The sequence below is a fragment of the Lontra canadensis genome, unplaced genomic scaffold (assembly GCF_010015895.1).
Source record: "Lontra canadensis isolate GAN:19392208 unplaced genomic scaffold, GSC_riverotter_1.0 scaffold124, whole genome shotgun sequence".
In the NCBI taxonomy this organism is placed as follows: domain Eukaryota; kingdom Metazoa; phylum Chordata; class Mammalia; order Carnivora; family Mustelidae; genus Lontra; species Lontra canadensis.
The window spans coordinates 734,116-863,614 of NW_022631118.1; the positions used below are offsets into that span (position 1 = coordinate 734,116).

The 129,499-nt window shown below is 39.0% G+C and overlaps 2 protein-coding genes across 13 annotated transcripts; both read left to right on the forward strand.

Annotated features, from left to right (window-relative positions):
- Positions 1-227: 227 nt before the first annotated feature.
- On the forward strand, positions 228-25,335 carry THUMPD3 (THUMP domain containing 3). 2 transcript variants are annotated; one of them, XM_032841580.1, is made up of 10 exons: positions 228-258; positions 1,739-2,024; positions 3,103-3,180; positions 12,271-12,741; positions 15,010-15,140; positions 17,340-17,409; positions 20,846-20,961; positions 24,093-24,203; positions 24,694-24,868; positions 25,068-25,335. In XM_032841580.1, exons 2-10 carry the CDS (start codon positions 1,770-1,772, stop codon positions 25,215-25,217), a joined length of 1,557 nt encoding a protein of 518 aa, XP_032697471.1. In that variant the 5' UTR covers positions 228-258; positions 1,739-1,769; the 3' UTR covers positions 25,218-25,335. The 2 variants fall into 2 exon arrangements, with proteins under 2 accessions (XP_032697471.1, XP_032697472.1); XM_032841581.1 differs by having other exon boundaries at positions 24,745-24,868.
- Positions 25,336-36,971: 11,636 nt separating this feature from the next.
- SETD5 (SET domain containing 5) lies at positions 36,972-118,448 on the forward strand. 11 transcript variants are annotated; one of them, XM_032841568.1, is made up of 27 exons: positions 36,974-37,295; positions 70,147-70,206; positions 73,904-74,090; positions 74,909-75,133; positions 78,405-78,597; positions 78,879-78,984; positions 79,311-79,519; positions 79,858-79,916; positions 80,444-80,622; positions 81,554-81,592; positions 84,778-85,020; positions 85,617-85,765; positions 86,160-86,277; positions 87,016-87,125; positions 88,039-88,288; positions 88,647-88,730; positions 90,124-90,381; positions 91,235-91,555; positions 91,965-92,207; positions 97,462-97,591; positions 106,863-107,107; positions 110,110-110,166; positions 112,072-112,542; positions 115,154-115,452; positions 116,317-116,450; positions 116,985-117,073; positions 117,460-118,448. In XM_032841568.1, the coding sequence occupies exons 5-27, from the start codon at positions 78,506-78,508 to the stop codon at positions 118,066-118,068; spliced, it is 4,494 nt and encodes a 1,497-aa protein (XP_032697459.1). In that variant the 5' UTR covers positions 36,974-37,295; positions 70,147-70,206; positions 73,904-74,090; positions 74,909-75,133; positions 78,405-78,505; the 3' UTR covers positions 118,069-118,448. The 11 variants fall into 11 exon arrangements, with proteins under 11 accessions (XP_032697461.1, XP_032697459.1, XP_032697460.1 ...); XM_032841569.1 differs by lacking the exon at positions 74,909-75,133; XM_032841570.1 differs by lacking the exons at positions 74,909-75,133; positions 78,405-78,597 and having other exon boundaries at positions 36,972-37,295.
- The last annotated feature ends 11,051 nt before the right edge of the window (positions 118,449-129,499 follow it).

The window sequence follows — 129,499 nt, forward strand, 5'->3', positions numbered from 1 at the left end:
CAGGTTCAGCTTGCAGACGAGCCTAGCCCCAGCTGCTACGGCCGACTACCCCACAAGCGGCGCCACCGAGCACAAACCGTAATGCGCATGTTCTTCTCTCCCTGACCTTTCGCGAGCGCCCTTCCCCAGATCTGAGCATCTGGGACCGCGCAGCCTAACTTCCGTTTCCGGGGAAGTTGAGGCGGCTTCCGGCGGCGTGACCTCAGCGCGCTGGGCCTGGCGGGGTTCCGGAGCGAGAAGGGTCTGCGCTGGTGGCCGGTAACCGGGCGGCGGGTGGGAGTGGCTGGGTGTGGCGCCGCTGTCCATCGGGAGGGAGGGACGACCTTTGTCTTACGACCCTGGCCAACACCGAACTGGACTTTAGCCCGAACCTGTTGCGGAGCTTTTTTGGTTGCTTCTTCTAGGCCTTCACCCGCACCCTGGGATTCCTGTCTCTGGGGCGGAGGGTGTGAGTCGAGAGACACATTCCAGCCTGCGCCACTGATCGGCTCTCTCTGACCCTGGGCGGGATATGACTTTCGTGGGCTCAAGCTGCTTTATTTAGGAGATGGAAGTCGTATTCACGGGGATTATGAGCTCCTTCGGGGCTGGAACTGACTTTTATTAGTGTTATATACACTGTCGCCTGCCCGGTCACAGAGCAAGAACAGTGTAGGTGCTCTGCCTGCTTGTGTTGTTCTGGGTCACACAACCTTTGAAATCTAGTGAGCGCTGTTGATCCCCACTACCCACCTCTGTAAATTCCGCTGCCGTCCCCACCCCGCGCTTATAGACAGGAAATTTGGCTCACTGTTAACAGATATTTCACAATACCGTTGCCACTCCATGGTTCCCAGATTAGATCGTGGATGTAAATCTTTTTTAAATGCATGATTCACTGTCCATTTCCAAGGAAGAAGATACTCGCTTAGAAAGTTTTAATCATGGGCCTGGCAGTATGCGCTTCTCAAGTCTCCCAACAACTCTAGAAGAGAGGTATTAATTCTCGTTTTTACAGATGAGGAAATTGATGCATAGGAGAATGAACTTGTTTTGGGCCATTCATCCTGTGAATGGTGAGGGCAAGAATTCAGACGCATGTCTGTGGTTCCAAAGCCCGGTAGTAGTTCTTAACTACTAACTGAAAAAGGGCTGGATGTAGAAACGTATTTGAGTGTGTTCTTGCAGCCTCTTTTGGGGAATTAACTCTGTGAGGTGGCTGTTATCAACACAGGTGGTCCCAAACCAGACATAGCATGCTGTGAAAATACTACTTCTCTGTCTCCTTTTCTTCCTTAGCATCTATGTTGCTTTTTAAATAATATCACAGTTTTTACATCTGGTCCTCTGTGCCCATGTTCTTCAATCCTTTCATCGTCAGTGAATATTGATTGACGGGTGTTGACTGCATATGGCTGTGTGGTTGTGTTGCCTTGTTATTCTAATAGCCCTCAAAAGCAGGTGTTTTGTTTTTTGTTTTTGTTTTGTTTTTTAAAGATTTTATTTATTTATTTGAGAGAGAGAAAGTACGAATGAGCAGTGAGGAGGGGCAGAGGGAGAAGCAGACTCCCTGGGAACAGGGAGCCCAATGAGGGGCTCGATCCCAGGACCCTGGGATCATGACTCAAGCTGAAGGCAGGCGCCCAACCCACTGAGCCACCCAGGTGCCCAGAAAGTAGGTGTTTTTTAATTATAGTTGAAATATGAGGTGATAATGTTTAGGCATTATCTCTTTTTCTTTTCTGTACTGCTTTTAAGGGGACTGTAGGCATCTTTGAAGCACTGCCAACATGTCTGATGTTCAAGAAGCCACTAAGCAGCTTATGGATGTGAACCTTCATGAGAACTGGAGAGCTATACAAGTGACAGAAAGTGGTCCCAGAAGTGAGTCTGAGCACCTCCAAGTCACTATTGGAGCCACTGTACCTACTGGTTTTGAGCAAACAGCTGCAGATGAAGTGAGAGAGAAATTGGGGTCATCATGCAAAATCAGCAGAGACCGGGGCAAGATATATTTTGACATTTCAGTGGAAAGTCTGGCTCAGGTTTGAATGAAGCAATATTTAAAATAGTTTTCTAGAAAGGTCATTTTACAATTATTTTCTGCCTTACTGATCCCTCTTGAATCCTTTTTGCTTTTCTTTGCTCTGCCTCACATTTGGTGATTTTTAAAGTATTACTGCATTTTCCATTCAGTACTGATCTGTAAGTTTGACTAGTAGGTTTTCTGTGGTTTTAGAAGTGATCCTAATATTTCCTGAGAATGAATTTCACCAGAAAGAATCCTATGTGACTTTTGAAGAAATTCTGAATATCAGATTTCCTTGAATTTATTTACTTTAACATCTAACTGAAGTTTAGACTTTGGTGGTGAAGCATAAAGGAGAGATTTTTCTTTTAGTATATGTCAAGGAAATTCTTGCTCAGAAGTAATTAGGAACCACTGAAAGGGAAAAGTGCTCAGCAAACTGCCATCCCACTTGAATAAAAGCTAACTAATATCTCATTACCACATAAGCATCATGGGAGCAGGAATTCTTTGGGGTTTCTTGGGCTGATACCTCCCAGTTTCTTAGTGTCTGGCATATAGTAGACACCCAGTAAATATTTGGGGGATGAATTGGCAAGCAAATGTTTTCCACCCAGTATCTTAGTTAATAACCTCAGCTGCTTTGTGAAGATAGAGCTTTTATTCTCATTAATTATTAGGCTTAGGAATAAGTAACTTCCGCAGGGTTGCTCAGCTAGTAAGCACAGCTGGACCTCAAACCCTGTGCTCTTAACCACTGCACTCTACAGTGTACCCTAGGGAGCCATGAGGGAAATATGATAAAGCACCACTTGTCTTTATTTATCTTCCTTTCTCCCCTAAACCTGTGTTTCCCTGGTAGCCCTTCAAGCTATCCTACCGTCTTCCTTCTTACATTTCTGTAGGGGAATAGAAGCTAATGGGTAACCAAAAGCATGGGAGACTGGGGAGATGGGAAAAATTTAAACTACACATTATAGGTATTAGCTTCTTAAAATGTTTTACCTAATTTTTTATATTTAAGTGTTGATATTTCATGTGATTCAAAAGCTTTTTTAGGACTTTGTTTCTAACATTTTTTTCCCCTTCTCCAGGTTCATTGTCTGAGATCAGTTGATAACTTATTTGTGGTTGTTAAGGAGTTTAAAGATTACCAGTTCAAAGAAACAAAGGTGAGTTTTCCCAAACATAGTAGCTGACTTTCAGCCTTCTTCCCCAAAGAGATTATTCCCACATTTTGCATTCTATCATTTAGCATTACTACTGCATATATATTATAGAATACTGGGAGGATTTTATATAAAAATGAGAAATTTGTGACTGCTCATTCTAAAAGTTTTTATATTTTATTTATTTTTTATTTTTATTTTTATTTTCTTTAAGATTTTATTTATTTATTTGAGAGAGAGACAGTGAGAGAGAGCATGAGCGAGGAGAAGGTCAGAGGGAGAAGCAGACTCCCCATGGAGCTGGGAGCCCAATGTGGGACTCGATCCCGGGACCCCGGGATCATGACCTGAGCCGAAGGCAGTTGTCCAACCAACTGAGCCACCCAGGCGTCCCTATATTTTATTTTTTTAAAGATTTATTTGAGAGGGGGTAGAGAGTGGGGGAGGAGGGACAGAGGGAGAGGGAGGGAGAGAACCTCAAGCCAACTCCCCGCTGAGCACAAAGTCCCATGTGGGGCCTGATCCCATAATCCTCAGATCATGACCCCAGCTGAAATCAAGTTGGATGCTTCACTGATAGCCGCCCAGGCACCCCAGCCAAGAGTTGTTTTTTTTTTTTAAATCAGTATTGTGAGTAGTGGGCAAAACAGATGGGAGAGGGTCAAAAGGTACAAACTTAAAACTATATAATAAGTAAGTCCTGGGGATGTAATGTATAGCATGATGACTATAATAATGATACTGTTCTGCATATTTGCACGTTGCTAATAGAGTAGATGTTAAAAGATTTCATCACATGATAAATTTTTATAACTGTGTAGGGTGGTAGATGTTTACTAGACATTGTGGTGGTCATTTTGCAATATATACAAATACTAAATCATCATGTTGTACACCTGCAACTAAAATAATGTTGTATGTCAGTTACATCTCTTTTGTAAAAGATGAAAGAATAACAAAAAATAAGTTAACAAAAGTCAATATAGTAAAATATCAAATTGTATAAGAAACAAAATAGTTTGATTTTATTACAAAAAGGTATATACTTTAGATTAGTTTTGCTTATATATACGGTTTCAAATAGAATTGCTTCCAGACTATGAATCAAAGATTAAGTGACTGAATCATCTACATATAACACTTCTCTCACAGTTCTGCTTTTGCCCTGCTTTCTTCTCTAACTTCATTTTTTTAAAAAATAAAACTAAAATAATATCTAAAAACTCCTTCACTTTTTAAGACAATGGCTCTGTTTCCAATTTGTATTTAGCATCTGATTCCTAAATATTGATATGCTAACTAAGTTGAAGATTGAAATATAGATTGCAGTAAGGCCTTAGTATTTCTCCACATTATTTTTTGGCCAGATTTCCAGAATCAGATGCTTGAAAACTTTCTTTCTGTGGTTTATTGCCTATATTAGAAACAGTGTATTTTTAAAATCTATGATATACTGCCTAGTTCTCTAGTTTTTATTTACTGGCAACAGGTTGATTTCCAAAGCATTATTCAGTAACCAATCGAAGTGATATGAACCCGCCAGTCTAGAAAAAATAAAACCCGACCTAAAAGAATTCAGGCTAAAAATAGATTAAAATTGTATTAATTAAAAATGTAACTTTCAATACTAGCATTATAATCCTTCAGACTTCTGATAATCATTGTCAACTGAATCATATCAGTAAAACTGGAACATAACAGGAAGGCTACTGAAAATTTTTGCTGTTTAGTATTTGGAAATTTTAATAGCCAATTCTATACATGAGTAAATGCTAATGGGCATTTTTAAAAACTATAAAAAAAAATAAAAACCCTGTAAAGTTCCATCTTAAATTCTGGCCCTTGTTAATATTTTCTTAAATTCCTATGTTTTGGCATCTTAGAGTTTGAATTATTTTGGATGGTTTTGAGCTCCACTTGGAGGTGAATTTGATACTATGTAATGGTTCTACATGAGCCAGCTTTTCAGAATTGCTTTGTAAATAACTGCAAAAGAGTTTGCTGGTGGAAGTCCCAAAAGAAGAACAGCAAGGATTAAGGTAGATTTTCAGATCTGTGCAAGGGCATGTATGAGACCATGAAATATTGTTAAGCCTTTCCCTTTATGTAAATTGCAACGTATCCCCATACTCTTGTTTTTATTTTTTCGTGTGTGTGTGTGGTTTTTGATTTTGTTGTTGTTGTTCTTGTTTTTTCCCATACCCTTGTTTTTAAATATTTGCTTCTTGCTTTCTGTTGCCCACCAATTTCATTGTTTGTGGCATTATACTTTCCCATATCTTATAAGTAGCATGTTAACTAGTATTCTTATTGGTCTATAGAGAGATATTCAGGTATCATGAATTGATTAACCTATTTTAAAAAAAGGTAATATCTATGCTTTATATGGGTTGTTTTTAAAACTGGGTAATACATGTACTTCGAGCAAAATTATAAAGATCCAAAGGATAATGCAGTGAAAAGTGTTTGTTCCTCTATCTCCAAACCATCCAGTTCCCTCCCTGGAGGCAACAACTTCTACCACCAATTTCTTGGCTATCCCTCTAGAGATATTTTATAAATATGTGCATTTTATGTACTTAGACAAATTAAAGCAAGCCATACATACTGTTTTGTGCTCTGCCTTTTCTCCTATATCTTGAAGATCATGCCAATGTCATGTTGGATTTCACTACATCATAATGTAACATTCTCATTTAGGACTTTAGGGTTTTTCATACTCTTGCTCTTACAGTGGTTCAGCAGATATCCTTTATATATCCATATATCTATTCAATCTGTGGGTCATTTTTCTGTTTAAAAAGGTAGTTAATCTTACCAGTACTTATTGCTAAGTCAGAAATGTTTAGTCTTGGTTCTGTCACATTTATGTTACACACATTCTGCTTTTTCTTATTTTAAGTTTCTCTATGTGTTTTCTTTGCATTTTTACAGATTGTTTTATACTAGTTTGGAAGGTTTTGTTTTCGTTTTTGTTTTGTTTGGTGCTGAAATCCGGCTGTAAGGTTTCTAGCTGTTACTATAACTACAACTTAAACTACTGTTTAGTATTTTTTTAATCCCTACTAAGAGCAGTGATGAAGTTGGCATATTTTCCACATCTCCCCTCCTTCCTTTTCACCCTCCAGTTTTATTTTTTTCTTAGTGTTGACCCCTGTGCTTTTAAAAATTTATTTATTATTTTTTTTTTTTTAAGTAGGCTCCACACCCAGCATGGAGCCCAACATGGGGCTTCAACTCATGACCCTGAGATGAAATCAAGAGTCAGAAGCTTAACCAAATGAGCCACTGAGGTGCCCCAACCCCGGTTCTTTTAAATATATTTGCTTAGCAGCTTTAACGTCTATCCTTTAATCTCTTTACAGAGGAAGATGTCAGCATCTTTTCTTTCCTTCCTCCTCTAACTAAAATCCAATTTGTGATATTTACAAATGACAGATTCTGCCTGTACTAATAATCCGTTTTCTTTCTTTCTTTTTTTTAATTTAAAGATTTTATTCATTTACTTGACAGAGAGAGATCGCAAGTAGGCAGAGAGTCAGGCAGAGAGAGAGGGGGAAGCAGGCTCCCCGCTGAGCAGAGAACCCATGATACCGGGCTAGATACCGGGCTAGATCTCAGGACCTGGAGACCACCACCCGAGCGAAGGCAGAGGCCCAACCTCTGAGCCACCAGGCACCCACCCCTATTATGTTTTGTTTTGTTTTTATCTCTTAAATGGCATTAGTTCAGAAATGATTCTTTTTCAGCTTTATGCTTGATGAATAGCTTTAAGTATAAAATTTGGAGTCATGCTTTTCTTCCTGGAAAATATTGTAGGCAGTATTCTTTATCTTCTAGCATTAAATGTTGCCATAGGGGTGCCTGGGTGGCTCCGTGGTTTAAAGCCTTTGCCTTCGGCTCAGGTCATGATTCCAGGGTCCTGGGATCGAGCCCTGCGTCAGGCTCTCTGCTCAGCGGGGAGCCTGCTTCCTGCAACACTGCCCCCCACCCCCCGTCCCCCACCGCCTGCCTCTCTGCCTACTTGTGATCTCTGTCTGTCAAATAAATAAATAAAATCTTAAAAAAAAAAAAATTGCCATGGAAAATTCTGAAGCCATCTTGGTTTTTTCCCCCTTACTTGTTGCTTTCTTTATATTTTTGCATCATGTCCAGATTTTATTTTTAATCTCTGAAGTTTTACAAGTTGATCAGGTTGTGTCTCATTGTCAATAATTCCTTGTCAAGACATGTCAGTTTATAGAAGAGTTCATATCCACATCCATTTATTGAAATTTTTCTTGAATTATTATTTTTTTTATTAAGTAAGCTTTACACCCAGTGTGGGGCTTAAACTCACAACCTTGAGATCAAGAGTTGCATGCTCTACCAGCTAAGCCAGCCAGGTACCCCTAAGTTTTTTTTTTTCATTATCTCAGATCTTTTCTTTGCAGATAAATCAGTTACACATTTGTAGAATCTCTTGACTTTCTTTCATGTTTTAAGATTTTCTTTAATCTTTTTTTTACTTTTTGCCCGCTTCCATTGTATTTTCTTAACCTTTCTCCACATCCTTGTGTTTTCAGCAGTGTCTTTTGTATGTGGTGCTTTCAGTATGGTCTTTATTTTTGCAGGAGTTTTATTTTTTTATTCCACTTGATTCTTTGAACTCTACAAGCTCCTGTTTCATCTTTTTATGGTGGCTTACTTCATCTTCTTTCTGCTTTTATATCTCTGCTTGGAGCTCTTATTTTACCAAGGTATTTCCTCATTCCATTTTTTTTCTGTCATGTCAATATGTTTGATCAGTTTTCAACTGCTCTGTGGCGCTTTCTGGTCACTGTTTTTTGTCTGCTCTTTGTTTTTCTGTTCCTTTCCTCCTTTGTCCTTTCTTATGTTCATATAAATTGCATGCTGATAACTTTTGATGATTGCTCAGCTGTGAATGAGGAAGTTCCTCCTGGACCTGCTATTGATAGGAGGCTCCTGTGGGAGAAACCAGGAACTATTCAGGCCAGCAAGAAATTCCCCTGCTTTGCTGTTAAGTTCCTTCTGACAAAGGGTTGTAGGTGAATGAGGTCTCTCTTCCGTCTTTTTTTAAATAGCTTTATTGAGGTACAATTTCCATATTATTGCAAAAATTCTTTTAACCAGTACTTCTCTCTAGCCTGAAGAGATCAGCAGCTTAGGGGTTATTTACAATGTAAAACATCTCTCAGCAGCTCTGCCTTATCAACACGACAAATAGAGCGTGTCTGTAAGATTCTTTGTTTAGCCTCCATTTTCTCCCTTGCTTGTTCTTGGTACAAACCGAAGTCTAGGGAAGCTCCTTCTGTTGGTATACATACTTCTCTGCTATTCCAAAGAACAGTTTATTTGCTACAGCTTTTCAGACTGCTGTAATCTTTATCTGAAATCTATGGGCATTCTCCCTCTGGTGTCTTCCTGCACCTCTCTTTGACCCTCACTGCACTTGGGAATTCTTAGGTTAGATTGTTATGTTATGGTTCAAGGTTTTAGGTATCGTGTAGATTCTGTTAAGATAAAGGAGGTATTTCTGTTTGGTGGTAGTGTTTAGAATGGTGTCTGGAGAGAAAGGGACTGAGTGTTCTCCATGATATCAAACCTCCAAGTCCTGGGGCACCTGGGTGGCTCAGTGGGTTAAAGCCTCTGCCTTCCGCTCAGGTCATGATCCCGGGGTCCTGGGATCAAGCCCCGCATCGGGCTCTCTGCTCCTCGGGGAGCCTGCTTCCTCCTCTTTCTCTCTGCCTGCCTCTCTGACTACTTGTGATTCTGTCTGTCTAATAAATAAATAAAATCTTAAAAAAAAAAAACCACAAAAAAACCCCCTCCAAGTCCTGTAGATGTCCTTTATAAAAGGGAAATAATTGTAGATAGAATTGCCAAACCTGAAATTTACCATCATTCATCAGGTTTCAGTTACTATCAGAACCTTCACTGTTCGCCATTTCAAGTCTCAGTTTCATCAGTGAACACTGATTATCTTTCTACTTTGATCATCAGTGGCATATACTGTCTATACCAGCACTCTGCAATAGAACTCTTTTACTGGAATGTTTTAGGTCTGCACTGTCCAGTATAGTAACCACTAGGCGTCAGCATGTGAATGTGGCTCAAGTGATCGAGAAACTGAGGTGGGGTTTTTTTGCTTTTGTTTTTGTTTGTTTGTTTGTGTTTGTGTTTTTGTTTTAAATAAGCTCTATGCTCAGTGTGCAGCTTGAACTCATTTATGACCCAGAGATCAAGAGTCACATGTCCTACCACCTGAACCAGCCAGGTGCCCCTGAGCTTTTCATTATAAATCATTTTACATTATTTTTTAAAAATTATTTTTATTCTTTTATTTTTAAAGATTGGTATTTATTCGAGAGAGAGAACGTGTGTACAAACAGGGGAGAGGGACAGAGGGAGAGGGAAAAGCAGGCTTCCCATTGAGCCAGGAGCCCCACCCATGGCTCAAACCCAGGGCCCTGGGATCACGACCTGAGCTGAAGGCAAACACTTCATGACTGAGCCACCCAGGTCCCCTTATTTTACATTCAATAGCTACATGTAGCCAGTGGCTCCTGAATGGGACAGCATGGCTCTGCACCACCCTTTTTTTTCCCCCCTTGAAGATTATTTATTTATTTATTTATTTGACAGACAGAGGTCACAAGTAGGCAGTGAGCAAGGAGGAAGCAGGCTTCCTGCTGAGCAGGGAACCGGATGGGGGCTCGAATCCAAGACCCTGAGATCATGACCAGAGCTGAAGGCAGAGGCTTTAACCCACTGAGCCACTGAGGTGCCCCAGCACCACCCATTTTAACATTTAATCACATTATCCAGTAGCCATTTATTGAGTACTGTTTGTATGCCATGCACTGTTTAGACATTTGGCTTATAGCAGTGGTCAGGATATGTCAGGTCTTTCCACCCTACTTTTTTTTTTTTTTTTTAAGATTTTATTTATTTATTTGACAGAGAGAGATCACAAGGAGGCAGAGAGGCAGGCAGAGAGAGAGGGGAAAGCAGGCTCCCTGCTGAGCAGAGAGCCCGACGCGAGGCTCGATCCCAGGACCCTGAGATCATGACCCGAGCCGAAGGCAGCAGCTTAACCCACTGAGCCACCCAGGCGCCCCTCCACCCTACTTTTGAGAGAAGCTTTGATGGTGAACAAAACAAAAACCTAGTAACTTCAGATAATGCTAAGCTCTATAAAATAAAATGGGAAGTGAATGACTAGAGAGGACTGCCTTAAGAAGAGCAGGTCTCTCTGAGGATATGCCTTTTAAATTACTAATGAGAAGGGAGCAGTGCAGAGACCATATGAAGCAAGTATCTTTGAAGTAGAGGTAAAAAGGCAGGGAGAGAGAACAGTTCTGAAGTGATATAAGCAAAATAGGCAGAGGTCAGATTATGTTGGGCTTATTTAAGGAATTTAGATTTTTTATGCGGTGGGAAGCTGTGGAGAGGCTTTAAGCAAAGGAGGGCATGATTTTTTTTTTTTTTTAAGATTTTATTTATTTATTTGAGAGAGAACAGGAGCGGAGGATGGGTCAGAAGGAGAAGCAGACTCTTGGCTGAGCAGGGAGCCTGATGTGGGACTTGATCCTGGGACTCCAGGACCATGATTGGAGCCAAAGACAGCCATTCAACTGACTCAGCCACACGGGCACCCGATCAGATTTACTTCTTTGTTGTTGTTGTTGTTTTTTTTTTTTTTTTTTTTTAAGGATTTTATTTATTTATTTATTTGACAGAGGAATCACAAGTATGCAGAGAGGCATGCAGAGAGAGAGGAGGAAGCAGGTGCCCTGCTGAACAGAAAGCCTGACCCGGGGCTTGATCCCAGGACCCAGAGATCATGACCTGAGCCAAAGGCAGAGGCTTAACCCACTGAGCCACCCAGGTACACCCAGATTTACTTTTTAAAAAGATTCTGGGTACTATTTAGAAACTGGATAGAGGGGCACCTGGGTGGTTCAGTTGTTAAGCATCTGCCTTCAGCTCAGGTCATAATCCCAGGGTTCTGGAATAGAGACCCACATGGGGCTGCTGAATCCAAGGGAAGCCTGCTTCTCCTCCCACTCCTCCTGCTTGTGTTCCCTCTTGCTGTGTCTCTCTCAGTCAGATAAATAAATAAAATCATTAAAAAAAAAAAACTGGATAGATACATTTTTCACTGTTTCTGGTTTCTTTTTCCTTTTAAAAAATACTGTTTTTTAGGGGCACCTGGTTGGCTCATTCAGTGGATCATGAGTTTGAGCCCCACGTTGGGTATAGAGATTACTTAAAAAAAATAAGTAAACAAATAATACTTTTTTAAAAAAATTACTTTTAGGGACGCCTGGGTGGCTCAGTTGGTTAAGCGGCTGCCTTTGGCTCAGGTCATGATTCCAGGGTCCTGGGATCGAGCCCCGCAAGGAAGCCTGCTTCTCTCTCTTCTTCTGCCTGCTGCTCTGCTTACTTTTCTATCTCTCTGTCAAATAAAATCTTTTAAAAAAGAAAGTTACTTTTATTCATTTATTTATTTTAAGATTTTATTTATTTATTTGACAGAGATCACAAGTAGACAGAGAGGCAGGCAGAGAGAGAGAGGAAGAAGCAGGCTCCCCGCTGAGCAGAGAGCCCGATGCGGGGCTCGATCCCAGGACCTCGGGATCATGACCTGAGCCGAAGGCAGAGGCTTTAACCCACTGAGCCACCCAGGCTCCCCAGAAAGTTACTTTTAAAAGTAGTATGTATACATAGCACAAAATTCAGAAGGAAGTCAGTCAGTGAGAGGTAAATTTCCCTCCCATTTTTCATCCACCCACTTCCCCTCCCTAGGGGTAACCATTTTTAATAGTTTCTGATTGCTTACATTTTAATCTTAAAACCCAACTTCTGATCTACAGGTCTAATATTATTCTTCAGTTGCTTAATTTGTGTTTATCTTAAATTTCAATGAAATTTTAATTTCCTTAATTGTAGACATTGTCTTATTTCCTCTTTTCTGTACTTCTACCACCCCCAATGTAATGATTAATGTAGTCTATAGGCAAAGTGTAGGGATTTATTCAGTGAAGGTGATGAGAGAGATGTATGGATTTCATTCTCTGTCCTTTATAGGAAGAAGTTCTCAAGGATTTTGAAGAACTGGCTGGGAAGCTTCCATGGTCAGACCCTTTAAAAGTATGGAAAATTAACACCAGTTTCAAGAAAAAAAAAACAAAGCGCAAAAAGATAAATCAGAATTCAGGTAGAGAAAAGGTTGATAATGGACAAGGAGACAAAGCAGATGAGAAAGAGGATAAAAAAGGATTCACTAATAATACCTTAGATTCCCATATCTTAGACTATTATGAAAATCCAGCCATCAAAGAAGAGATATCAACATTAGTAGGTGATGATTTGGCATCTTCCAAAGACGAGAAGGATGAAAAAGAAGAAACTCATCCTAAAGTGCTGAAGTTTAGAGTCACATGCAACCGGGCTGGAGAGAAACACTGCTTTTCCTCAAATGAGGCTGCAAGAGATTTTGGGGGTGCTGTTCAAGATTACTTTAAGTGGAAGGCTGACATGACCAACTTTGATGTGGAGGTACGTACTGGCTTTGATTATGATGATTCGAGAAGGCCATCACAGATAGGTAGCATTTTTAGCCTAACCAGTTTTATGGTCAGCTAAATTGTGGCCACAGAGCTAATAGGGTGTGGTTAACAAGAGCATGGGCTATGAGACAAATCTAGATTCAGATTTTGACGCTACAACTGCTTAACTTTGGACAAGATACTGTCTGAGCCTCTGTTTCAAATGGAGCCAGCAGTGACATATACTTCTAAGTATGTCCTGAAAGTTAAATGACATAATACATTTTGGATATTTGGTGTGAACCTGCTGAAAACTAAGTGCTCAGTAGATGGGAAATATTAAGACTTGAGTTTTTTAATCTAGTACTTTTTACATTATTTGGACTTTCAGATTATAAAATCCAACCAGAATTAAAGCAGTTATTTTGTATTTTGTGTCTTGGTTGTAGAGTTTTACTACGAAAAAAAGTGGAGTACATTTTCAAAATAAACGCCAACCTCCTAAAATCAGGACATCATTGCTAATACTCATCCTACAGGCAGCTCTTCCCTTTCTTAAATTCTGCTAGATCCGTAAATGCAGATGCCTCTTTTTGCATTCTTACTCTCCTTGGTCTCAGTCTTCTGCTAATCAGGTGATTCACGTGTGGACCATGCTAAGTAGTCTTTAAATCTCGACAGTTTAAAAGGTCCATAGCACCTGACATTTTCACCAAGAAGTCATTTTCTGTGTCTTTTGGGACACCTGAATCTGGGGCAAGTCACTTATTCTCTCTGTACATTTTTCTTGCATATCAAATCAGAAGAACAATTCCCCTTTCCTTTTTTTTTCGATGTAATAGCTGTTACAAGAATGACTAGGCTAACTAGAATAGTAATGTCCAGAAGTTAGCAGGGGGGCTCAGAGCACAGATTTTTGAAGCCACACTGCCTGGATTCAAATTCCAACTTCAGTGTTCTATGACTTTGGGTAAGAGGACGTCTCTGCCTCAATTTCCTTACTTTAAAAGGAAGATAATAATACCTAACTCACCTGGGGCACCTGGGTGGCTCAGTGGGTTAAGCCTCTGCCTTTGGCTCAGGTCATGATCCCAGAGTCCTGGGATTAAGCCCCGCATCGCATCGGGCTCTCTGCTCGGCGGGGAGCCGGCTTCTGCCTCTCTCTCCGCCTGCCTCTCTGCCTACTTGTGATCTCTGTCAAATAAATAAATAAAAAATCTTAAAAAAAAAATACCTAACTCACCTGAAAGCAGTGTAACATTGTGTGTCAACTACACTGCAACAAAAGAAAATAAATTAAAAAGATAACTAGCTTGGCGGATGTGAATATGAAATTTAGTGAATTTAAAGTAGAGAACAATGGCTTGCATATAAGAAGTGCTAGGTGTCAGCTGGTACTCTTGTTAAGATCATGTTATGTGGAAGACTGGAGAATGTTTGTTACTTGAATATTTTATATTTCACCGTGTGTTAGAAAAACAGTAGGACAGAAAAGCATTTCATAGGCATTATTAAGTGAGTCAAATTTAAAAACACTGTAAGAAAATAATAGGTGATAAAGCAAGTATGACATGGTCAACAGTTGGTTAATCTAAATGCAGGGTATATTTAGGAGTTACTATGCAAGTGTTCTAGTAGCATTTCTATATGTTTGAAACCTTTTCCAAAAAAGTTAAAATTTAAAAAAAATGTGTGTAAGCCATAAACCTACAAAATATGTTGATATTATAAAAATTCAGGGGATATCTGCTTACAGTAACACAGTAAATAAAAAGAATAAAACGCCTTAAAATTTAAGAGTGCATACTAGATGATTTATTTATATGAAGTTCAAAAAAAGAAAACTAATTTGTGCTGGTGGTAGTCAGATTAATGATTACTTTGGGTGGGTACTGTCAGAGGACAAGGCGGGGAGCCTTCTGTCCTGTGCTAGAAATACTGTATATCTTTTTTTTTTTTTTTTTAAGAAATACTGTATATCTTTATCTCAATGGCAGTTACACAGTGTGTATAAGTAAAAATTCCCTATGTTGTATGTTTGGGATTTGTCCACTTTATGTAAAGTATAGCTCAATGATAAGACAAAAAAATTTTAATTAACAAAGTTTAGTAACAGTGAAGTGTAAATAATCCTAAAACTTTTATTCTTTTTTTAAGATTTTAAGTAATCTCTATACCCAGTGTGGGGCTTAAAGTCATAACCTTGAGATTGAGAGTCACGTGTTCTATCTACTGAGCCAGCCAGGTGCTTCTATTTTATTCTGTTTTTCTTCTATAGGTTCTTTTGAACATCCATGATAATGAAATTGTTGTGGGCATTGCATTGACAGAAGAGAGTCTCCACCGAAGAAATATCACACATTTTGGACCTACAACTCTTAGATCTACTCTTGCCTATGGGATGCTTAGGTAAGAGAATGAGTTTGCCATCTAGATTAAAGTGACACTTTCGGAGGCGCCTGGGTGGCTTGGTTGGTTAAGTGTCTGACTCTTGATTCAGCTCAGGTCATGAACTCAGGGTCCTGGGATCGAGCCCTATGATGGGCTCTGTGCTCAGCGGAAAATCTACTTGAGGATTCTCTCTCCTTCCCTTTCTTCCCAACCCCCACTCACCCACCCCTGCACTTGCACTCTCTTTCTCTGCCCTTCCTGCTCGCGCATGCGCGCGCTCTCTCTCTCTGTCTCTCTCTCAAATAAATAAATAAATCAGGGCACCTGGGTGGCTCAGTCTATTAAGTGTTTGACTTCAGCTCAGGTCATGATCTCAGGTCAGGGGATCAAGCCCCTTGCCAGGCTCTCCACTCAGTAGGGAGTCTGCTTCTCCCTCTCCCTCTCCCCTTCCCCCTGCTTATTCTCTCTTTTCCTCTCTCTCTCTCTCTCTCAAATAAATAAAATCTTTTTAAAAAATAAATCTGACACCTTGATTTGGATTTTCCCTTTAAAACACTTGAATTTTTTGTGAAGTACTGTGTTGGAATTTAGTGGATAAACAACAGGATAAAAAGCTAATCATCTGTTTCTTTTGTATCTAGTGTTGATTTTTTGTAATCCTGAAAATAACACATGACTACCATCTCCATTTTCTTGATTTTAAAATGAAAACAGTTTTCATCTGCCTCTGAACATTTCTGCTTACAAAGTATATAGCGTATGTTGGGAAATATAGCAAATTTTGCTGTTTCATTTTTGTGCCATGACACAGATGAAAGCAGAGATTTTTATATTTTTAATTTTTATTTATTTATTTTAAGTAATCTCTAAGCCCATTTTGGGGCTCAAACTCACAACCTGGAAATCAGGAGTCACATGCTTTACTGGCTTAGCCAGCCAGGTGCCCTGAAAGGAGAGATTTTTAAAATGTGCATAATATGGGGTGGGGGGCAAAAAATGTGTATAATATGTAAATAAACACAGGGAACTTTTACTAATATTTTTAAAATTTGTACTCACAGCATCTCAGGAACCATCCAGGATTTTCCACTTTTTCAAGCGCAAGACCTAGCTTTCTTTCTCATTTGTCCTTTACCCTTTTATTGGGCGCTTCTTCCCACCTCTAGGACAAGTTGTCTTCTCTAGGTTTCTGTTCTCCAGACTGCAAAATGGGTTTGATGTGAGACTTAAAGGATTGTTAGTGAGGAGTAAATGTAGAACTGTATGCTTAATACCGGTTATATAGTGTCTGGTATATGCTGGTATTAATTATTATATTTCCTTCTCTTCCAGTCTTTGCTTCCTCTTTCACTCTACTCATCCATGGAGTTACAGTTCAGCACAATTGGAACCTATCCATACAATGACAGTAATAGAATATTGGGCCCGTTTGATAAAGGAACAGCTCCCAGTCTTCCTTCATTGATTTAACAAACATTTATTGTGTATTGCCAGGCATTATGGTAGGAGCCAGGAACATGGAGAGTTCTTTTGGGTGCAACTATTAGAAACCTAAGTAAGCTAGTTTAAGATTTAAAACAAAAAACTGATGATTGGATAGGAGGGGGTATTTATAGGAAAAATACTGAGAAATCTTGGGTCATCCGCAGAAAAACTGTTAAAAAGATTAAATGAGATAATGCATGCAAAGAGCTTAAATCCATGACTTGGCAAATACTGAGTGCTCAAAGTAAAGCAGTTATTTTGGCAAGGTTCTTTAAAATTAAATTCATAAGGAAAGGAATATTAAATGTCTAATTGCCAGTAAACTTATTATCGATACTTATCAATACATGTTTTACTTGAAACACAGTTGAGTTTTTTTTTCTTATGGAATACAGGTTTATATACAAAGTAACACTATGTGTTTTCTAAAGACATGGATGGATAGATGTACGTGTATATATTGAAAGATCTGGAAGCTAAATTCCATCTGCCACTGAAATGTGATTTTGGTTGGGTCAGAGGGTACTTTTAGCTGTATGTAATTTTTTTATAACTTCTAGGATATAGATTCAATCTCTTAATTACAAATTGATTTTTAAAATGAATATTGATTGGTGTTCCTTAATGTCAGCATTAATAGGTCCTTGATCTTTATAGCTTCAGGAATAGTGTGTGTGAAAGCCTCAGCTATTGATTGAAGTCTTTTCATATAGGCTGTTTTCTCTTCTGTAGGCTCTGTGCTCCTCAACCTACTGATATAATAGTTGATCCGATGTGTGGAACGGGAGCAATACCAATAGAGGTAATAATGTTTCTTTACCTTTTAGATAAGCAAGTGGTACAACTAGAATATTCTAGAACTAATGGGCAAATTACACATGATGAAATCATCAGCGTTGGGTCAGTGGTCCCCATTTAAAAGAATTGCACTAGTTTAAAAAAAAATTTTTTTTAAGACTTTATTTATTTATTTGACAGAGCAAGGGAGAGTGAAAGAGAGAGCAAGCACAAGCAGGAGGAATGGCAGGCAGGGGAGAAGTTGGCTCCCCGCTGAGCAAGGAGCCTGATGATGTTCCCTGGATGGAGACCTGAGGTGAAGGCAGCCACTTAACCGACTGAGCCACGCAGGCGGCCCAAAAAATAAAAAAAAAAAAAAAAAATTGCACTAGTAAAGCTGGGATTTTGTGTGAAGGGTATAACCACTTACTACAACTAGCTAAGAAGTGGTAGATTATAAGTAGTGGTTACTCAGTGGATCACAGCGAAGGCTAAGAGTTAGAAACTGTTAAGTCCCTTTTCTTTTCTTTCTTTCTTTTTAAGATTTTATTTATTTATTTATTTGACAGAATCAAGCAGGCAGAGAGAGGCAGGCAGGTGGGAGGGGAAGCAGGCTCCTTGCTGAGCAGAGAGTCTGATGCAGGGCTCAATCCCAGGAATTTGACCTGAGCTGAAGGGAGAGGCTTAACCCACTGAGCACCCAGGCACCCCAGTAAGTCCCTTTTCTATAAGAGACAAGCTGGTAGACTTGAAGGCACAAGCATAAACTAGAAGAAGGTGTTCCATCTCTATAAAGTGAGATTATGCTTCTTAATCCACATAGGCGCTTGGAGGGAGTAAATATAGTTTTAAAATGGAAAAACCTACGAATCTTACTTAGATTTTTCAGGAAGTCTAACATGGTTACACACAAATGCTCTTAAATAGTTTTCAAAATTACTGTGATACTCAGAGGACTCAAAAACTGCTTAAAGCAAAGCAGGAAATGGAAAGGCATTTTTTAAGTGAAGAACATTTTTTTTTTTTTAAAGATTTTATTTATTTATTTGACAGATAGAGATCACAAGTAGGCAGAGAGGCAGGCAGAGAGAGAGGAAGGGAAGCAGGTTCCCTGCTGAGCAGAGAGCCCAATGCGGGGCTCGATCCTAGGACCCTGGAATCATGACCTGAGCCAAAAGCAGAGGCTTTAGCCCACTGAGCCACCCAGGCGCCCCTTAAGTGAAGAACATTTAACAGGAGAGTGTCCTTGAATCAGTATTATCTAAATTTTAACAAAAATTTGGAAGAGGGTGCTCCTCTTTGAAATTGCTTAAATTTATTTTTAAAAATTGCTTAAATTAAAAAAAATTGCTTAAATTTATGAGACATAGTAATTTCTTATATAGAGTATATTTAAAGCCAGTGGGAATAAACTGCAAGGAGATACACAGATTCTGTGAGTGGGCAGAAACTGGACAGATGAACAAGTCCAAAGCAACCCATTTATATTGGAAAAATAATCCAAACTGCAATTAGAAAATGACATGTGTCATCTGGGAGTTAAAAATCCTAGAAGGAAATCTTGGTAGTCTAGATGACTATTGTTTCCTGGTAGTGTGAGCTAGAGAAATTTACTCTGACTAAAGAGCTGCCCACAGAGAAAACTCAAGTTGTTAAGAATTCAAGGAACAAAGCATTAAACCATGATGTACCTATGTCTTAAATAGAAGGGAAAGTCGCCACATGTCAAGAAATATACAACAGAGCTAGAGAGGGTCCAGAAGAGCCCCCCCCCCGCCCCGCCAAAAGATACGGATAAAGGTTGAGGCATTTCCATTTAAGAGTAGACATGAGAGGGGCACCTGGGTGACTCATTGGGTTGAAGGCTCTGACTTCGGCTCAGGTCATGATCCCAGGGTCCTGGGATCGAGCCCCGCATTGGGCTCTCTGCTCAGCAGGGAGCTTGTTTCCCCCACTCTCTCTCTCTCTGCCTACTTGTGATCTCTCTCTCTCTCTCTCTGTCAAATAAATAAAAAATATCTTTAAAAAAAAAAGAGTAGACATGAGAATGTTAATATAGAAAAATTTAAGATGATACATGATCAGAATGAATGAAGTTATGAAAGGAATTGACAAGACATGTATACAGAATTGTTCATGCAAGTATAAAATAGTGATCTGAGTTCTTTTAAAATTTGGAAGTTCTACAAAATTCCATCTCTTGCAGAGGCTGAAAATCTAAACAGATTTAGATGAAAAAAATGAGTATTGGGGAATCAGAATCAATTGAGAGGCTTTCATCAAAATCTGTAGGTCTCTTCTACATTCCCTCTAGATCACCCTCAAGTATGTGTGTAAAAGAAAAGACAATGAAGCCTTGTGTTCATGGATATGAGTGTATTACTGTTTACAAAGGAAGAGGTACTTGTTCCTCATCCCTAAATAGAGGGCAAAATTTCCCTCTGCTTTGGTATCAGAAACCTTCTGTGAATCTAGAACATTGTTCATCCTGGGGTAGGGTGTTACCTCCATTTCACAAATGACATGTATCGTTGGTATTTATGTTCTGTCGACATGATTTTGACTTAACATTACAGAATCTTTTCAGGGATGTAGCAGTGATGATTCAGAAGCTTAATGCAGTGTATATTACATTTTATTTAGAAATTTTCAAATATATATATATAAATATATATATTATAAAATTTCTATATAAAATTCTGTAATGACAAAAGGATATAGGTTGGTGACTTTAATTTTGTTAAGTTTTTCAAACCATGGTTGTATTTCAGGTTTGTAATGCTTACTATGTGCCAGACACTGCTGCCTGAGGGATTGAATAAAATATCAGACTTGTCCTTAGGGAGATTCCTTGAAAGGCAGACAGGTATAGAAATAATTAAAAAACAAGTGCAGTGACAGTATGTACAAAGTGCTTTTGTTGGGGAGGCAAATGAAGCCTTGTGTTCAGATTGGTCAAATTTTACAACCAAGAAAATGGGGACAAGGCTTTTAAGAGAAAGAGCTTTCTAACTTCATTCGGTGATTAGCTGCGAAATGAAGGTTAAGGGACCCCAAATATTTGTAAGACTTCTTTCTGGGCCTTTACACTTCTATTTAAAAACATCTTTAAAATGGTACTGATAGGGTTGGGGAGGCAAATGAGAGACAGCTTGGAGAGTTGGGGTTGATGTGAGAGTGTGACATTTGAGCTTGGTCTTGAAAGATGCATAGGAATTCAGCAAGTGAAGAACAGGAGGGCTTTTCAAGCAAGGGGAATAGCAAGGTTCACAACATGCGGCGTTCTACCACTTTAGAAAAGCATTGGATTATTAGATTGGATTGTCTAGTTTATTGGCAATCATTTGAAATGAGTTTCCCTTTAATCATTTCTGGGTTTTGGGGTGTTTTTTAATTTTCGTTCTGTATTGTTTTGTTTGCAGTTTGCTACTTTGGTTTTAATATATACTGTTGTCTTTTAGGGGGCTACTGAATGGTCTAACTGTTATCATATTGCTGGTGATAATAATCCGTTGGCTGTGAATAGAGCAGCAAATAACATCTCATCTTTATTGACCAAGAGCCAAATTAAAGAAGGGTAAAAAAAAAAAGATTTTGTAGCATTTCTTAGACTTAGATGGTCACTTTTTATATTAACATTATGAATACCTCCAGTGCACTGTGACATTGTAACTAAAATGAACATACCGTAAGACTCCATTAAATTTTAAAGCCATTTATTGAAAATAACTTACAAGAACATGTTAACTATAATTTCTCCACCTAGTGCAACTGTGTTTGTCTTCCTTTTTCTTATTTGTGTATCTTTTTTCTTACTTAGTGGAAAAATACTGTGTTGATTCATTTTAATTTTATAAAATTCCACTTTGAATATTTTTAGATTTTTATATTCCTGTCTTTTAAATGACTGCATATTTGTGTAGAAATTTCCTCTATTATTTGGCACTCTAAAGCAGTCTCAAGAGTTGAAGAAACCTGAAAGCCATATCCACAGTACCTAAATGTCCTATAGGAGATCCTGACCAATGGTCTTCCAGTCTGTGTCACTATCTCTAATGGCTCCGTCTCTGAAGGCTGTCAGTTCTGGCTTTGCACAACTTGGAGTGCTAGTCATGAACTGAATTCCTCTCTGTACCTTCTGTAAATTTGTTTTAGACCCACTTGGATCTATAAAGAAAAATCTTAGCTCTGTGTCACACGATGCTTGACATCAGATCTTTGAAGGGCTACCAAAACTCCTCCTCCTCCTCCAAAATCCTCTCTCCTGCAAGCAAAATATTTTAAGCCCCTTCACCTGTATCCTTTCTGTGCACTGGAAGTCCATTGGTGTCTGGGAAATTTTTTGTTACAGTATCTTAAGACCTAGCCCACTACTACAAGTTACATTCAGTGATGCAAGTTGTGCCAGCCTTTCACTGTTCTTTCAGTTTTATGTCTTTGGAAGAATTGGTTGAAATGTCACTTGGTCTTCTCACCAGAGGTCTCATAAAAGTGTTTCTGTGAAACAATTAGGTGCCCTTATTTTATATATTGCCCTTGGATAAAGGTACCCTGTATTTTCTTGGAAGGTGGCAGGAGTGGGTAGTGGTCATTATATTTGTTGAACTGTAGAGATGCTCGATATCCTGAATACATAGCCCAGGGAAGTGGTTATATCCCATGACTGGCCTTAGCAAACCTAGAAGCAGCTGTCTCCATAACCCTTAATGTGAGGTTTCTATCTGTAAATAGAAATCAGTGGTTTTAAAAAATATATATCCAATTGATGCAGATTTAAAATTCCTATTTATTACTTATACATGGTATCCTTCATATTATTTTATGTCTGTATGTTGGTTATTCTCTTTACTAATTTTTTTTTTTATTAGAATCACTGGTGCTTTGTTTAGTTGTTTCATATACTATTTGTTCTGTGTTTTTTATGCTCACTGCTTGTTTCTTTATTCCTATTTCCTGTTGAGGTTTTTTAAATTTGTTATTTAAAATTTTAAGTTATATGCTATGTTTTTCTTTAATGATAAAATTTCCTGTTTTGGTTTCTTTTTAAATCATTGGTTGTGTACTTGTCTCACTGATCTAGTTGCTCAGGGCAGTGCTTTTCAAAATGTAATGTGCATATGAGTCACCTGAGGATCCTGTTAACTAGATCCATATTCAGTAGGTTTCAGATGGGACCTGGGAGTTTGTTTCCTAGCAAGTCGATGGGTGATATTCATGCTGCTGGGCTGTGGTATGGCCCAACTCTGAATAGCAAGGGTTTAGATAATTTTTTGTACATAAGTAGTTCAGAGGTTTTAATTTGCTTTATTTTATTTTTTTTTAAAGATTTTATTTATTTGACAGAGAGATCACAAGTAGATGGAGAGGCAGGCAGAGAGAGAGAGAGAGAGAGAGAGAGAAGCAGGCTCCTCGCTGAGCAGAGAGCCCGATGCAGGACTTGATCCCAGGACCCTGAGATCATGACCTGAGCCGAAGGCAGCAGCTTAACCCACTGAGCCACCCAGGGGCCCTAATTTGCTTTATTGACAGTGAATTTTTATGGTACATTTTGTTGCATATTTATTGAAAATTTCTTGGGGCTTAGTACATTACGTTTTTTTGAAACCTGATAAAACATTTTTAAACAATTTATTTCTATTTTCTGTATATTTTATCTTGCTTTTCAGGCACACTGTACCTTTTTTGTCTATTCTACCTGTACTATTTATCAGCCTCTTAATATTTTATTTTCACTTCTTGTTTTGTTGCAATTATTGGTGCCTATAAATGTGATTAATATGCTTATTTTTGATAATTTGTGCTTCCCCCCCATTATGGAGCAACAGCCTTTATTGCACATTTTCTCTTAAATTCTTCAGTATCTCTCAATAGAATAACTATTTCTTCTCAGTCTTTGATTTGCCTTTTTTTAAAAATAGATTTTATTTATTTGACAGGCAGAGATCACAAGTAAGCAGAGAGGCAGGCAGAGAGAGCAGGGGAAGCAGGCTCCCTGCCGAGCAGAGAGCCCAATGCAGGGCTCAATCCCTGGACCCTGGGATCATGACCCGAGCCGAAGGCAAAGGCTTTAACTCACTGAGCCACCCAGGGGCCCCTGATTTGTTTTCTTAGCCTGTATGTTATTGCCTTTTGTATCTTGCTTCTTATAGAGCAGCTTTGCTTTAATGAAGAGGATTTGTATCATTTATATTCATTGTCATTTATCATATTTTATTCAGTCTTCTGTGTGCTACAGGTTTAATTTTAAAACAAATATCACTATCTTATTAATTTTGCAGATGTTTCTTGTTACTAAGATCTACCAAACTTCAGATGTGTCACTTCATAATCTTTTTTCCTGTGTTCACTGATGTTTTACGTTCAGTTACATAATATTACTGCTTCATTACTGTTGTCAGTCATCTTTTGCAGTTCTTTGTGTTAGTCTTGTTCATCCCTTGATCTGTTTTCTTAAATTGTAGATGAAACCAGGTATCTTTTGAAACCAATCTTAACCATTTTTTAAATAGTCATTACAGATTTTGTCATTACAAGTTTTATCATATGACCTTATGCTTTCTTCCTACATTTTGGCTTAAAAATTTTGCTTATTGTTAATGTTGTCACAGATACTATCATTTTAGTAGCATTTTGTATTTTATAACCGTTTCTTCATGTTTTTAGACTTCATACTTCAAAATAATAAGCACATTGACTTTGTCCCTATAGCAAAGTGTCCTGGAGCTTGCCCATAGATGCTGTTCAGTGGGATATCTGCAATCTGCCATTGAGAACTGGCTCTGTGGACATTATTGTGACAGACATGCCATTTGGAAAAAGGTGGGACTTGGCTTTTTAAAAAAAATGAGTTTTACCTTCACTTGTTAAACTAGTACCCATTTTATCTTCTAAGATTCTATCAGAAATCTTCGATTTCTTTTAGTAGACTTAGAGCACTTTTTCACTTAAGAATTATATAATATGATGGATTCATGTGTTTTGTTTCTTCTGAAAACTCATTAATTAACCACATTTTGATCCTGACCATCACAGGCTAACCCACTTCCTGGCCCATTGATGAATTACAAGATACTTCCCAAAGGTTGAGGAAAATTTGGTTCTAATCCTCAGGATAAATGTTTTCTCATCATTGGTTTGGTTTATGTAATGTGTTTATTATAGTCATGAAGAGGACAACTTATACAATTATTATAGTTGTCAAAACAAATTTTTCTGTAGCCACTTCATCTGTTTCATATTTCTAAGTCAGATTACTCATTTTTAGGCATCAGCATTTTATTGTACTGAGTTTTTAACTTCTCGTTTCTAGTTCTAGAGGTTTATCTACTAAGTGTTTGATTCACTGGATCTTCTTCTCTAGGATGGGCTCCAAAAAAAGAAACTGGAACCTTTATCCAGCTTGCCTACGGGAGATGAGCCGTGTCTGTAAACCAGGGACAGGCCGAGCTGCACTACTTACTCAAGACAAGAAATGCTTTACCAAGGTGCTGTAAATTAGCCCAAAAATTCACCCTGTGGCAACTTTAGGATCTTTTAATTTATTAAAACTTTTTTTTTTTAAAAAGGTATATTAGTTTGAGTAGGATTTGTTTTCCTTTCCCCCATGGTTTCTTACTACCAACTAGGCTGCTGATTGGCCTACAGATTTTCTGCTAATTACTTTTCCTTTTTGTGTGTACGCAGGCATTATCTGGAATGGGACATGTTTGGCGGAAGGTACATACTGTCTGGGTGAACATAGGGGGTCTTCATGCAGCAGTTTATCTTCTGAAACGTACACCTCAAGCTTTTGTTCATCCTTCAGAACAAGATGGGGAAAGAACTCCTTGGTGATGCAAAGAATGAAGATGGTTAATGGTATTTGTGCCTCCCAACACTGGGAATGTCAGCATGAAGAACTTGGTTTGAAAGAAAAATAGTGTTAATAAAATTGCAGTTTGCAGTTTAAACTGGTCTAAAGCTCTTCACCTCTGTTAGTAAAAGGTCTGAATCGAATTGAAGTTTTTTTTTTTTTTTAAAGATTTTATTTATTTATTTGAGAGCAAGACAGTGAGAGAGAGCATGAGCGAGGAGAAGGTCAGAGGGAGAAGCAGACTCCCCATGGAGCTGGGAGCCTGATGTGGGACTCGATCCCGGGACTCCAGGATCATGACCTGAGCCGAAGGCAGTCGTCCAACCAACTGAGCCACACAGGCGTCCCCGAATTGAAGTTCTTAAGCAGAGCTTTGGAGCTCTTTTGGAAGGACTGGCTGGGCAATTACTACTTAAAATGCTTTCAAGATCCTAAGCCTACTAAAATGCTCTGGGATTTGGGTTTTGAGTATGTTTTCAGGCTTCATAGCAGTTCCTTTTTTCCACTGTAGCAGGTAGAAAGCTACCCTGGCCTTAAGGAAAGGAAGAGAACATAATCAAAACATTTTGGGCCATATTGCATTCAGCTTCGCTCTTGATAGTTTCTCAAATTGGCTTTACCTCACCCTTAATAAAATGAAGCACTGCATTTTGTGAATAGTGTTTGCCCCATGACAAGATGAAGTCTCACAAGACCCCAACTGGAAAGTTTACCATCTGCCTTAAAAATTAAAATATGCATGTTATTAAAATTAATGTATAAAACTAAAATAGAGGACTAGGATTGATCAAAGGAATTGCAGATTCAAAGTCTTTAAGAAAAAAAGAAAACTTCATGAGAATTCTTCTATTTTCTCTTGGATCTGTATTCATACTTAGCTGTTTTTCCAGTTGGATAAAATCCTGACTGGAAAATGAAATGAACATTAAGTCCTTACAAAAATGATGCATCCCTGGGACAAATAGTACTTGAGGTGCATGTGGAGTTCTTTACAGTATTCAGTTTATTTGAAAGTTTTAGGTATCTTACATTTAGAATAATAAAAGGACACCTTTCCTTTGAAAGAATTCACATAAACAGTATAGCCAACAGCCCTAGTCTGGTTTCTCTCTGCATCTACTATTACCCCACACTTTAGCATGAATTAGAAGATACTCATAAGGGTTTCCTATCCTAGACTTGAGTTTTTACCATCAGAAAGCATAGCTGCCCTCTTTTGCGTTCATCATGAAACAATCTTTCACCTTTTTTTTTTTTTTAAGATTTTTTATTTGAGAGAATGGCAGAAGGAAGAGGCAAAGCGGGGAGCCTGACATGGGGCTCAATCCCAAGACCCTGGGATCATGGCTGAGCTGAAGGCAGATGCTAAACCAACTTGAGCCACCCAGGCACCCCTATCTTTCACCTCTTTTTATAAATCATTTAAACCCTTAACTATTAGGTCAGTAATCGGCAGAGATGGAAAGTAAAAGGACTATGTCTGTTTTCACCACTGTTTACCTACCAAGTGCCTGGCAGAGTACTTGCTGAAGTGGGCATTTAATATTTGCTGAATAAAATAGTATTTTTGCATGTTGGCTTAGTTTCTAAGTATACCAAATTTGTGCTTGACCCATCACATGGGTCAGTATATGTTCATCTGAGACATACAAGGGTAACTGTTGGGTACTTGGAAAATTTTTTTTTTTTTTTTAAGATTTTATTTATTTGACAGATCACAAGTAGGCAGAGGCAGTCAGAGAGGAGGAAGTAGGTTCCCTGCTGAGCAGACAGCCCGATGTGGGCCTCAATCCCAGGACCCTGGGACCATGACCTGAGCCAAAGGCAGAGGCTTTAACCCACTGAGCCACACAGGCGCCCGTGCACTTGGAAATTTAAATGTTTAATATCAGTGAGCTAGCCATAGAAAAAGTAAGACACCCTTATTCTCTGCATAGCCTTTCCCAAGAAGTTTGGATGTTATGTGGGAATCTCAGGGGGATATGGTGAAGGTTTGAAAATTATATGAGATAAACCAAATTTCTGTACCTTGGTACTTTATAATTTTTTGTAAGAGGCCTACTACTCTGTCACCCTTATACTTTTGTCTCAAGGCTAACAAGTTTGCTAATCAGTTAAGTTTAGTAGCTGTTCAGTGATACTTTCTTTGATAAAAGCATTTTCACTAGGTAAGAATGGTATTTTAGTTTTTCGCAAGCCCAAATCCTTAATTTCTACATTAGAAATTAAAACTGAGAAAAATTTAATAGTAATAAATGCATCATTAACATTTTCATAGAAGTAACTATTTTCAATAGAGTAATACTGTTTTCTTTTTTTGCAATTAATTTCTCTTAAATGTCTGCCTCAGAAGGTAGCTGGATTTTTGTGTATTTTCTGTATTGGTTGAAATATTACTTATTTGCAATTTTTGTCATTTCATGTATTGGTCATTTGAAAAATACTGGTTCACCCAAGTTCTATAAATCTCTCAGATGCTGACCCAGTTCATTACATAATATGTGCAAATTAGATTAGTATCACCACCTAGCTCATTTAAAAAAGGGAGGGGAAGCACTGGGGTGGCTCAGTCGATTAAGTGTCTGCCTTTGGCTCAGATCCTGGGATCAAGTCCCATGTGGGTTCCCTGGTCAGTGGGGACTCCCTGCTTCTCCCTTTCCCTTCCCCGTACGCCTGCTAGTGTGCACACGCATGTGTGTGGGTGTGCACTCTTGCAAAAATAAGATCTTAAAAAAAAAAAAAAAAAGTCCTTTTAAGTATTAGGAAGATGTGAAGCTCCTGATAGTGGATACAAGTTTTCCCCAAATTCTAATTTTCACTTCAGAGTTTGAGCTTTGTCATTAACAACTGCTATCAACTGTTTTCCCTGAAAGGTACACTTTTATGTTTGGAAAAATGTCTGCCAGATAGCCAACTTTGACAGTCATTTAGGTAAAAATACCATGAAAAGAAAATAGCTAATTCCACTTGTAACTCAACTGCTATTTTTTTTTCTTAAAACAACCACTGTAATTTAAACATGTAGCTGAAGTACTACATGTGGATTTTCTATTTCATCACTCACACTAGTTACATACTAAAAGTCCAGATTTCATAAAAGGATTTTACTGTTCACAAAGAAGAGACTCTCCAGCAGACTTAATGCTGAGCATGGAGCTGACATAGGACTCGAACCCACAACCCTGAGCCAAAACCAAGAGTTGGATGCTTAACAGACCGAGCCAACCATATGCCCCTCAGAAGGACATTCTTTTTTTTTCCCTTAAACATTTTTATTTATTTATTTGACAGAGATTACAAGTAGGCAGAGGAGATAGGCAGAGAGAGAGGAGGAAGCAGGCTACCCGTTGAGCAGAGAGCCTGATGTGGGGCTCGAGCCCAGGACCCTAGGACCATGACCTGAGCTGAAGGCAGCAGAGGTTTTAACCCACTGAGCCACCCAGGTGCCCCATCACAAGGACATTTTTTTTTTTTAAGATTTTATTTATTTATTTGAGAGAGAGGCAGTGAGAAAGAGCATGAGCAAGAAGAAGGTCAGAGGGAGAAGCAGACTCCCCGTGGAGCTGGGAGCCCGATGTGGGACTCGATCCTGGGACTCCAGGATCATGACCTGAGCTGAAAGCAGTCATCCAACCAACTGAGCCACCCAGGCGTCCCTCACAAGAACATTCTTAAGTGGAACTGACACCGCCCCTCCCCTTACCCTGCAAATGCATGGCAGTAAAGAATGACTACTACACTTTGGTGCCACTGTCTTGAGTAATGCCAAAAGTTTTACCAACTTTTGCTTTTTCAACATTAGTGAAAACATCAGTGTAGACCAGAGGATTTTAAGAAGTTTCTCAAGGGGTGGGTGGCTGGCTGGATCAGTTGGTAGAGCATGTGACTCTTAATCTTAACGTCTGTGAGTCTGAGCCCCACAATGGGTGTAGGGATTACTTTTAAAAAATAAATTTAAAATAATATAGTAAAAACCTACTCAATGCTTTAACTGTTTCCGGGAATGTTTGCCAAGCTTTGACAGAAGTCTCTTTGACTAGCTGATGCGCGACAAATACACGGAAAATGAGCCCAGCCATTTTTGTAGATTCATCCATTTGTAAGGTTTAAACATACTTCTACAAATAAGATATTAATGCAGACTTCGTGGTGTATACACAAATGTTTAATATGACAATGTATTATTTTTTAAAATGACACTGCCATGACTTTTACTTTTCATCCAGCAGACAATCAGCAGTGTCCACTCTGTATATAGCTTTTTGTAAAATTTTTGTTATTGTGTAATTTTTTATAAGACATTTATTTATTTGAGAGAAAGAGTGGGCATGAGTGGGGAGGGACAAAGGGGGAGGGATGAGAGAATTGCAAGCAGACTTCCCATTGAACAGGGAGCCTGATGGCAAGGCTGGATCTCAGTACCCTGAGATCATGCCTGGAGCCAAAAATCAAGAGTCAGATGCACAACTGAGCCACCCAGGTGCCCCAACTGTGTATTATTTCTCCAGCAATGTCATATAATAACTTACCCTTTAAGATATTACAGTAGCTTTTTCTTTTCTTTGGAGTTGATTCTTTCTGAGAGAAGTCTGCTGTATATTGGCTTAATCTTTTTAGCATTTTTAGACATAGATGGTGGCTCTAAGTTGACCAAGTAGTCATAATTTCTTTAAGGCCAATGACCCATTCTTTTTTTTTTATCTCTCTTATTTTGAAATAATCTCTTTCATGGGGATCAAACCTATAACCCGACATCAAGAGTCATGTGTTCTATCAACTTAGCTAGCCAGGTACCCCACAAATGATCCATTCCTTAGAAAAATATAAATTGGTTTATTTTAGAATAAAGTTATTAAATTCTAAAAAAAAAAAAAAAGTGTATTTATATTTAAGAATTTCTTTTTTAATATTTTAAGGAAATATCTGAAACACTGCAGGAAGACAACGGAATATACTTACGTTTAGGCACAAAAAGAACTACAGGATTTCAAAAAATTGCACAATATTGGCGGTTGCTGGGATTATAGAAGGTATAACCTAAAAACTAAGTTAATTTCTAAAAACAAATATTCACACCCTAAATGTACTGCTTAACTAAATTCTAGATAATTCAAGAATATACTGCACCATTTGATTGCTTCTTAGCAACAGACACACAGCTATATATAAATACCATCCTGCTCTCAAGAAGGAACCTGAAAAAGTAGTGAAAATCTCCAGTTACACAATTACTAATGTAATTATGACTGTCAGAAGTGCTATGACAACATTAAGCGAGTGATCCAATGTAGTGGAGCTGAGGGCATCAAGAAAGGTTTCCTGTTTGTGCTGAGACAGTTCTTCTCAGTGACTGACATTCAGTTATTGAGTCCTTTAACTTCCTTTCCACTGTGATTGCCCCATCACTCTATACCAAACCACATTACCTCATGTCTGGACTGCTGTAAAAGAACCTTCAAATGTCTCCATCCCTGGAACCCATCTGGTATCCTGCAGTCAGATTAATTTCCTGAAAGGCAGTTTCCATTAGAGAAAGGCAGTACCATATACTGGTAAGGAATACTGACTAAGCAAGTCTGACCAGAGTTCAAATCTGTGGTTCTTAATTTGTTGTAGTGTCTACAGAAAAGTTGTTCAACTTCTTTAGTTTCCTACTCTGATAGATGGGGTTTTATTATTAGGACCACAATAAATACACTAGCAATGAGTTTGGCACATTATGGGATACACAGCTGGCATTCAATGATTATTATTAGTTCATTTCTTCTAACCCAGCTGTTTCCATTAGCCTTAGCCTATAGTACACAATAGATTTATGTTGTCATTATTTATTATAAAAAAGAGGTTGGGGAGAGATTTTTAACAAAAGATCAGTAATAAGAAAAAAGTTTATGAAGAGTGTTGAGTGTTGAGTGAGTTGACCAGAATCCATACATAGAGGTGGGGCTGGTTAGCTGATAAAATAGCCAGCTGTATAAATGTGATCTGAAAATGTGTAAAGAACAAAAACAAAACTCAAAACTAAAAAACAGGGTGACTAAATACCAGGACAAACTGATAAAAATCAGCGATGACTATGAACTCTAGTCGTAAAGCTGGAAAACAGGATTATTAAATGTGACCATGATTCTGAGATATAATCAGAGAGGCAAAAATAGTCTCTCTAATCACCAGGAAGGTATATACCATGATAACAGGAATAATCCATCAGGTTCAACCCTGACTTGGACAAAATAAATGTTTAATTCCATGCTACTAACAGTTCTCTAATAATCCAGTTTCTTACCCACTCCATTAAGAATAGGGAGTGATGGGGCGCCTGGGTGGCTCAGTGGGTTAAAGCCTCTGCCTTCGGCTCAGGTCATGGTCCCAGTGTCCTGGGATCGAGGCCCTTATCGGGCTCTCTGCTCAGCAGGGAGCCTGCTTCCTCCTCTCTCTCTGCCTGCCTCTCTGCCTACTTGTAATCTCTGTCAAATAAATAAATAAAATCTTAAAAAAAAAATTAAAAAAAAAATAGGGAGTGATGGATAAGGGGGGTGTAGACTTCTGGAGAAGTTCTCCATTATAAAGTAGCATGTCACTAGATAAACTAACAAAATCAAGAATTCTCAACCTTTGAAGTAAAGGTGCTAGATTCTCAGACATATGACCTAATAAAGTGCTCTAGAATTAAGATTGGCCTAAAATAGTCAAAGTACTCTTACCGTTATGATGCTGATTCCTATCATATTCCGGACTAACTGCTGCAAAGCATAAAGTACCAAACTTCCTCTTTGCATAAAAAATCAATGGCAGAGAGTGGTTCAGTCTGTTAGATGCCCAACCTTTGGTTTCAGCTGTCATGATCTCAGGGTCCTGAGATCAAGCCCCATGTCAGGCTCTGAGCTCAATGGGGAATCTACCAGAGATTCTCTCTCCACATCTCCCTTTGGCTCCCTGTTCCTTGCATGCGCTCTCTAAAAATAAGTAAATCTTTAAAAATAAATAAATTTTGTGTGTGTGTGTGTGTGTGTGTGTGCGCGCGCGCGCATATGGCAGAAACGTTATATGGTCCAAATTTTGCAAATGCAAAAAAAATGTAAAAGCCTTTACAAAACCTTCAACTTTCTCATGGAAGTACAAGTATTTGATATACTTTTATCCTAAAAGTATAAGAAATATGGCTCTACTTCAAAGAGGTAGCTGGTTTGCGGAAAAAATAAATAAAGCCCAAAGAAGTGAAGTACAGGAAGAGGAATGGTTCATACATACCAAAGGAAGAGGTCAACAGTGGACAGATGCATTTAGAGACCGGAATGCCTCAGTCTCCTTTATAAATAGAATGAAGAGACGACTTAGGGTTAAGTATGACCCTAAAATTTCTCCATAAAAGGAGGCTGTGTCTGTGTTTTGTGGACTTAGCTATTATTTGAAAACCAATTTCACGTATAAATTAATAAAACCAACATTTACTGAGTACCCAGCTCTGTGTACAGGCACTGGGGAATCAAAAGTAGTCCCTGATGAATGCATTCAGTGGGAAAACAGACAAAAAAGCCAATACTCTTGTTCAAAAAATGTATCTGGAGTATTTTAACATCTCTTTTACAAGAAAAACAATGTGACCCGCATGTTTCCAAAACTATTAAATATTACCACTCTTCTCCTCGTTTTTCCATTCATTTTTTTTAAAAGGAAAAAAAAATCAAAGAGAAAGCACAGAATATTAGAGGTTTCTCTGAAGTTTTAATCATTTTTGTAGAATAAATAGGTATATAGCCTGGAGGCTGTATTTGCAGTATGATTCTTGGGCCCCCAACATCAGAAGCAAATAAGGAACATGATACAGAAGTCCAGTGCCTCCCACCCATCTTAAGTGGATCCAGAATCTCTGGCTGTGGGACTGGAAATCTGCATTAAATAGCAAACCAACTATCTGTGTGCACTGACAGATTCCTAACAGTCTCATATTCTGAGAAATCTTTAAAAAAACAATTGTCTTTAAAAAATATAACAAATTTACAACATGCTGTATTAGCAGATAAATAAAAATATTTTGGTGTTAGGATATATCAATTTATACTTTATCAGGATGCAACTTACTTTGTGATGGGTTCCTAACAAGATGTGATATGTAAGGTCTGCCATCCTCTGATCAAGCTTCTCCAAAAATGAAAATTTGTAGGACTGAAATACAGGGCTGGTTTCATTAATATCAGATACAGTCCTATTCATAACTAAATTTCTGTCACCATTACAAGGTTTAATGAAATCCCACTTTCCTAAAATTCATTATGCATTCTTTTTTGAAACCCAAACTAGTCAACACTTGCTTTTTTAACACACTGTTGTCCAAGGCAAGTTTAGCTTTAGTAATGCCTTGTTCAACTTAGCTTTCAGCTAGGTACAATTATAGTATAGATAATAGGTTAAACAAGCAGGGAAAAAATTAAACTAAACGGGCCAAGTTTTGTTTCCTTACTGCTCAGTATGAAGAGAAAATTATCAATGCATATTAAGTATTCAGCAACCCACAACACAACTTTTTGGCTACAGCTACAATGTACACAGTGGCAATTTAAATTACATCAAGTTGAAATTTCAGTTCTTTAGTCAGAGTAGCCACATTTCCAGTGCTCAATAGTAATATATGGTTAGTGGCTACCATACAGGTTGGCAAAAATGCAGAACATTTCCATCACTGCAGAACATTCTATTGGACAGTGGTAACCTAAAGCACTAGGAAGCATACATCCAAAACTTAGAGACCAATAACCTATCAAACCTTATAAAGACATCCACATGTTGCTCATTCCATTTTACTTAGGATTGGCTAGCTATCAGGGAATACACTAGGAGCTTGGTGGTACAAGACTTAACAAGAACCTGTGACCTCAAGCAGCTCAGAATAGGAGAATTTAAACAAGCAATGACAACCTGAGAAATGCTGATTCAACCTACTATCAGATGAAGAGCACTGGTAACTTTTCTTTAGGGGTGTCGGGCTTCTGGGAAGATAGACAGAAGGCAAGATCATAGGGAAGATGGTATTTGAGTTTTAACAGTCTTGGAGTAAGAAGCACCAAGGGTGCCACTTCAGAAGGAACCAGCCTACAAAGAGGTAAAGCAATGACACTATGATTTGGGTAAACAATTCAGTATGACTGGAGAGGTAATGTTTGAAGTATACGTAAAAAATTGTAGCAAATGAAAAAGCTGTTAAGGTCAGCCCATTGAGGGGCCTTGTATATCACCCTCACGTTGATGGAATTCATCCTATAAGTAGTTAGGAGCTAGTAAAGGAGTTGCATCAGTCATCTTCACCCCTATCTGTATGTTGGGACAACTGTCCCAGCAACATGTTTGATGGATCAAAAGACAATACCGGGGCGCCTGGGTGGCTCAGTGGGTTACGCCTCTGCCTTTAGCTCAGGTCATGATCTCAGGGTCCTGGGATCGAGTCCCACATAGGGCTCTCTGCTCCGCAGGAAGCCTGTCCCCACCCCACCCCACCCGGGTCAAATAAATAAATAAAATCTTTAAACAAACAAAAAAAGATGATACCACAGGCAGAGACACCAGTTTGGAAGCTATCAGCATTACAGCAATTGAGCCCAGTTACTAACTGATGAGAACAGAAATAAAAACATGGATTGAGAGGTATTCAAAGGAGGGAAAACGCAGGTGTTGCTGATATCCAATTCTTAGTAAGGCAGTAATCAAGGTCATCTGGACTGTGAAGAGATCAACGGGTAGAATCCTAGCTGAGGAAAAGGATAAAGTGTAAAACGAGGTAAACATTCAAGGAGGAATAAATACATTACAGGGTAAGAGTGAAGCCTCTCCTCAAACTGGGTAGCCTTAATTGGCAGAAGAACTGATCTGTCTGGTTTCATGACTCACTGGGCTGCCAAAAACAGGAGAGGAGAAAGCCACTACTATGTCTGGGGATTAAAAGAGCAAGTACAACAAATGCAAAATGCGCTAAAAGTAGGAGTGCGAGTTGCTAAGATCCCTAACCAAAGGGATGCTAGGAAAGGGCCTAGAATTTTAAGATTAATATTTAATTTCAAATGCTATACTTTGTTGGTGTCCGCAAGATTCTCAAATGGGGTGAGTAAAAAAAACTCCAATGACTCTGCCTTTCATCCCCCCTTTACCTACAGAAAAAATACTACAATAAGGATCTTAAGTAGTAATAACACGCAGTCTAGCTGCTTAAAATTAGCGCAAGGTGAATGCTTGGACTCCTATTTCCTTCTTCTACCCCTATTATAATTACTTTGTGACACAAACTCAAGTCTGTGGGAAGAGAGAAATCTTACACCTGCTCAATCCCCTGCAGGACAACGCCCAGCCACCAGGTTAAGCCTGGGCAAAAAAGTCCCGCCCACAATCGAGAAGGAGCAACTCGACTTGGAGGCGATGACGAGATCGCGGGGGAGGGAGGGATTCTTCTAGGCCCAGGGCGGTCCTTAGGAGACAGGAGGCAGCAGAGAACTCCCATAAAGGTATTGCGGCACTCCCCTCCCCCTACCGAGAAGGGTGCGGCCTTCTCTCCGCCTCCTCCACTGCAGATCCCTCAGGATTGCAGCTCGCGCCGTTTTGGAGAACATGCACCTCCCTCCCACAAACCAACAAGACCGACCCCCGCTCTTTCCCCCACCCCCGCGACTCCGAGAGCAGATCCGGATCGTCTCGTCCTTCAAGCGGCGGACGCCCGGGGCGGAGCCGCGGTCGCCACCACCCAGAAGCCTCGGCCCAGCAGCCCGCCTCCGCCTTCAGCGCGCGCTTCCTGCCACGTTGCGCAGGGGCGCAGGGCCAGACACTGCGGCGCTCGGCCTCGGGAAGGACCGTACCAACGACCGCCTCCCCGCCACCCCTGCTGACCCGCTCAGTGGTTTCGCTCATTTGGGACCCGAGCCAATGGCATGGGGCCTTTCCCCGGGCTTCAGCAACCAATCAGATGCCGAAGCTGAGCCGGCGGCGGGTAAACCGACTCCCTCCAAGGAAGGGGCGGGTGGAAGGACGCCCGCTCCGAGGCACTTTCACTGACCCTCCACCCCCCGCGGGAGGTCGACCGCGCCCGCTCCTCCAACTCTCCCCACCCCATCTACCTACCCATCCCACCCAGGGAGCAATGCGAGCGTGCCCATGCGACTGCGCACTCCCGAGGCTGTAACTGACAGGCGCTTTACTCCAACCAAAACACGCCATTTGTGTTTTCACACACGGCGGGAGGAGAAGCGGCCAATCAGTGACAAGAGGTGAGCCGGAAGCGCTCCTCCCTCTGCATGAGCAATGGCTCCGTCTGGATTCGAGCCTTTTCCGCTCTTCTCCCTCCCCCTCTGGTTGCCGCAGGGCGGGCCATACTCCTGCCTGCCTCTGACCACCTCCTTCCCTTCCAGCCTAACAAACGTTAGACTCCCTACTGCCCGCGGGGGAAAGCGACCCCTATCTCTCCGTCAGACCGCCTCAGCCACCCATCTCCCTCCAGTCCACCGGGCCCCCCCTCCCACCAGAGTCCCGCTCCCCTACCTAGCCGAGGCTCTCTGAGGAGCCGGAGCCCCCGAGCACAGCCTCTTCACTAGGCGGCCCCGGCGGCTTCCGCTGATTGGCGGCGAACTGGCCAATGGGTGCGGGGCGGTGGGCGGAGAGGCCAATGGCGCGGCGGGAGGGGGCGTGTCCCGGGTGCCCCTGGCGCCGGCGCTGGGAATCCCCGTGCGGTCAGTGGCGTTTCCGCTCGGGCAGCGGGCTGAGTGAGCTGCCGCCGCCGCCGCCGCCGCCGCCGGGGGAGGGGCGGCCGCCGCCCGCCTGCGCTGAGAGACTCACGCAGCCCCAGTCCCGCCAGTCCGCCAACACTGTAGTGCCGGCCCCCCCCTTCCTTCCCTGGCCCTTCCCCCTCCCCGCCTTTGGCTCGCTCCGCCTTTCTGCCCCCCCCACCCCCACTTCACGGGCACGGGCCATTCCCGGCCAGGAAACGCCGTGGCGCCGCGTTGGGCCTAACTCGAGTCCTGCTGCCTCCCGGGAGTGCTGTGCGCCGCAGCCCGGGCCCAGGCCCCGGCAGCGCCTGGGACAAGGTAAGGGTCCGACAGAAAAGAGAGACCTATTCTCACGACTGGGCCCTGGGGGAGGAAGGGTCACCTCCTCCGTCTCCCCGCGCTCGCTCTTCGGGACGTGGGCCTGGCCCTCTCCAGGCTTTTTACAGGAGGATGCTGCCCCTTCTCATCCCCCTCGCTGCCCCCCACACACCATTGCACCCCTATTTCCTAGGGAGAGAGGCCGCCTTCGTAATCTAGTCGACCCCACTCCCCTTTTCATGCCTTTCCTGGGTCAGGACGCTTCCCCTCCCCCACGCGTCTTCACCCCTTTTCCTGGGAACTGCCTACTCCACGTTTACCTTTTACTTGATAGGCCTCTCCCTGCCGTTCTCTAAAAACGCACAGGCATACTTTTTTTCCCCCTCTCCCCTAACCCCCACCCCAACCCCCTTTCGCGCGGCCTTGTGACAACTCTGATCTAGGGGAGGCCTCTATCCCCCCCCCTCCATAATGTTCCTGGACGCCTTCAGTATCGTTCTTGGGTCCCCATCTCAGATGATTGCCTCTTTTCCCACATTAAAGACGTTACCTTCGCCACCCCCACTTCACATTCTTGGGCTTACAGTGGCGTATGCCCCAGTATCTGAGATAGCCTCATTGAATTTGTAGGGTTCGAGCCTGGAGTTGAGCCAGTTTGTGTCGTTTTTCCTGCCTTGGGCGTGGAGAGCGATCATTTGAGAACGTCTTTAAAAGCAGAAAAATTTACGCTTTATGAATTCCCTTTCCCTTTGCGTGGAAGCCTGGGATGTAAGGTGAATGGTGGTAAGAAAAAGCCCTGTTTTTTTAAGTAGGTGAATCTCACGAGAGGGAAAGTTGAACTGTTGGGAAAGCCCCTTCTATGCTAATTTATTCTGTAGAGCGCCTTTGCATGTCTGACTTAGAAGCAATAACTGGTCTTTCCCTAGGATACTGATGCTGCAGCCAGCTCTGCTGGTCTGGGTCAGGGGTGCGTGTATGACCTGCATTTTCTGCTTTCTCATGTTACTTGTGCAATGTGTTCACCAGTAACTCATTTCTTACCCAGAGCTCAGGGTTCCATTGGGCTTTGTCTATACTTGAGTACATTTCTCCAATTTTCTCCGTGGTCATGGTACTGAAGAGTCCTCAGGTTCTCTGCGAATTTCCTTTATAACTTGACTGAACAACTTGCTTCTAAATGACATATTTGTGATCAAGGTCATATTTACATTTTTTGTTGTTGAGCAGATGTTGCATAGCTATACTTTTGATTGGGGAGGATCCAGCTGAGTTGAGCGTTTAGAGATTTTCAGGAGAATGTTTGTGAATTGTGAGAAAATTTCTTGATGGTTAATTTTATGTCATTAATGATTTTAGGTCACTCTGAGAGAAAAGTTGTAAGTGGTAATTTTAGATGTGTGAAATGTGCATATGAGCAAGGACTAAAACAAGAATATTCACATAATCTGAGATTTCTGGGCCTCTTGGAGGACACAGGAAATTTTTTTTACTGGATTTCTTCCAGTTTTCTCAGGAGGATCATTAGTTTTCTAATGTAGCCCCAAATTCTGGCCCGTTATGGGATTAGAGTCTTCAAGGTTTACTCATAATGTCATGTTTATAAAAATGAGTTATGTCCTTTGATAAGACACAGGGCTCTGTCTCTAGCTGCAAATTTAAATTTGACTATAAAGAGAGTGGGAAATTGGCCTTTTAAAGATGAAAACTTAATCTTCACTTCTTCGTTGCTGGCTTAATTTAAAAATGGATATTTGGAATTTATTTGGTGAATTTTGATTTTTTTGGTAAAATGTCTTGGTTTAAAACTAAAAGGTTGACCTTAGGATTGTTTGGTTCTTAAAGCATAATTCCAGCCTTTCTGGCATAGAGCACTGGTCCAGAAAAAAGAAAAAAGAGTGTGTAAGGAGTGGGGGTGGGGTAAGGAGAAGGTTGTTCCTTTGGGTTGGATCACAGGGGTGAGTATACAAGGCAGCAGCAGCTGCTGGCTCTGGAGCTCTGGTTGCTACGTGAGAAGCTTGAGTAGTGCTGGCTGCTGTCTCCAGGGAAGGACAGCAGTGCAGCGTCCATTAATGCTGTTGGCTGCAGGGAGCTGCACTTAGGCGATGGCTGCTTCAGGACTAAAAAGAAACCTTGCTTTCCTGGGAATTTTGACTGCTGAGCTGTTTTTGCATTTTATTGGTGGGGAGGTCAGAGTTAGCAATTCGTAACCTTCTACCCATTTATGGATATTAGCATCTGGAAAATGCATCATAGTTAAAGACTCTTATTTGGTTTTTGTTTTTGTTTTTTTGGCAGATTTTCAGTTTTTGCCTGAGGATTTATGCTTGGATAGGTCTGAAAGTTCCATTAGAGTTTTAATTTTTCAATCCGTTTAAAACCAAAGTAATAAGAATTTAAGGATCTTCTAGAGCACCAGAATGGGAAAAACCAGTTCTTTTTTCTGCAGCTGACATGTTTCCTCCATCACTTTAATTATTGAACTAATTTTGATATTTTGTTGTCTGTGTGCCTCCTTCCTTCTCTCAAGTTGTTAGGCCACATCTACCTTATGGAATAGATGTTTTGCTAACCATATTACTGCATTTGGAATTGTAAACTCTAAAAAGAACGGCTCTTTTTGGAATGATTTCTAAATATTAATCTCAGAAGTATACTCTTAATTTCTGTATTAGTATAGACTTCTCTCAACTAGATTATTCCTTTGGCATTTGACCTATAAAATTGATTTCACTATATATGTGTCAGATGTAGTCTTGTAAGATCACAAGGATGTATGTTTGTCCATGATCCATTTGAATAAAGGACGGGCCAGAAGGAATACTCAGAAATCGAGTAAGTCTGGAGTACAGGATACTTGAAAAGATAGCATCTGAACCCCTTATTTGATCTCCCCTTCCCCCACAGCTCTCGCACATTAGGCAGATCTTTGATTAGGCAGAACAGTTTGAGTATGGAAGTACTTGAAGGAAAACCACCACCCAAATATACCATCACTTACGTAGTATCTAACAGATGTCAATGTGTTTTCGTCCCCCCACCCCTCCAAGACTCTTGCATCCTACTTTCCCCCCCCCAGAATTTTGATATTTTCAGTTTCGTGTAAATGTACTTAAATCCCACAGTCATCTATAATGTGTAATCTGACTCTGGCATTTGTGGCAGGGAACCAAAAAGAATAAAAATTAGTTTTGTCATTGACAAATGTGGCTTGCATTGTCTCTCAGTGATACAAACCAGACTAATGAAATAGAACCTTTAATGAATAATATTTTAGGTTTTCTTATTAGATTACATATAAAAGATGTCCTATCAAATAAAGATGGTTTCACTCATAATGGCTGTTTAGCATAGCTTAGATATAAATGTAAATGTCTTTTAGTTTTAAGTTACTACATAACATGAAAGTTACCTTATAAAATAATTGCTTTTTCACTTGTATTTTCTGTTGTTTGGAACCCTTTGTGATCTTGATGTAATCATTTTCTAAAAGATCATAGAGGCCCTTTTCATAGGATTTATTTAACAGTATGCTTGAAAATTTTTGTATATTCTGATGCTGTTTTGTGTCTAGTAACTTACATACTTTTTGAACTTATTCTGGCCTTTCTAGTGGAGGGTTGACATCTCATTTTTTGCATTTGGATAGGAAAGTAATACATTGCAAAATGGAGATGTGCAGACAACCACTCTTATCCTCTTCGTGTTGAAATAACTTAATGAAAGATAAGGCCACAGTTAACAATCATTGGATATATCTTATTATTGAAAATTGGATTATGATCTAGAATGAAATTTTCTTCTAATTTTTCGTTCAGTTCTGGTGATTTGTCAGCTCAATCTGAAACTAAAAGGCTTAGAAGCGGTGAATTTTATTTATAAAAAAACTTCCAGGTATTGAAAACTAAAACTTACTGATAGGGATATTTCTTTAAGACAGAACTTAACTTTGAACTCTGTAAAATATGTAAGATAATGTATATTTAGTAATATAACTGGTAGTTATTTGAAATTTGATTAAAAACACCCTCTCAGGGGCGCCTGGGTGGCTCAGTGGGTTAATCCTCTGCCTTCGCCTCAGGTCATGGTCTCAGGGTCCTGGGATCGAGCCCCACATCGGGCTCTCTGCTCAGTGGGGAGCCTGCTTCCCTGTCTCTCTCTCTCTGCCTTGCTTCTCTACCTACTTGTGATTTCTCTATCAAATAAATAAAAAAGGAAAAAAATTAAAAAAAAAACAAAAAACACCCTCTCAGGGGTGCTTGGGTGGCTCAGTTAGTTAAGCTTCCTGTTTGATATCACCTCAGGTCTGGATCTGCTCAGGTCAATGAATTCAAGCCCTGTATTGGGGTCTGTGCTGGGTGTGGAACCTGCTTGGGAAAAAATCCTTTCTGAGGCAGTCCTTAGAAAATAAATATAATGCGTCTGTGATAGACAAGGATTGGTACCATTCCTTACTGCCAAAAATCCAAAATATGTGATGAAATGGTACTTTTGACCTCAATCTTGCTGTAGCAATTGATCACTCTTGTGGTAAAGATTCAGAGAAATTCATGAAAGATAGAATACCATTTCTTTCATTTATCAATATGTATTTTGTTAAATCATTTAGAATCTTGTGAAAATTGTCCTATTGTATATTCATTTCTAAATTGATATCCAGTAATGGGGGGGAGGAACTGTTAGAAAGCATCACTTTAGAAAAGCTCTTAACACTTTATGAAGGAAACCATGAGAGATAATAAAGAAACAATGAGCTAAACCCAGCCTACTTTATAGGAGCCTTCACTGAGCAAGGGATTTGTAATCCCATCCTGTTTCTCAGTTTTTCCATCATATTGATTTTGTTTGCTGAATACCTCAAGGAGAGATGTAAGGGTCATGTTAAGTATCTTTGATATAAAGGCAAGGAAAAGGAATTTTATGCGTATTGGAATAGTATCTTCGTATTGTTAAAACACTAAGAATATTAGCGAGTTTTGCTTTATGTATATGAGTGTTGGTTTGGTCTGAGCGCTTTCTCTTCTGTGTTTTGCTGTCTTCCTTGTAGTCTGAGGATTTTCAGAGTTTAGATGGCAAATTGAAGTAGTAAGAATCATTTCCTAATCTATGTTGGTTATGTATATACACCCAGAGCTGGGGATATGCTTTGGCCTATGTTATAAATCATAAAATAAGTAGTGAATATAGGAATTTGTAAGAATTTGTTTCTGCCTAGGGATTCAAGTTTTTGATGTGCTACCTAATCAAGGGAAAATGCCGAATTCCTTGCTGCTCTGCTTGAAAAATAGATGGAAGCATGGGAGGAGCCTGAGACTTCTGCAGCAGGATTTGGTCTGAGTAGAAAAGGAAGATTTTTGTTTCAAATTGCCAGCTGCTTATGTCAGACTGACTCCCTTATTATGCTTTTAGTTGGCCTGTCAATATGGCCAAACAGCTAGATAAGTGCGGGGCAGGACAAAGGGCTCTTTACACAGCGGGGAGGCAGTGTTGGTGGGGGAAGGGCAAGAGGTAGGAAAGGCAGGAGGAGGAGGTTCTTTTCCCTGGGAGATTATTCAGTTTGGCATACAATTAAAGAAATCATTTATAGTTCTCACTCCAGCATTGAATTTGTGCCAACTATATAGTCTTAACCCCAAATTTAGTATGTCCCTGAATATCGGGTAGGGACCCATAAAAAACTAAAGCTTTTTATAGGTTAAAAGAAAACAAATCCCATGCACTCCACCCTCCTAAATACAAGCCACCTCCTGAGGAAACCAGTTCTAGATCATCTGACAGCTGAATTCTCATTAAGAAATGGAAATGAATATTTTATCTGCATAAAACTTTCATGTTTCTATATATATATATATAGTCTTTATTTAGATTGGGATTAGACCAGAATAGGTAGAATGATTTGTTTCACTTTGTGAAGTAGTTGCGTATTGTTAGCTCCAATTTTATTTTATTTTTTAAGATTTTATTTGTTTAAGTAATCTCTCCACCCAGTGTAGGGCTTGAACTCATAACCTCGTGATCAAGAGTCACATGCTCTACCTACAAGCCAGCCAGGTGCCCCTGTTAGCTCCAGTTTTAGACCAGTAATATGGAGAGCACCCTACAGGATATGAGTGTTGGATTGCCATCATAGAAAATGCTTACTGAAGAAAGGCTCCTTATTTGTCTCATCCCTACTTCTTGGAGAACCTAATATTCCTTGGAAATTACTCCCAAGGTGCCCTCTCCCCTTTTTAGGTTAGGCACACCCTAGTTTAGTACATTTACTCAGCTCCCAGCGGAAAGTGGGGTGGTTGCATCTAGCTTGTTAGAATAATATGAATCATGGAGTTGGAAGAGATTTGTCAGTTACCTGGCCCTTTAAGCAAAATCACAATGAAATATTTCAAAGTTTGAAGTTTTGAAGTTTTGTTTAGTTTTTAAGATTTTATTTATTTATTTGACAGAGACACAGCGAGAGAGGGAATGCAAGCAGGGGGAGTGGGAGAGAGAGAAGCAGGCATCCTGCCTGCCCCTCGGGGAGCCCGATGTCGGGCTGGATCCCAGGACTTGGGATCATGACTTGAGCTGAAGGCAGGCACTTAATGACTGTGCTACCCAGGTGCCCCTCTTTTTGAAGTTTTTATTAAAATGTTAAACTTGTATTCCAAACAGTATTTTTAGTTAGTTTTATTTATGTATGTATTTTTTAAGATTTTAAGTAATCGCTACACCAACCCTGGGGCTCGAATCCACAACCCTGGGATCAGGAGTGCATGCTCCACTGATCCAGCCAGATGCCCCTATTTTTAGTTACTTTTAAAATAAATGTCTAACAGTACATGTATGCCAGTTCCTTCAAAAACAATACGGATAAAATAATTGCATTCACATATAAATTAGATAGCAGTTACTTGGACTAAAAAAGATTCCTCTTTTATAAAGGACTATATGCTAAGGTTTTTTTAAATGCTTAATATATTTTAAGAGAATTTGGATTTTGGAAATAATTGGTTTGAACTGTTTTCCAAGAGTACATCTGTTACTTGCATTGAGGTACCACCTGTGTTGCAGTGTTATTAAACTAGCCTTAAAGCTTTGCCTTCTATCCAAACTGTGCAGGCAAAGGTAAAGTGAACTGGTAACTTTTGCTCATGGTTTTGGACCTTGTGAATGTTAGCAAAGAAGGGATGTTTTAGCTTAACAGAATAACTAGAAAAAAATGGTCTTTAATGCACTTTTTTTTTTTTTTAAGATTGTATTTATTTATTTGACACAGAGAGAGAGCACAAGCAGGGAGAGCAGCAGAGGGAGAAAGAGAAGCCGGCTCTTTGCTGAGCAGGGAGCCTAATGTGGGACTTGATCCCAGGACCCTGGAATCACGATCTGAGCTGAAGGCAGACGCTTAACCAACTGAGCCACCCAGGCTCCCAACATCATATTTTAATGTGTAATGGCTTTTGCAGTAATGATACAATGTTTTGACCTGAAAAGGAAAATCTGAGTGACTAATTTCAATTGCCATTAGTTAGAAGGTTTTTTTTATTAGTGAAATAGCAACAACATGAAGTTTAGTGAACTATATTTTATATTACAATAAAAATTTAGGGTAGTCATTTCTTCTCTTTATAATTCGCTCACGTGGATTATTTCCATAGATTTGTGGGATGAAAGTAGAAGCCATCTAGCTCAAAACCTGGCCTCCATTCCAGATCATTTTCTCTACGTGAACCACATTGCTAGCATTAGAGTAAACATCTTTTCACACACATATGCATGTACACACAAACCCCTCTTCCCAAATAACTAGAAATCTCTTCATCTTGGGTTCTTGAGCTGCTATTACCTGAATCTTGCCAGAGGCTCTAAAAAGTTTGGGGAGCGGTGAGGGGGGCAAATTTTGATCCCAGAGGTTTTGATAACTGCTTTGGTTCCCCGAACAGCTAATCTGATTTTCAGTGAGACTTCCAGCAGTAGACGAGAATGGAGGTGAAACACAGCACTGTACCTCATCTTGTCCGTGCAGCTGCTCCCCCTTATTTCCTGCTATTATTATCTCACAACTGCTCTCCCCAGCAAAAAAGAAACTAGGACAAAGGGGGAAAATTAGATGGACTCATAGGATTTTTTATTATGGTTAGGTTGTGGCTTTGTTTATATGTATTTATGTACAAAGTTAATTTGTTCTTAAAAGTCAGTAGTGAAAGGGATTTTATAACTTCAATATCTTCCACTTTGTTTCTTAATAAACCATTTCAGATTCTTATCCTTACAGGGAAAAAAATGTTTTTAAGCATATTTAATTTCATTGGCTGTTCACACAGTCATTATTACCACCAGATGCCACTTCAAGTATTAACTTGAAGAAAGGGAGAAATCTCTTATATGGATAATGTTTGCAGTTTTATTGGGATTTACTTATTTGTGTAACATAGACCTATGACTAAAATAAGGTTAAAAGTTAAAACTTTATATATGTTTATCCCTTTACCTTAGTGGAGGTGAAATTGTTTGCATACAAATTTTTCATCCCTCAGTTCTTTCTTCAAGCTGCATAATTTATTTTTCTTCAAGCCTTCTCTTTCCTATATCACCACCCCAAACAAATTTTATTTTTATCATTTTTATTGTCTTCTGATGCTGAGATTTCCCCACTCCTGAAATATGAAGAGTCAAATAAAACCCAGTAATCTAATAAATTGTGTGTACTGTTGAGTATAGTAAGGGATTATTTCATAACTCTTAGAAATTATGATCCGGTTAGGATGTTCTAGTATCATGTTAGCATATTTTGTAATGTTAACATGTTAATTTTAACATATGTCCATATGGATCTCATTGTTTGATATTTGCACCCATTGTTTGTCATTTTGTATGAGGTTGTTGTGCTCCTTTTTCCCCTCCCCCCTCTGGTCTCCATGGTTTTTTATTCCGGCCCTGTTAAAATCTTTGGCCTGTGTTGGAAAATTCTGTTTCTTTCTGCCAACCTCAGTGCATGCCACAACACATACGATTTGTACTCTCACATCTCTGTGAAGGAGGATGATCTCTAGTTAATAAGCAACTGTTAGGGCATTCGCAGTATCCAAGGAGGGTTTTATTTAAGCAGAAGGACCTGTTGGCAGTTAGACTGCGTATGCGTATGCATTTATGTTACATTTTCCTTTATTAATGCAGGCTGTTGAGAGTTGACTTGTTTTATAAGAGAAACCAGACAGAAGGGGAAGAGACAAAGGTAGGATATCGTTACTTTAAAAAAAAAATGTTTATTATGATGAAGTTTGGGTTAGACTCTAAAGGGCACTTTTTAAAACTTTAGTTCTAAAGACAAAATATTTTAACCTCCTAAAATAGAACAAAGAAAAAAGGGCTTTTAGGGCAGTATGATTGATTGCATGCCAAATGTAATTGCATTAGATTGTTGTATGAATGCATACATTTTTATTTTCTCAATTTCTGTGGTGCAAATTACTGTGGCCACACAAATTAAATGTCTCTGTGTGCTTAGCCTGAAAAATATTAAGTAGAATGACCAATAAATAAATAACAGGAAGGTCTGAGGAAAACGTAGAAGCAAGTCCAAATTTTTGAAGTCTCTTTTTAATTATTTCTGTTCTTGCTAGACATATTTAGTTTTATTTATGGCAGTTAGAACTTCAATGTCATAGCCTAGTAGTAGAACAAAATAAGGGTAGGTTGACATGGTATCGGTGCACATTTTAGGATGAGGCTGAAATTGATCCGTATTATTACATATATTCACATTTAGGCTACTTTTTTTTTTTTTTTAATATTTATTTATTTGAGAGAGAGACAGTGAGAGAGAGCATGAGCAAGGAGAAGGTCAGAGAGAGAAGCAGACTCCCTGCGGAGTGGGGAGCCCGATGCGGGACTCGATCCCGGGACTCCAGGATCATGACCTGAGCCGAAGGCAGTCGTCCAACCAACTGAGCCACCCAGGCGTCCCTAGGCTACTTTTTAATTGGAAAAGGTTGACCCAATATTTGAAAACCTATGAAGTGGCATAAAATACTCACAGATTAAATGGGTAGTTACTTTATTGGTGTCTCATTATACAAGCAATACTAAAACCAGATGTTTACTAAAAATCCCCCCAGGGTCGCCTGGGTTGCTCAGTTGGTTAAGCAACTGCCTTTGGTTCAGGTCATGATCCTAGAGTCCTGGGATCGTCCCACACCGGGCTCTCTGCTCAGCAGGAAGTCTGCTTCTCCCGGTGACCTCTCTCCTCTCATGGTCTCTCTCTTTCATTGTCTCTCTTTACCTCTCAAATTAATAAATAAAATATTTTTTAAAATCCCCCCAAGGGACGCCTGGGTGGCTCAGTGGGTTAAAGCCTCTGTCTTTGGCTTGGGTCATGATCTCAGGGTCCTGGGATGGAGCCCCACATCAGGCTCTCTGCTCAGCGGGGAGCCTGCTTCCCCTTCTCTCTCTGCCTACTTGTGATCTCTCTCTCTGTCAAATAAATAAATAAAATCTTAAAAAAAAAATCCCTCCAAATTAGGCTAGCATCATTTATGGAGATTTGAATTTACTGTAGCCAAACTGCTTAGAACAAAACAAGTAGGTAATAATGCCAACCCCAAGGCTCTTACTTTGGAGACTTGGCTGGTTGACCTGACCCAGATGTTTTTACCTCACTCTTCCTAACTTAACTGCTAGGTCACTAAGATTTGAAGTGTTACTGGGAATAAGGTCTGTTCATCAACTAAGTAGGAGTCTTAGCAGGCCATGTGTGGAGGCCCATGTGAAGGCTTGTATTTTAAAAGAAGCAAAACTCTTGAATCGGTGCAACTTTGCCTTCATAGTTTATCATAAATCGTTGGTATGAAAAGGAATGGCTTGAAGTTTGTAGAATAAACTTGAGCAACAAGAAGAGACATAGACATCCCTCTTTATGAAGTAACTGTGTGCCAGGCAAGAAAGAGGAGAAAAAAATTTATAGAATACTTTGGTTTTTCTGTCCTTTATAATATTCAGAATGTGTTTCTTTGGAAAATCATTACTCAGAGGACTGAGGTGAATATCTTTTGTGAAAACAGTAAAAAATAATAATAATAAACTTTTATAGGTAGAGTGACTGTATGTCTCAATTTCCCTGGGACAGTCCTGGTTTATGCCTACCACATAATTAGTAATAGCCCCTCTTTCACTCTCAGAAATGGCCCACTTGGGACCATAAATTATATGCTCACCCTAATTATAGAGGATCATGGAACTTTTCTTGACTACATAGCAACCCAGTTTCTTTTATTTAGCTCTTTGATTCTCCTCTCTGCTAGGATTTATCTGTTGGCCTGTCTGAACCCCTATTTCCACATGAGCAGTTCTTGGAACACTTTTTTCCTTTTAGTTGTTGGTGAGGGAGGGGGTGTATTTAGATTTGATAATTACAAATACAGTGAAATACAGGGAAAAGAAAAATGGATTCCCTTTGGATTTTATTTAAACCCCATTTGGGGGTGCCTGGGTGGCTCAGTTGGTTAAGCATCTGCCTTTTGCCTTTGGCTCAGGTCGTGATCACAGGGTGCTGGGATCAGGCCCACGTTGGGCTCACTGCTCAGTGGGGAGTCTCCTCAAGGATTCTGTCTGCTCTAGTGCGTGCTCTCTCTCTCTCACTGTCTCTTTGCTCTTTCTCTCTCGATCAAATAAATAAATCTTTTTTTTTTTAAGTTACATAATAGCTTATCTGTGTGATGTTAAGCCTGGTCACCTGGATCAACCATTCTTAAACTTTATGCTCTTAAAAATTGAAAGCCCCAAAGAGATTCCAAAGATTATATCGAGATTTACCAGATTAGAAATTGAAACAAAAAATTTTAATTTATCAAATAATTTTAAAATAATTGTAATAAATCCTGCTAACATAAATGACATTTCTTTTATGAAGAATAACTATTTCCAAAATTTTTAGAAGGGGGCATTGTTTTACATTTTTGCAAATCTCTTCAATGTCTGACTTAATAGAAAACAGCTGCTTTCTCACAGCTGCTTCTGCATTTAATTTGTTGTGATAAGTTGTTTTGGTTAAGACTGAAGAAAAACTGGCCTCACACTGATACGTAGTTGAAAAGAGAAAGATTTCAAATACCCTCTGAAAGAATCTTGGAAACTTCAGCAGATCTCAAACCCATTGTTCCTAAGGTGTGGTTTGAGATCTGCTGAAGTTTCCAAGATTCTTTCAGAGGGTATTTGACACCTTAGGAACAATGGGCCTAGATCCATTATTTCCTTTATGGTTGCAAAATGGTGATATTTTATCACTACCTCATTTATTTTCTGTAATACTCCCTCTTGTATAATTTGGTTATCCTAAGGTACATTTTGAATGCAAAAGGAAAGATCAGTGGGTTTTTTTTTCCCCCCTCTTAACAGTTCAAAATAATGGATTGGTAACCTAGCAGCCTCCATGGGTGATTAGTGAGGTGTTATTACTGTGTACTGTGGTCTGAAATATGTTTGGTATGTTTCAGTCCCTTACAGTTATTATTTTTGACATTCAAATTGTCCCGCATTTGGCTTTTGTCTTCTCATTCTCAGTTATTTTCTGGCTTATTATTTTTTTTGATTGGTTCCTTGCCTTCTAGTATGACAGTATGTTCCAGGATCATTCTGTACATTTCCTGCCCCAAACCTGGAATTACTCATTTCTGCAACTCACTGGTTTCTTTTGGGGGAAATGGTACCTAGAGACCACAGTATGGGTACTAGGAATGTTCGTTGCTCTTGCATTGGTCCTTGTTTCTAGATCTTTTCAATGAAAAGGACTAAAAAAATGTTTTTTCTTCTTTTGTTTCTTTTAAAAAATACCAGTTGTTGGTATTTGGTAACTTTTATTTGAAATTCAGTACTACATTATTTTTTTTAAGTCTAGTTTTCCCCACTCCCCTAATCCCAATGTCGCTAACACCAGTGCCATTACTCTTTGCTTTATCCCACATTGAGCACACAGCAGTTTTAGAATGCTCGAACAATATGATTACTGGAAAGTGAGTTTGTTTATACTCTTAGAATGTATCCCTCTAAGGATATGCTGTCAAATTATGTTTTAAAATCACTTGGAATAATTCCTTTCCATGTGACCATGCCACCAACTTGATACACAGTGAGGTTAATTTGTTTCAGCTTAATCTCAGACTTTTCAGGGATTACTTTTTGTTTTATTATTATGTAAAATAGTATTACTAAGTGAAATGTATAAGTCTGCATGTAGTTAGGGAAATTCAGTTTATAGTCCTTCCACCCTGTTCTTTTTTTTTTTTTTTTTTAACATATAATGTATTATTTGCTTCAGGGGTACAGGTCTGAATCATTAGTCTTACACAATTCAGCATAGCACATACCCTCCCCCAGTGTCCCTAACCCAGCCACCCTATACCTACCCCCTGCCCCCCAGCAACCCTCAGTTTGTTTCCTGAGATTAAGAGTCTTTTATGGTTTGTCTCCCTCCCAGGTCCCATGTTTCATTTTTTTCCCCTCCTTACCCGCCACGAGCCCCATGCCCTACCTCTCAAATTCCTCATATCAGAGAGATCATATGATAATTGTCTTTCTCTGATTGACTTATTTAGCTTAGCATAATACCTTGTAGTTCCATCCACATCATTGCAAATAACAAGCTTTCAGGTCTTTTGATGGCTGCATAGTATTCCATTGTGTGTGTGTACCACCTCTTTATCCATTCATCTGTTGATGGACATCTAGGTTCTTTCCATAGTTTGGCTATTGTTCCACCCTATTCTTTTCCTGACCCTATATGTAAGGCTTGACAGATTCATCGTGAATATTTATTTTGTCATAATATTTCTATTATAACACAAAAATCATTTAATTTACTAAAACTGCCAGCTTCTAGATTTTTCAGTAACTATAATTGTTTTTAGTCCATGAAAGAGGATCGTGGACTTTTCCATGACTGGTTCTTCTAGGAACCAGAATTTCTTGCTTTAATTTATAATTCAAGATAAGAAACTTCCTTTCTCTAGTAAAAATGATCTCTCTTGAAATGCTAGATCATTTTCCATTTGTCTCTGATGATTTCAAGTACTTAAACCTGACTACCACTTGGGGCACTGGTACTTGTAGAAAGCTGTTCAATTAACATTCCTTGAATGGTTCCCTCTTAGACCTGAAAATAGACAGTATCTTAGAAAGGATGTCATCTGCTCTTTAACATTGTCATTTAAAATTCAAATTACTTGATTTTATAAGTCTGAAATATTAGATCTTTTAAAATCATAAACCTGTTGAATATGAAATCTGTTTTATCCTTTTGAACTAAAAGAAGTAACATTAACTTATTTCAGCAGTGTGTGTCACATTATAATATAGTTATAGGCTAAAAAATATTAAATCAGGATATGTCAGATGTGAAGCAATAGTGATTAAAAATGTGAAGATTCTAAAATTGGATAGACCAAGATTCAGATTCTAGTTTTCTGTTTTCTTGTTTTTAGTCTTGGACAAGATCCTTAACTCGGTGAGTTTCTGTGGCTAAATAGGAGTAGTACATTACTCATAAAGTTGTGGGCATTTCATGAGCTAATGCATGTAAAGTAATTGAAGAAACCGTGGTTTGTATAAAATAAGCATCCAGTAAATGTTAGCTTTTATTTTGGAAGTTATTATTGTTAGGAATATTTGATCGACTCTGATATCTTCGCCTTGGGATAAGTAATGCTTTCATGCTATAAATGGAGCACCTAATTTTCATGATTCCATTGGTTATATGAAAAGAATTAATTGTTGGGACGCCTGGGTGGCTCAGTTGGTTAAGCAGCTGCCTTCAGCTCAGGTTATGATCCCAGAGTCCTGGGATCGAGTCCCACATCGGGCTCCTTGCTCGGCAGAGAGCCTGCTTCTCCCTCTGCCTCTGCCTGCCTCTCTGTCTGCCTGTGCTTGCTCGCTCTCTCTCCCTCTATCTCTGACAAATAAATAAAATCTTTTTAAAAAAAGGAAAAAAAAAATAAAAGAATTAACTGTTTAGCAGAGGAATAATTGGTGTGCCGCAAATTTGTTTGAGGCTTCTGACTTGACAAACGTACTGGTATTTACAATACAAATGCATTTATAAATATCACATTAAGAAATTTATACTAGAGGGGCACCTGGGTGGCTCACTGAGAGTCAGTTTTCAGCTCAGATCATGATCCCAGTGATCCTGGGATCAAGCCCCGCATCAGGCTCCCTGCTCGCTGGGAAGCCTGTTTCTCCCTCTCCCCCAGCTTGTGTTCCCTCTCTTGCTGTCTCTTTCTGTCAAATAAAATAAAATAAAGATTTATTTAAAAAAAAGAAATTTATACTAGAAAAGGGGCTTTTAAAGAAACAAAGCTTTTCAGGATCCAAGGTCCTTTTCAGACATGAGCATTTGAAGTGACTTTAGTGGCTCATAGTCTGACAAAAGTTAAAGGAATTTTTTTACCTTTAGAATTTCAGGATACATCTGCCTTTTCAGATAAAGCTGTGTACCACCAGATTGCTCATAAATTCTGGTGTTTAGGATAGTGTGTGTTTTTAATCTTTATTGAGATAATTAACAAATAAAATTGTACTGTATTGTATACAACATGATGATTTGATTGTACATTGTGAAAGGATTCCAACAATTGAGTTAATTAACACATTCATCCCTCACATATGTGTCCCAGCTTTTTGGGGGGGATGGTGAGAAACCTGAAGTTCTGATCTCTCAGCAAATTTCAACTTTGCAATATGGTATTAAAAACTGTAGTCACTGTGTAACTACCTTATCTAGTATCTACCTTAGATCCTCAAGCCTTATTCATCTCTATAACTGGAAGTTTGTACCCTTTTACCAGTCTCTCCCCATTTCTCCTGCACCCCAGCCCAACACCCACCATTGTACTCTGATTCAGTAAGTTCAATTTTTTCTTTTTTAAGTAATTCCAAATGTAAGTGATGCTATGCAGTATTTTTTTTTCTCTGGCTTATTTCATGACGCATAAGCCTCTCTGGGTTTGTTCATGTCATCAACAAATGACAGGATTTCCTTCTTTTTTATGGCTGAACAATATTCCGCTATAGGTAAACAGATGAGTATAACATTTTTTAATCCAGTCATATTTTTTTAAAATTTTATTTAGTTATTTGATAGAGAGCACAAGCAGGTGGAGTAGCAGGCAGAATGAAAGGGAGAAGCAGGCTCCCCGCTGAGTAAGGAGCCTGACATGGGGCTCAATCCCAGGATCCTGGGATCATGACCTGAGTCATGGCAGTTGCTTAATCACCTGAGCCACCCAGGCACCCCAATCCATTCATCTTATAACAGACTTTTGATTGTTTCCATACCTTAGCTGTTGTGAATAATGATGCTCCTGTGAACATGGGAGTACAGGTATCTCTTCAAGATAGTGATTTTGTTTTCTTTGGCTGTATTCCCAGAAGTGGGATTGCTGTATCATATGGTAGTTCTATTTTTAATTTCTTGAGGAGCCTCCATACTGTTTTCCATAATGACTGTACCAGTTTACATTACCATCAACAGGGTACAAGGGTTCCTTTTTTTCTGCATCTTCACTAGCTTTTGTTATCTCTAGTTTGATAATAGCCTTCCTAACAGGTGCCAGGTGATACTTCTTCATGGTTTTGAATTGCATTTCCTTGATGATAAGTGATGTTGAGACCTTTTCAAGGGCCTGTTGGCCATTTTTATGTCTTATTTGGGAAAATGTCTATTCAGGTCCTTTGCCCATTTTTTAATTGGGTTTAGTTGATTGGTTGTGTTTTTTTGTGCTATTGAATTGTAAGAATTTTGGGCAGGCGGAGTTATATGGGTTTCTTGTATATTTTTGTAATCCACCCCTTATCGGATATGTGGTTTGCAAATATTTTCTCTCATTCCATAGGTTGCCTTTTTATTTTGTTGATGGTTTCCTTTTCTGTGCAGAAGCTTTTAGTTTGATGTAAACCTGCTTATTTATTTTTTTATTTTGTTGCCCTTGTTTTCAGTGTTGAATCCCAGAATCATTGACAGAATCAATGACAAGGACCTTGCACCCTATGTTTTCTTTTAGGAGTTACACAGTTTTAGATCTTACATTCAAGCTTAATCCATTTTGAGTTGATTTCTGTGTATTGTGTAGAATAGGGGTCTAGTTTCATTCTTTTGCATGTGGAGTTTCCATTTTCCCAGCACCATTTATTGAAGAAACTGCCCCTTCCCCACTGTATATTCTTGGTGCCTTTGTTGAAAATTAATTGAAAAAAAAATGTGTGTATACAGTGTATGTACTATGGTATAGTATGCTGTATATAGTATAGTACATATATATATGCACACACAGACATATGAACGCCATATATGTGTGTATATATGTGTGGATTTATTTAAATATATATGGAGTTATTTCTGGGCTCTCTTTTTTTTTATTTGACAGAGAGAGATCACAAGTAGGCAGAGCAGCAGGCAGAGAGGGGATGGGAAGCAGGCTTCCTGCTGAGCAGAGAGTCCGATGTGGAGCTCAATCCCAGGACCCCGAGATCATGACCTGAGCTGAAGGCAGAGGCTTAACCCACTGAGCCACCCAGATGCTCCTTTTTCTGGGCTCTCTTTTCTATTCCATTGATATATGTGTCTGCTTTTATGCCAATACTATACTTTTTGATAACTACAGCTTTGTAATATAGTTTCAAGTCCAGAATTGTGCTGTCTCCAGCTTTCTTGTTCTTTTTCAAGACTCTTTGGGCTATTCAGAGTCTTTTGTGGTTTCGTAGAAGGAATTTCGGGATTTTTTTTTCTATTACTGTGAAAAATGCCGTTGGAATTTTGAAAGGTATCACATTGAATATGTAGATCACTTTGGATAGTATGGACATTCTAAAAGTATTAATTCTTCCAATATATGAGCATGGACTATGTTTCCATTCATTTGTGTCTTCAGTTTCTTTCATCGGTGTTTTATAGTTTTCAATATAAAGAATTTTTTACTTCTGTAGTTAAATTTGTTACAAAATAAATAAATTAATAAATAAGTTTATGCTGTTGTAATTGGGATGGTTTTCCTAATTTCTCTTTCCTTAGTTTGGTGTTAGTGTATAGAACAACTGATTTTTGTATTCTGCAGCTTGTTTATATGTTTACAGCTGTTTACTTGTTAACAGCTCTTCGGTGGAATCTTCAGGGTTTTCTAGGTAGCGTACTATGTCATCTGCAAACAGACAGTTTTACTTCTTTTTTTATTTGGATGTCTCTTCTTTCTTTTTCTCGTCTAGCTGCTCTGGTTAGAACTTCCCAGTACTATTTTGAATAAAAGCGGAAGAGTGGATATCTTTGTCTTGTTCCTGATCTTAAAGGAAAAGCTTTCAGCTTTTCACCATTGACTAGGATGTTAGCCGCAGGCTTGTCCTCTGTGGCTTTCATTATGTTGAGGTACCCTTCATCTGTACCTAATTTGTTGCGAGTTCTTTTTATCATGAAAGGATACTGTGTCAAATGCATCTATAGAAACAATCATATTATTTTTATTTTTCACTTTGTTGATGTGGTGTATCACATTTATTGATTTGGGTAGTTGAACCTTCCTTGTATTCCAGAAATAAATCTTAATTATGGTGTATAATCCTTTTAATGTACCGTTAATTACTGAGATAATATTCAGTTTGTGAATATTCGGTTGAGGATTTTTGCATCTGTGTTCATCAGAGATAATGGCTTGTGGTGTTCTTGCCTGGCTTTGGTATCAGGGTAATACTAGTCTCGCAAAATTAGTTTGAGAGTGTTCCTTTCTCTTCAGTTTTTTGAGAAAAGTGTTTTAAATATTTCAGGATTAAAGTGAGGAGTGCCAAAATGAATTCAGATTGGTTGACAATATTTTTAGATAGAGGAATGGGAGTTTTAGGAAGGGACGAAATGGTGGGCTAAATTTATTTTCTTCCATCCCCCCAAAACAAAAGAGAAACTAAAATGCACATATTACCTTTTTAAAAAAAATCTACCTTTCAGAGATACATGCTGAAATATAGATGAAATGATACATTGCTGGTGTTTGCTTTAGAATGGAGGAGAGGTAATAGATGAAATAAGATTAACTAAGAGTTGGTAATTATTGAAACAATGATGAACAAATGGCATTATAAAACTGTCCTTTTATACTTGTTTGAAATTTTTCACAATAAAATCTTTTAAAGTTTAAAATAAGTGTCTATAGATTGAGGGATTTGGGTCTTTGGTAAAGCCGATTTAGGAAACATACTCAGATGTTTCATCTCTCCCCAGTAGTAGTACTAGGCGTCTGAGCTCCAATCCTCTAGTGACTATCACATGATACTTGCAGTCAACAGAATAGAATAGCTAGGGGCACCTGGGTGGCTCAGTGGTTAAGTGTCTGCTTTTGGCTCAGGTTGTGATACCAGGGTCCTGGGATCAAGCACCACATTGGGCTCTCTGTTTGGCAGGAAGCCTGCTTCTCCCTCTCCCGCTCCCCTGCCTGTGTTCTCTCTCTCACTGTGTCTCTGTCTGCCAAATAAATAAATCTTTAAAAGAAAAAAAAAAAAGAATAGAATAGCTACATAGATATATAATGAGTGTACTAAAAGAATATAATAATGTTTTAAAAAGAATTCTGGAAATCATTCCTGACAGGAAGATTGAGGATACAATTGGGTGAATTAACAGTATATTCCCTATATAAGAGATTTCATTTTATGAGATGGTTGAATTTCTGACAAGATATTTATTAGGTTATATTAGGTTATTGTTATATTAGGTTATTGTGTATATTAGGTTAATGTTAAACAGTCAAGATTTCTCTGGGCGCTTGGATGGCTCTGTTAAGCGTCCACTCTTAGCTCAGCCTAGGTCTCAATCTCAGGGTCGTGAGTTCACACCCAGTGTTGGGCTCACTGGGCATGGAACCTACAAAACAGACAAGACAAACAAGATTTCTCTAAGCAAACTGATGGGATATTTTGACTAGGAGTGCTGTTTACTCAGTGACTATTAGCAAATATTACTGTTAGTCGACTTGGTAAGTTACTAAAAAGATTCAAGTTGTGGCTTCCTCTCTCCACTTTATACTATTGCCTTGGAAGCCACAAAATGACTCCTGTTTACGTCTTTAATAGTGTAACCCTACATACCAGAAGTGGGTACCTACAATGTGCCAAGTATCTTGCTAGGTTCTCTTGTGAATACTGTCTCACTTAATTCTCAAAATTGTGCAGTGGAGTTGTTTATAATGAACAAATTGAAATCACACTGATCACACAACTAGTAATGAGATGAGTCAAGATCCTCATGATTCCAAGATCTTTTCATTGTACAATATTACCTATTTTACTTAAAGAGCCTTATATCTCCACTAGTATAATCTGCCCTTTCCTCTCCTCTGGACATTGGGTATTGCTACTTTTCTGTGGTTTTGATCTTTTTTTCTTTAGGATCCTCTGCCAGAATTGGATGGGGCTCCTGGATCTGGATGGAGAAAGGAAATGGATGGGTTTTAATTGAGCACTATGCCTTACGACAGTAATTATAAGTTCTGGCTTCCTTGATACTAAAAAAGAATTAGTAGGCCTCTTTCAATCACCCATACATTGCCATTCGGTCAGTTATAGGCTTTCTTTATCAAACTGGCTGCAGTTCAGGAAAGGGTATAGAGCAGAGGCCTATGAATCCCTAGAATTTTGACCTCAAGTTTTGCTTGTTTTTCTAAGGAAAAGGTTCATAGTCCTAATCAGATTTTCACAGAAATCGGTGATCTGTCTTCAAAAGAAAAGATTAAGAGCTACAGATACCCTAGCATTTAGTTCCTAAGAGAGAAAGATAGGAGACGTAATTTGTTCTTCGGCCTGAAAAGGTTTGCCCCCTACTTTGATCTACTGGGCCCCACAGCAGACCACTACCACAAAGCCTACCTATGAATGTGCTGTTTTCTTATAAAGAAAATCTGAATTTGTAATTTGCTACTGGAGATAAAAACCTACTTAGTTTTGACTTGTTTCCACTTGGCATACATAGATGCACACTCAGTTGTGCTTGGTAAACTCAATAATTTTTTCCAAAAGAAAAGTTTTTTTTTTCTTTAAATATTTATTCATTTGCCAGAGAGAGAGAGAGAGAGCAAGCTCATAAACAAGGGGAGCAGCAGGGAGAGAGAAAGAGCCAGGCTCCTCGCTGAGCAGGCCCCCCCTACCCCCTCGCCTGACCCTAGCTGAAGGCACTCACTCAACCAACTGAGCCACCTAGGAGTCCCCAAAAGACTTTTTTATAAGGAAATCAGTGGAAGGCATTAATAACAGGTCTAGAAGTCACAAGACTTGAAGGAATCTGTATTTCAGCAGAGTAAGGAATGATGACAAGCAGCACCCAAATGTGTCTTTAAAACTTTTTTTCTTTGTAAATTAGTGTTTTTGTATTAAAATAAGCTCGATTGCCAAATAAACATTCATTATAGGTCCCCGGAAGGAAGAAATTAGGCAAATATTGTCTCCTTTGAACAGTTTACCAAAGCAGGTTTGGTGGGTATTCATGTTTGCTCAAATAATAGCTAAGAAGTATTGAGTTTGAAATCCGCTAGAGAAACAGTAATGGGAGAAGGAGATCTGAGAGAATCCCAAAACAGACTCCACACTGGGTGTGGAGTTGGAGATGGAGACCTAAGCCACAGTATATTCCAGACGCTCATCCAGCTGAACCACCCAGGTGCCCCCCCCCAAGGGATCAATTTTTGAATATTCATACTGGACCCAAGTGGGTTTCCTTCCTGCTTTTATATACAGATGGGGGAAGAGTTAAAACACAATCTTGAATCTTAGTGGATTCTTAAGTCCTAAATTTGTTGAAGAGCCATGATTCGTTGCTGGTTTTTTGGTTGGTTGGTGTTTGGTTTGGTTTTAGAATTTAGAGATGAATTTGAAGGCATCATTGGGTTAGTCGGGGAGGGATTCATGGTGGTTTGGCCCAATAGGTCAAAATGAGGCATCTTTTTAGGCAAAGATCCTTGTTTCCCTTTTTTGGTCTCCCGTAGTATCATCTGACACATTTACCAGGGTATTTATTTAGTTCTGTCTTAGCAGAGTAGACAGTGGTCTTTAAGGACATAAAATGAAAGTGTTGTGCAGAAGTATTGTTAGTTCTTTGTAATTATTGTTATTGACATTGGTACTTTGTGGGGTGAGAACCCCAATTACAAAGGATGTAATCCATTACCAAATTCATACCTTTTTTTTTTCTGTATTTTCCTAATCCACAGATAAAAATTTCTGTGCTAGAAGTTGGGGATCATGGTGTTGGCAGCATTGGTTTCTCCTGAGCTCTCTCTCCATAGTTTTAAGGTGGTGACCCTCCTACTCCTGCCTTTCCATAGGGTCATCCCTCTAAGCACACACCTCTTGGTGGCTCTTTATCCAGATTTCTTCTTCTTTCAAGCTTCAGTCATATTTGATTAGGGCCCACACTAATGGCTTCATATAAAAAACATTTTTTTTAATTGAGATATACTTGACATTTAACATTATATTAGTTTCAGGTATACAGGTATTATTATTTTATTTTATTTTATTTTATTTTATTTGACACAGAGAGAGAGAGAGATCACAAGTAGGCAGAGAGGCAGGCAGAGGTGGAGAGAGAAGCAGGCTCCCTGCTTGGCAGGGAGCCTGATGCGGGACTCCATCCCAGAAGTCTGAGATCATGACCTGAGCCGAAGGCAGCGGCTTAACCGACTGAGCCACCCAGGCGCCCCTGGTCAGTACCTCAGATGTGAACCATTGCTTATGGTGTAATCAGTCCTTATCTTCAATACACAGGTTTATAGAATATCACTCTGTTTTGGGGGTATTTCTTCTGTGTTTTGTCCATTTTTGTTTCTTGGCTTGTAGAATATATAGGAATGCTGTGTTACAGTTGTGGATCATGTATGTACTTGGATTTAGCTTTGCTATAAGGAGAAATTTGCATTCCCCAGAATACAAGAGATTTTATCAACAAATTAATTAAAATAATAATTGCTTACAGTGTTTTTTTCTTTAGAAAAAATTTAAGACATTTTTAATAGCCATAAGTGTATAATTATAAAACCTAAACATTACTCAGCAGATCTATCAATTGATGAATTATATTAAGCCCTTTATCCATTTTAACTTTTGCCAAAAAAAGATCAGTCTTTCTTACTCTGTCACAACCACCTACCATTACAGGCAGACTCTTTCACCCATTTTTATGATAAATGAGGGACAACTCCACTCAGCAAATATTATATGTACAACTGATATTTCTGGATTTGCTGTAAAATAATTCTGTAGAAGATGAGTGGTTACCAATAAAGTAAGGTTAGCCATCAGTTTTTTTAAAGTTGGGTATGGTTTATGAGTTCATTACAGGGTTTTCTTTGGTTTTGTATTTGTTTGAAGTTTTTCATAATAAAGTTTTTTTTTTTTTTAAGTATATAGAAAGTAGCATTAGGATAAGTAGTATGAACAAAATTTTGAAGGGTAAGAAATAGATTAGCCGGTAATTAACACAAGTCTTCATTCCATTCAGGCAAAGGATTTTGAACTAACCCATTAGGTATTAGGGAGCCATTGTAGATTTCTAATTGTGGAATGATAATGATTAAAGTTATGCTGTAAAAGGGTTAAAGTCGGGGCATCTGGGTGGTTCAGTTATTAAGCTCTGCCTTTGGCTCAGGTCATGGGATTAGAGTATATAGGGCTCCCTGCTCAGTGGGAAGCCTACTTCTCCCTCTCCCCCTCCCCCTGCTTGTATTCCCTCTCTCACTGTCTCTCTCTCTCTGTCAAGTAATTAAATAAAATCTTTTTAAAAATTAAAATAAAAAAATTAAAGGGTTAAAGTTATGAAAGAATGAAGAGTAAATTTTGGAGGGTTGAGAGTCCAGAGGTAGTGAGATCGGTTCATTGCTATGATGAAACCTTGAAATCATAAGGAGGTGAGTAATGTTGGTGAATGAATGGATAAAAGACAGTCTGTAAAACATTTCAGAGGAAAAAGAATAGCTCTGCATCCAGGCTCTCAGTCAGGTGCTAGAGCAAGCACAGTAAAAAGTAGAGGGGTTGTCGTTTGCCTCATTTGTGTAAGGCTTACATTTGAACCATATTGGTTCGCAGGCACTGTAAAATTGAATTGGTAGGCACTGTAAAAATTTAGTCAGTGTTTTGGCTTTATCTTTTAGTAAATCAGTATTGACAAGGTTCTTACAGTTTTAAGGGTTTTTTTCTCTACGTGTCATTAAAAATGAAGGACATCCTATTTTATACTCTAAAGCAGAGCTGCTAGAACAGAGTTTTTTTGTTTTGTTTTTAAGTTTATTTATTTAGGTAATCTACACCCAATGTGGGGCTTGAACTCACAACCTGAGATCAAGAGTCTCATGGTCCTCTGACCCAGCCAAGCACCCCTAGAACAGAGTTTTGACAACTTCTTTGAAACCGAAGAGTTCAAATCTTCTAGATTACTTGAATTTTGTCTTGTCCATCAGAACCCTACAAATGCTAGCTAGGTTACAAGTGGTTAGCATAGTTTATTTTTTCATTACTGAGGAAGAAATTTAGATCTTGATACATTCTATTAAAAGAGTTAAAAATTATCTCATGGGGCAACCATAAAATACTTTGATTTTGAAATAGTGCTTTATGTTTTATTTTGAAGATCCCAGCCCAAATTTAGTGAAAAAGCAAATGAGTATATTTTAGTATATAAAAATTTCTTAGTATATAAGTATATACTTAGTATATAAAAATTTATATATAAAATTTAGTATATAAAATTTTAGTATATAAAAATTTAGTATATATTTTAGTATATAGTATATATACTTAGTATATAAAATTAGTATATATTAGTATATGCTAATATATATAGTATTAGTATATAAAAATTTCACAGAACAATAATAATAACACATCCAATCAGTAGTCGTAAAAGTGTATCAGAATTGTTGAGAATTTGCAGTTGACTTTCATTTTAGGGTTTTCTTTTAGAATGTAGTCTTCTAAATAGAAGACTCTATGAGCAGAGTTAGAATTGAAATTATTTTAAACCTATGAGAAAATGTAGCCAGCCTTCACACACTATATGGGACTTTGTAAAATGGTTTTAACTTTGTGGAGGGTGGTTTGACACCTCTGATACATGATTATGACATTTCAATAGTTCCACATCTAGAAATGTATCCTAAGAGAATGTTTGTATATGTTAAAGAAAGGCATATGTACATAACTGTTCAGTCCTGTATATGACGGAAAATTGGCAACAATATGAATGAACATCCACCTGCACGGGATTGACTTAAATTAATAGTACAGACATAGGATAGATATGGTACCATCATTTAAGAAGAAGCAGACTTATACATATGTATATAGAAAGGTGTCCGAAACCTGCTAACTGAACAACGCAGATTATAGAACTGCAGAGTTATCACCTATTTGGGGGGTATCTTTGGTAAGTGGAATTATGTGAGAATTTCACTTCTACTTTTTATGCTTTCATAAAGTTTGCCTATTTTTACAAATATTTATTATCTCTAATATGTTAAGAATACAGATACAGCTTTTGGTTGGGGAGGGGAACTCTGTTGTGTGTATCAGAATGTTAAGCCTTAAATTCCTTTGCTGTTATATACTTAGCCACCTGGTCTGCCTACCAATCCTGACACATGTATGGTCAGGTTCTTTTTGTCTGTTTTGAGGGTTCTTGCTGCCTGGTGACCTTCATTCTTAATAGAACTTTCCATAAGACCAGTCAGTGAGAAGTCTTGTCTAAACAATTCAAGAGACTTATGAAAATGTACCCTATAAGAGACTCCTCTGTGTCACTGTTAAGCTATGGAGTGGTCTGGGATTTTCTTTTTTTGAGAGGACTGTGTTGTTTTCTCTTCAGAGTGACTCACTAATTGTAGAGGCACACTTTAGGATTTTTTCCCCCTTCATGGTTGTGAACATGCAATACTTGGCACATAGGCAAGCCTAAAGAGTTTGCAAATTGCCTATCCTCTTCTGCTTTGGATAAGAGAAACACCTTAAAATAGCACTTAACATAGTTTTTTTTTTTTTTTTAAAGATTTTATTTATTTATTTGACACAGAGAGATCACAAGTAGGCAGAGAGGCAGGCAGAGAGAGAGAGAGAGGGAAGCAGGCTCCCTGCTGAGCAGAGAGCCCGATGCGGGACTCGATTCCAGGACCCTGAGATCATGACCTGAGCGGAAGGCAGCGGCTTAACCCACTGAGCCACCCAGGCACCCAACATAGTTTTTATATATAGTAGTTACTTCATGTTTGTTGAACGAATGAAAGAATGAATGAATGAAGAAAAAACTGGCAAATCTAGATAATATAAATCCAAAGAGAGCCAGGAATTTTAGTCTGGACTTGTGTGTCTAGCATAGCACCAATAATAATTGATACTTAAGTTTAAAAAATTTATTTTAATTCAGGCATTGCTATCTAAAGTAAATAGTAATTACTTTAATAAATAGAAGCTATACATTAAAATCTTAGTTTTCTTTCTTTTGAGGCACCACTTTGTATGTTACTTCTTATAAGTTAATATTTTTGTAGCAGTGTTTCTTTTTTTTTTTTTTTTTAAAGATTTTATTCATTTATTTGACAGAGAGAGAGAGATCACAAGTAGGCAGAGATGCAGGCAGAGAGAGAGGGGGAAGCAGGCTCCCCGCCGAGCAGAGGGCCCGATGCGGGGCTCGATCCCAGGACCCTGAGATCATGACCTGAGCTGAAGGCAGAGGCTTAACCCACTGAGCCACCCAGGCGCCCCTGTAGCAGTGTTTCTTAATCTATAAAATAATAAATTAGGCTCTAAACTTTAAATTCCTAAAATTTTTTTTAATGAACTGGAGAAATTTTGCCCAAACTACTGAAAGTATAACAGATATTAATGCCTCATAAATGTGCACAACCCACTTTATCTGGAGTAAGGAAATGTGGTTCCCATTTGAGGGTTTGGAAATGAAAACAGTCTAGGTAGAGAGGAGGCAAAACTAAATGGATGAAATGTTCTTTTCCTTTTTCTGTGGTGTATAAATCTAAAGCATGCTCTGAGGCTTCTAACAGTAGGACAGAACCTTCAGAAAGTCTTGAGAATATCTCTTTGCAGACCCCTTGAGAGTTCTTTAAGGACGTCATCTTTTTTTTTTTTTTAAAGATTTTATTTATTTATTCGACAGAGAGATCACAAGTAGGCAGAGAGGGGGAAGCAGGCTCCCCGCTGAGCAGAGAGCCCGACTCGGGGCGATCCCAGGACCCCAAGATCATGACCTGAGCAGAAAGGAGAGGCTCAACCCACTGAGCCACCCAGGTACCCCGAGGGCGTCATCTTTATTTAATACTTAGAAGCCTAAAATTTTCCTCATTCTTCTTAAGCACAGAAAGAGCCTGTGCATCTTTCATTAGTTTAGCAGTAAATACCTATTTATCACTGGCAAATCAGGTATACATAAAATACTTCTCTTTTTTTCATGTCATCCTAAAATAACTTAAAATCATAGTATTCAGTTTCATTATTTATGTTGTGTACTCGTATCCTAGCTCCTCCTCCCCCCCAAGAATAGCTAAGTATATCTTGGCGTCTGTAATGCTACCATTAATGAAATTTTTCAGAGGGAAAGAAATTCTTCCTATGGACTAAAATAGGATTTTTTAAAAACTGGGTTTTAATTACCTCCTATTCTAGTAAACTTAGAGTTTTTGTAGACATCTGTTTATTGTGCCAAGCCTAATAGCCCCTAAAGGGAGTATAAATTTAGGCAAAGGAGCCAAGGGATAAACAAGTGTTGGAGGAGAAGAGGTGAGAGAAAAAGAAAACTTCATCTTGACTCTAAATTACCTTAGTCTGAATTTCTTTAGTCTCCATTGTTTACTTCCAGTTTTTCTCTTTTCTTCTTTATCTTCAGCCCTCAACTCCTAGATTCTTTGCCTACATTAACTTGTTTCAGATTATAAGCCTAATTTACAGTTTATACCATCCAAATATATGAACTTTTCCCTAGATCTCTTAACACTTTTCTTAGAGTTAATCGCCTGTTTTCCAGTAATTCTAATGCTTATCACTTACCTCTGCTACACTGTTTGTTTTTACCTGTTTCCCAGTATCTCCCCTTCTCACCTTAGTTACGGTAGCAAAATTGAAATACACACTGTTGGAGAATAGTAAAAATAATCCTTAGCCACATTCAGCTTATTAGGTAATAGCTCCTCTTCACATATATTTAAAGGTTGCAGAGAATCATTTAAACTCTATTTTCTACAAATACTAGTTCATATGCACCTGTGAGTAAGCAGGACAGGTATTCTTTCTGTTGTTCAGATGAGAAAACTGAGACTTTGAGACATCATTGCATGAATTGCCTAAGCCAATGCCAGGATTGATAGATTCTGAAGCAGAATGAAGCCCATTGAGATTTTACTTTGAGGAATTAAAGATTGTATATAAAAAGTGATTTTTCTGAGATCACCAAATATTTAGGCTTTTAGGCTAGAATTCAGACTTCTGCCTCTTAATATAGTACTTTTCCCTAAAATACTTTTTCCGCCAAAAGTGATCCGTTACAGTACGGTGGTAGTGTTTTTCCTTGATCTTTCAGTTTGGGTTGAAGATGAAAGATAAGCATATAAATGGCAGCTGCCACATTAGTTCCTCCACAAGTTGGTACCGTAGATAAAATGCATTCCTTTATCTACTGCATTTTGAACTGCTCTGTGATTTAAAAATTGAGGGTACTCATCATGTTAAAAAAAACACTTTCTAATAGTCTTTCCATATGTCTCCTTTTTACTCTTTTACTCTCTTGTAAAGAAGAAATTGAAATATTTAAAAAGAGGGGCGCCTGGGTGGCTTATTCACTTGAACATCCAACTCTTGGTTTTGGCTCAGGTCATGCATGATCTTAAGGGTCGTGAAATCAAGCCCCAAGTTGGCTCTATGTTCATAGGGGAATCTGCTTGAGATTCCCTCTCCCCTTCTCCCTCTGCCCTTCCCCTTGCTCTCATGAGTGTGTGCACGCTCTCTCAAATAAATCTTTTTTTTTTTTAAGCATTTAAGAATAAATTCAACTTACATGTATAACAAAATTTTGAATGATCAGTAGGTTCAGAAATTGAATCTTAATGGCTATTTTATTTTAACTCTTATTGACAACTTTCCTGAATTTTTTTTCTCTTCTTGCTTAAAATGTATTCACTTACTAGCCTACTTTAGATCTTTTACTGCTTTAGAATTATTCTGTCCATCAGTTCATTTTCATTATTTACTAGTTTAAAAATAGGAATAGTAGATTGGGCTGAATATATTGATTGTAGGAGACATCTTAGATGTTTGTGTTTTTAGTGAATCCCAGTTTAAGAGTTACTGTTTTTGCAAGGAAGGTCTTTGGTTAATTACAGCTTATGGCTACTTGAAATTTAGAGAACTAAGAGTTGTTGTATGCAGGGTCTTTTATTTAGTAAACAAGGAGGTAAGATCCTAATAATTTTATAGCAGTACCATATATACAATTTAATACTAAAACCAGACCTAGGAGATGAAGAACCTAGGGAGGATTTTTAAATTGATGAATTTTTTTTATTAACATATAATGTATTATTTATTAGCCCTAGGGGTACAGGTCTGTGAATCACCAGGTTTACACACTTCACAGCACTCACCACAGCACATACTTTCCCCGATGTCCATAACCCCACCACCCTCTCCCTATCCCCCTCCCCCTGCAAGCTTCAGTTTGTTTTGTGAGATTAAGAGTCTCATGGTTTGTCTCCCTCCTGATACCATCTTGTTTCATTTATTCTTTTCCTACCCCCCCCAAGCCCCCCACATTGCATCTCAACTTCCTCTTATCAGGGAGATCATATGATAATTATCCTTCCCTGATTGACTTTAAATTGATGAAATTTTTAATTTAGATTCCAAAATAGTAAGCTGTTGCTAATAGGATGATAATAATCATTAACCCTCTTAAAAGATCTGAAGTAATATTGTTGCCCTTGAGAAAATTAAGCATTGCAGATTGTGATATTATTCAACCTACTGTTTATGTCTGCCTAAACAAGAAGAGATTTTTCTCTAATACATGCCTATCTTTAACATACTGAGTCACATAACTTTAGAAATAACTATAAAATGTACTTTTCCTGGCCCTGAAGTAGTAAATGTGCATGTTTGTCCTTACTTTCAAATCTCATAATTGGGTCCTAGATTCCAGATTGTTTTTCATACATAGGGAAGCCACTACAACTTTTCAAAATGTTTTCTAATGAGAGTGAGGAAAATAGGTGTAAGATTTCAACCTTGTTAATAACTCGCTTTTAATACCTTGTTGTTAATATGCTTGGAGTACTATATTCATAAAAGTAGAAATGTTCTCAGTGTTTTATTTCAAATTTAGTTATGGATGATTGATATTGAAAAACCAATTAAAAGCAAAGGGACATTTTGGGAAGACGGCTTGTTCTTATATATTTAAATGTGTATTCACTTACATGTTTTTGTCAGAAGCCAAAATTGAGGAAGAGATTTGGCTTTCTGGGGGTTTTTGAAGAGAGCTGATCAGATACTGCTCCTTGGCTGAGTTGCTGTCTGCATAGGCTGTTAACAATTGTTTCTCTGGCAGCAGATCTTGTTCATCAGGATTGCATCATTTCTGGGAGAATGGCCAAGGTCCACAGCCTCAGTACAAAGACTGTCTGAAGCATATGAGGCCTGTTCTCTTTCTAAAGCGGCACTCCTCTTCCTGCCAGTCCTCTTCACAGGATTACTGAAGCAGACTTGTTCTGAATTTCTTTCATTGGATTGGCTGTTTATTGGACTCTTGTCTCCCAGCTGCTTCCGGCTCACCTGGCTGATGCAATTTCTTTTTCTGAAATCTCTGTTGGAATTGTTCTTAAAACACTTTTTGTGTGTCTGCTCTGAGAGTGACCAAATAGGTCACACGGGTCTTGTGCTTTCAACAACTCATATAGAGAAGAGACTCTCAGAATGACACATACAGAGACTATTGACCATTTCTGAACCCAAGTAAAAAGATGGGTAATTATAAAACATTTTTTCATGTTTTGTTTAATAGCCTTTTCTCCAGAAACTGTATGTGTGTGTAAATGGTGACTTCTCAAAATAGTACTCAGTGTTGGGAGACTGACTGCTTTTGCTTCTGAATCCAAGAACTTACTAGTATTCTGTGGATTCTGATGAATTGTTCTGGAAAAACAAATTGATATGAATTTGAATTGATATGAAATTGAAATTCTGATGTATTCATTTTCCCCCTACTGAACATTCATATATTTCTCTTTTTCCTCCTGTCATTTCTTACTTTCTTTCTTTCTTGTTGTTGCTAGGGGAGTCCACTTCTTCCTTGGTTTTTTTTTTTTTTCCCTTCCTTTTATTGTTGCCTTCATACCTTTTATTTTTATGATAATTCTGAGTATGCTCTTTAAAAAATTTTTTTAAATTTTTTTCTTTTTAAGATTTTTATTTATTTATTTGAGAGAGAGAGCACAAGCTAGGAGAAATGCAGAGAGAGAAGCAGGCTCCTTGCTGAGCAGAGAGCCAGATGTGGGGCTCGATCCCAGGACCCTGGGACCATGACTTGAGCCAAAGGCAGACACCCAACCACTGAGCCACCCAGGTGCCCCTAAAAATATTTCTAAAGAATAGGGGTGCCTGGGTGGCTCAGTTGGTCAAGTGTCTGACTTCAGCTCAAGTTATGGTTTCAGGGTCCTGCGATTGAACCCCGCGTCAGGCTCCCAGCTCAGTGAGGAGTCTGCTTCTCCCTCTGCCCCTCCATCTGCTCATATTCTCAAATAAGTAAAATCTTTTTAAAAAATAGTTTGTTTTCCAATTTTTTATAAATTTAGAAATCCACAAAATATCAACATATAAAAAGTACGTTTCTTCTCTATTGCTTGGTAGCTAGCATCCCCAAAGCAACTCTTTTTTCGCATACATGATATATTAACATTTAGTTAATAATTCCCTGTTCTGGCTAATGTTAAATTTGACTTTTTGCCCCCCCCCCCCAATCACCTATTTTCCTTTACTTTTTGGAGGATAGAAAGTTAATTAAAGCTCTGTTTTTTACACGTAGTCCATTATATAGTTGACCACAAATAGAATTGACTACCAATTGTCTTTTTTTTTTTTTTTTTTTTTTTTTTTTTTTTAGTGGACAAGATGATAAGTGGGATGAAGGTGGAGGGAGGGGAGAAGTAATATGAATTTATACTTAAATAGGTGATGGTAGGTCCTTGTCTGACTAGAGAGTAAACTTGATATTTGGTTAAAGAAACGCCTCTGCATTTGGGAGTGGGTCATTGGAGAAGTACCTCCTAGGAGAGATAAGAAGTCCTTTGGGAAATGGGAGAGACTTCTCATTTGAAGAGAAGAGTATTACCCAGTGGCGTAATATTTTCCGCTTCTTAAGTCTAATAAAGATAATTTCCTTTTCCATTCTTTATTTAGGTTCTGGCTTTATAGGAAAATAGGATATCATGGCTTTAAGGACAGAAATAAATGAACATAAGATGGTTAACAAGGCAATGTGTAGAAATGAAATAAATTACTGTGTAAAATATTCTGTATAATTCAGAGTGCCTGAGTGGCATTAAGCATCTAACTCGTGATTTAGATTCAGGTGATGATCTCAGGGTTGTGAGATCGAGCCCCACATTGCATTGGGCTCTATGTTGAACATGGAGCCTGTTTAAGATTGTCTTTCTCCCTCTGCCCCCCCCACCCTTTCTACCCCGACTCATGTACATGCGTATTTGCTCACTCTTCCTCTCCCCCAAAAAAGAAAATATTCTGAATAATTCTGTTCTTTGTATCCATTGTTATTATTTCTTTCTGTACTAATCTGTGTCTCAACTTTTTCTAGGTCTTCAGAGGTACTGGCAGATAATTTTGGGGGACTTCATATTTGGAGGTCTATAAAAAGGTGACTGAGTCAAATAAATCCTTTACATTTGTTTTAATTTTTATATTGTAATGAGTGTTAAAATCATATGTTGAGATAATGGTGATCATAATACATTCAGCACACAGTCTCAGACATTTTCGGTCTGAACATTGGAAATACAGCAGAGGATAAAACACAAAAATCCTGTCCTTATAGAGTTTATATTATGGTAGAAAGAGAAAATTTAACAAGTAAAAGATATCTTGAAATTGTTCCACCTAGAGACAGAGTTAACTTCTCACTCTAGGACACCTCCCCAAACTGTGCGAGAAGTTAACAAATTCTGTACTACTAACCTTGGTAAACTATACTAAGAGCCTGTTTTCTTGGCTTATAAAACTAGAGTAATTGTAATAAAATATTGCATATTAATCTGTTAAGTCTTCAGTTAATACTTAATAGCTACATTTTAGAGTGTTTTTTAGGGAAGGAATGATTCTCAGGGTTATGTGAGCAGTTTGATTTTGTTAACATTTTTTGTGTTAAGAAGCCTAATAATTTGAAAGCTTTATTTATGTATTTATTTATATTCAGGACTTTATTTAAATTCAAGTTAGTTCACAGATAGTGTAGTATTAGTTTCAGAAGTAGAATTTAGTGATTTTTTTCAGTTGCTTATAACACCCAGTGCTCATTACATCAAGTGCCCTTCTTAATGCCCATCCCCTAATATGAAAGCATTATATAGAAGATGGCCATGCTACTCTATAGTAATTGTCCTCATCAGAAGAGAGGAAAGGTCTTGTAAAACTACACAAAAGGAAGATGAAGGAATTCATGAAAGAGAAATTCATAGCTAAAGTAGTTAATGTTTCTTAAATTTATCAAGTCTAGCTAGGTTGAGATTTCTTTTCTTTTTCTTTTTTTTTTTAAAGATTTTATTTATTTGTCAGAGAGAGGGAGAGAGAGCAAGCACAGGCAGACAGAATGGCAGGCAGAGGCAGAGGGAGAAGCAGGCTCCCTGCCGAGCAAGGAGCCCGATGCGGGACTCAATCCCAGGACGCTGGGATCATGACCTGAGCCGAAGGCAGCTGCTTAACCAACTGAGCCACCCAGGCGTCCCTAGGTTGAGATTTCTATAAGGAATGTGTTAATCATTTATTCACTCATTAAGGAAATTCTGTCTGTAATAATTTCCCCCATTTTTTCATTTTAGAATATCTTTTAAAAATTACTGTCAGAAAAATAACTATCAGCTTAAGTTTGTAAGTTGTCTTCTAGAAGCCTACTTTTTTTTAATGGACATAGAATAGTCATGGCTACGACAAAGGCTTTTTAATGGTGTTGGATAACTTTTTTTATCCTTTACTGAAAATGTAACGTGATTGAAATTCCTTTATTGGTTAAGGGGAGGTATGATTATTATCAGACTCTGTTCTGATTATCAAGCCAGGCATCTTCTGGGATTTTTGGTTTTTGTTTCTTCTTTTTAGTTCAAGTTACAGAGTGATACTAAAATTAGAGGAATAGTTGTAACCAACAATCCCCAATATTTAACTGTTTTTCAAGCATATTTGATAAGTATTCTCTTTTATTATTTGTAGATTTTATTTCATAATCTCCTAGAGGCTTGGAGGGTATACTGCCTAAATTTGTTTGAATATATTGTTAGAGAAAGGAAATATATTATGTGTTAGATGGGCCCAAAGAGTTATATTAGTCAATTCTCTTTTGTAAGCTGTGAAGAAACAATAGGAAATTTTCCCTTTTTCATTTCAGTCCCAAGTCTAGCACTGTGTCACCTCCAGATGTAGCAACTGGTGTCTTGCCTTCATCCAGATCTGGAGAGTCCTAGATCTTAATGAGATCCAGTTCTTTCAAAGTGTAGGTGCCAGAGAGGACTGCCTAGTTGATAGCTGTTTCTAGTATTCTAAAATAACACAAAAAGAGTAATATTATCTTTATGTGTTCTTAAAAATCTTGGCCTGATTCACTGTACATAATTGGTTTTCGTATTGACATTAATTGGCCTTATGTATCAAAATAAGATTTAGGCGTCTTACATGGTATGTCATTTAAAATTTGCACTAATTCTCTGGGTTAACTTAGTATTAGCTTAGTATCACGTACTTCTCATTTCATTAAATTTCTCTAATATAAATAATGGAATAATTATTTGTAAAATTGAGTAAAATAAGTAATTTATTTGTCTTAAGATGAATCAGCAAATCAATCATGACTCTTTTTGTAGTCCTTTATTAACTTGGGTCTTTACCATTCACACTGACTTTCTTCCCTCCCGCAGAAAATATTTCCGGTTTCTTTTTTTTTTTTTTTTTTTAAGATTTTTGTTTCTTTATTTGCTAGACAGAGATCACAAGTAGGCAGAGAGGCAGGCAGAGAAAGAAAGGGAAGCAGGCTCCCTGCTGAGCAGAGAGCCCTATGCGGGGCTCGATCCCAAGACCCCGGGATCATGACCTGAGCCAAAGGCTCAACTCACTGAGCCAGCCACCCAGGCGCCCCATCTGGTTTCATTCTTTAAGTAGTTTAATACAAACCCACTAATGTAAATTGTATAGAGTATACTTTTTTCCACTTTGCACCATACCTTCAAATCTCTTAATATACTCTTTTTTTTCCCCCCTTTATTCAGAGAGAGAGAGAGGAAGGGGTGGTTGGGGGAGAGGGAGAGAGAGAATCTTTTTTTTTTTTTTTTTAAAGATTTTATTTATTTTTCAGCGACAGAGGGAGAGCGAGCGAGCACAGGCAGACAGAGGCAGAGGGAGAAGCAGGCTCCCCGCCGAGCAAGGAGCCCGATGTGGGACTCGATCCCAGGATGCTGGGATCATGACCTGAGCCGAAGGCAGCCGCTTAACCAACTGAGCCACCCAGGCGTCCCAGAGAGAGAGAATCTTAAGCAGCCTCCACACTGAGTGTGGAGCCTGATGGCAGGAGTTGATCTCACGATGCTGAGATCATGACCTGAGCCACTCAGGCATCCTTCAGAGATTTTATCTTTTAAGAATCTCTACACCCAACTTGGGGCTTGACCTTAACACCCCTGAGATCTAGGAGTCACATGCTCTGAGTGAGCCAGGTGTCCCGCTCTCTTAATGTACTTTAACTTTTTATACTTTAGTAATTTGTGAGTCTTTTTCTTCCCAGATTCCACTGGTTATGGTCAGTCACTCAAGGTATCTTACTGCTTTTTCATAGAAGATTTTCTAACCTTTATTATGAAACTACTCTTTACAGTTTATGTTTTTATTTATACTTAGCAGTGGATTGAATTGAAATGAAATGAAAATAAGCATAACTTTTGCTACCTCACTTTGTAGAATATAAATGTAGTATGCAATAAAATAGGTCAATGTGTAGATCCTTTGCTGTACTTGTTTATATTTATCCCTTAAAAGACTTATTAAAAAAATGGAAAAATAGGGGCACCTGGGTAGCTCACTTGGTTGAGTATCACACTCTTGGTTTTGGCTCAGGTTGTGATCTTGGGCATAAGATTGAGCTCCATGTTGGGCTCTGTGCTCAGTGGGAGTCTACTTTAGGTTTCATTCTCCCCATTTCCCTCTGCCCCTCCCCCACTAGTACTGGTACATTCTCTTGCTCTCTCTTTCAAACACCTAAATCTTTTTTAATAAATAAAAATGGGAAAATACTCAGTATCATTTAGATTAAATGTAAAGAACTATCTGGTTATTAGATATGTTCCTTTTCTGTGCAGGATTCCTCATGTCCATAACATGTTGGTTAAGACTGTGCAGCTCACCCCCACTCTCAGAGTGGCCAGTCTCCATTAATTGGACCCGGTGATTTCCACTCTCTGCTGTATTGGACGTCATGAGCATTGCAATCCCTCTGGGAGTCACCACACCAGATACATCCTACTCAGATATGGCTGCTGGATCAGAGTAAGTGCTACTTTCTGGGTAGTAGGTGCGTTACCAGTTTGTGTGGAGATAACTTTCTTATGGGCATCTAATAATAAGTACACAGTATTTTCTAAACCCGAGTCTAACCCACCATAAATGACATTAGGCCTTTCCCTTTTTGCCCGTAGAAGTTGGAGGGGAAAAAAAGAGTTAGAAAGGGGAGGAAAAGAATGGGGGAGGGGGGTTCTTAGTAAATAATATAATTGAATTAAATTTGCACAGTAGTGATTACATTTTCATTTGTTTTGATGGGTGGGGAAGATTGAAATAAAGTAGGTGTCACTACGTGCTTCTGTAGAGTTAATGATTAGTCTGAGGAGGGAGATGAGGAGTTCTCTCCAACTGATTTTCCTTGAAGGCCTCTTCCTATGTACTTCTCACTGTTCTAGAGTAAAGGGGCTAAAACTTTATATGGGCAGGTTACTTAGAACTTCTCCTATTTGGGGTAGAAAACATTGAAAGTAGTGTCATCTGTTTTTATATAATATTCATTGCCTAGAAAGAGGACCTTCAAAATCAGTGGTACCAAACTTTTTTTTCAGCTAAGAGCAGCTTTAGGAATTCAGAGTTTGTCGAAAAGCCCAATCCCTAAAATAGACTCTCAATTCTTGAAGAATTTAAATACCAAATGGCAATGAAGGTAGGCCTTCATTATAAAACTTTATATATTATTCACAGTTTAAAAAATTTTAGCCTTTTGTATCCCTTCTCTTTTAAGTTGTCCAAGATTCCCCCTGCTCACAGATTCCCCCTTTTGTCCTTTTACCTCCCTTGTACCCAATCTTCCTTGCTTACAGAAAGGAAGTGGAAGCCCCCTACCTTTCAAGACGAAGTGGCACTACACCAGGATGTGAAAGTCCAGCGAAAGAGACCCAAGGGGCCTAGGGGGCAGCACACCCCCAGAAGCCAAGTCTATTCCAGGCAGTACCAGGGATTAGGGTCTGGGCTGGAAAAATCCTGGTGTTTTGAATATGTTCAGGTCCAGTTCAGACTCTTGATCCCACAGCCACTTCTTGAGTGAGGTGGGTGTTGCTCTAATTCCCCTGTTTCTCTTGCCATTTTCATAGTCCCTGGGGATTCTTCCCCCTTCAGCAAAGCAAAGCAACTGTACCAGAGCTCTGGGTTCAACTGCATCCCTGATTAATAGTGGTTTTCTTCCTTAAAACTGAGAATATAGTAAAGAGCATGTATATTTTCTTTACAAAGCCACCTAGGATTACTTAACTGTCTGTTGTCTTCCTTAAAGAGGAAGACTTAAAATGGAGCTACTCCAAGAAGCAGTATACTATATTCTTGGGTAGTCAAGAACTGAACGTTTTTGGCCTTATTCCCATATAAAAAGGAAGATGGAGGGTGGGGAATGGGAAGGGTTGAATTGTGTTCCTTCCAGGGCTTTTTTTCCTGTTTTGTTTTGTTTTTATTTTTTTGCATGCCTGAGAGATTCAGTTATGCTGGCAGCTGAGACTTTTCAAGTTTGTAACTGTTTCCCAGATACTTAAAAAAATCTTCCTGCATTAAGAACTATAATTGTATAGTGTTAACAGATTTTTTATAAAGTCAACCACTGCCTCTTACATAAATTGTCTAATAAACTACACAGGTAGACAGCATTAACATTTGTGAAAATTTCAACAGAGAGATTAAAGCAATGACTTTGGGACTAGTAGAGAAAAAAACCTAAAGCAGTTGTTCTTAAAACTGGTGTTTTTCCCAGAGTGCAGAGATGACCACCCATAAATGCTGCTAGGGAGTCAGAAGTATTTGCAGACTTTTGGCCTAAAAACTTGACTCTGATGTTTCTATTTCCTGAAACGTTTTCATCTGTAATTTCTGGACAGATTTCTGATACTGTTGTTACACAGTTACTCATTTAGTATTTCCATAAAGCAAGAGAATCTCAGCAATTAGCTTATGTACCATTCTGTTGCATTTTAGATGATGTTTTAATGTTTCACCATGCATATTCCACTGTCATGCATATTCCGCTGTTCTGGGCACTCTAAAATTAAACTTGTGTGAAAGGCAACATACTAAACTGAGTAAAAGACCTAGACCTTATCTCATGGGATTTTAAATCTGATAATAAGAGGAGGCATTATGCATTTTTTATGTATTTGTAGGAGAACCTCTAGATAATAAAAGCAAGGATTTTTCTGAATTTACAGTTCTCCCATAAATAATTTTTAGACATTTTCCAAGAGGTAGCATTATAGCAGCAGGTTGCATGTTGTATTTAAAACACAATTGATGCAATATCTGTTGTTAGCATGGCTTCCGTGTATGTGCCCAGCTGTCATAGTAGTTCAGACGTAGGCTATAGTTACATTTGCATAAAATGGTTGGCTAATAAGGAAATGTAATCCTAACAGTCTAGATTTTTAATCCATATTTTGAAATAGAGATAAGAGCTGATATATATGTCAAGAAATATTCTAGGAAATTGTAGAGTTATTGATGAATATGTGACTATTTAATTGATAGCCAGCATGAAAATTGCGGAGTTTCCTTTTCAAAAGACATGAGGTTAAATTTTAATACTTGGCACGCATAGCTATATATTAAACGCTGTGCTTTACTAGAAAGTATTGTCCAGTGGGATGGCCTTTTAACCTCCACAAAACACATTTTATTTTTATTCCCTAGACTTGCACATGAAGTGCATATGTTCATATTTACCCAGTTTGGAGATGGGTAAGATACAACCAACATAGCTCCATCTCCATGGCCATCTTTTATTTCATGCCACTTTCCTTTTTCCCGTCCAGAAAAATTCCATTTCTAATAAACAGCTGCCATATTTCACCCCATGTGTTCAGTGGTACAAAATCTCTTATATAAAATATGTACAGCTTTTTTGGAATACTTATTTACTGAATTAACAGTGTTGAAAGTTATTACTTTCTCTTAACTGTCCATCATAGAAACTAAATTCTGCCTTCATTTTATTAATGCTTGTTTCCCTTCAGTTTCATTTAGGAAACCCCACCTGTTTCCTAATACTCAGAGCTGATTGCCTCTCAGTGAGCCATGTCAGATCATCCTTTCTCAAGAATACTGACCTGCATTCTTGATGTACCCCCACCCCAGTTCCCATTTTGCAGACACTCTTAAAGAATAAAATGCATGCACTTCACTAACAGAATACTTTCCTATGTCTAAAGTTCTTCTTCACCTAGAAATTACCTTTGCTGTTATTAATAAGATCCCTTCTCACAGTTTTGGAGCATATAACTGGGTGAGTTGGATATATCTCAGAATTTTCTTTTATCCCTCACTTCTCAGCTGACATTGCACCACATTGAACTGCACAGTTTATTCCTGCCGAATAATGTGTATTGTATACTTGAAAGCAGGAAAAACGTATGTTCCTTAAAGCAAACCACGCATTATTTGATTCCCTAAAAGACCCTTTGATCTCTAAAGCTGAGTTATTTGTGTCCTTGGAGTTTCTGATTTGTGAATCTGTTATAGTTAATTTAAATGACAGATAATCCATTACTGAGTTCAGCAAAGTCATACAATTGCATTCCTTAATAATCTTTCAAAATTCCCAAAAACTTGAATCAAGTAACAATCAGAGTAAAGAGTTCTTATTTTCCCCAAAACTTGTGTTTTGTCCTTTGTTACCTATGCCTTTTTATTATCATGTAAAGGCTTACAATTAAATTTCTAAATGTGAACACATTTATAATGTTTTTATATTAAATTATACTTGAACAGTTTGCTTTCCATTCAGTGAGGGTAAAAAGATATCACACCAGGCTTCTCAACAAGCCTGGCTACTTAAAATTTCATATCATTTTCTTGGAATATAGAATGTTAACCTGGTTTTCCAAACCAGACAGGCACAGTGGAAAGAGCACAGGACTTGGAATTAGACATTGTTTCAAATTCTGGCTCTGTCAGTGTGTAACCTTGGTGATGTCACGTAATCTCACCACCTCAACTTTTCCTTCTATAAAAATGGGGTGCTATTTACCATGTTTACTAGTTGTAGAGTAAATGAATTAATGTATATAAAAGCATCTAGAAAATAATGGGAGATTCAGAATGGTAGCCACAACTCCTCTTATTATTTGTCAATAAACAATAACCTCTGATTACAGTTTTGAATATTTTGAAGTTCTGTGGTATTACCATGCAGCTGTTAAGTAATTGTGTCCTTGATATGCTTGCATGTCATTGATGGATGAGAAATTATTTCTCTAATATTTCAAAGGTTTTTGGGGGTTCATCAAGATGAGAGGTATGATAAATATAAGATGCCATTGTTTTTACCTGTACTTTCTTCAGGGTATCCTGTCTTGGTAGTGAATGGAAGAGGGCCTGGTCCCTGGGGCAGTGCAGAAGGCACTTTCATCATCTCACTCACTGCAAATGTCATGTGAGGTTTCATGGAAGTATTAAGAGATCCAATTAAGAAGAATAGTTCTGAGTCTAAACCAGCCCAGAGTGGCTTCTCTAGGGGAAACTCCCTGCTCAGCTGGTACGTTTGTGTTTGTCATTAGGGACACCTTGTATTCCAGGTGCCTGCCTTGAGACATCTGCCTGTACTGGCTTCATGTTACACACAAATTCACATTTAATAACACTCCTGTTATTTATAGGCTTAGTTATGTTAATCAGATTGTTTCACTGAGTTCCTTCTCTTATTCTAGTGGCTGGTGGTTGTGGAAAGAGGAGGGGTTAGCATGGGAAGTTAAAAGGCTTAGTTTAAGGGAAGATTAGGTGTTATGCTATCATGCGTTGCTTTTCGCCTTTGTGCAGCCCTGAATCTGTGGAGGCTAGTCCAGCAGTTAATGAGAAGAGCGTGTATTCCACTCATAATTATGGGACCACTCAGAGGCATGGGTGTCGAGGACTGCCTTATGCTGTGAGTATGCATTTGTTTCTCTCCAGAGCAGTGATCTTCCTGGAGTGTAATCCATTCTTATACATTGTGACTTTCTTGAAATGTTTATATGCAGCATGACGAAGTTGCCCCTTTTGCACTTCCCTGCCTCCAGCGGACGTCTAGCCCTGCATCATTGTTCTTGTTTTTATGTCCCAGTTGACCTTGGCATTTTGTTTTATCACTTTCCTGGTTGAAGCCAAAAAACAAAGGGTACTACTTTCTTCTTTCTTTCCATATGTACCATACTTTAGGGGAGAGAGGGGCCAGTGTTTGGACACTGTTGATTTAAAAAATCTTATTTTCAGGATCATAATTACGGAGCCCCTCCTCCTCCGACACCTCCTGCTTCTCCCCCTGTCCAGACGATCATCCCTCGTTCTGACCTGAATGGCCTGCCGTCGCCCGTAGAGGAACGCTGTGGAGACAGCCCGAACTCGGAAGGAGAGACTGTTCCTACCTGGTGTCCTTGTGGTCTTTCTCAGGATGGCTTCCTTCTCAACTGTGACAAGTGCAGGTAAGATCATGCTCCATCGCAGTTTAAGCCTGGGTTGCTGGGATTAGGGTTTCTTGTTAGTAGGGAAAAGCTCAAAGTATTCTTTCTTGTGTTTGTTAATGTAGATGATTCCTTAGTGCTCCTTGGCTCGAATTCTCTGCACTAGGTGAGAATTGCTGACAACAAGGAATGAGAGATTGATGTTAAAGCTATTGAATTTGATATGAAATTTAATGTCCTGGAAACATTTGGTAGGTGGGAGGAAGGGGGTAGTATATGCAGAGACACTTCTCCCATGTGTGCAACGATGTGCTGCATGCTGTTGGAAGGACTACTTTAAGTTTATTTTCCCTCTTTAGGGGAATGAGCAGGGGGAAGGTTATTAGACTTCATCGGCGGAAGCAGGACAACATATCAGGTGAGCCAAAAATGGGTTGGGCCCATGTTTTGACAGATAAATATTTTGTGATTTAAACAATCATCTCCAGAACTCCTGTTAAGTCCCCATGGTCCCAGCTTTTCATGGAAAGAGAAAGCAGTTCTCTCACACAACTTCTGTGTAATTGTCTTGTTGTGAATTAACATCTCCAGAAACAACATTTTAGCCCCAGAACAATCAAAATATTCCTTGTGAACACACATACCAAATAAGACAGATCCTTTTTCTGTGTTAACACATTGAGATGATGGAGCTTGGGGACTTCGTACAAGGGGGGAAAATATATCAATATCGAACAGAGTTTCTCTGCTTGATGCCAGTGATACAGAAAGAACCTTGTTTTCCTAAGAAAGGTGGGTATTTTTGTTCTACACATGACAGAGTTAATGGAAGTTAATGACTTCCTGAATATGGACAAGGAATAAAGATAAAGTAATAAGCTGCTTTTAAAATGCGCTTGGACACTATTTGTACAACATGTGAACTATGAAATAACTTTTTTTCAGGTGGGGATAGCAGTGCAACAGAAAGCTGGGATGAGGAGCTTTCTCCTTCCACTGTGTTGTACACAGCAACACAGCACACACCTACAAGCATCACCTTAACTGTTAGAAGAACCAAACCCAAGAAGCGGAAGAAGAGTCCAGAAAAGGGTCGCACAGCAGCAAAGACGAAGAAAATCAAGGTATGGAGGGTAAAAGTATCTTAAATAGAAATATGTCTGAAATAGCCCAAATTTTGGACCAAGAAGGTGCCAAAATTCTTTTAAGAAGTGTTTGATCCAGATGTTTGAAGGGCCACTTTTGCTCTGCTTGCAAAAATCGGCTAATCTATGTTGTGAACATGTAGATCAACCTCTCTTCTGCCACTCCATACCATCACAACTGGCACAAAGTTTCTTCTACTCCAAACCCCATCCCAGATATGAAATCCCAGCCCCATCTGGCCAAGCCTGTATGTGCTGCAGCCTCCGATCTAGGCTTCCACTATCCTTCATTATCTCCCCACCTCCTCAGTCCCGAGGCATAGTCTGAAATTCTTATCCTGCCCACCTCATGTCATTGGGTTGATTGTTTTTTCCTTGTTTGAAAAAAGTTAGGAAACATCTCTTGAATGATCTAGGCTTCCTCAGTGTTGTGGTCACTTTCCTGTATTCTCAACTAAAAGGTCTCCAGGAGAAACCTCTTCTATTTTGTGTTCTTTCTTCCCCATCGTGGCAACTTTGTTGCTCCTAGGTGACTTGTCCACCCCTTGTTAAGGGGATTGGTCTTTGTTTTCTTCTTAATTTCAAAACTGGTAAATCTGCAACCTTACAAAATGTTTTTATTTACTTTTTCTTTTGGTGTCAGGGGTGCATATAGGATTTAAGTGATGCATGCTCTTCCCTGTTAATTACTTAGATTCACCATGGAAAGAGAGTTAGCCTCAAAGTTCACTGGCCTTGAGCTACCCCTTTTCTTGATAATAGTGTGGGGGTTTCCATTGTATTTGTTACCTAGGGAAAGGGGACAGACTAAAACACTAGTTCTTGCCTTAGTTTTAGTCTCAGATAGGTATAACTGTCATTCTTGGTACCAAGTTTTGTTTTGTTCTACTTGTTTTCCTCTTTGGGATAGGCATTTCGAGAGGGATCCCGGAAGTCCTTGCGGATGAAGGTAAGGGGTATTCTTCCCTGATGCTGTGTTTTATACTTCACTGTGATCTTGCATTTTGGTCAGCTTCTTTCCTGACATTGATGGTCTGGGAATCTTGGACTCTGCTTTTTGTTAGTTTGTAATTGTTGCCATTCAGTTTTCGTAGAGCCTTTCTCCAAAGTAGGTTTTCTTGGCCATTTTCTGAAATATTTTCCCTTTCTGTAATCAGCCTTATTTACTGGTTTTTCATTAGCCGCTTTTCTGAGGGGAGGGGGTGGTGACAGGGGGTAAGTGACATTTACTAAACAAAATGGGGGCTGATGTTTTCTGTCCTTCTAATTGGCCTCCACCTCAGGACTGAGGTTTTTCTAGTGATACAGGATCTCTTTTGCACCCACCCTACCACCACGTGGGCTTTAATAACCAGTTGGGAGGGTAAATTTCATCAGTTAGGAAGGTAGTATTATCGATAGGAATTACTCTTACTGGAATTACTTCGTTTTGAACTGTATTTTTCCTGGCATATCTATTTGGTATAGAAAATTCAAATGATGCTAATGTGTTTCTTTTCTTCAGTTACCAAATGAAAGTGCTTATAAGGTGATACTGGGTGGTGGTTGGAGAATTGAGAAATTACCTGCAATGGTTTAAAAGGACTTTTAAGTACTGGGTGATAAAGAACAGTTTTCCCAAAGGAGATTTGATTTTACTGTCTGGTATCTTCCTTTACCTGTGTATATGTAGGAGGACAGCATAGCTCCCAGTTGGCTTCAAAACATTTACTTAGAATTAAAATCTAATTTAATTCTGTAAGAATTCCTATCCCTAAATGTGTAAATAATAAAAAGCAGGATCTTTGCTGTTGACAGTTATATGGCATAAACATTAAAATCTTAATAAGGAAAAGTTTTATTGAGGTTAATATACATAAGTATATACGGAACACTAATACAGCTGATGTTAATATAGATCATAGGTGACCCTTTATCTAAAATTTGAAGGCCTCACCTAGCATATACCTATAAAACAGACTTGTACATATCTGTAAAAGCAATGGGAGAGGACTCGGAGCCCAAGAGCATCAGAGTCCTGGGATGTCTTGTAACACAGCCTAATTGTTTTGTTTTGTTTTGTTTTGTTTGCTAGATTTGTCTTCTGTAAGAAATTACAATTGCCTTAACTACCCCCTTTATTTTTGTCTCATTTGCTTAGAGGGTATCTTAAATAGACTTATGGGGCAGACATAGCCCTGACCACAGCTGTTAAGGCCTTTTCTCTTTTATCAGCTAACTGTTTAACTTGCCTCCAAGTGTTCAAAACCTTTTTGAAAGCTATTGACTGGCTGCCTCTGAAAACTATTTATAAACCTCTCTACATGTAAATACTGCTTGCATTTTCAAGATGTTGACAGTCCCACAGGCATCTTAAAATTTAAATAATAAAAATAATTAGTTTATTTTGATTCTCAAATCAGAATTCTAAGTTGGGTTACAAATTTGTACTCAATTCATTATTAGTAAGAACACCACCAAAGATTTGGTTGGGAGCCATAAGGATGGGAAGTATTTATCATTTAGATTTCTAATCCCAAAATCAAAAGCTTGTCTACTGGAGACTGCTCTTAACCACTAAATGCCAGTAACACATACACCCAGGTGTGGTAGTCAAAAATGACTTCAGATACTACCAAATGTCTTCTGGGGACAGAAATCACCTCTGCTTGAGAACCATGCTTTAAACACATGGAGTTAGGTTCTTGAGTACCCAGAAGAACGGGAAAGCAGAGTAGTGAGAGTTGTATTAGTGAACAACAGCTAGTAATGTGACAGTGGCTTCCAGTATACGTTAAGTGTTGTAAGTCATTGGTTTAGTGATCACTACTGAATGCTTAAACCTGGGAATACTGTTTGGGCTCTCCTATTCCCCAGTCTGATAAGCACTCTTACATCTCAGGTTTTGAACTTTTCTATTGCTTAGCTGCTCCTGATACCTCAAGCAGGTGATACTGTGTTCTCAGTGTGTTGGCCTCAGATGTTTCTTAGATTCCTTTGTATATTGTTCATTCTTTTGGACTCTGGTGAGAAGGGTAGAAAACAAAGGCATTAATTTTTTCCTTTCATTTCCCTGTTCCTTGGGGAAAGGATGGTAGACAAAAGTCAATCATAAACAATGACACAAAAGTGAAAGAAAGCAGTTGTGAAGGTAGACTTAAATTTTTACTGTGTCATTCATGGAAAGTATATCTTAATGCCTCAATTTGCAACTTGAGTGTGGACATGGATTTGCAAGTAGCTTTGGTACTATGGTATCTTTTCCTTCTAGTCATCACTGTTACGATATCATCACTATCAGTGTTGGTTTTGTTTTCTGATGATGCTTTAAGTCTTTAACACCATGGAGGAGAACATGTGTCAGATTTAAGCTGTGTCTCTGTATCTCAGACATAAAAACTGTCTGTTTAGGATAATGTTATTGAGATAAAATAATCTTTTCTCAGTATTGTCACCATAGAAGACAGTGGTTTTCCTAGAGAAGTAGAGCAGAGTACCTCCCAGCATTTACTACACTCCATTTATGCACTCCCCTGCCCCCACCTTACCTCCTCAGAGTACAGCTGTATAAACTGTCAGAAATAGAGTGCTAGAAAGATATACTCCAAAATGATGACTTTGTCTCTGGGAAACAAGATCACGGGTTATTTATTTGGGTCACATGTATTTTTAGAATGAACATGTATTAATTGCATAATGAAAATAATAAGTCACAAAAAATTCTGGAGAGTAGTGAAATAATGGTACACAGATACTCTAAGTATTGAAATTTAAACTAATCTTTTGAGGTTTATCTCTTGCTTATTTTTATCAAGATTTTCTTATGAGCTTGATGTCATTCTTCTGATAAGAACAAAATTTCTGTAATTTAAAAATGGTCATAAATTCACAGTGATGTGATAGGGACTATCATCCAGATTAATTTCTCACTTTGTTAATGAGGAAACGAAGCTTGTCTAAGAAGTTGTGCAAGGCCTTGCATCTCATTGGTAATGAAACCATGATTAGAAGCCAGATCCCCTGACTCCCAAGCCATTACTCTTTTATGCCATACCAACTGCCAAGTGAAAATAAATTTTCTCTGAAATTCATCCTGTTTTCCCCCCATTTTTATGCATGGATTTTCCTAACCTACATGACCTTTGTTCTCTACAGAATTCTCCTTCTGAAGCACAGAATTTAGATGAGAATACAACTGAGGGATGGGAAAATCGGATAAGACTATGGACTGATCAGTATGAAGAAGCTTTCACTAATCAGTACAGTGCAGATGTACAGAACGCCCTTGAACAACATCTACATTCTAGCAAGGAATTTGTGGGCAAACCTGCTATTTTAGACACTATTAATAAGACTGAATTGGCCTGTAATAATACAGTTATTGGTTCCCAAATGCAGGTAAGGATCAAAGGGTGAAAGACTCCCTATAAGTAGTTGAGACTTTTCTGAACCCAAGAAGAAGGCATATAATGGGATTATCATTTCTTTCAAATAAATGAACCCCTTAGAATAACAAATTAGCCAGCTCTTGAGCATCTTTAATTAAAAGCAAGTTGTAGTGACTGGAAACTGTCTGGATACATATTTGTAAAGTATTAATTAAAAATGGGTAAAATAGGATAAGAAATTTTATACAGCTTAAGTAGGAATTTTCAAGATTAATAGAAAGCTAAGCTTGTTCTTTATCATTCTTGCAGTAGATGTAGAGCTACTAAAATCTTAATCATATCTTTTTCTATGATATTTTTTTGTCTTTTGTGAGGGACCAGGTTACTGTTCTGTTAGGTGGAGCTTTGTCTCCTAGAAACTTTGATCATTCAGAAATTTCTTAGTTTAAAAAAAACAAACAAGCAAAAAACTTCATTTTTGAGCTAAACAGCATACAAATAAACCCTAAAGATATATTGGTGCCTTTTCCTCAATTAGGAAATACTTGAAGTGTCTGCTGTGCTGCTGTAGCTGTTGTCTAATGTTAATTCTCTGGTTTTACATAGCTACAGCTGGGAAGAGTCACTCGTGTTCAAAAGCACCGGAAGATCCTGAGGGCTGCAAGAGACTTGGCTCTGGACACGCTTATAATAGAGTATCGAGGGAAAGTCATGTTACGACAGCAATTTGAGGTCAATGGGCATTTCTTCAAAAAGTAAGAACATCATTCACAGAGCAGTGAGGGCTGAAGTGGGCCTGGCAGAGTGGTATGGCTGTATAAAAACCATCCTGGTTGATAGAATGCTCTTGGGGAAAATATTAGAGCTCATATAAGCTCACACCTGTCTGCTATTTGTAGAAAAGTGCAAATAAATCTGCAAATTGTTTAATGTATAAAGTGGTAATGACTCCTTTCCAAGCCAAGCATTCCTTGCTTTGTGCTTATTCTTTAATCAAAAGCAGACAAACATGTGATGTTTTTCAAGTTCAGGCATTGCAAAGGACTGCTGCCTCTTCTGTCAGCATATGCTTCATATTTGAGGTGAAGTCATGGGGTGGCCCTTTTTATTTGTGTTGAGAATTACAGGAATTTCAATTATATCCCTTAGACCATACCCCTTTGTGCTCTTCTACTCAAAATTCAATGGTGTAGAGATGTGTGTGGATGCACGTACTTTCGGTAATGATGCTCGGTTCATCAGAAGATCATGTACACCAAATGCAGAGGTAAGATTTCTGTAGCAACTTCTCTTTGAATGGAACCATCAAAGGACAAGTCAGCTGAAGAGGCAGTCTGAAAACTTCACCCAGATTAAATTAAGGTCTGTAGATAATAATTACGATCTTTTATCATAAGAGACCCCCAAAAAAGTAATGATGCTTTTATTCTCACTGGATGGGGGCAAGGAATGGGTTTCCTTAGCAAAGGAAGAAATGGGAAAAAGCAAATTTAGTATTTGCTAAGGAGAAAGAGCTAGACTGGATAAGAAATTGAGGTCATATTAAAGAAATTACTGTATGATAGAAGATGTCATTAGGCCAAACTAAGCTGTGTGGTTGCACTTTTTTAGATTTTAGGTAATAATGTTTTAGATTTAGATTCTAGACATTTCTAGAATTCATTACTCAGTGCATAATCAGCACAGCTACATCAAATGCAGCAAGAAAATCCACAGAGCTTTTAACAGGCTAAGGAATTCTCTGATGCAACTGAAAACAGCTTTAAAGTGTAGAGATCTTACCCCAATTTCTAATATCTCAAGGTTTCTCCATTTATTTCAAGAAGTATCATAAATTTTCAAACAGTTAATGTGTAATAGTTTCATGTGAAATGATGGAGTTACGTAAGTAAGACTACTATAACTTATGTGGAGAAAAATTATTTTGTCAAAAGGTTTTTTTCTGTCTTATGGAAAGTTCTTGGTCTTTATGGTAAATCATCAACTGTAAGCCATGTTCACACAGGTGCGACACATGATTGCAGATGGGATGATTCACCTGTGTATCTATGCGGTGTCTGCCATCACCAAAGATGCTGAGGTCACCATAGCATTTGACTATGAGTACAGTAACTGGTAAGACCTACAAAATCTTTCCTACATGAATGGTCTTGTTGTACATATTAGGCTCTTCTGTTGGTCTGTTTTTGTTCCTTGTCATTTCCTTTTTTTAACCTAAGCTTTTCTCATGTAATACATTTTTGGTCTATAAATTGTGTAGGGAAAGACAGACTTAGGGCAGCTTTTTCTAGAGATTCAAATACATAGTATGTCATTGCTCACCGGTCTCCTAACCAAAGGTATTTTGTCTTCATAGCTCTATAGAAAAACAGTAAAAAGGGTAGGAATGAGACACCTAGAAATTGCAGTAGCATCTGTTGTTTTGCACACAGTGCTATTCCAGGGACCATACAGAATGAAAATTTTAAAATTTGCCCCATCCATTCAAACCATGTAAATCTATCTGAATGTGACAAGGCAGAAAAGCAGAAATGGCAAGTTACAGATAAATACGTGATAGACTTTATAAAATGGATGCTTTTTCTCCCTTGGTCCTCTCAGGCCAAAAAGGTTATATGGTAAATCGATGTTCAGCCCAGGTAGGAGAAGAAAAGGAATCAAGAATAGTACGGAATCAGTAGTTCAAAAGTGAGGAGAAGGTGGAGGTAGATGCAGGGGAAGTATAGCCTTTGCAGCCCCTATTACTGATTCACTGCCCACTAAGTATCATAAAGGTATTAAGGGAGAACTGAACTTTGTGAGGGTTTCTTTCTTTTCCACTGACCATATGTAGGGGAAGAGTTAGGGTTATATAGGAAAACACTGAATATTGAAAAATATTCACAGGACTCTAATGTGTCTGTTTAACTTATTCCAAGATAATACTAGAGGAAATCACTATACTGTTACTCCAAGAAAATGAATGGACAGTATGACTGATTTTGCAAGGCTGCTGACACGGTCACTTTCGGTTGTTTCTTTGGAGCAGTAATTATAAAGTGGACTGTGCGTGTCACAAGGGGAACCGGAATTGCCCTATACAGAAAAGGAATCCCAATGCTGCAGAACCACCACTCCCACCTCCTCCAAGCTTACCCACCATCGGAGCAGAAACAAGACGCAGGAAAGCACGACGGAAAGAGCTAGAGATGGAGCAGCAGAATGAGGCTCCAGAAGAGGATAACAGTCAGCAACCAGAACAAGTTCCTGAAAAAGCAGTTGTGTCCAGTGACCATGAGGTAATCTTTCCCTCATCAGAGAATGTTGCTGTGGTTCTCATTCTCTGCAAATAAAGAGGATCCTGGTTGCCACATGTTGTTATATGTAGGGAGTCTATGATAACATTTAATGCCTTTCATATCAAGGTGGGGGTGACATTATTCATTGTCTTTCCTTTTTTTTTTTTTTTTTAAATAATGTCAAGAACATTCTCTCAACTGCTTTCCACGTTTCAGTTCAGAGAATAGTGCTTATCATCTGCATTTACTCACATGAATAACACTAGAGGTTGTTTCTAGAGAGTTTTAGCTACTAAGAAAAAACAGACTGCTTTTTCTTAGAGCCTGAGTACAGCTGAATATCACCTCTGTTTTAAAGGAAATAGACAATCCAGAAGAAAAAGCAGACGAGGAGAAAGAAGAGGTTACAGATGACCAGGAGAACCCAGCTCATAGCAGAAGGGTGGGTACCTTCTAACATCCTTTGGTTTCTGCTACCTATGGCTTACAAACCCCTTCTCTTCTGAGTTTGTATCTGCTCATTCTTTAACAAAATACTATACCATCACCTGCACAAGACAATTGGGGCTTTTTTTTTTTAATAAAGGAGATTTTATTTATTATTTATTATTTATTTACTTTTTATCACACACACATACAGTAGTTATCTAGTGACTTATCTAATCTTTTTTTTTTTTTAAGATTTTATTTATTTATTTGACAGAAAGATCACAAGTAGGTAGAGAGGGGGCGGGGAAGCAGGCTCCCCACTGAGTAGAGAGCCTGATGTGGGGCTCAATCCCAGGACCCTGAAACCATGACCTGAGCCAAAGGCAGAGGCTTAACCCACTGAGCCACCCAGGCACCCTAATGATGGTCTTAAGAGGTTTCTTTTTTTTTTCCTTTTTAATGATTTTATTTATTTATTTGACAGACAGATAACAAGTAGGCAGAAAGGCAGGCGGGGGTCGGGGGGTGGGAAGCAGCTCTCCATGGATCAGAGAACCCGACGCAGGGCTTGATCGCAGGACCCTGGGATCATGACCTGAGCCAAAGGCAGAGGCTTTAACCCTCTGAGCCACCCAGGTGCCCCGGTCTTAAGAGATTTCTTACTAACAATCTAGTTTCCAAAGAACTGCCTGGTTGGAACAAAATACATGTGTTTGGGCTCCTTGTTCTGGACTTGTGTGAGTTTTGACATAAAAATAAAACTTTTGGTCACATGGATTCAGAAGTTCTACTCTTTTGCTGAAGTCAGCCATGTTTAGTTGTGGTCCTGAGAAGTGAAAGATCTACTTTGTTACTTTTGAATTCCAAAAATGAAGAGAAAAAAAAATATTTTTTTTTTTGAAAAATTGGCTTTGATGGTTTTTTCTTTTACATTAAAAACTTTCAAATTAATTGACCATTTTGAAAAGTTTAGATTTGACCTTGCCTTTTTCTACAGCTCTTTCCAACATTTAAAAAATGTTTGGGGGCAGGCTGGGTGGCTCTGTCAGTTAAGCTTCTGACTCTTGGCTTCAGCTTAGTTCATGGCCTCAGGGTCAAGAGATTGAGCCCCTCATTGGGCTCTGTGCTCACTGTAGAATCTGCTTAGGATTTTCTCTCTCTCCTTCTGTCCCTCCCCCACTTGAGCTGCTATCTCTCTCTCTCTGTCTCTCACTCTCTAAAACAAAATCTTTTTTTAAAAAACAAATGTTTTACTTTTAGTTTTTAACTTCTATTCTCTAAAATATATGTATCATTTTACTGGCAAATGTCTTTAAATGTGTATGAATTTCCATTAATAACATTTCTGAAAAAATACCCCATGTCCTATTGAAGCTTCCTTCTATGTTAATGGCATTTCTTTCTAGACCCGGGAAGATAGGAAGGTCGAAGCCATCATGCATGCTTTTGAAAACTTAGAGAAAAGAAAGAAGCGGCGGGATCAGCCCTTGGAACAAAGCAGCTCTGACGTAGAGATTACTACCACCACTTCAGAGTCGCTTGTGGGAGAAGAGGCAAAAACTGAAGCCCCTGAACCCGAAGTTAGCAACCCTGCTTCAAACATGGCCATCCCAAGCACCCCACAGAGTGTTGGAGTGAACACCCGGAGGTCTTCCCAAGCAGGGGTAAGAGATGAAAAGACTCCAGGCCTTAGACATCCTTGCTTTTGCAAATGTCAGTTATCTATCTTGTGGAATAGTCAAGAACAGCATTTTCAACTTCACCTTATAATGCAGTAAATAAAGCCATTTTCATCAGCTAATTTGTGGAATTCAGGGAGACAGAATTTGACAAGACACTTTTAGACTAGAATATAACTTCATACTATTTCTGCCAGATAAAACTGTGGTGAATTCGGGGCACCTGGGTGGCTCAGTGGGTTAAAGCCTCTGCCTTCGGCTCGGGTCATGATCCCAGGGTCCTGGCATCCAGCCCCGCTTCGGGCTCTCTGCTCAGCGGGGAGCCTGCTTCCCTTCCTCTCTCTCTGCCTGCCTATCTGTGATTTCTGTCTATCAAATAAGTAAATAAAACAAAACAAACAAAACTGTGGTGAATTCATAAAAGTCATTCCATATCTCTTTTGGCTTTTCTGTATAGCACAATTAGGCACCTGACCTTTCGTAGGATTCTCAGGATAAACTCATCTTTTCTTTCCTTACCCTGGCCATGAATTCACAGCCTAAGCAAAACCTCAGTACCTAGGAAAGAAATAAAGGAAAGAATTACCTTCCCTGCTAAGAACCCTAAAATAGGTAGCTACTTTGAGTTGACTTTTGACCTATTTTATAAATACTTACTAGTAAAGAAATAGATATCTGCCTATAGGCTCCTTGGCTGATGGTGTAAGTTTTTAAGGATTACATTTGAGATTAGTGTTTCTAAATACTAAATATTCAGAATGCTTAAAGTGAATAGAAGACTGGATGGAGTGTTTGCTGATAAGAAATTTCTGGTAAGCATTTAACTCTGCTCTTACAGGATGTTGCTACAGAAAAACCAGTCCCCAAGCCACCTCCAGCAAAGCCTTCTAGGCCCCGACCGAAGAGTCGAATTTCTCGGTACCGGACCAGTTCAGCCCAAAGACTAAAGCGTCAGAAGCAGGCCATTGCACAACAGGCAGAGTTGGCACAAGCTGCCTTGGAAGAAGGAGGAAATAATAGCTCTGTAACTCCTACTGAAGCTGGAAATATAGACAGTTCAGGAGAAAACAGGCAATTAATGGGGTCTGACCCAACTGTGGTATCAGTTACTGGATCCCATGTCAACCGTGCTGCACCTAAATACCCCAAAACCAAAAAGGTAAGTCACAAATACATCTTCATAAGTCTGGTCTGGCAAGGGCTGTCTTAGTATGGTGAGAAGACCTATAATCTCCAGAAAAAGGCAAATCACCTAAGTATTATTAGATTGAAAAGTTGTAGATAAAAAGCTTTGAGGCAGCAAGCTGAAACCATCCTACTACCTTTCTTTTGTTCCCTTAACTTTTAGGCAGAGCTTAAATTGCTGATAACTGGAATTATTGCTCCCTTAATGATCATGGAGAGGGTAAAGGAAGATATTTTTGCATTCTGAATGCCTAGTTCATACTTTCTGCAGCTGCTATATCTACCTCTGTCCTAGTTTCTAGCTGAGGTTTGTCTTTGAGCTACACTGCTGCTTCTGGCTTTTACATCTACAGCACCAACTAATGATCTCTTTTCTACCTTAGTATCTAGTTACAGAATGGTTGAATGACAAAGCAGAGAAGCAAGAATGCCCTGTTGAGTGCCCTTTACGTATCACCACGGACCCAACTGTACTGGCAACAACCCTGAACATGTTACCCGGTCTTATCCATTCCCCATTAATTTGCACCACCCCCAAACACTACATTCGCTTTGGCTCACCCTTTATCCCTGAGAGACGTCGAAGGCCCCTTCTGCCTGACGGCACCTTCAGCTCCTGTAAAAAGGTATGTCTGTGTTTATGTGGGTTTTTTGTTTTTTTTTGTTTTTGTTTTTGTTTTTTTAACCTAGGATGCCTCTAATTGTGGCATACCTAACATTTTCTAGATAGCCACTCTCTGCCCATGTGAGTTTATAATGAGTTAGTTTCAGCCATGAATAGTGATGCACCAAGAGTCAGTGGGACGAAAGCGGGATGTATACTACATTTTTGGTGCTCAGTTTGTGAGGATTCACTGTTGTCTTTTCCGAGAGCCCTTGAAGTACTGAGTTGAGAGCACACAGCAGTTGATGACTGGGTAGGGAGGGATGTTCTGTGAGTGCTCTTGTGGTATTGGTTAATATGTCCATTTGTGATTACCGTGTGAGATTGGGCCCCAGGTACTCTAGAGCACTATTGCGTAAGTAAAAAATGATTGAATTGTGATCCGAATTAATTTAATTACATTCTCATTTGAGTGAGAGTAGAGGAAAGGTCCTGTTACAATTGGCATATTTTCTGATACTTGATCAAATAACAAGTTGGACTGTTTATTCCCTAGTAAATACGGAACCTGCTCTAAAATTTTCTCTCTCTCTCTCTTTTTCTCTCTCTATCCCCCTCTCCCCACTGTCTCTCTAGTTACATATTGTTTTTGGATCTAGTGGCAGTAGTGTTTGTTGGTTGTTTTGGAATGCTCTTTTGGAATTCCCAGAAGCCCTGCATATTTTCCAAAGATGTCTCTTGGGAATAGATCACTTCCCTCAGACCTATAATGTCATTTTTATGTTTCTAGAAGTTTAGGACACCCTTTCATTTGGTCTTCCTTTGAGGTAGAGTCTGTTCCCTGGAACACCCTTTTCTCTTATCCTCAGATCTGGATTCAGGCTGCCTTCCTCAGTGTCTGCCATTGCCCTCCTCCACTGGCATCACGTACATGAGGATGCTGCATATAGATTATTTGATGTGATGAAGTCTCCAACTCCAGGCAGGTCTTCCCTGACTCCTCCAAACTTAAAGCTTTACTCTTTTCCCAAAGAGCAGAAATTATTTCTTGGGGGTGGGGGGTATGAAAGATGAGATAAAGTGGTGTGGGATATGGAGGGGAGGAGGGCAACAGGGTTCTGTGCACAAGGAAGGGCACTACCACTGAATGGGTAGCATACACTGAAGAAAGTCTTCCTAACTGCACATCTTATCTAAGTATTTGAGTCACTTAATGGTTTATTTGGGGGAAATTCCCAAGTAGAATAACCCCTAAGGAGAAATTTGACCATGAGATCTTTGCCAAAAGAGAGGCTTTGTAGATAACACAATCACATGAATAACTTGCAGGTGTCAAGAATAAAAACAATGACATCTTTCTTAAGAAAAAAATACAACTAGAAATTAGTGATATAGGAGGGTTGGGTCTCTGGGGATAAATTTTTATACCAAGTCACTTACCTTGGATCTCAGAGATCATCTGAGAAGGAAAAAAATTGTTTGCATTTGATGAGCATTATGATTAACCTTATTCTGTAATAATTAGAGAGTTAATTCTGGTATGGCTTGCAAAACTAATCTTCGTATTACATTTAGCTCAGTCCCTCATAAAGAGTAACAGCTCAAAATCTTAACTACATTTTTAGAGTGCTGTTGAACAATTAGAGAAGGTGCATATAATGGTCTTTAGTTTGGAGGAGCAAGTCAGGTGATGACTACATATATATGTGTATACACACACACACACACACACACATGCACATACATATATATAAGAGAAGTTCTTTCTTTTTGTTCTGTATTTGGCTGGACATAATACTAGACTTCTAAGGATATTAACTATTGAAGCATCTTATCAAGCCAGACAATAGGATCTCCTGTTTTGCTCCTTTGAGAAGGGTGGACAGTTATTTAGTACAGACTGATAATGAAGTCTGAATTGTAAGCAGTATGGAGTAGCCTCTTGAAATGCCACCTTAATCATTCTGAAGCCAGGTTATAATCTTTCTCTTCCTGTCTTGATTTTCTAGCTAGCACAGTCTTGTAAAAACCAAAAACATGTACAAATTTGATTTCAAATCTGATAGAAAATCCATTTTTTAGAACTCTTTTACCTCATATAATTTAGGACTTGTATCTATAGCTCATCTTTGTTATCTCCACTGGCAACAGATAAAAGTCCCATTTAACTCATGTCCATGTTTTGTTCTCCAGATGTGTCTGACCATCCTTAGTCTTGTTTTCTGCAGGCTCTGCTCAGGCACTTTTATCTCTGTATGTCATATTAGTCTTCAGGAAGAGTTCAGGATATGTATGCTGAATTATCTAGCAAGATTATCTCACTTAAATTTGGTCTTTAAAATTTTTATAAGTTTAGATCTGAATTAGTTTAAGTCACAGGCTTAATATCTGCTGTTAACATACAGATGATATTACAGAATAAAAATTTCACTCTTTATAGCACAAAATTAATGAAATTGGGTCTTTTTACCTAGAAATTGAACTCTGCTTTATTCTAGGTAGGGATGGAAAAGAGTTATTTTTTAGATCGGTTAGAAAGGATGCTTCCTTCAGTCCTAGTGTAGGACCTAAGAAGATCTGCATTATTCAACAAAATTGTTACAGTTTTCTGAAAATTTCTCAGAGAAGAATATGTTAGATGAGAAAAAACACCCTTGGGATTAGTTAGAGCAGTGTGTATTGCTGATAGGCATACTGTTTCTTATCTGATTAAAGGATGTAAAAGCCTCATAAATAAAAACTATGTAAAGTTGCATGTTGTATACTTGCATCCAGATTCTTAGGGTGTTTGACAGAACATTTTTGATGTCCCTGGAGTCTCTAAATTATAATGAATCAGAGTTCTTAAAAAGCACATTATGGCTTATCTTGTATTGGGTCTTCACTTACTTTAGAATGGAAACATTGATTTTATGAGTGGCCAGTAAGCCTTTCAGTAGTGTCCTTCTTTGTTCTCTCTAAATCTTCTCTAAGCTTCAACTTTGTAGGTATAATATATGTGGGTTAGAGGGGGATTGGTCTTCCAGATTTCTTAGAAAACCATCCTGACTGAAACTGAAATACTTAGCTTTGCATTGGTATTTTATTGTGTATACAGGAAGAGGTTATATAATCTGTGTATCTCTATACGCAGTTGAACAGGTCCTCACTGAATATGTGCACCTGGTGATAAGCTATGAGCTTTCTTCATTTGCATTCTCACTTAGCCTTCGTGACAACCCTGTGAAGTTGGGTTATTGGCCTTGATTTATAGGTCCAGAAACTTTGGCTGAGACGGATTGCCCAGAGTTAGGCAGCAGCCATATTTCAGTCCAGATCTTTGGACTCCAAAACCCAAATTACTTCTTTGCTCCTTCCCCTTGGTAATGAGACTTGTCAAAACATTTCTCTTACCTATCTCTGAGCTTCTGAAAGACCCTTATACAGAGTTTTGGAGGAGGAGTAAGTATCCTTTTGACCTAATAACTGTACCTAGAACTGAGGTGCTAAGGGTATCTAAAATTAATTTGTTTTTATGGAACTTGTTAGTTACAAGCAAATGTTCAAGTTCTTTTTTTTTTTTTTGTCGACTCTAAAATATTACATAGACATACAGAAGGGCCAGGAGGAATGGGTTTGCTCGTATTTGCTATGTTTGACCTTATAGCTAACCATAGCAGCATCTTACTCCTTAGAATGCCCCTGTCCTGGTTTTATTTTCCCTTTGTGTAGTCATCAGATCCAGAGTTTAAATTCTTTTATGCGTGCATCTACTTGACACTGGAAATTTAAGAAATTATCTACTCTTGGAGGAAAGCACAGTGACCCAAGTGAGTCCTGTCATCTGCTTTGAAAAGAAAAACTTGTATTTAAGGTATCTGTAACAAAGGATTTTTCACTCATTTTGTCCTCCTGGGCTTAGTTTTCCCCATCTATACAATGAGTGCTTTGGACAGGTGACTTCCAAGGTCTCTTCTAAGTTGTAAGGTGCTATGGTTCTGACAGTTCATCTTGATGTCAGTATTCCGTGTAAGCGAGTTCATTCATGGTCTTGTTTTGGCTTTTCTAAGATCTGGTCATTTCATAAAATGTTGATAACGATTCAACTGACTGTTGAGATCTCTTTTATATGCTTATTCATTCTTATTGCCTCGTGTTTACTGTTTTATTTTTGCTTTCATTTGGTAGACCACAAAGCCATTTATTTACACGATCTAAAATTTTTCATGGTGAAATTCTCCTTGCATTATTTCCCAAGTTTCTAAGAGAGTAAATCTATTTGCTCTCTTCAGTGAAGAGAATATTTACTTACCTGTAATACTTGTTCTCTAAAGGTGTGAAATTATAATCACCATTGCTCTTCCTATTTGGGGGAGGGTCTGATTCAGAAATTGATGTTTATCAAAATTCGATCTGTCTTATGTCAGGGCGGGAGAGCCACAGAGTGGTCAGCAACCTACAACTGTGTATCTTAAGAGAACACAATTACAGGTAAGAAATTTTCTCTCTTCCCCAGGATGAATAATCTTGTTATCCTAATCTTTGCAGACTCACTTTCTGACCTAAATATGTATCTCATCATTTTAGATTCTAGTATTCATTACAAAAAAATGTGACTGATTAGAGCGCTCTTTTTTACTTTTTCCCCTTTTTGATTTCTGCAAAACTTCATTTATTCTGATGATTTGCATTATTCTTGGCCTAATTTAACCGAAGTACTTAGTAGGGAGAAAAAACTCACAGGTTATTCCATCTGAGAGTAGATGTTTTGGAAGTATTTTGTACCTGTATTGAAGAGCGGTTTATTCTCATCCAGAGTCTTCCTGTGAATCTTTTCTATTATCTCTTCAGATGTCCCCAGCACAGGGTAGACAACTCTTAAGAGATCTTTTATCTTCCTTTTTAGGCACTTATTTATGTACTAGTTTTATCCTATATGATCAAGTCTCTCTCTCAAATGAAAGCTAAGATTTCTTAATCTCTTACAATTTACCCCGTTCTAAACAATATGAAAAGTTGAATAGTAATCATTTTTTACTGGTTTTGGTTTTTTGATGGGATCTCATTATGTATAGTCCAGATTTTCTCAATTTTGCCCCATAGAAGGAATTGATGGGGCAATATCCTAATATGCTGAAACGCAAGACAAAAAATACTTGACTGTGGAACTCAGTGAGTGTGTTGGAGTGCATCTCTCACCATTTGATATGTAATGGTCTGGTTAATGTATTTGAAATAGCTTTACTAAGTAGTTTTAAATGATTATTGATAATTCCCTGGTTCTTTTCACATTGTAGCGCTGGATAAAGCAAGCCTTGGAAGAAGGGATGACTCAAACATCATCTGTACCCCAAGAGACTAGAACTCAGCATCTATACCAAAGTAATGAGAATAGTAACTCTTCTAGTATCTGCAAAGACAATGCAGGTACGTATCTCAAACCTTCCTGAATACTTGAGCAATGATTATTTCAGGTCGACATAAAAAAAATTCAGTTTGAGTATTTGAACAGTTTGATTTAAAAAAAATTGTTATCTAAATAGTTACTTTACATCTGTCTTTACAGAGGAAGAGAGAGATCTCAAGTCAGGGAACAGTTTTCCCACGCCGACAAAGAAGGAACTAGACAGTGTACAGATAACAGCAGAAATGGTTAAAAAAAGGTTAGATACGTTTAAAGTAGTAAGTTTAGGAAATCTGTATCCATGTTTATAAGAGGAGAAATAAGCAAGAAAGATGTGGGGTGCTGTTGAGGAAACAATAAAGATTACACATGATTGAGTGGGGTGGGGCTTGGGTGAATGAAGTAAATGAGAAATCCTTAAAATGGTATTGTTTTCAAAAGGGCTTACACAATTAGTGCAAAATTTTTTAGGAGACATGGCTTTGAATCCAATATAAAGTCCCTGTGAGTTTTTAAATTAGAAGGTCCTAAAAAATTGTAAGAATTTGTAAAAGAATTATAAAATTTGTAATTTTAATTGAATTGCAATTGAGGGCACTGGTACATGAATTTGTGAGGCTACCTTATTTTGGCACCAGTCTTTTTACCAAAGTTTCTCCTGCCAATTTCAGCTTAATTGAAAAGCTCTCTGTGACTTCCATAAGTTTATCTCTAAATAAATTTTGTGAATATTATGTAATCAAAAAAATAAAATAGATGCTAAAGGTCACGTAAGATTACAGCTAACATGATGTAATATTTCAGATTTTCATTAAAAACTACTTCACTGTTTCTCTTCATTGCCTGTGACTAAATATGAACTTAAATAGATTTGTACTAATAATATCTGCTTTATATTAAAATTCTGTGTAATATTATATGTCGAAAAAAGTAAGCTGCTAAAAAATTTTTTTTCAAATTATTAACTTAGTTAATTCCTCTATCTCTAATTTGGATTATACCTTATAAATTTTCACGTGTATAACCCCAGGATAATAAAACCCCAGTGTGAACATCTGGAAGATAAATGATACTATTTATCTTATCTTTATCTTTATTCTTAAAGTATTTTACCCTTCTTCTACATCAAAGATTAGAGAGATTTACTCAAACTAGACAAATACAATGAAATGCTGATACCAGATTTCCATCAATATTAGCAATTTATTGGAAGCTTTTACAGTACAGTGAGAGTATAACTTAAATCTTCCATCTAATATACATAATTAGGCACACTTGCATTTGTGTTTTGTATTTGAGTTTGGGAAAGGAAGGTTGTATAACAGTTCATGTCCTGACTAGCAAAGACTCATAGGCAAAATGTCCTTGTTACTACATGCCTTAGTTGGAATGGAATTAGGACTATTAGTCACCAAGCTTTATTGAATTTTTGCTCTGGTCTCTAGCAGTGAGAAACATTCGAAGAACACACCTTGCCCTTAAGGAGCAACATAACCAAAAGGAAAATAATTTAATTAAACCAAGCAGTAGTCAAATGAATGATGGTATATTGCTGCAAGTTAGTTTAAATCCTGAGGGATTATTTTTATTTGCTAGTTATGTTTTTTCAAAAAGACCAAGGAGATGTTAATTAAGAAAGTGAAGTGGGGGTGCCTGGGTGGCTCAGTTGGTTAAGCACCCTACTCTTGATTTCACCTCAGGTCATGATTTCAGGGTTGTGGGACCAGGCCCTACATCAGGCTCTGTGCTGAATGTAGAGCCTGCTTAAGATCCTCCCTTCTCTCCACCCCCGACCCTGTTCCTCTCCCCACCCTACCCCTTCCTCCCTCTGGTAGAGGGGGAGGGTCAGAGAGAAAGGGAAGTGTTTTGGTAGAGTAGAAAGAATCCAGTGGACCTGAATTTGAAAACCAGCTCTACCCTTTACTAAGTACGTGATGTTAGGCAAGTTACTAAGCATCTCTGAGCCTCCTCTCTAAAATGGGAATGATAATACCTGTTTTATAGAGCTTATATGAGATTAGTGAGTTAAATAATGTATGTAAAGTGGTTAGAGTAGTATCAAACCCATAATAGGAATTATTACTAACATTATTCTACACAAAATACTCTCTTGTTGAGCATTTATGAAATGTTTACAGAAATTAGTCAGATACTAAGGTACATTAAAGATGCTAAGTTCCTAAAATCTAAATTTGATTAGGAATAAAAAATGAAATTACTCTTCAGGAAGGAGAGGGCATAATGTTCATTGTTTGTAAATGGTGTGGATATGTACCTAGTAAAGTCTAATCATCTGAAAATCTTAGATTTAATAAGAGTTCAGTAAAACCGGGGCACCTGGGTGGCTCGGTGGATTAAAGCCTCTGCCTTCGGCTCAGGTCATGATCCCGGGGTTCTGGGATCAAGCCCCAAATCAGGCTTTCTGCTCAACGGGAAGCCTGCTTCCTCCTCTCTCTCTGCCTGCCTCTCTGCCTGCTTGTGATCTCTCTCTCTCTCTCTCTGTCAAATAAATAAATAAATAAAATCTTAAAAAAGAAAAAGTTTAGTAAAACCACTGGATAGAAGGTACATATGCAAAAATTAATAACATTTGTGTACTAATAAAATGAATGAAGAAAATTTTTTCATTCCCAGACTTAACAAAACTAAGAAACTGCATGGGAATAACCATAGTGGAATGTGTGGAGTAAACCATTGCTGAGAAATATGTTTATAAAGTCTTGAAGATAAAGGCTATATTTCTTAATGAAAATTATAACTATAGTATCTCCCCCACCTTCCCCTCCTCCCATCCCCAGTTTAATATAGTTCCCATCGAAGTAGCTCATTATGGAAGTTGATTAAATGAAGTTTATCTAAATAAACATGAAGATAAAAAAAAGAAGAAAATAAAAAGGCAAAGAAGTGCCTTCCCTAGCAGTACAAAACTAGTTTCTAAGGGGCACCTGGGTGGCTCATCTGGTTAAGTACATGTCTCAATTTCAGCTTAGGTTATGGTCTCAGGATAGTGAGATCAAGCCCTACCTAGAGCTCTGAGCTGAACTTGGAGCCTGCTTAAGATTCCCGCTCGCTTGCCTTCTCTCTCAAAAAAACCCAAAACTAGTTTCTAATATGAAGCCGGAAGCTAATACTTAAATTAGAATAGTACTGGTGCCTGAGTGTATGTGCGTGTATGGGATAGAATAGCCAGAAATAGGTCTTAGGTAAATGAAATATTTGCTAAATTGTTCTGGAATTTTTACTTTACTTGAGGGATTAAAAAGAATTAGATCCTTGCCAAAACAAGTTCTAGACACATTGAAATTTTTTTTTTAAGTCAAACTTGAATAAAGTTTCTGTGTCTATATTGTCTAAATATCATATAGAGTTTAATAGAGGAGAAGTGTATTTTTTTTTAAAGATTTTATTTATTTATTCGACAGACAGGTCACAAGTAGGCAAAGAGTCCGGCAAAAAGTGAGGAGGAAGCAGGCTATCCGCTGAGCAGAGAGCCCGATGCGGGGCTCGATCCCAGGACCCTGGGATCATGACCTGAACCGAAGGCAGAGGCCCTAACCCACTGAGCTACCCAGGCGCCCCTAGAGGAGAAGTCTATTAAGAGAAAGGATTTGAAAAAAAAAAAAAAGAGAGAAAGGATTTGCAATAAAAATGGCAGGAGAATAATATTCCTACTACTAGCAATTTGCTAAGGATTAATATAATGTATTAAAAAGACTAATACTCTGGGTTGCTTGGCTGGCTCAATAGAGCATGTGACTCTTGATCTCGGAGTCATGAGTTCCAGCCCCGACACTGGAGTTAGAGATGACATAAAGAAATAAACTTAAAAAAAAAAAATACCACCTAACGTAGTTGTTCTACAGAAATAAATATGGACTAAAAAGTTTTGTACAAAGTACTAGTTGTCGAATTATTAATAACTGCAAAAATGTAGAGAATAAAAAGCAGGATTTCAAACACTAAAGGAGTGGTAAAATTTGTTTATTTGCTATGTGCACATACTTTTGGGTGCACATAGCATACCATATGCATGTATATACTATATACTATACAGTTTTATTAAAATTTTTCACCCTTTATTTTGTCAAACTAACCCACCAAAACAGCATCTTACTACCTTTTTTTTTTTAAGATTTTATTTATTTATTTGACAGAGATCACAAGTAGGCAGAGAGGAAGGCAGAGAGAGAGGGGGAACCAAGCTCCCTGCTGAGCAGAGAGCCCAATGCGGGGCTTGATCCCAGGACCCTGGGATCATGACCCGAGCCGAAGGCAGAGGCTTTAACCCACTGAGCCCCCCAGGCGCCCCAACATCTTACTACTTTTAAGTTAAATTTCAGTGATCTGAATCTTGAATCTGTAAGAATATCAAAATAAAAGTATATTATGATCAAATGAAATTTTTCCTATAAATATAAGGATGGTTTAGTATTTGAAAAATTATTCATATAATTAATTAGCAGGCCAAATGGAGGAGGGGGAGTAATAGTACAGTAAATATTAATTTAAGGATAAATCTAGTAAAATAAGATGCCTATAATAACCTTTTTTTTTTTTTTTTTAAGATTTAGAAAGAGGAGGAGCAGGAAGAGGAGCAGAGGGAGAGGGAGAGAGAACCTCAAGCAGACTCTGTGCTGAGTGTGGAGCCCTGTACAGGGCTTGAGCTCATGACTTGAGTGGAAACCAAAAGTTGGACACTTAGCCAACTGAGCCACCCAGGCCCCCCAGCTTAGATTTTTTTTTTTTTTACATCCTTCTGAAAAATAGTTGCCAGTTATGCTTAATGGTGAAAACTTTGTATTAAACCTTAAAATGCATTATCAAAAACACCAAAACTAAATTAATACTGTGTACTAAATTGTACTTCCATTAAAATTATAATAAATTTTTAAAATGTGTTATGAGGGGCGGTGGCTCAGTGGGTTAAGGCCTCTGCCTTCGGCTCAGGTCATGATCCCAGGGTCCTGGGATCGAGCCCCGCATCGGGCTCTCTGCTCGGCAGGGAGCCTGCTTCCCCTCCTCTCTCTCTGCCTGCCTCTCTGCCTACTTGTGATCTCTGCCTGTCAAATAAATAAATAAAATCTATAAAAAAAATGGGTTATCAGATTTTCCCCCTTTTATATTAATTAACAGTGTCTAGAATTATTAGACAATGTGAGTACCCCAAAAAAAACTGTGAGATAAAATTACAGGTAAAGAGGATGTGTGTGTTATCATTGTGTACAAATAATGTGCTTTATCTACCTAGAAAAGCCAAGTGAGTTTACTAAAACACTGGTAGCTAGATACAAAGATAAACATTTTCTTACATGTTAAAAATAACATGTAGAGGGGCACCTGGGTGGCTCAGTCGGTTAAGCACCCAGCTCTTGATTTCAGCTCAGGTCATGATCTTAGAGTCCTAGAGTCAAGCTCGGATGGAATCAAGCCCTCATTCAGGCTCTGCACTCAGCAGGGAGTCTGCTTGAGGATTCTCTCTCCCTCTTCCTCTGCCATTCCTTCAACTCACAATCATGTGTGCTCTCTCTCAAGTAACTATTAAAAAAAAAAAGTGCAGCTAATAACACAGAAATATGCGTAATAATACACAGAGATAACAAAAACTAGAAAACATGGGCGAGTGACCCTAATTAGAAATGTGACAAATCAAGGTGCCTGAGTGGTTCAGTTGGTCAGTCATCTGATTTTGGCTCAGGACACAGATCTCAGGGTCTTGGGATGGAGCCCCAAGTCTGGCTCCCTGCTCGACAGGGAGTCTGCTTGTCCCTCTGCCCCTCCCCTGCTCTCGCTTGCTTGCTCTCTCTCATAAATGAACAAAAGAAAGAAAGAAATATGACATATCTATATGAGGAGGTATAAATGAAGGCATGAGTAGCTGAAAGATTGTTACCAAGGTGCTGAGTGAGAATTCTTCAGTTACCCCTGAGTTTAATACAATACCAATCAAAATTCTGACTTTGGTGGGGAAAATACTGTCAGCATGGTGAATGATTTCAACAGTTCACTGACAGGAATAAGTATGCTAGAATAGCCAAAATATTTTGGAAGCTACAGTTGAATAAATGAAATTACCCAAGTTTTACTAAAACGAATGTCAATATTGATGCCACTTAGCAGTAAAACTGTACAAAACTAAACCCAGTTTGTGCAAGAATCTAATAGGATAAATGTCATATTTCAAATCAGTGGAAAAATTATAATTCTATAATTACAAAAGATTTTTGAAGAATTACTACCTTGTACTGAAGTATGTTTTGAGTTAAAGTATATTTGGACATAAAGGGAAAATGGGCCAGGTTTTTTGGGGTTTTTGTTTTGTTTGTTTTTGTTTTTGTTTTTTAAGATTTTTTTTATTTATTTATTTGGCAGAGATCACAATTAGGCAGAGAGGCAGGCAGAGAGAGAGAGAGAGAGAGAGAGGAGGAAGCAGGCTCCCCGCCGAGCAGAGAGCCCGATATGGGACTCGATCCTAGGACCGTGGAATCATGACCTGAGCCAAAGGCAGAGGCTTTAACCCACTGAGCCACCCAGGCGCCCCTTGTTTTATTTGTTTTTAAGATTTTATTTGTCAGAGAACACAAGCAGAGGGTGCTACAGGCAGAGGAAGAAGCAGGCTCTCTGCTGAGCAAGGAGCCCGATGCAGGACTTGATCCCCGGACCCCAGGATCTTGACCCTCTGAGCCCAAGGCAAATGGTTAACCATGTGGATGTTGCTAGATGCTTTTTACCATGTGTTTCTGAATGAAAATTGTAGGTTACTGAGCTGTGTTAGACAAGGGTCAGTAAGGCCATGTCAAGAAAAATGTCTAGATGAAAATGCACCAGGATATTAGGAGTACGTTAATCTGTAGGTTTCGTTTCAAGTTTTGTGTTTGTTTAAATATGTGGGTGTTTGTTTATACAGTTTTGCAGATTATTTGAGTATAAAGAAAAACGATATAAGACTTGAAAGAAATTTGAACGTATAGTGTTATAGGTAGGAAAAAGGCAAATGACCACTGGCCCATAAGCTTCCATCAGGGCTGATATCAGATTTATTTTGTTGAGTATTATACCATAATAAGAACTCAATAAATACGTTTTGTATGAATGACCTGTAAGTTGATTTGGAAGTGGTAGGGTTCATCTGTACATTCTAACTTTCCTAGAGTGAGCTTTATTACTTATCTAATTCCCTTTAGTATTTAGTGTTGGACCTGTCAGTGTAGCAGTGGGTTTTGTTTTGTTTTGTTGTTTTTTTAAGATTTACTCTCAGAGTACATTAAAAAAAGTGTTCTAAGGGCACCTGGGTGGCTCAGTGGGTTAAGCCTCTGCCTTTGGCTCAGGTGGTGATCTCGGGGTCCTGGGATCAAGGCCCGCATCGGGCGCTCTGCTCAGTGGGGAGCCTGCTTCCCCCTCTCTCTCTGCCTACCTGTGATCTCTCTCTCTGTCAAATAAATAAATAAAATCTTGAAAAAAAAAATGTGTTCTAAACATGTCATGAATCACATCTTTGTTTTTTTATACCTAAGCATCTTTCAAAGGAGAAAAGTCAGAAAGAAAGCTCTATTTCTGGAAAACAAAAGTATGAATATACTTCAGTCTAGGAAAATAAGAAATTCTCACATATCAGAAAGAAAAAAAGCATGTCCTGTATTTTTGGCATTTATTCTTCTCTCCATTTCCACATCTGCTAGCCTAGTTCAGGCCTCATAACTGTCAACTACTCCATTAACTCCAAATAGTTTCCCATTGTCATCCTAACTGTTACTGTCAGAGTAAATCATCCTGAAGCATAACTCTGATCATGCCTTCTGTCCCAGCACTTGTCCTTGAAGGCATGGGATAAATGCCACTCCTTCCACTTAGCCTTGGGGATATATTTTGACATAATGATTAGGAATGTAAATGAGGGGCGCCTGGGTGGCTCAGCTCTTAAGTCTGCCTTCCACTCAGGTCATGATCCTGGGGTGCTGTGATCGAGCCCCTAGTCGGACTCCTTGCTCAGTAGGGAGCCTGCTTCTTCCTCTTCTCCCTGCTTGTGCTTGCTCACTGTCTTTGTCTGTCTCTCTCAAATAAATAAATAAAATCTTTTTTAAAAAATGGAATGTAAATGAAACTAAATTATCTAGTCTTTATCTCTGCACATCAAATTCCTCATCTTTAAAATGGATTTATGGAGTTCATATTAAATCTGATAATTCACATAAAGCACATAGAGTAGTGCCTGGCATATAATAAGCACTTAAAAGTGTAATTTTTTTTTTAAGATTTTATTTTTAAGTAATCTCTACAATCAATGTGGGGCTTGAACTCAGGACCCTGCGATCAAGAGTTGCAAAGCATAATTATTTTTTACAAATGCACAGCAGTATGATCCTCTATAGAGATTCTTAAATTTACATTATGCATGTTTTATATTATTTATATTAAATGATTTAAATACTATATTAAATAATATATATTAAACATACTTTTTCTCATCTTCACAAATTTGTAAATCCCCTGAAGTAGACTATAGGGTGACCTCCCCTTACATACCTGATTCAGTGGTTTCCATATAGTAGATATTAAGTAAATAAATATTTTTAGCTGTAAATGAATAAACGTAGATTATTTTCCCCTGAGAAAGTGAGATAGGTGCTTTGACCCGAGTGGTCATTAAAATATATAGGGTAGTAGTTTCCTTTATAAGTGGACCCAAGAAATAAAAGAAGTGTAGGATATTCCAATCAGAAAAAGAGTACCAGCCTCATTTTTGAAAATGGTTGGGAGAAATTTTTGTAAAAATCATTTCCTACTTTGAAGCACTCTAAAATTAGGGGCCAGATATATAGGTCAGGTAGTCATTTGTAACTCTTTCCCACTAAAGCAAAAAATTTTCTACCAAAAAATGGTAGAAATATATAAAAGAAGATAAAAAGAGTATGGAGTTAACATTCTAGAAACTTGAGCTGGTCACATGGCAATTAAGTAGAGGGTGATTTTACTAAGTGACAGATTTTTAGAAATTCAATGTAAAAAGTAAAAGAGGTTTATATTTTCCACTGGAAGAGATTAAATTTGTTCCAGAGATCAGTCATTAGAAGTGTCAGATTCATCTGGTGATTCTCTGGGCAGTAGAGAGTTTTGAGAATTACTTATATTTGGCAATTAGAGAGTTCTTTGGCTTTTGGTTTGATTGCAGGGAGATAACATCGGGATGAGGCAGAAAAGGAATTAAGAGCCATTGTGGGCTAGAGATTAATGGCTTTACTACAGAGCCTCCCTTTAAGCTGTGGTTTCAGTCTCTCATCCAAGCTTTGTATTTCACAGACTTGTTGAGCCCATTAAAGAAATGGAAGTCTCGCTATCTGATGGAGCAGAATGTCACCAAGTTACTGCGGCCTCTTTCTCCAGTCACACCACCCCCTCCCAATCCAGGCTCAAAGAGCCCCCCGCTGAACACATCTGGCCCATCTCACCCAGAAGAGGAGTGTCGAAATGGATACAGCCTCATGTTCTCACCAATCACGTCTCTTACTACTGCTAGTCGCTGCAATACTCCTCTGCAGTTTGAGGTGATTTGGGTTTGCTTGTTGGGAGTGCTGAATATGAAAATTATCATTTGCCCTTTTCATTTCAAGTATAATGTCATTCCCAATAATTCTTGACCATGTTCCTGCCAGTCTCAGCAAGAGAATGAGAAACCTCAGCTTCGGTGTGACCTGTTACCTGGTAGCCTCTCATCTTCCCCAAAAGTCCCCATACTTTCCCAAAAAGGAATAGTTCTACCATTGATGACATTCATCTGTTTTTGCATGCAATCCGTCAGTCTCCATAACCTTAGTAAGCATGTTACATCTCCATCTTTGTCTTTACTACATACCTTGATTAAAATAGGTCTCTAGCTGCCTAGTAACCACTAATGAAACCAGCTTCAGAGCTCAGATTATACTGATTGACTCTCTTTCTTTCTAGGCCTTTAAATGAGTGAGCTATCTTTCCCTGTTGTTTTGTATTCTTACTGTGTCCTCAGTGAATGGAGATTTAGAAAGTTTGGGGTATGGTTTGTGGCAAATGAGGGGTTTTTTTCCTACTCCAGGTTACTTTCCCTTCTTGTTACAATGTGTTAGGAATGAAAAGTTAGAAAGAGCCTAACAACATGTATTTGTAAGAGACATATTTATTACATTCACTCTCTGGATTAAGTTAGAAATGTGTATTTTAGCTGTTGGAACAGTTAATTCTGATTTACATTCTCTTGTTCATGTGTGGATGACAATAGGTTTACTGAATAGAATCCTTGTGTATAAAAAAAAAATCTATTGCATGCTGCTTTGATTTGAAATTCATTCAACAGTCTCTTCCTTCTTCTTAAAATTGTTCTGATCACCAAACAACTTAGCTCTGCCCCTAGCTTATAATTTCTCTAGATGTCTTCTTTGATAAAGGTGAATGCTTTAACCAATGCCTGCCTACCTGTTCACCCCTTATGAAAGCATAGGGATTAAAAGTACCCATCCTTTTGAATGGCCAACTCAGAAGGAGGTAGCTAGCAACCTTGAAAGCAGGAAACAGCTATGTTCTGTACCTGAATAGACTGTATTAATTTCTTTGGGAGCAAACTTCTTTGGCAAGGGGATGGTGGGGAAGCAGAGGGAACCTTCCTGGTTACATTTGATTTATAGAGAAGTTACTCTTTACCAAATTCGCTGTGACATTCTTATTAGCCATACAGTAAAGCTCCTGATGCAGGCCTTACTAACTTTACTTTATCTAATTGCCTTGATTTTTCAGTTAGCAAGTAGAATTTAATAGTAAAATTTCATAAGAGACTGTTCACCCTGGAGGGCAGCAAATTGTAAGCATAAGATTTCATACTTTATCATTTCAGGTTTTATTATAATTAAAAAGGTGAAATTACAGAAATCAGAAGGTACATCACCTTCCAAGACCGTTAAGTTGAGCATTCAGTGCATTTCCTAATCCCATGTAGTATTTTAGATAACTGAAACACTGTGCAAGGGTAAGGTATTCTATTTATTTATTTATTTATTTTATTTTACAAATCAAAGATCAGTTTAGTGATGCATAGTCTAAGCATAATGTTAGAATACTGGGAATAAAAGTATTATATTAAATAATTCATCCCTTCAAAAAGTCTAATGCCTATTTTCACTGTTTCAGTCTCACGATTTAACTAAGGAAATTTAATCTTTCTTGTCAATAAAACAGACTTCACCATCCTGACCATCTTTATCACCATTTTAACTGCCATGCTCTTTCCTGTATTCTAGTATAGGAAGCCTTATTTCCATCCAAGACTATGACACAGAGAAATACCAAAAAGGTGTAACAGGTAAAGCTCAGTTTGGTTGGGGAAGAATCTTTTTTAAAGGAAAAAAAAATCATCCCAGTGAAAAATGTCCCCAGTGCTAAGAGAAAGAGCGGAGAAGACATGTAGTAGAAGAGAACAATATCGTTAGGGAGGGGGAAGCATTAAAAAAAGGAATAAAAAGCAACTTTGAGAGGGCTAGCTTAATTAACCTCTCCTTTCCACCAGAATAACCTTTCCCTTCTCTTCCTCGCCCAGTATCTACACACTACCCAGCCCACCAAATAAAATTAACAGCCTCATTTCACCTCCCATGGAATGGATCTGCCACCCGGGTCTCCAACATTAGGAACCCTCCCCTTCCTTTACCCCTAGTACTCTGAATCCTTGTCACAACCACCACCATCTTTCTGTCCACTTTTTACCATTCAGATCCTCCATCAGAGTTCACTGGCCAGTTCCTGTTTGAGTGCTCTGGGAGTGCTGCATCAGGTGAAAGCTCTAAGGGGAAGCCTGTTTAAAATGCAGGGACTTGAAATGTTCCCATCTGCTTCCCCCCACACTCTGTTCCCAAAAGTACAGGAATTTTCATATCAGAGAACATTGGTAGGCAGGGGTGTTCAGATCCAGTTAGATTATGCTGTGAACCGTCTAGCCTATGAGCTGGATTGCATTCTGTGTCCTATAACTGTTAGGCAGGAGAGCTGGCCATCTCCCTAGCCCTGTCAGCCCCAGCATGCCCAACACTTTCCCTCGACACCGGTGGCAGGCCTGAACCACACAGGAGAATGAAGAAATATGTTTCAGAAGGAGGTGTGGGATAAAAGAAAAAGATTTCCCTATGGAGGAATAAGTGGTAGGGTGCCCATCAGTAATAAATACTATAAGCTAATCAACTGTCATCAGATGTAGAACAGAATTTCAAATGAAATTATAGTATACAATTTCACCAATCTAAATTTTTTCTGTTATCTGCTGAGGATGTTTACTTATAGCATGAAACATTATAAACAGTTTATCCCTAAATGTTTTCAAGGACACCAAGGAAGCATTTTTAACCAGATGTTCTGTCCATTGAGATGAATTCTGCAGTTAAACATTTCCCCTGTGCATTTTTTCCCTCCCCTTGCCCCCACCACAAAAACTTGTGGCTAACCATCTATGCTTGCTTTTATTTTTTTGTTTGTTTTGTTCTGCTTCTTGACTTCAGATAGATGAATAACAAGATGCTTTTCCCTCCTCTAGAACATATCCTCCCCTGAGAGTTCCCCTGCGAATAGGCCTGAGTCCCTGTCACCCGAGGTAGTTATCACACCATCTCAATCACACTTGGAGGCTGAGAGTGAGTGTGCATGAGTGTGTGGGAGGGCTGGGGGGACTGAGTGGATGGGATGCAGTAGGCTGGAGAGCAACCAGTCACTGTAAGTTGAGTAAATCTTCCCATGTATGACTGGATCACTCAGAACTTTCAATGTAGATGGAGGAAAATGAAGGGGGTGTGTGTGTGTGTGTGTGTGTGTGTGTGTGTGTGTGTGTGTGTTGGGGTTTGTTGTTTGGGGGAGGGGGTGGCTGAAGCGTTCTTTTAAAGAATAGAATCTGGAAGTCAAGTTGAAAGCAAGCTGAAGATGTGGGAGCCTTGGCAAAGAAAGTAACAAATAAGGTGTGTTTGTTAAATAAAGTTGAAATCAAAAGTTGGTAGGAGTTATCTTTTGATATTTATTATCTTGGGCTGATAAAGGAGCATTTGATTCTAGAAAAGTTAGGCAGTGATTTATGTCTTGTTTCAAGGTTTAATCTGACAGCTCTGTTTAACGGGATGTTTTGGGCTTTGGTTGATAGATTGAACAGCTTCTTTAGAAAGAGAGTCCTGCCTCTCTGCCCTTTCCATTTTCTTTATATCTCTTTACTGGGTATGCAAGGAAACTAAGTCAGCACATGGCTTCTGTCACACAGGCCTTTCTTCTATAGTAGTGGAGATGTGGTGGCATACAAGTAGTATCTCTTAGGATATCCAGTTGAGTGTTTTTCTTAGGCACCCTACTGCTGTGGAGATGTTAAATTCAGATTTTAGTGCTAGGGTTTTTTAACTGTTCAAATACTTGGACAAATCTAGTAATGATTAACTCTGTGAATCCACATGGAACCTTTTTCCTCTTGAAGTGAAAGCTGTAGTCTTTCATAACCTTTCAGAAATTAAATGAACTGTTAACTCTACCCCTTTCCAGTTAAAAATGTAGTGCTAAACTTGGTGATAGTTGATAAAATTCTGAGTCAGAATTTTATAGATCAATGTGATCTATGTGAATCTGATAAAGGTTGTCTTCTAGTATACTAAAGGTTTTCTGGGTGTTTTCTACTCTTGTAAGGATATCATGGTGTGACATCTGGATTTTTGGTACCGTTCTTTCTAAAGAGTAATAGTTGACCTAGTGATGGAAAATCTTGGTGTTGGGAGGTAATGATACCAAAGGGTAGATACGGTTTATCTTTGATACAATTCAGCATTTTGGGTGCTCTGCATTGGTGGGCATTAGTGGTCTCGCAGTATGTGGACATACATCAGAGGGTAAAGAATTGAGTGGCCAGAAAATTTTATGAGAAGCACACATACTTAATAGTGAAAGTGAGTGAAGAACTGGTTGGTTGATGTCTTTAAATAACACCATTCTCCTCTACTAAACCAGTAACTTAAATACTTGACTTTCTACTTACTGCTTTCTTTCCCTTTTCCCCTCCTCCCACTTTCCATCAGTATTAAATACAAATGAGTAACACCAGAAGCCAGTTGTTATCTTAAGACACCAGTCTCACCCCTGTAGCATACATGGGCCTCAGGTAAATCCCTGATTATACTTCCAGTCCCTTAATGTAGTTCAGGGTGACTCGGCAAACCTGATGAAAGGCTAAGCAGGCAAAATAGTCACATTTGGCCAATTGTTTAATTCTGATTTTCCCAGGCTTCTCATCCAGAAAACTTTAAAGCAATTTGTGAAAGGCCGGCATTCTCTAATAATCTGGCCTGTATATACCTTTGCTCCATGGGCCTTTTACAGATGTTAATGGCTTTCTTTCTTGTACTCCCATCCTTCTTACCCCATCCCTCTTACCTTTCACCTGTGCCCCTCTCACTTCCCTTCCTTTCTGTCCTTTGACTTTTTCCTTCCCCCGCCGCCTCCTCCATGTCTCTGTTGATTTTTATTCTTTCAGCTTTGTCACCGGAAAGACCTGGACTTGACAAAAGTAGGCTACCTTGACTCCAACACTAACAGCTGTGCTGACAGACCTTCCCTGATCAACTCAGGTCCTTCTGACCTGGCTCCTCATCCCTCTGTCGGGCCCCCCTCTGAGACTGGCTTTCCAAGCAGGAGTGGAGATGGACATCAGACCCTTGCAAGGAACTCGGACCAGGCATTTCGGACAGAGTTTAACTTAATGTATGCCTACTCCCCATTGAACGCTATGCCTCGAGCAGATGGACTGTATCGAGGGTCTCCCCTAGTAGGGGATAGGAAGCCTTTACATTTGGACGGGGGATATTGTTCCCCTGCAGAAGGGTTTCCCAGCAGATACGAACATGGTTTTATGAAAGACCTCTCTCGTGGATCCATGTCACCTGGTGGTGAAAGGGCTTGTGAAGGAGTCCCATCTGCCCCCCAGAACCCACCACAGAGGAAAAAGGTAAGTGTTTTACCTTATATAGGCCCTTTTGAAGAACAGTATCTAACCAATTCAGTAGATACTTACTGAGTTAACCGCCATGTGCTTAGCACCATTCTCCATGTGAGGAAAAGAAAGTCATGAGACATGATCTCTGCCATGTCCAGTGAAAGACAAGACTGTTTTGTTTTAAAGATTTTTTTTATTTATTTGAGAGATGGGGGTGGAGGACCATGAGAAGGGGGAGGAACAGGGAGAGGAAGAAGCAGATTCCCCACTGAGGAGGGAGCCAGACACGGGACTCAAGCTGAAGGCAGATACTTGACCAGCTGAGCAATCCAGGCGCTGCTGTTTTGTTTTGTTTTGTTTTTAAGAAAGACTGTTTTAATACAATTTGATGAGTGTTACAAATATTCAACAAATTTAAATGCCTGCCATGTATGTGCTGTGCACCTGCTATATGCAACCAAAGGATAGAAAAATGGAAAAGAATAATGCTTATTACGTGTATTATTTAGCACTTCTCATGTGTTAAGCTTTTTCTTATGCATTATATCCTCACAGTAATCCCGTAAGATGGGTAATTTCCCATTTTGCAGATGAGGAAACTAAGGCAGGTTGAGTGACTTGCCCATGGTCACATAGCTAGTAAATGGAAGAGCCAGGACACTGCCCAGCTCTGTCTGATTCCAGATTTCATGCTCTTATTGCCAATATGTTATATATTGCTTCTTAAATTCTGGCCTAATGGAGCTTAAAGCAAGTGAGACTGAGGTAAGCAGATACTTGTATTATTAAGTAATTACAGTGGCAGTGGATGCTTCAAAGGAATTATTCAGATATAGTAAGAACACCTTAGCCACAACCTAGTCTAGTCATATATGTGGAGGGTACATTGAGAACAAACAAGAGGCTCCTAGCTAGTTTGAGAGGTGGTGGAGTGAGAGACGACAGGTCACTCACTGATTTAGCTGATCTCATATGGTAAGTGGAAACAGTCTGCCAACAAATAAGGGTAAGGATGTTACAGAAGGGAAAGCAGAACTTGTAGCTGTGTGACACTCCATTGATTGGGCAGCAGGGATGCAGTGTGGTTGCAAACAGTTGAATGCTGCTCGAGTGAAAGGTAGGGAGAGTATGGAAAGAGATGGTAGAACAGGGACAGGCCATAGACTGCTGGCTAACAGGTTGGGACTTTAACTTGTAAGTAATGCCTGTTCAAGAAATTACAAAGCCCAAAATGTGCTTTTTAGGTCAGTGGATTTAAACTAGGGGCATTTGAAAATGCATGGGGATATTTTGGGTTGCCACGGGAACTTCCATTTATTGTGCCAGGCTAGAGATGTTAAATGTTCTGTGTGTGACAGTCTCACACAATTGCAGGATATCTATAGTAGTTTCATTGAAATGTAACCTAGTGACTTTTGGTATTTGCATTTCAATGAAATACATTACCAGAATTTATTAATATGAATTCTTTTCCAAGATTGTATATGGAAAAACAAATACAGAAGATGGTAGTACTTTGCATTTTGGTTATATTTTACGTTTGAGCAGAGAAATGAGAGCCCTGAGTAGAAGGCAGAAACACTGGCAGATAATTTGGAGTTAGATACCAGTGGGTTTAGAAGACGATTGTATGAACAGCATTGACCATCAGGAGCAAAAATTAAAATGTTCTTGGATTTCTGGTTTCATTTATTATGTACAACAGTGATTGAAATCATAATTTGTTATTTGAGAATTGTTGAGCACCTGCTGCCAGTCAGGTTCTGTGCTGGATTCTAAAGATGGAAAGCCAGAAAAATTTGATCTTTGCCCTCATAGACCATATAGTTTAGTGGAGGAAAAATCAAGACACAGGTTGACAGCCAGTGTGGGCAGTGTGTTGTAACAGCAAAGAGGAAGTGTGCTGGGCGGGCCAGGGAGGAAGGCCTTGTTTTGGCAATCAAGAGAGAATGAGGCAGAGTTGGGGAAAAGTTTCCAAGTGTACATTTCCCAGGCTAGCTTGCTATAGTATAAACTGCAAATCATTCTTTGTCTTTCTACACTAGTTGCCTATGTGTAAGACAAACAGTAATAAATCCCTGCATGTATCTTGAAAAATTGAACGCCTTTAAGAACCCTGAACTGTTGGCTTTTCCTTTTGTTTTCCCCCCCGCTTTTAAAAAAAAAAATAAAATAAATAAAATAAAAAACTTACTATGGGGATTCTTAGGGATTGGGAAAGAACTGTTTAGATCACCTGGAAGGCTTTTTCAAACTACACAGCTCCCAGCCCCCCTTTTCCTTTTTTAGGTGTTACCATTGTAGCAAACAGCTGATAGCACGTTTCTGTTACTGGGTCACTGTGATCTCAATTATTCGAAGGCATGAAAAAGGTTGAGGTCTGCTGGTGAACACTGTTCTTCAAAAATGTCATTTCCTGGGTATTTTTCTCTCCTTACCAATTTCTGACCGATTTAAGTATGTAGCGTGCTCAGTTCTCTCACATCTGAAGGAAGGGTTGCTATTATTGGTGCCCGCTTTGTTTGCATGGCAGGCCAGTGGTTCATGAGGGTTCCATCTTCTTTCCCTATTGCTAGTGATCCCCTGACGATGTCTGGCTAGAGTTCTGTTTCTTGTTTCCCAGGTATCCCTGCTGGAGTACCGCAAACGGAAACAAGAAGCCAAGGAGAATTCTGCTGGTGGGGGAGGTGACTCTGCACAGAGCAAAAGCAAGTCTGCAGGAGCTGGGCAAGGCAGCAGTAACTCACTTTCTGATACTGGTGCCCATGGTGTGCAGGGATCCTCAACCCGAACCCCATCTTCCCCTCACAAAAAATTCTCCCCATCTCATTCCTCTATGTCCCATATGGAGGCGGTAAGCCCGTCAGATTCCAGAGGCACTTCATCTCACTGCAGACCTCAAGAGAATATCAGCAGTAGGTGGTAAGTTTATGTTTGATGCTGAAATAATTAAATTCAAGAGGGAAGCATACATCTAGAATCATTTCCAATTTTACCTAAAATATATTGGAATATTTGTCTGAGAAAGGCAGCAGCAGTGCCATCCATGCTGTGCAGCTAATTTAATAGCATCAGCCATGACCCCTCCCCCACCCCCTCAGCTTTACAGAAGCAAAGAATTGCCACTAAACCTGCAGAACAACACTTTGGATGCCATATAGTTGTGGACACAGATGAGCTATTTTATTTGCTGGGCACTAACACTGCCTCTTCTGCTTTTTTATTTCATATGAAAGGTAAGTCAGGAGTTCAGCTCAGTGCCACTGAAATTACAACAGAAGATTCAGTTGCACACAGATAGCATGTACAGAAAGATAAGACATATTCTGAAAGGTCTTGTCTACTTTAGGGGAGACCACGTAGATACCACTGTAAGTAAATAAATAATAAATAGTAGCAGGTATTGAGCATCAAATGGGAGATGTAGAGAATGAGGCTGTTCAGGGATCTTGAACTGAAGCAATGAAGTTTGGGAAAGAAAAGACCTGACTCAAATGAGTAATGTTTATTAATCTATAGAGCATTTATTAAACTACTACTGTGTGCCAGGCACATGACTTCACAGAAGAGAAAAATTTCACATTTCACAATAGAGGTCAAATGTAGACATCTTTAAATTCCTTTTTTCTGTAATTTAAGGCAGAGAAAGAAATTCCTGTTTTAAACTGGTCCTGAAGAGGATGTTGTAAGAGAATGTATTATACAGCCTTTGTGAGAGCTTCATTTGTTCCAGACTCTTGACTCTGAAGTCCTGTGACATAAACTTGCACTCTGTTCTCTTTACAGGATGGTTCCCACATCAGTAGAACGACTCCGAGAAGGAGGGAGCATCCCCAAGGTCCTCCGAAGCAGTGTGCGGGTGGCCCAAAAAGGAGAGCCTTCTCCCACTTGGGAGAGTAACGTCACAGAGAAAGACTCAGGTGAGCCCATGGCCTTCTGCTGCCAGCCATGTTTAGGGACACACAAGCCAGCCTCTACACAATGCTCACTAAATGCTGGACTGAAGTGAGTCAGTTTCTTATGCAGTGAGGCTCCACTGGAAAGAAGGTTCCAGGTCAGTCTTGCTTCCATTCTTCTGGGCTCCCAACATTCTTAAGATCTTGCATCCATCTAGTGTTGTCTTTCTTTCTCTCTCCCGCCCCCGCCCCCCACCCACCTCTGTTTTTTCCCAAGAGATACCTTTCTGTAACTCTTCTCTGCAAAGGCCTAGAAATCCATTTTGATGAAGGATGAAGAGAAAGAAGGAGACAGGAATCAGATCAGGCATTTAAAATATCACCCATAATTAACCACTCCTTTTGCCCGTCTGGCATGCTGCATTCACTTTTTTTGTTAAAAAGAAAGTAGCACGGATTGATGATACCATTGGTGATTTGAATGAACAATGGTTATTTCTCACTTAATTCTAGGAATTCTAGGAAGCCAAGTTAATAGAATTTTCTATTATCTTCCAGACCCTGCAGATGGAGAAGGCCCAGAGACACTGAGCTCAGCACTCTCAAAAGGAGCAGCCGTTTACAGCCCTTCCAGATACAGCTACCAGGTGAGACGAGAAATTGCTCATCTCTGGGCATAGGAGTATATTCTGGGTTCCAATATTTTGTGATCCTGGCCATCCTTTGCAGTTGAGATGCCGTCTTTGCATATAGTTTCAGCAGCCTTGGAAATAAGTCATCATCTGCTCACCTTCAGGTAATAAATCATGCCAGAAAAATAAATAAAATGATCAGAGACAGCCATTTTACTGTCTTTGGTATACGTAAAAGAACAAATGGTTAAGAAGATGAAGAAGGTGAAGAAGGAGGAAAAGAAGAAGGAGAAGAAGAAGGAGAAGAAGAAAAAGTAGGGTGTTCTAAATATTCACAAGCCTAAATGGCTTAAATAGGGACTTTTTCACCTCCTTATGCTTTTCCTCCTGACTCTTTCTAGCTCCTGCAGTGTGATAGTCCACGGACAGAATCACAAAGCCTCCTTCAGCAGAGTTCCTCCCCCTTTAGAGGACATCCCACCCAATCTCCAGGATACAGTTATCGAACTACTGCACTGAGACCTGGAAATCCCCCCTCTCACGGTTCTTCAGAATCTTCCCTCTCTTCTGCGTCCTATTCCAGCCCCGCCCACCCTGTATCCACAGACTCGTTGGCCCCATTTACGGGGACACCAGGGTATTACAGCAGCCAGCCACATTCTGGAAACAGCACTGGCAGCAATCTTCCAAGGAGGAGCTGCCCTTCTAGTGCTGCTAGCCCTACCCCACAGGGCCCCTCAGACTCGCCGACCTCAGACTCGGTCTCCCAGTCCAGCACAGGAACTCTGAGTTCCACCTCCTTCCCTCAGAACTCTAGATCGTCATTGCCATCAGACTTACGGACTATCAGTCTGCCCAGTGCTGGGCAGTCCGCTGCCTACCAGGCCTCCAGGGTATCTGCAGTTTCCAATTCACAGCACTACCCACACCGTGGGAGTGGGGGTGTGCACCAGTACCGACTCCAGCCACTGCAAGGGTCAGGAGTCAAGACTCAGACAGGACTTTCCTAGGGCTTCTGGATTTGGGCAAACAGAACTGAATGAGCCCATAGCTGCTTCCTTCCAGCTGCCTCTGGAACCTAGGCCGAGCATATTGCTGGGGAAGGGGTACAAGGTGCCAGAGGACTGGGTCTGGTCGACAAGAAACGAGACTTGTGGTCGCGACTGGCTCTGGCCTTGGAGAAAGATGTAAATCTTGTCTGAAGCAGAGACTATAAAGAAGTTTCTCCCTGCTGTTAAGGGTACATTGTTGACAAGCAAATGGTGTTCCGGTTAGTAACGGTTCTAAGTGCAATGAGTCGTGTTGAAGCCTCTGTCTCCCGTCCTTGCCTGTAGCCTGTAGTCACTTGTGCAGTGGGGACATCTTTTTACACACACACACACACACACACCCTCCCCCCCCAAAAAAGAAGTTTTCTTTTCAGAGGAAAAAAGCATAAAGAGCCAATCTCAAAGCCCCAAGCCATCTGAGTAGTATTAGGATTTTTATGCACTTAAGAAGAAAGGTAGGTATGGAAATGTTCGCCCTGTGACAACCATTCCAAAAGCAGGTATCTGGCCAAGATGTGTCCACCAAGAATTCTCCCTACCTTTGTCTTAAAATCACTAAGAAATAGGCAGGGATAGCAAAACTTGGAATGTGCTCTGGCTGAGGGGTGCCTGGCTCTCTGAAGAAGAGCTCTTTGTCAACTTCTGATGATTCAGGAGCAGATGATCATAGTAGATTGTCTGAGCCCCCAGCTGTTCCCATCCCCCACCCCAAGCTGTCTCACAGCTCAGTAACCCAGAAAGGAAGTAGGCAAAGCGAAATAAGTGAGATGGGCCAATTGCATTGCTACTTATCAGCTGTTGGCAATAAATTTGATTAGTAAGGATCCCAAGTGTTTTGGGAATTCTTTGAATTTTATTTTTTTCTACTCCCAGTTAATCAGGAGTTGACGATCCCGTGAATAGGACCACCTCCATGATTAGGGAGCACGCACTTGTGACTGCAGGGTAAGAGTGGAAAGATACGTTTGTGGAGTGGCACCGACAGGACTGTGATTGTGTGTGGGCATGTCCCACATTTCTTTGGGGGATGCTGATTTGAGAATGGCCCAGGTGAGAGAGTTACAAAGCCACCCACACACCTAACACTGTTCTGGATGAGAGACACGGGCAGACTGGCTTCTCCCCATCAGTGCATCGTGCCTGTTGTACACCCCTGTGGGAGCCCTGGAGCCCGCCCAGGTGGGGTACACAATCTTTTTAAAAATTCCATACGGTTGCCAGCTTATTTCTTTCACTTGTTTACTGTAATATCCGGCGTGTTTTTATTTATCTAATTTTGTATTCAGTTATAACCATGGTAGGGGTAGCAAATATATGACAGGTGTAATCCCTGGTGCTGCAGTGGACCTTACTTCTTTTCTTTTGGACAAGATAATACTGTGAGTCTCCCTCCTTCCAATTTGTTTTCTTCTTTTTTTCCCCAGCCTCTTGCATCTCCCTTCTTTTCTATCCTTTCCTATAACTATCATATGCACAGTCTTCTCTCTTTGTGTGTGACTGTTACAAAATTTCACTTTTTCAAAATTGAAATCAGGTGTTTGCTCAAATGAGGGGAGATTTTTTTTTTTTTTTTTTTTTTTTTAAATGCTGAAACCTCAGCAGAATACTTTTCTTTTTGTTGTTTCCCCCACAAACCCATCAGTCTGGGAGAGCGTTGGGAGTGGAAATCATGTTGCCTGGGATGCTGGTTTCTTTGTATATTATATAAAACGTATGTAAATGTCTCTCCATTTGGGCTGGGGTTTGCATTCTCCCCTTGGTTTTAGCTAAGGGGAGAGGCCAGCGGGCAGGCGGCCCTCACCCTGCCTGGCACGTGCAGAGACCCCAGCCACTCTGTGTGGGCAGGGTGCTGTCAAGACCAGACCTCTGGGGGGGGGGGGGGGGGGGGGGGGGGGAACTCTTGGAAGGGAAGAAGTATCACTTCTTTCTCAAGTGGAGTGTTTACACCTTGCTGTAACATTTGAACTTTCACAAGAGATGTAATAATTTTGATAATAAAATTCTTAACCATAATAATCATAAAGTTGAGAACTTCTTTGTCAAATTCTCTGACCTTGCCTTGCTTGGTTTTCCTACTTCTACCCTTACCTGAAGAGGCATATGCTCTTGATGGAGTTGTTTTTGCACGTAATGGACCAGGAATATGTACTGATCTTCCTTCAGCCTTTCATGATTCAAGTCAGGCCAGTATCAAGACCACTCAGCAACAGTGAAACTGAACGTTACAGACTGATTTGAACTGGACTGGAGTTCCTGACCTTGGCCTTATTCATTCAGCAGCTGTTTATTGGCCCTCTTCTTTGCCGCTCAAAAACTACCAGGCATTTGTTTTGGTGATGGGTTTATGCTTATGAAAATTGAAGATAGGGATATGCAAATAAGGTTTCATGGAGCTTATATCCTAGAGTGTGGTGAGAACTAAACCAGTCAGTAATTTCAAACAGTCATTACTGTGTTATTTTTTCATAGCAGATATGTAACTAAGGAGGTTAAGGGGCCACTCTAGATTGTTGATCAGGACAGGTCTCTGAGGACTTAACATCTAAGCAGAGACCCCAACAATAAGGAGGCAGTTATGTGTCAATATGAATAAAGATCATTCCTAGAGAATTAGAAGAGCAAATGCAAAAGCCTATGAGGAGGAATAGACTTGATATAGTGAATGACCAGGACAGGAATGGGGAGTAGCAAATACCTAGGAAGCTAGGGGGTCAGATCATATAGAGTGGGGGTCAGCAAAAGTGTTTTCTGTAAAGGGCCAGATAGTAAATATTTAGGCTTCGCAAGCCATACGGTCTCTGTCAAAACTACTCAGCTCTGTCTTGCAATGCAGAAACAGCCACAGGCCATACTTGCCTATGTTCCAATTAAACTATATTCACAGAAACATGTGGCAAGTCAGATTTGGCCTGCAGGCTGTAGTTTGCTGGTTCCTGATACACAGAGCCTTGTGGGTTTAGTTTAAAGAATGTGGATTCTAAATACAGTGGGAGGGGCGCCTGGTGGCTCAGTCTGCCTTCGGCTCAGGTCATGATCCCAGGGTCCTGGAATCAAGCCCCAGCCTCTGCTTAGGCTTCTTGCTCAGTGGGGAGTCTGCCTCTCCGTCTCCCTCTGTCCCTCCCCCTCTGGTGCTCCCCCCACCTCTCTCAAATAAACCTTTTTAAAGATACACAATGGGAAAGTCACTGCAGGATTTTAGGCACAGAGTGACATGGTCTAGTTTATGGTTTATTGTTGATTGGTTAGTGTTTAAAAATTACTCTGATTGTTTTGCTCCTGGGAGAGATGAATAGAAGCCAGGAATCCAGTTGGAAAGCTATAGTAGTTATTCACATGGGGGCAATATAATGGCAGCTTCTGCTAAGATGATAATAAATGGGGTAAGGTGAAATAGTTGGAATCAGGATACATTTTGCAAGTAAACATCAGTGCTTGCTGATGGATTGGTGTGGCAGTACTTTAACATTTGTTGGACAAATATTTACTGAGGGTTATGACAGACTGATAGCATTTTGCTAATAAGCAGGAGGGATTCAAAGATGGAGAAGATGCTATCCATTTCTTTAAGGAGCTTAGAAAGTAACTAGTTGGAGACTTAACAAAAAATTATTTTTTTCTGGGGTATCTGGGTGGCTCAGTCAGTTAAGCATCTGCCTTTAGCTCAGGTCATAATCCCAGGGTCTTGGGTTTGAGCCCCACATCGGGCTCCTTGCTTGGTGGAGAGCCTGATTCTCCCTCCCACTCTGTCCTTCTTCGTCTCTCGTGCTCTCTCTCTCTCGTCCTCTCTCTATCTCTCTCTTGCTCTCACAATCTTAAAACCAAATAAAGCTTTCCTTAAAAAAAAAGATTTTTTTTTTCCTTAAGAAAGCTCTAATAGAAATGCCCACTGGAATACCTAGATAACCTTCTACCAGCCACAGTTGTTTTCTGCCTGGAGTCAGTAGGTGCCTGGTCCTTGTTAAAAAGCATTTTCATATATAGTGCCTTATTTAGTCTCAATTCTGGATAAAAGCAAGCCAGATGCTTTTTAAAGATACATTAAAGATGAGAAATTGAGACCTGGTGTGGTGTTTCAGCTGTACTGAAGAGCTTCTGATAATGAATAAGCCCATCTGATTTTTGCCAGAATTGAACATTCTATTCCTTAATTACTTACTAAACACCTACTATGGGCCAGGCTACGTGTAAGGTACAAGGAATATGAAGGTGAGTAAAACAGCAAACTACCTATGTTATCAGGTACTTTATATTGCTGGGTGCTACACTTTTGATATAGTAGAAATAGAGGAAGGCAAACAGTACTAAAGAACACAACTGAAACAGTATTTACCGTTTACCAGTGTAAGGCAGGCATCATTCCCATTTTACAGGGATTTTTTTTTTTTTTTTTTTAATGAATTTCGGAGGATACAACTTGTCCAAGATTTCTCTCTTCTGAATGGCAGACTGAAGTGAACAGCCTTGGAAATTTTGCAGTTTTCCCAGGAAACAAATAGAGACAACTAGAGATTCTGTGAAATTAATCATTTAACTAGCTGAAAAAGTATATCACACCGTTTCTTTAAAACAGCAGTCTGGCCTTTTGGCATCAGCTTGATGGTGCAGGTTTCTGTTTAATAACAGATCACCCTGAAGTAAATAAAATGCACAATTGTCCAAATGGAGTAGGCCATTTGCCTTGAAATTTCCCTGATTATCAATTCGTCAGTCAGAGCTGGAGCAGCCTGCATAATCTGCTACGAGGTTCAGAGAGAGAAAGGAGTTAGCCGAAGTTCTTAATATACTCTTTGCTAAAGATTGATAAGAGAACAACTTGGAGAAAAGCAGTTACTGGAGGAGATTGTGCTCCCCTATAACTTTTACCTGCTCCTACATTCAAAACTTAAGCTGGCCGGGGCACCTGGGTAGCTCAGTGGGTTAAAGCCTCTGCCTTCGGCTCAGGTCATGATCCCAGGGTCCTGGGATCGAGCCCCGCATCGGGCTCCCTGCTTGCAGGAAGCCTGCCTCTCTGCCTGCTTGTGATCTCTGTCAAATAAATAAATAAAATCTTTAAAAAAAAAAAAAAAAAAAGCTTAACCTGGCAGAGATTCTGAAATAATAGTAATGAATATTTATCAAATTCCCCCATAAGACCACACAGAGCAGCCATGAAAACAAAACCTTGGACAACTTAAAAACGTTGGCTGCCTCAGTCAATGGAGCATGCGACTCTTGATCTTGGGATCATGAGGTCAAGCCCTACACTGAACAGAGAGCTTACTTTAGAAAACAAAAACAAAATCTTGGGTAACTTTACCAAAAAAATTAGATATCCCCGTGAGCCCTAAAGCAAAAGGTGGGTAGAAACAAGTTGCCGTAGCCACAATACCTGCATGGTATCCCTTTCTGTTTCACAGGAAGCAATGGAGCATCAGATCGATCTCAGAGCTCTAAAACAAGTACTCACTTGGAATTGAGCATGCCAGTTTGAGAACAACAGCCCAAACTGTTGTGCAGAGGATGCTTGCTTGGGTCTGAAGGAAGCACAGCAGTCAGTTCAGAAGATTCTTACCAGCAGAGTACCCAGGACAAAGGTGCATGCTGAAAAGGCACTCTCTACAATTAAAATTGAGTGGGATAATCAAAATAGAGATATGGAGGAGCGCCTGGGTGGCTCAGTGGGTTAAAGCCTCTGCCTTCGGCTCAGGTCATGATCCCAGGGTCCTGGGATCGATCCCTGCATCAGGGTCTCTGCTCAGCAGGGAACCTGCTTCTTCCTCTCTCTCTGCCTGCCTCTGCCTACATGTGATCTCTGTCTGTCAAATAAATAAAATCTTTAAAAAAAAAAGATATGGAGTGGGGGGTACCACATTAAATGAAGTTTTGGAATAAGAGTGAAACTAGTATTGTCCCACTAAATCCAGGATGTATTTCTTCTCCTAGGAACAATATAATGGTTATTAAATAACTTCCTTTGAACTGTTAACTTCTGAAAGAAACAATTGGTCATAAAGTTCTAAGCATATCTGATGATAAATTTAAACAGCTCTTGGGAGCCTGGGTGGCTCGGTTGGTTAAGTGTCTGCCTTCAGCTCAGGTCATGATCCCGGGTCCTGGAATTGAGTCCTGCATCAGACTCCCTGCTCAGCGGGGAACCTGCTGCTCCCTCTGCCTGCTGCTTGCCCTGCTTGTGCTTGCTCACTGGCTCTCTCTCTGACAAATAAGATTTTTTAAATAACCTTAAAAAATAAACAGCTCTTGTTTGCACAGTCCTCATTTTTAACAGTTACTTTAAAAATAGTACTGTAGAACCTTCAAACTAGAAAGACCCAAGTCATGCTTCTCCTCTGAAAGTACAAAAAAACTTAAGTCAATATGAGTAACAAAAAGGATCAACGTCAAATCCCAGTTATAAGAAAGTAAGGAGGAGAATATTGCCACACACAATAAGAGCATGCTAAAGACATGTACATAAACATTCTAAGTGAGAAATACCTTCAAAAACCAGAAATAGAACTTTACCCGCTTGGTGAAGAACAGCTACAAGAATCCTACACCTAACGTACCTAGTGGTGAGAAACTAAAAGCTTTCCCATTAAAATTCAGAAGGGGGGACAGGAATTTTTAAAAATCAGGAATAAGGTAAGGGAAGGAGGATGTCTACTTTTCTAGAACATTGTACTGGAAGTCCTAGATAATGCAATAGGACAAGAAAGGGAAATAAAAAGTACAGAGATTGTGAAGGAAGAAGTAAAACTTGTTCACAGATGATATGACTAGAAAATCTGGAAGAAACAACAAAAAACTCAGACTAATAAGCATTTATAACAAGGTTGCAGAATACAATATTAATATACAAATATCAGTTGCATTACTGTACCACTAACAATTCCAATTAAAGTTAAAATACAACATTTATATTAGCACCAATAAAAATGAAATAGGTATAACTATATACCTATAGGTATATATAGAGAACTACAAAACTGATGAAAGAAATCAAAGGAAAACTAAATAGAGATACCCCATGGTCCTGGAGAGAAAGAGTTCATATCAGGATGTCTCTTAACTGATCTATAGATTCAGAACACCAAATCAGAATCTCAGCAAGTTGTTTTGTGAATATCAACAAATGGACAGGCAAAAGACCCGGAATAGCCAACAGAATATCGAAGGGAAAAGTCAGAGGACTAACACTGCCTGACTTAAAGACTTAATAAAGCTATAGTAATAATGACTGTGTCATTGGAATAAGAATACGCACATAGTTTGATGGAACAGACTGGAATGCCCAGTAGACCTAAAGTAATACAGTCAAATGATACTTGACAAATGAGCAAGAGCAATACAGTGAAGAAAAAGATAGTCTTTTCAACAAATAGTGTTGGAACAACGAGACATCCACATGCAAAGTAACCTAGACGTAATCCTTACACCCTTCACAAGAACTAACTCAAAATGGATCACAACCTAAATGCAAAATGAAAACTACTAAACAACTAGGAGAAAATCTAGAAAACTTTGGGTTTGGCAAAATGGCTTTTTAGATAAAACCCCAAAGCCTCCATCCATGAAAGAAATACTTGGTAACCTGGGCTTGATTAAAATTAACGTTTGCTCTGCAAAAGGCATTGTCAAGAGAATGGAAAGACAAACTAGACTGGAAGAAAATATTTGCAAAAGACACATCTGATACAGGACTGTTATCCAAAATATACAAAGAACTCTTAAAAACCTACAGTAAAAACCTGACGCCATCTACAAATTCAGTGTTCTCTTTGTCAAAATTCCAATGGCATTTTTCACAAAAACGAATAACCCTAAAATTTGTACGGAGCTACAAAGAGCCTGCATAGCCAAAGCGATCTTGAGAAAGAACGAAGCTGACACGTAATGTTTTCTGCTTTCAAACTATACCACAAAACTATAGTAAAACAGTTGCATAGGTCAACAGAACAAAATCGGGAGCCCAAGAATAAACCCAAACATATATGGTCAGTTAATTTACAACAAAGGAGCCAAAAATAAACAATGGGGAAAAGACGGTCTCTCCAATAAGCGCTGTTGGGAAAACTGCAAAAGAGTAAGATTGGACTGCTATCTTACACCATACACAAAAATTAACTCAAAAATGGGTTAAAGACTTGAATGTAAGACCTGAAACCATGAAACTAGAAGAAAACATAGGAAGTAAGCTCCTTGACACAGTCTTGGCAATGATTGTTTTGGATTTGACACCAAAGACAACAAAAGCAAAAACAAATGAGACCATCAAACTAAAAAGTTTCTGCACAGCAAAGGAAAGTATCAACAAAATGAAAAGGCAACCTACAGAATAGGAGGAAATGTATTTTGCAAATCATAGATCTGATAAGGGGTTAATATCCAAACTATATAAAGAACTCCTACAACTTACTGACTCAAACAATCCAATTTAAAAATGGGCAGAGGATCTTCCCAAAGAGAAACATTTGGCCAACTGGTATGTGAAAAGTTGCTCAGCATCACTAATCACTGGGTAAGTGCAAATCAAAACCGTAATGAGATACCATCTCACACCTGTTAGAATAGCTATTTAAAAGACAACAAATTGCCAGTGTTGGTGAGTATATGGACAAAAGGGAACCTTTATACTATGTTGGTAGAAATGTAAATTGGTGCAGCCACTGTGGGAAACTATGGAGAACCCTCAAAAAATTAAAAATAGAACGATATCATCCACCATTCCACTTCTGGTTATTTATCTAAAGGAAATGAAAATACTAACTTAAAGAGATGTGTGCACCAAGTATTCATAGCATTATTTACAGTAGTCAAGATGTGGAAACAACCTAAGTCTCCATTCATGGATGGATGGACGGACGGATGGATAAAGAAAGTGTGTGAGTGTGTGTGTGTGTGTGTACACATACAATGAAATATTATTCAGCCATAAACAAGGAATGAAATCTTGCTATTTGTGGCAGTATGGATGGACCTTGAGGGCATTACGTTACATCAAATAAATCAGGGAAAGACAAATACCATATAATCTCACATGTGGAATCTTTTTTTTTTTTTTTTTTTAATGAACTCGTGTATAGGGAACAGATTGATGGTTGCAAAGGATCAGGGAGAGGTAAAATGGGTGGAAGTTATCAAAAGGTCACATTTGCAGTTAGGAAAAAAACATGCCCTAGGGATGTAATGTACAGCATGGTGACTAGAGTTAATATTGTAGTGTATATTCACAAGTTGCTGAAGGAGATCTTTAATGTCCTCATCATCACACACACACACACAAAACCTGTAACTGGTGATGGACATTAACTAGACAACTGATAATTTTACAATGTAGTTGACAGTTGAACAACATGAGTTTGAGCTTTGCAAGTTTGCTTCTACGTGGATTTTTTTCTTTTATTAAAGATTACTTATTTGTCAGAGAGAGAGAGAGAGTACAAGCAGGGGGAGCAGCAAACAGGGAGAAGCAGGCTCCCTGCTGATCAAGGACCCCAACATGGGACTCAATCCCAGGACTCTGGGATCAGGAATGGAGCCGAAGGCAAACACTTAACCGACTGAGCCTCCCAGGTGTCCCTACACGGATTTTTTCCAAAATATTGGAGGGACGCCTGGGTGGCTCAATCATTGGACATCTGCCTTGAGTGCGGGTCATGATCCTGGGGTCCTGGGATCAAGCCCCACATCAGGCTCCCTGCTCGGCGGGGAGCCTGCTTTGCCCCCTCCCTTTGCCTGCCCCTCTGCCTGCTTGTACTCCCTCTCTCTCTCTCAAATAAATACTTAAAAATATATTATAGATATCTGTATCTATATATATGTATATATATATATATATATACACATATATGTATAGATAGATAGATAGATAGATAGAGATAAAAGTTGGGAACTGATTACCATAAAAGTCAAAGTAGGGGCACCTGGGTGGCTCAGTGGGTTAAGCCTCTGCCTTCGGCTCAGGTCATGATCTCAGGGTCCTGGGATCGAGCCCCGCATCAGGCTCTCTGCTCAGCAGGGAATCTGCTTCCCCTCCTCTCTCTGTCTGCCTCTCTGCCTACTTGTGATCTCTGTCAAATAAATAAATAAAATCTTAAAAAAAAAAAGTAGTGGTTGCTCTTCAGGAGAGAAGGAAGAGGATAGTGTTTGTAAGTGAAAGGCTTCAGGGGTGACTAGCAGGAGTCTGTCCTATGGTAATGTCTAGTACGGTATTTTATAATATTTCACCTACCTGTACATTTGTTTTATGCTGCAACATGTTTAACAAAACAAAAACCAGAATCCTCCCTAGCCACTCCAAACAAAAGGCAAACAGCTCTGCCGCTAACTAGCCTGTGATCATCTGAGCCCAAGGCCTATGTCTGATTTATTCCTGTATTTCTAGAACCTAGCAGTACCAGACCAGAACAGGCATTCAATAAAATGTTTTGTTGAATGAATAAGTGAATTTGAAGAAGCCTCCAGTCCACTCTGGTTGCATTCCTGTACCTGCTTTGACACCTAAACGAGCCTTCCAGCACCTCCAGATCTGTTTCAGTGCTGGTTATCGCTGGTTCTTTCGCTGTGCCTAAGTGGACTTGAAAGGGATTTCAGACGAGAGCTCCATTTGAAGCTTTGAGTCATGAATTCTACCAACTTCATGCTCTTGCTACCCTTAGCCATTTCCCAGAATGAGAATTTTCTGTGTAACCTGACTCTTGGTGCTCTTGAGCCTTACAAGGTCGTTCTTTCTCTGTTCTGTCCTTTTCTCCTAACCTTTCTGCTGTGCCCTCTGGATACCTCTTTCCTTTAAGAGACAAGCCCTTACTGAAATATGGAAATACGGTTCTTTCCACCTCCTTTGCAGCCCTTTTAAGTGGAGACTGCTCTTTCTCACATCATTTTGCCTAAAGGTTCTCCCCCAAATGCTCCCAGACAACTACATCTTGCCCCTCGGATAAAAAATTCCTGCTCCAATGATGCACACAATGTCTGGTTAATAGACATTGTAGCTATGTAGCTCCTTCCCACCACTCTCTTTGGTTCTTGGATGACTTTGGCTCCTCTGCACCCCAATTTCTGCCATTATTCTCACCATTTGGGTAGACATTCTACTCAGTGCCTCACATCTCAAAGCCATCTCTAAGAATGAGTTACAGTATTCAGGACAAACACTCAGCTTCCCAGCCATAATCTTCTCTCCTTCAGCTCTTTCACAAAAACCTCAGTCCTTTGTCTGTCTGTCTGTCCCATTGATGGCTTTTTTCTGTAAGCAACCTGGATATCATGGCGGGAGTGAAACACTCCTGCAAGACACTCTGCTTACCTACTGGTCAGTCTACAGTCTGCCTTCTCTGTGCTTGCCCTCCTGTCCGTTGGTGCTTCCACAATTTCATGTTCGTGCGTCAGTCTTTTGATGCTTTTTTAATTTTTT

Bases quoted from the DNA above. Each gene is read 5' to 3' on its own strand.
- THUMPD3 (XM_032841580.1), top strand. From the start codon at position 1,770: ATGTCTGATGTTCAAGAAGCCACTAAGCAGCTTATGGATGTGAACCTT. The intron at 15,141-17,339 runs GTAAGAGAATGA...TCTCTTCTGTAG, and splicing joins CTTGCCTATGGGATGCTTAG to GCTCTGTGCTCCTCAACCTA. The intron at 20,962-24,092 runs GTAAAAAAAAAA...TTGTCCCTATAG, and splicing joins AAGAGCCAAATTAAAGAAGG to CAAAGTGTCCTGGAGCTTGC.
- SETD5 (XM_032841568.1), top strand. From the start codon at position 78,506: ATGGAAGTATTAAGAGATCCAATTAAGAAGAATAGTTCTGAGTCTAAA. The intron at 79,520-79,857 runs GTAAGATCATGC...TTCCCTCTTTAG, and splicing joins CTCAACTGTGACAAGTGCAG to GGGAATGAGCAGGGGGAAGG. The intron at 85,021-85,616 runs GTAAGGATCAAA...GGTTTTACATAG, and splicing joins TTATTGGTTCCCAAATGCAG to CTACAGCTGGGAAGAGTCAC.